The following is a 121,896-nucleotide window of genomic DNA, read 5'->3' as shown; positions in this document are numbered from 1 at the left end:
GCAAAACTAAGGCATTAATTTATATAAAATATTAAATTTTCTTTTGTAAGAAAAAGGATAAGTTATTATTTGATTTTGCATAACTAATCCTTCAAACATTACATATAATTTATATACTTCTCTTATGATCATAGGAAAAAAAATGTCAAGATTTAAAAATATTTTACCATAAATAACAAATAATAATTTTCTCTTAATAACCCGAGTTGTTATCTTTTACATAATTGAATAATGAGAAAAAAAATCCATATAGTCGATCGGAAATATTTATGTTTTATCATATTATGTTTCATTATTATCATTAATACTTATCTCATGTATTTCATTACTATTGCATAAATATAATTTTCACACATTAATAAAATAATTAGCAAAAGTAGTATAAGGAAACATTATACTCAATAACAATGAGAATTATAATGTAATTTAAACTAAATAAAATAATCATAGATGTCATACTCAAAATGAGATTTTGTAGCACATCATAATTATTTATTTTTATAATTAAAAAAGTTGACATTATGACTGGTAATAGTTATGAAACTTGTCCTATAAAATAATCCTAAATATAAAAAAGGAAAAATAAGAGGGCAACTCTCGGAAGTTTAGCTACTGTTGAGGGCATAAAAGGAAATCAATTAATAACATGTTTCCATAGTAAATTGTTATTTATGATTACTATATATAAATAAATATATATATATATAAATAACAACCATTCCTTGCGACAAAGCCAACGCCGAAGCCAAAACAGAGGACAGGTGAGAGAGGAAATCGAGGCGGAAAACGGGAGGGCTTCGCCTGAGCAAGAAGGGGCCGAAAGGAGTCGTGAGGGCGGCGATCGAGGTGACGGTTGCGGAAACGATCTTGTCACTCTAATCTCGGAGGAGAAGCCCCCATCCCTTGCCAGCTCAGGTGCACCAGGAAGCGAGGTCGAAGGGGTGGTGACGGAGGGAGATGAAGGGCGAGAGGGAGCCGTTTTATGCCCTGATCGGATCGTTGCGAGTTCGATCTTGAAGGTGCGGTTGAGAAAGAGGGAATCCGAATGGCCGGACGAAGAAGGATTTGACTTTTCTTGGAAATCTTGGATCTTCTTTTTGACATTTGGGATCTTGCTTTGGTTGTTCTAGGCGTTCCTTCTTGGTTTTGATTGGGGATTCTTGATGGTTGCTGGCTGAGGGCGAATCAAGAAATTGGGGTGCTGACTTGATTCTTGTGCGCGCAATGGTACGTTCGCGACTCTTATTGTCTTGTGATCTGTGGAATCTGGAATGGGCGAATCAATAAAACTTTAATGCATTTAGGAATGACTCCGAGTTTTGTGAATTAAACGAGTAAATGATCGTGGAATCATGCAAGAAACGGATATATGTCTTTCGTGTAACCATCTCATTGACTTCTTGGAGCAGGAAATGTGATAAACATAAAACGAATGATTGTTTTTCGATTAATTCAAGGAGACAAACATGTTATTTCCTTTTGTCTTCTGGTGTATTTCAGAGACGTGTTTTTCAATTGGTTAATTTGTCGAAGATTTTGTTCTTTTCAATCAGCTAAAGGGATCGGATCTTTGTGAACCTGATCATTGATGAATGCCATTTTGATATGACTACCTACTACGCCTGCCGATTTATCTAGTTATCTGATTTGCATCACTAATCATGGTCTAGTTATCTTTTTCTTGTTGCATGACAGGCCAATCAAATCCACCTCGCAGTGGGATCACATGTCTGGACCGAGGATTCTGATGTGGCTTGGATTGATGGGGAGGTCCTGGAGGTCAATGGAGATGAGGTCAACATCTGCTGTACTGATGAAAAAGTGGTGAGTGCTCATGGCCTAAAAATTTGTCTGATTCCACACTTTTTGGATGAATGTACAGAACTGAATTCTTGACCTGGCTGCATCTTGTGCTGTAGAGCTGATCTGTGTTCATGAAATATGCTTGTCATAATATATTTCAACTTCCGTTATGAGAATTCTTTTCAATTGCCTTGTCTTGTTTCTCACAAATAGCATGCACTTGTTAATGAGTGCTAGAACCTTAAACATGTGAAACCATGTCCTATTGGGATTTCTGTTCTTCACTGCAGGTTACAGCTAAGGTGATGAATGTGCATCCAAAGGATACCGAAGCACCGGCTTGTGGTGTGGATGACATGACAAAGTTATCTTATCTGCATGAACCAGGAGTTTTGCATAACCTACGATCAAGATTTATGATGAATGAAATATACGTAAGTGGACATTGACTATTTAATACATTTACAAGTTTTCTAGCATGAGGCCCTTAATCTTTCAGTAAGTTGGAATCAGTTAAGGATGTGTGTCATTTAAGGCCTTATCTGCCATCTGATTTGTTTGGACTTAAGTTGGCGGAGGTCCTAATTGTTTAGTTATTGCATCTTCTAACACACTGCTAATGGATTAAACATGCTGTCAGACATACACCGGGAATATACTGATTGCTGTCAACCCTTTTCAAAGACTGCCTCATCTTTATAACAGCCACATGATGGAAGAGTATAAAGGGGCAGACTTTGGCGAATTAGCTCCACATCCTTTTGCTATTGCTGATGCTGCATATAGGTAATATTCTTAAATTAAGCATTCTAAAGAATGTATCACCTATTTGAGTATTCATAACATTACTTTTGTTTTTCTGCAAATGTGCAGACGTATGATGATTGATGAAACAAGCCAGTCAATTTTAGTCAGTGGAGAAAGTGGGGCTGGAAAAACAGAAAGTACCAAAATGCTTATGCGCTTTCTTGCTTATATGGGAGGTAAGGCTGCAACTGAAGGGCGGTCCGTGGAGCAACAAATTTTGGAGGTCTGATAATCACCCATTAGTTTATGCCTTTTGTTTTTGGAATGTGTGACTTTGTAGATCACCATTTTTTATTTTTACTGGACAAAATGCTGTTCCGCTATTTTTTTAATCTTAGTTCTTTCATCCAGTCCAATCCTGTGCTTGAAGCATTTGGTAATGCAAAGACAGTCCGGAACAATAATTCAAGGTAATTCATCAATGTTTCTCCTTCTTCCATCTGGAAGGATTCTATTTTTTTCTTTAATTGACTTGATATTCCCGATGTTCCCACATATGCCAGTCGTTTTGGCAAGTTTGTCGAGATACAGTTCGATCTGAAAGGGAGGATTACAGGAGGTGCTGTTAGAACATACCTGCTTGAAAGATCTCGTGTCTGTCAAATATCTGATCCTGAGAGAAACTACCACTGCTTTTACATGATATGTGCGGCTCCATCAGAGGTATTTTCTCTGTTTTAGGTGGTTGTTAGTCACTACCTTCCTCGTACATTTTACTCAAAGAAACTATTGTTATGCTCGAATTAAATAGTATGGCCCATTGAAATTATTTTGCTTGAGTTCTTTCCCCGAAATCTGTTTTACACGGTGAATTGATAGTGAGAGGGGTTCTAATTAATTGGTAATCTGACCATGGATTTAAATCTCAATGTAGGACCCATATCGGTCCCTGGCCAGGACGGTATAGGTCTGGTATGCATTGTTGCTTGGCTTGACCAGTTCAGGTCCGGTACGATAACACATGGTACATCGACATTACAATTGACACCATGAAGGGGAGAGGAGGAGAATGAAAGGAGGAAGAGGAGGCAGAGACAGAGGAGGTGGGGGGAGGGAGGAGAAGTACCGGGCAGGCGTCGTGAGACAGCAAGTGGCACAAGTCAAAGCAGGGTAGAGAGAGAGAGAGGTATTTAAAAGACAGCAACAACTGTCAAAACTAAAATGAATTAATTTTGAATCGGAGGTGGGCATATTACTTAGTCCAGGCCTGGTAAGGGACAAAAAAACCCAAGCGGTAAGCCCAGCTGGCAACCTACTTACTGAACTGGATCAGGCAAAAAGCCCTCATCCACATGTGGTTCAAGCTTGGACCAGTAAACGCCATCTAGTGTGTGCTGGTCCAAGCATAATGTGCTGAAGATAAAGCTAGTCTTGTAGGTAAACAAAGCCATCCAACTAGGATTAATGTGAGGTGATAGAACTTATTATTTAAAGTGAAAACCTGTTATCACTGGCTAAGTCTCCCGATTACACAGTCAAATATTGTAGGAATACAATGATAGACACATGGTTGCCTAGAAGCAACAACCACAGGATGAAGTTTTAATGCTCCACTAAAAGGATATGAATCTGATATTTATAGAAAGGGGTGTTTGGTATTTTTTAGAGTAAGATTCAGCTGAACTTGGAAATTCTTAGATAATAAAATAGCTTTAATATCCTTGTATTCTGTCAGTCACTATAAATTGTTTTAATAGACATGAAATGACGGATGAGCTGCTGTATAACTTTTGTATGCTACTGTAATTGGTCGATTGAATGAATAAGTCTGAGTGAGGACTTCCACCACATAAGAAACACACTGTAATACCTGCTCTCAGGGAATTGATCAGCGGGAATGATATCAAAAATGCAAGGAGTGGCCCTCATAATGCTATTGACTGGACATCGTCTCATTCTTAACTGTGTTGCGTTTTGGCCATATATATTATATTGTTAACTGAGTTTCTTCATATGCTCTTGGGTTAATTTTCCGTTATTTAGAAGCATGACGAGATTAGAAGTGTAGGCTAAAATTGCTGTAAAGATGTGTTCAGTCCAATACTGAGCAATCATTTGATTATCTTGGGAAGAATTAATATCCTTATCTTCCAGCCAACAACAAGAAGCTCTAAGTCCCAACTATTCAGGATTTGCTCATGGTTGGGCTCCTGATCTGCAAGCTGTATCTCTCTTTCTTCCTTTATGGTTTATGTTTTTCATTTCACTACTATAATCTTCCATTATTCTCTTCATTTCTATTCTATGTTATTTTCTGCTGTTGGAATGAATTTAAGCTACTAGTATTTTGAGTGATTGAGATTGAAGCCTACCTTATTAGCCTCTGGACGGCAATCTTGTAACACCACGAAAGTTCTCATACATCAAATTATCCATTTGATGTAAGAAGGATGGGGTATGTTCAGCAACATCTAACTTGAGCATAGATATTCTGTGATGACATTGCTTTCAGGTAATTGTCCCTACACTTTTTGATGTCCTACAAAACAGTACTCAATTCAGGTTGACACTGCCCCTTGAATCTCTTAAAGATTCTTATTCTGCTATAGTGACTGCACGTCCAAGATTCTATTAAGTATTAACCACTTTACCTTAAAGTGTTTCCACTCTCAAGATTAAGAAAAAGGAAATATAAATAGTAAGAGAGCAGAAGACAGAGAGTAAGCAGCAAAAGGAAGGGAAAAACGGTGTTATATTATGGTTGCTTGGATCGGTATTTATTGTGATATCATGGTTTTGAGTGGTTAGCCAAATTTGACTTCACTGTCGCCAATGTTTAAACAGGACATTGAAAGATATAAAGTGGGAAATCCTAGAACATTTCACTACCTAAATCAGTCTAACTGCTATGAGATTGACGGGTTAGATGAGTCCGAGGAATATTTGGCAACTAGAAGAGCAATGGATGTTGTTGGAATCAGCTCTGATGAACAGGTACTTCTTTTTCTTGTTCTCTTCACAAAGATTTTACATCCTTCAATAAATATTTATGTAGGTGTTTTATTCATCTTTTGCAATGTCTGCTTTATTCAGGATGCAATTTTCAGAGTAGTGGCAGCTATCCTTCATCTAGGAAATGTTGAATTTGCAGAAGGAGAAGAAGAAGATTCATCTGTACCCAAAGATGAAAAGTCTTGGTACCATCTTAGAACTGCTGCAGAGCTTTTCATGTAAACCCATTTCTTATCCCAAGTTCTATTCATTTTACTATCATACTACAAAAATATCTTTAGCAAAAACAAATACAACAAATGCAACACATTTTCTTGTAGGTGCAATGAAAAGGCTCTTGAGGATTCATTATGTAAGCGCATTATTGTAACTCGTGGTGAGAACATTACCAAAAATCTAAATCCAGAAGCTGCGGCTCTTAGCCGTGATGCTTTGGCAAAAGTTGTTTACTCACGGTTGTTTGACTGGTCAGTGATACTGAATTGCTAATGAGCTTTGAAAAATGAAATTGTTAACATGGATGCTTACCAGTACTGGATCTTGTTCAATCTGGTTGTTCTTTTTTAAGTAGTCATCCTACTTGCTATACTATTTAGTGCTTTTCTTGTGTTATGCAGGCTGGTGAACAGGATTAACTGTTCGATTGGTCAAGATCCTGATTCAAAGTTTTTGATTGGAGTGCTGGATATTTATGGCTTTGAAAGTTTCAAGACAAACAGGTGCTTCACTGGTACGCTTTTGTATTCATCATGGAAGATGTCAAAATATTTGCATGATTTGCATCAAATCTGGGGTGCAGATATGTGTTTTCTTGCATGATCATTGCTAAGCTGAGTCCAGTTCAACTTGATTTTTTCTAACAGAACTACATCAAAGATGGAGTATATTATATGCTGTAGGTGTGGTCTGTGTTTGATGTCTTGGATTAAGTTTTAAATATCCTACACTTAATCTTAAGAGGTTTCAAGTAAAATTTATGTAATTTACCATGAAGTCTACTTGTAATTGGAAATAAGCTTCAGGGAGAGTTTGGATAATATTTTGTTGGTTTGACAAAGTAGAATTGCTATAGAAATATCTTCTGCCTCTCGTTCTTAGACCTCTTTGGAGTTTCCTTGTTTTGCCAGAATTTGGAGTGTGGTACTCGCTCACCAATTTCATGTGTTGCTTTCTCTTAGCATGGAACTTTATGAAGAAAAGTTATCTGGCAGGCTGGCATCTCGCTGCTATTTATTATGCCGTTCATGCAGACATTTTGTTTTAGATACTTTTTTAGGCAAATACATTGAAGTTCTATTTTTGCTAGAAGGATTTGCAGCACAAAAGTTGGATATAACAAAATACTGAACCATATTTTGTAAGATTGCTGCACAGGGATTGCAAGATCAAAAGAAACCAGCATTTCGGTGTGTATCAATCTGCATCTAGACAAACACATATACTGGAAATTTCATCAGCCAGTTTTGGTCATGATCCGTCATGTCCTATTCAGGATGCATTTAAATCCAACTGGTGCACTGAGTTTGGCTAAGGTTGGATTGATTCTCTGAATGCTTTAAATGGCTAATAGAGGCTTCGCCATTAGTGAACTAGACCATCACCCACTTATCCTAGTCTCCATGATAGAGTACATCAACAGGCATTTTCAGACTGTTTCTGCCTTTCGAACAGTGACAGTGGCATTAGGTTTGACTCTTATCTTACATGACAGCAATTATGTAGATAGTGGGACTTTAACCACTCTCTACTCTCAGTCGTGCCAATCACCTCAGTGTATGAAAGGTGCTCATTGAGTCTCCGAAGGAGAGTTAAGTTTAAGGTTTAGGATTTAGGATTTAGGGTCAATTGACTCTCTCTGGAACCAGCATAAGGCAGGAGCCTTGTGCACTGGCTTCTGTTTTTGAGTCCAATATTGGATCTAAATTCTGTCTCTTTCGTATTTTCTGTGGCGAGGGTTTCTTCTGTACCGCTGACATGGCTGACTGTATTGTACATTGACACTGTATTTTACTTGTATTGTACTGGTATATGTGGGTGCCTAAAGATCCTCTTGAGCAATTTAATCACCTTTTGAAGATACTGAACTTCCAAGAAACAAAAGATTCAGGTACTGGAACCTTCAAGAGAAAAAAAATAATCAGCCAAGTGCATGAAACTAGTTCAGTTTTCTAGAAATTAGTGGATTGACAGTTCTTGCTTCCTTCAGATAATGGGATATGCTTTATCTAAATCTATCATCTTAAGCATATTTAGTTGTGCCATTTTTCAAATTTCTTTACACCCATAAATATCCAGATTCCAGACCATCTTTCATCTGGTTATTATTTAGGCCTACCCATATTCATTTCATTAAGAGAATGAAAGAGCATAAATGCAAAGAAGGGAGAAGAAGAATGGGAACCAATAAATGGTTCAGTGATCAGTACAACAGTGTCCAAGCCAAAAAGAAAAATCACATTTAGCTGTCCTCTTTTAGGCAATTAATCTTCCAAGAAAAGAATCACCACACAACATTTTTGAGAAGTTCCTCACGATTGGTAATTTGGTATAAAGATCATGAAATATTTTTTACTATTTATTATCTTTACAGCATCCATCCCAAATTTTATGTTGAGGACAACACAGAGAACTATTTGTTGACTCCCCACAGATATCGTAAAGATTTGCAAGATCCTAGAGCACAGAAATTATTAATTTCCGCATCTCTGAAACCACATTATGCCTATTTAGATGTGGCTCATATTCTCAACATTAAGATTTGCAATACCGTTCAATATGGTCCGGTATGGTTCGAATGGGTGGTATTTACTGGCTCGACAGGTTACACAGACGAATGTAAACTGATGATACACCGGATGTACATCTGCACCGCTTGATTCATGTTCGGTACCAGGATGGTACTGACCGGCACCGATAGTTCATTGGGACACTGAATGTAAACAGATGGTACACTGGTACAGGGTCGGTACCACCCGAGATGGAGTGGTACAGGGTCTGTACCAAGCAGTTTACTTTTTTTTTTGTATTTTTCAGCCTTATTAGGCTTTTTGTCAAAATTTGATATGTACCGACATAATGACACTAGTACACGATATGGACTGATAAAGTACCGTTTCGAGCCCGGACCAGTACATGAAATTGACCTTGCTCAACATGATAAGAGCACAAAGAATAAGATGTGTCCCAAATCCATCTTTTGTTTGCAATAACTAGTTGATGTAAATTCTTCTTTTTAGGGCAAGCCGCATAAAAACTTCTGCTTTCAGAAGACAAATTGGCTACTGATTCACTTCCCAGAGACTCAGAGGGGGCATTGTGAGTTAGAGAAGTGATAAAATGATACAACAGAAAACTCTAAAGTTGGGGTGATAAAATGATACAACAGAAAACTTAAAGTTGGGGCTTGGAGCATGTTTTGAATGGGTGGATAACTCTGAAGTAAGAGGAAAATGATGTTGTTTGAGCTATGAATCTTGCTAAACATGAATGCAACGACCAATTTCCATATACCAAAAGAGCCAAGATATAGCAAAACAAGTACCCACCACCAAGAGACACTGTGAAATAGGTTAAAGTTCTTCCTTTTGCCCATTAATTCAGAGGGGTAATCATCTTGAAATAATTGAATTTCTCTACACTTAGGACCCCGATCTATCTTTTTACTTTTTTGCCAAAAAAAAAGTCAATGAAACAAAGTAATATTCACTATGGCTTTATTTTTACCTAGTAAAAGGCAAGGTCCTCTTAAAGCATCAAGCTTTTTTATTAACCAATTTGAGAAAAAAAGACATAATGAAGAGTGCAGTTGATGAGGCATTGAGTTTACACTATTAATCTTACTCCCATAAATGAAATTTGGCTTTTCTATGTAACTTGATTTCAAATTTCTTGATAAAAGATTCCCAATTAGATTCCAGGAGTGGCCTGGCTCCAATTGGTAGGGCCATATATGTTTAAGTCAAATTAGTTGACAATATAAATTTTAGGTAATAGGATAAAGTAGTTTACTAAAAGACTATTTTGGTTCTTGTGTAATTCTTATTTATTTGAATGTGAATTTGTTTTTTTTTTGTAAACAATCTTCCTATATATGATTTAAATCTTTTAGAGTTCTTGAGTAAACACATTTTTTATGGAAAAAATAGAACATCTTGTAGTGTGCCAAAATTAATTTCATGACTCCGTGGGTCTTCAAGACAAGAAATTCTATTTTTGCTTGGGCTGGTTGGTAACATCTAGTATTTACTAGTTCAGGAGTTATTCTAGAAGCAAATTATCCCTTTTCAGGTTGTCTGATCTGTTTTCCTATAGACTCTGGGCGTAGGGTTCTAGGTTGCTCATTTTGGTTCACTCTTTTCGGTACATGCTGGCATATTATGTGGTGGTATGCCAGCACTGACCAAACCCATACAAGTCTGATCATGGACCACCATGGTTCCGATACCCCAAATGTTAATCCTTGCTTCAAGGATTCTCACATGCATTATGTTTGAAAGGATAGTTATTTTGAAAGATAAGGAGTGACCTCCAACCCTTGAATCAGTCCAACTTCCTTTTCTCTGATGAGGATTTTAGATGGGGAATCTGTGGTACCCCATTTGATCTGATATCTAGTTTAAGAAATTCAACCCCTACAACAAAAGAGAAGGGAAAATATAGAACCTATTATCCTCTCTTTGGCAGAAGCACTTGGTACTAGGTTGTTGACGAGAACCATAAATCTAGAAATGCTTGAGCTTGGTATGCACAAACATTGAAATGAGTGTAGCAGTAAGTTTTATAAGGTTATCTGACAGATGTAATGGGTTAGTGGTTACTTTAAGCAACTTGTTCTCTTCCCATGCTTACCATTGATTTTTTCTTATCTTTTATGCATATCAGTTGTACTGTTTGATGCCTTTTACTAATATATGGCTGTTCTTGTTTAAACTGTAACTAGCTAATCATTTTACTGGATTCCTTAATCTCTGATCTTAACAGTCATGCTTTAAATTCTAACGTATGCATCACTTGCAGCTTTGAGCAATTTTGTATCAATCTTACTAATGAAAAACTGCAGCAGCATTTTAATCAGGTTTGGATATGGAAATTATCTTCCATTTGCATAGTAGTTCCTAAACATACTATGTTGGGAAGACAATTAATTTATATGCACCAGATGATTTCTGATTTATTTTTTGCTTCTTGCAACAGCATGTTTTTAAGATGGAACAGGAGGAATATACGAAAGAAGAAATTGACTGGAGTTATATTGAATTTATTGACAACCAGGACATTCTGGATCTTATTGAAAAGGTTGTTTATAGGTTTACCTTGGTTATTTGTAATTTAAAATTGCTTTTACATTGACTGCCATCAATAGATGAGCATTCCCATAGACCTGCAAGTTAACAAGTCATTAAATGTTTATTGTAATTTATTATTCAGTATTGAAATTTGCGTTCATTAAATTTGTGTTGCTTATATTTTTTATATTCTTTTGGTCTGTCATTTTAACTATTTTCCCCAAATAATCAATTGCCAATTTTTTTTGAAGAATCATCTTTACTACTCCTAAATAGCTAGATAAATCAACTTTAAAACTATGAACTGGCTGTACAAATTTCGAAAGTAAAATGTTCATTGTGCAATTCTTTGGGAATTTGCGACACACTATTAGAGTGATTTTATTTTCTTTACAGTATATTTTAGTACCTGCCTGTTAATGCCGGAACTTAGTTCCCCTGTCATATGTGCAATTGCCCGCATCAAGCTTGTATTATTATAGCCTACTTACAAGTTTCTACCATGCTACTTTCTCAGACATGTTGCTCAATTTTCTGGTTGCCTATAAATTCTACTGTTATGCCTTTTAAAATTACATGGATTCAAAGATTAAACTCATTTACATATCAAAGGAGCATGAACCACTTCTAACAAAGCAGTTATTATAATCTCAAAAGTTCTTCAAGGATTTGTGGACTCTTATCATGTAAGAGAATTTATTGTTAAGTTTATTTTCAATTGACATCTGTTAGCTACAATTAATCTTTGTTAAGGATTATATTTTTACAGCACAATGTAGTACCTCTAGGCCCATAATCATATGATACAAGTGCTTTTCTGCCCAGAAGATCTGTTATGATGCATCAATAATGGTAAGATCTGAATAATTGTGATAATTAAGAGTTGAACTGGAGGTTGGAAAGCTAATAGAAATCAATATAAATAATACGTGAGAAAATAAATAGAAGACAAATGCACATCAAAGTTCAGGAATAGTCCATCAGCTGAGCATCCAGAAGGCACCCTCACTGTATGTATCCTACCCACGTTTTTGACTCGAAGGCCATAAAGCATGTCTATGGCTAATTCTAAAATTTTGCTAGTTTATATAGTTATATAACTTATATTTATGATCAAGGATAATGTTAGAGATATTATAGCGCAAGTAGACAGTGAATCATATGATTATTTAATTTTATAACGGAGGACTCTGGTTTAGGAATGGATTATTAGAGGGAAAACTAGGTCAAATAAAGAAATAAAAAAGCTGAAATTAGGGTCAACCTGTTCACATCAGATTGAGAATCGATAAAACTTATTTTAAGGAAATTAAACAAAGTGAGCATGCTTCTATCAGTTCAACAAAAAAAATAGTAAATAATGAATCAAACTAATGACTGACACAAGGTTTCAAAGATGGAAAACTACGTTCCGAATCAATACAAAACTATATTATTGGTATCTTGATTGAATTAGTTTGGTACAAAATTTGCAGCGAGTAGCCTAGAATGAGTTACTTATTAGAACTGATGGGTATAATGATTGTACTAAGCTGTATGTACTAGTTAGTTGGTGATTTAAGATACATACGGCTTGATTTTTGGTGGAATCTTATGATATTTAGTGACTATTGGTTTATATTGTGTTTGAAACCAAAGAATCAAATATCGAGCTACACTTATTGGTTTTTTTTGTTCGATGAACATACTATTATTAGAGTAAAAGCTTGATGGTTAAAACTTAGGGCATTAGGGGTTTTATGCGATTGTTAGGTGTCTCCTAGATTGAGAAACAAAAATTTTAAGGCAACTCAACCATGCTTTATGGATTCGGGTGTTCACCTATTAACAAATAACATATGCAAAATTTTATATTTCAGATGATAATTTTGAGCTGGATGCATGAAATTGTTAGGTATGATAGAAAAAATAATGCTTTAATTCATTAATCGGTGACCAGAGGATAAAATGAGAGAGAAGCCAATACATACATATTCAGAGGAAATTTATTGATGTTATGGCCAATTAATATTATTGGTGCAAGAAAAAAAATATTACTAGTGCGAGGAGAGTGAGGAAAAAACTTAAAACACTATATTAGAAATAATAAAATAGAGTTTTGACTGATTTTTTATAAACTAGAGATATTGTGTTGCATAGAGGTCAATGGTGAAAAAAAAGATCCATGATCCCAAATAGTTAACTTCACAACTTCTTGTCATCGTTATTGTTGTTCTAAGTCCTCAGTGACTTGTCATGCAACTCCTATCCATGAGTTGCTGTCAGAATCAGGATCTAATTATTGACACTGGCATGAAATTACATACTATGTTACCTCTTCTTTCTGTTAAAACAGGATAAATCCATGTAGTCCAGCACAAGGTTCACAGTACTACTGCATACCCTCGGTACGGGCAGTATGTACCAATCTGATAGGGGACCAGTATGGGCGGTACAAATTAGTTTGGCGGTATGCCCATCGTATCATATGTCGATATATCGGTATGGTTCGGTATGTATCGTACCAATGACCAGTTGGTATACTAGTATGAACCAGTAAGACGAGCCATGGTCCAACAACATTTCCTTTAGAAGACCAAATTTGGCATTTTATCAATATCATTACTTATATTGGTTTTGAGTGATGAAGAGTGTGCTAGTTGATGAAGATTTTCTGAAGCCACACTGGAAATTAGTTGTTCTAGTTGATTGTCACACCTATAGTTAATATATAAATATATGTGTATATATATTTTGACCAAGATGGTTTCTTTAAGATGTCAATGAGTTCTGCTTCTATTTAGTAACCACAAATTTAAATAAAAATTTTAGGAAATGTCAATGAATTTCAGTAAAAGTGACAAAACAGTATAACATATTCTTGCATCTGTTGGTCTATATGTGCATGGGTATTGACTTGTAAGACATATATATCCATATTTGTTTCCAGATATCCTCGTTGAACTTGCATTATTTCTTGTTATAATTTATAGCTTGACAGGGAGTGTAGTTTTTGATTTTATGGAGTTATCAGATGACCAGGATCTCTTCATTTTCTAACTTCTAATCAAACAATTTTCAGAAACCTGGTGGGATAATTGCTCTCCTAGATGAAGCTTGGTATGTATGAGAACACAACTCCAATTCTTGAATTTAATTGATAGCATATTGCCTGGAGATCAGCATCTGATGCATGTTTTCTTTTCTTTTTTACAGCATGTTGCCAAGGTCAACACATGAAACATTTGCAGAGAAGCTGTACCAAACTTTTAAGAATCACCAGCGGTTCAGCAAGCCCAAATTTTCACGTTCAGACTTTACTATCCGTCACTATGCTGGCGACGTAAGTTGAAATGTTCACTATTTGCTCTGACCTGAACTTTCAAAAAAAGGTGGTTTGCTTCTATTTGGAATTTGAAAAATTTAGAAAATAATTAGCTTATTATTTGGAATCAAAAGGAACATAAATCCAGTGTCTGCCATACCGAATCGTACCGTCTGGTACGGGCGGTACATACTGGTCCGACAGGTCAGCGGTATGCGGACCGCCCGGTACCGGTCCGCACTGTAGCAGTGCTACAGTGCTCGGTACACCATACCGGTACCGAGCCCAGGTCGAAATATCGGTATGGTACAGTATTGCGAACCTTGCATAAATCATCATTATATATAACTTTATAATTTGTTGTACAAAACCATGGTCATGTTAATAAGTTTAGTCCCTTCTCTGTTTGTAGTCTACACTTTTCTGATCTCTTCATGACATCTCTATGACAATATTCGAAATTTTGTAAGAATCAATACTGTAAGTCGAGTTATATCACCATGATTTTGAGTTATATAAATAGAGTATAAACCATATCTGAAACTGAACTGGGCCACAATATTTTTGTTTGGTTTCTATAGTTAAATCATTTGGTTTGTTAGCATAATTCTCAAACAGTAATTTACTAGTTCGTTTTATTATTATTTTTTGATAAGTTCGTTTTATTATTCCCATAAACTGGACCAAACCGGGCTGTTTGTAGTCTTGATGTAAACGATTTTAGGTTTTCCTTCAACTTTTAGTATTTCATTGTAGATTAATTACATTCGGGTATCATTTTTTTCTTTTATTTTTATCAGGTCACATATCAGACAGAATTGTTTTTAGACAAAAACAAAGATTATGTTGTTGCTGAGCATCAAGAACTCTTGGGTGCTTCTGGGTGTACTTTTGTTGCAGATCTCTTCCCACCTCTTTCTGAGGACTCATCAAAATCTTCAAAGTTCTCATCGATAGGTCTAAGATTTAAGGTGAAATGTTCATTCACTTGATGTGCAATTTCTGATGCTTCTATGCTGCATTTGTTTACTGATTATTGTGCCTATGACTATGCAGCAACAACTTCAAACGTTATTGGAAACCCTAAGTGCTACTCAGCCCCACTATATTCGTTGTGTTAAACCAAATAATCTTCTGAAGCCAGCAATTTTCGAGAACCATAATGTGCTTCAGCAGCTTCGTTGTGGGGTAATTTTTTGTCCATTTCTCAAATTTTCTGCATGTTGTTTGTTCTTGGCAAGAATTGCGCAGCACAGCTGTGCTTTCTGTGGTGCAACATCTACAAAGCTATGTAGTAGCATAGTGACATGGTAGCACGAGGGCATGGCATCACAGAACAATCGGCATAGTGTCCAACTGTCAATACCAGTCAGGACGTTTTGTATTCTGGCCCAAGCACAATGGGAGCAAGTTACAAAACTGAAATTCTTTTGTCATACATGTAAATTCCAAATGATGTACTTTATGTGGCATGCAGGGGGTATTGGAGGCAATCAGGATAAGTTGCGCTGGGTTCCCAACACGACGCACATTTGATGAATTTATTGACCGCTTTGGAATTTTTGCATCTGAACTGTTAGATGAAAGGTAATTATTGTGGATATTTGAGTTTGATATTGATGCATTTAGACTTCTAATTAGCTGCACATTTCCATTTCATTTTTCAAATGGAAGTTCTGATGAGGCTGCTGTTACTAAGAGACTGATGGAGAAGGTGGATCTGAAAGGCTTTCAGGTAACTTTACAGTTGGCATCAAGAGGCATGCAATTGTATTTTTGGTCATCGAACTAAGCAGGATTTTCTGCAGGATCATTCATTCTTTGTCCGTTACTTGGTGAACGTCTAATTATACGTTCATTCACATATTTCTTTTCTAGTAATGCATCACCAATGTTTTATGTTTACACCTGGTGCTTAATCTGATGTTCCCTGCTATAATTCTATGACATGACTAAAAGTGGATGGCTTGAAAATTTGTAGCATATAGACAGTATCTCTTCTAAGGAGCCAGAGAAATTTTGCTTACTACATCAGTAACCTGGAGATGAGATGTAGGCGCACTAGTTCAATAATTGACAATGTGAATTTAGCAGTCATATCTCAGAGACCTAAGCTCGAGTTTAGCAAAATCTATGTAATTTTATTATAGAGCAAATCCTTTAGCATTCTTGAAACATACAAATTGGCATTTATATATTGGAAACCTGCTTTCAACAGTTGGAACTAGTCAGGAAATCAGAAGATGTGAGCAAAAGTTGCCAAATGTATAAAATTTTTCCCCTTAAATCAATCTTCGCTGTGAATCTCTACTATATCCTCCTGGATATGATCTGATATGAACTTAAATATTTGAGTGGTATTTAGTTTATTTTCTTGACAAATTGTTAATATGAAGAAAAGCTGAAGCTTTTCTTGCAATCAACTTGAAGTATTTCAGATCTCAATTATTGAACATACTATTAACAATTTAACATTATCATGTATTATGTACTCTAAAAATGTAGATGACAGAGAATCTTGAGCTTTTACAACTAGTTTTTTTTTTTCATCACAAATAACCAGGAGAGGATGGACCTTAAGCCTAAGTGATAATAATAGGCCACTTTTGTCATATATACTAACCAGCCCGATGTCAACTCTTGATGTGGGCCTAATCATTGGGATGTTTTAGTTCCAAACTGGAAGCTAGATTTCAGATACCACTCTGACAGATATTGACCGATCCTTATTGGTCCAACCAAAAACCTTTACTGGACCATATAGCTCAGTAGATAAATATTTATTTTTTCAGTTATACCGGGCAGTACATGTTGGTATATCCACCAGATTGAGATTTAAACCTTGATTAGATGTAGATGGTGGATTGTATTATTATGCATCTTGGGTTAGAATATGTCCAATGTTACCAGGACATAATTGCTTGTGGTGCATGGGACATGCTGGAATTTATTGTGCATTTTTATGGTTAACCTTGATTGATATGGGGAGCAAGTTAATCAAGGATAATAGCAGTAATGTGGTGGGCCTCTGGATTTGGCATTACCTAGATGACTATGATGCCACAATCCGTCCAACATTTTAGTGGTGAAAATGCAATGCCCATATTGAACCAACTATCGTTAGAGGTAAACTGAGTTGTCTTGGCATATAAGGGTAGATACCCTTACTACTAATAACCTGGGATTAACGAACTTAGGATATATGGCTACACGCTACATCTTGTTTCCTTTGACTGCTATAGCCGAAGATTGTACATGACTTATAAAGCTCATAGAAAAGTGCAAATAAATTAGTGCTTTTGCATGATGTTGATGTGTGGTTAGACTGCATATGTTTGTCAGTTTCTCAAAAGCAACAGTGAAATGAATGTTGCCTAGTCAAATGACCACATTCATGCTCAATCTGTGAACCTTCAGATAGGCAAAACCAAGGTGTTTCTTCGTGCTGGTCAGATGGCTGAATTAGATGCTCGTAGGAACGAAGTTCTAGGACTCTCAGCCAAGAAAATTCAAAGGAAATTTCGTTCATATTTGGCACGCAAAAATTTCATTTCACTCCGGAAATCAGCTATATCGATACAAGCTACATGCAGAGGTAAATTGTGCTCCATCTATAGTTTGCTGCGCATCTGACACCCATCAAAATAAATTTATTTTGGGTAAAATATTGATTTATGCTTTAATTTTATTGAAGGACAAATTGCACGTCAACATTATCAAAATATGCAGAGGCAAGCTGCATCATTGATAATCCAGATGTATTTTCGTATGCACCTTGCAAGGAAAGCCTACACTGATTTGTGTTCTGCATCTGTTATCATTCAATCTGGTTTACGTGGGATGGTTGCTCGTAAGGAACTTCATTTTAGGCAGGAAACAAGGGCTGCAGTAATTATCCAGGTAGATGAACTAATTTGTATTACATGTACATGTTAACTTATATGTTCTACCTTGTTCTTTTAGTCTGTGGAAAAGTGAAAACCGTCGGTTCATTCTCTATGTATAATATGTGTGAAATACTATGTTACTTTTATCTATTTAGCCAGGGAGCATTATGAACATGAAACCTATGATATTCAGTTGCTTATGAACTTTCGTTGATGTTAACTTACCTATTTCCAAGACAATATTATATCAGATATATTGGTGTAGTCCTATTAGTTTTCAGCTGTAACTACTGTCTTTCCCTGGACACTGCTGTTTAATGTATTATTATTATTTTTCTTGTTAAAGAAGACACTAAAACCTTCTGCTGCTCCTCTTAAAGTATGTAGTGTTCTCTCTTTTTTTTGTCAGAGTTATTTCCGTCGACACTTGGCACGATCACACTATGCCAGGCTAAAGATGGCAGCAATCACGATGCAGTGTGCTTGGAGAGCACGAGTTGCCAGATGGGAGCTACGGAAACTTAAATTAGTACGTATCCTTAGTTCATCTACAGTTGACCACTAGCATGTAGTATTTTGGCATTCTGGTAAAGATTAGATTATGACTAAGTTATGCTGCAAGAAGGCATTTAAGAACTCAAGTTTTTTGGAGCACTTAAAATGCTTGAATAATAGCAATGTTGATAAAGACTATTGTATATGAGCTATAATTGCTGTTTAATCACAGGAGTAACTTCTTTGCCTGCAAGGATACAAGCATGTACATTGACCATCCTCGCACCATGCATTGGAGGGAATCTTATGTAATTTATAGAGTTACAGATAAATAATCTAAATATGCTCTCGACATTTGGATATATGAAAGAAACCAATTTTTTTTTCTTTTAACACATTTATTATCTCAGATTACCATTTGCTATTTAAAGTCTACATTTTGCACTTATGCTAATGGCTACATGTTCTTATGCTTTCCTTTGATCCAGTTTTTGCATGCAAGTCTTATCTGATGGCAGAAATTGAACTTGAGGTATTCATGAGTCCACACTGAAAATGGTGGCAGTAAACATAAGAGCATGGGATTAAATGTTATGGTATATCAATATACCATGTTTCCTGCTATATATCTAGTTGACCAAGGACCAGTATGCTAGTGTACCATGTAGCCGACTATATATTGACATTAAGATAATTTTTAATTCTTTTGTGCACAACAACTGGAATGTACCTATTTGACATATTCCCGCAAGTCCTTGTCCACAGCCAATATCTGGTCCAAATTTTAAACCTTGTGTAACAACAGAAAATTCTTGATGGATCTTGGCGAACCATGAGCTTTATGAAACAACTAACTCTGGGAATTAGCAATAGACAAGAATTTTAAAAATTATAATCAGCAATAATGCAAAAAAGCAATGGGTTTTTCATTCTTAGATTTTTCTTAGCAATGAACTAATAATAATATCAAGGAGTTGTACACTATACCTGTCATGCAATTTTTTTAGTCTTCTCAAACTTTTGCTGAGACCTCAGCCCAAAGTTTAAGCTAATAAAATGTATGGCATGCCTGTTAAATAGTATTGACAAGATCATAGTGTTAATTCAATGAAGATATAACATTTATGGGACAGTTTATGTATTTTACACAGATAAATTTTTTGAAGGATTTGTAGTGTCTTCTGAGGGATGAATGCATGTTATTGTTGATGACATCCCCTTCTTGTCCAACTGGCAGAATAAAACACCCTGTCTTCCAAGCCATGTGACACTTAGAATGGCCTGATGCTGGTACCAAATAAAATAAAAATTAAAAATAAAAATAAAAAACCTGTAGTGGGTGTTTGAGTTGATGGTTTATTCTTTTAGAAGGTCAGCATAGTTTTTCTTTTTTTTCCATTCCATTACTTTTTCTGAACTAAAGAAGTTCCCAGTATTGTAATTCTGTTCTAGTGTATCCATTTTTTATCAAACTTATATTTATTTCTACATTTTAGTTAAGTCACAAATACCGCATTTTTATTTAAATAAGAATTCTCTGTATTTTCTTGTTGAATCATTGTTGTCTTAATGTTCAGGCCGCAAAGGAAACTGGTGCTCTCCAGGAAGCCAAAAATAAGTTGGAGAAGCAAGTTGAGGAACTCACATGGCGGCTGCAACTGGAGAAACGCATGAGGGTTCGTTTCTTGTCAATGTTGAGTTCTTTTCATCTTGTTTTCATTTGAACACAAATTTCAAGTTTGTTGTTGATTGTTGAACTGACCAGTCGTATTTTATTTTACTTCTAAAATTAGATTTTTTTTTAAGTTGGTGTAAACACAGTGGTACAGTTGTTCCATAGTGACCTGTACGATGAATTGTGGAAATGGCCTTTCTGTTTAGGGTAAAATTTTGTAAACATCTCTTTCCCTGGATCAGTTACTGATGGCAGTGTCATGCATTGGGCTTCCCAATCTTGTGTAGAATGAAATTAGGAATTTTATTATTAGCTCAATATAGGTATTAAATGTTAATTACTTTTTGCACAATTTGTGGAACTAGTAACTCTAAAGCTTATGTCTTTTATTATTTTTTCCTGTTCTTGTCATGAATAAAGGGATGGTCAAGAAAGAAATTTTTTTAAAAAAAATTTATCTGCCAAGATGGTTTTATCTATAGCTACATTTCTTAGAATAGGAAAGTTTTGATGGAGACACATCTGATTACTGGTCATATATCACAGGATGGATCTTGTCATGAATCGTACTAACAAGTAACAAATATTCTTTTAATGGGATAACACCAGTGATAAAATAGACGACTACGTGTGACATTTTGGGATAAGTTTTCAAGATGATTTTTCCTTCTTGTTTGTTGTTGTACATATTATATTATTTTTCATTATGAAGCCTGTTTATAGTGTCAAAGCAACTAGTTATTAGTTTTAGCGTGAAGATAAAGTGCTTGATGTAAGAATCTTTACAGGCCTTGCATTAGTCTATTGTTAAATCTTTTGTCTGGTTTTTAGATTCATGGTTGAAGTCTGCAACTCACATCTGCTTGGACAGACATAGTAGCTAGCAACTGAGATGTTTGATGCTCTATGGCTCTTTGAAATTGGAGTTGTTTTGACCTTTCATAGCATGCATGATCATAGCTCGTGTAGATCATCCTGATAGAAATTGATTTACCTTCGTTTGTAGCTTGATCTGGAGGAATCAAAATCTCAAGAGATTACAAAGTTGCAAGTAGCCTTGCAGGACACGCAAGGACAGTTTAAAGAAACCAAAGCTTTATTAGTCAAGGAGAAGGAAGCTACCAAAAGGGCTGCAGAAGATGCTCCTGTTATACATGAGGTCCAGGTTACTGATACAGATTTAATTGATAAGGTCACTGCTGAAAATGAGAAACTTAAGGTGAGTCAATTTTGAGTAGTGGATCTTTTTTTATCATTTTACTTTTCATTGTTATATCCCTCTGCAAACCAAATAAGTCTTAGCCTTATATTGCTGTGTCAAATGTAATACTGATAGTATAATTCGCTTTAAAGATGCATGTCCTCATGACAATACCTGTTAGCATATCATGGATTCTGTTCTGTGCCTGCACCAGCCATGTGCCTATGTTGTATGTATGGGCATGCACATTGGCATTGACATGGTCAATGTGGCAAAGCATGCTTTGTTCACATGGCTGCCCTCTACACTATGCCATGCAATTTCAGCTGTTCTTTCCTTTCTCTCTCGCGCACACGTAAACATAATGGTGTTTTTCATGCTTGTCTGAATATATATGTGGATAGAGAAAGAGAAGGAAGAAGGATCAGAGGAACCATTATGATTTTTAGTACTGCAATGGAGTGATAATTAGTTGAGAATTCTATAGACAGGATTATATCTTATTGGACTACTCCACATCTCAGTATATTAAATTGTTGGAAGTTGGAACAATCATTATACTGGGAGGAGGCAGACTCATATAAGCTATTTTAGGCATTCATACAAGTAGGGTCAAGAGCTGACTATATCTGCTGGTTAGCATATGAAGCAAGAATTAAAAACACATTTCCAGGATCTGAGTGTCGGTATGGTACTATGGTTCACAACCAACCAGACCAGCTGATGGTGAGAAAGAGAGCGGAGGAGGTGGAGGAGAAGGATGTGCAGGAGGAAAGAGAAGAAGAAGGAATTCAGGTGTCGGATAAGGATGTGCAGAAGGGTGTGCTTTGAGTGTGGGAGCATATGACTGTCATCAACTTTTGGGCATTTAAAAACATAAAAAGGAATCTGATACTGGTATCGGGTGGTAAGCTTACTGCCAGTACAGCTTCACTGGTCAACTAACCACATGAAACTTTAAATGCTCGTATGTACAAAAATATTCTTTGCTCCACCAACATAGTAAACGTCTAGTTAAGCCCTTGTGTAATATATATACATCCCTTTTCCAAGGTTGGGAAAAGGGACCTTTTTATTGGTGGGCCCACAACCAAAATGGAAAAAATGACAAGAAACAGTAAAGAAAATGCAAAGAAAAAGGGAATGGAATTGGCTATCCCCTCTTATATTTCATTTGGTCGTCCAATAAATGCACATACAATTAGTTCAACCATATATCATCAGGATAAATGACAATTATCTGCATTTATTCTACACTGTTTACATGTTAGTTTTGAAATGTAAATCTATGGTAAGCCATTTTGGATTAGTAAGGTCTTGAAGAATCTAACTGGCTTTTTTAGTGTAAAGAATTGGGATCATAAAAAAATACACTTCAATTTATTAGGTAATGATTATGATTTAAGCACTGCTTAGGGTTATAAATAATAGCCCTTTTTGTAAACCAGGTTTTATTGTAACTAGTAAGAAATAAGAAACAATGAACTTATCACATTTTACTCTATTTATAAAGAACAAAGATCCATCATGTGGTATGACGAGCTTGCCTATTCCCTCTTTCTTTGGGAGAAAAATTATCTGGACATTAGATCCTCAGGGTGGCCCTTGGATTTACCAATCCTTTTGATGATTTGAATTGGGCTGAGGAAAGCTCACGGGATATGCTGGTGTGCTTCATTTGCTTTTCTCTTACACAATGCTCCACTATAAATTGCAGGCTTTGGTGAGTTCTTTAGAAACTAGGATTCATGAAACCGAGAAGAAATATGAGGAAACAACCAAAATAAGTGAGGAAAGGCTGAAGAAATCGCTTGAGGCAGAGTCAAAGATAACTGAACTGAAAAATTCAGTGAAAAGGTTTCTATATTTCTCTCATCTGTATCTTCAGTATGGCATACTTTATGATTACTGGGACTATAATCTTGGTTGAACGTCTGATCCTTCATTCGTGATTATACGTGCTCTTTTAGATATTCTCAGATTGAGTTTGTATTTTCTAAGTGCAGCCTGCAAGAGAAACTGTCTAACATGGAATCTGAGAATCAAGTTTTACGACAGCAGGCCTTGTTGCATTCATCTGTCAAAAGCCCACCTGAACATGTACCAGATCCCTGAATTCTGAAATATGTCATGCAGAAAATTTTACAAATCTCATTTTCCTTTCTGTTATGGCCTTTTTCACTTTTTATTGCTTTTATTTGCAGAGCATAGATGGTGTTTCTGAGCTCAATAAAGAGACTAAGGTCTGAAACATATTCATGATAATATTTGCTTGTTATTTTGACTTTTTCCATGTGTTGGCTATATTATTCTTGAATCATTCTTGCAGGATTTTGAAACTGTTCCTCCTGCTATTAAAAACCTTGCCAGGTTTGATTCTAGGATAAGGAAATCTTACATAGATAGGCAGCATGTAAGTGCTAGTTTTTCTAACAAAATAAATCTGTTATCGTCCCAGTTCTTAAGATTTGTCATTCACAACAGTATTTTACATGCAGGAGAATGTTGACACACTTATAAAATGTGTGGTTCAAAATATTGGTTTTGATCTAGGAAAGCCAGCTGCTGCATTGACTATATACAAATGTCTTCTCCACTGGAAGTTATTTGAAGCAGAAAAAACAAGTGTTTTTGACCGGCTTATCCAGATGATTGGTTCTGCGATTGAGGTACTTGCAGCTTATTGGTCAATCAATGTTTATTTTAGTATTAACTATTAAGTAACTACAAATTATAGAGATATTACTTGGTTTCACTAGCCTTTTTAAAGGTGTGTACTATATAGCCTTTTGCTTAACTTATGATTGAACGTTGCTAAAGATTTTCTTCTTTTCATAAAATTAATCTTGCAGATACAGACAAATGATTAGATCTTACAGTTACATAATTTTCCGGCAAGAAGAGAGTCTTATTTAATTAAGATAACAAAATGAGGAATATCGGGAAAATGTGACAAAAGGAAATTACAGGATTAGAGTAGGCTATTAATCGCAAAATTGTTTCATGATCACGGTGGACTTGCAGCGACATGATCAAGATCAGCCAAGTCAACTAGAAAGGATCAATTGGATCTCAATTGACTAATAAAATAATCTAAAACAACAAGAAAACTAGAAAAATTATTTTGATATATATATATATATATATATATATATATATATATATATATATAATTAAGAGACATGTAGATGCATATCTATAGATATAATATTTTATATTAAGTTATAACTTATAACCAATTGTATATTTTTATATAAGTTACCATTAAAAAAAATGAATATTATAAAATCAGATGATATAACTTGACCTAATTTAATTGTGTCTTGCGATAAGGCAATGCAAAACGAAGAGTTGAGGACCAATACAACTTAATTTGTTTGGCTTGTCCTTGACCTATTAGCTATTTGGAGCCCAATCGGTTGATAGGTATTATCAATCATATAATCATCATTTGGAAACTGTCATATTTGGTTTGTACTCACCAAAGAATAAACAGGGGACTAAAAGATACAATCGCTGTTATCATCTCTACCAAAATTTCAATTCTCATTATTGGACCCCATACCAGTCCCTCACTCGACCAATATGAACCTGCAACACCATGTGTATCGGCTGCTGACAGACAAAATTTTTAAAATGAAAAGAAAGAGAAGGGAAAAAGACAGGATAGATCTTTTTTTCCATCCCACTCCACTGTGCTGAGAGAAGTAATAGCCCTAAACACTGCTGCCACCACTGCCTCTTCCATTCTTCTCCTTTCTTTTCTTCCATTGCTGCTGCCTCTACTGTGTGAAATGAAATTGCAGGAGAATGATGATCACCAAGTGGAGGCCAACATTTAGAATCTTCAACTGAAGCGGGTCATCATGATCAACTGGTTTGGTCATAGGCATTTAAGCACAACTCAGATTATATGAAATTATATAAAATTTCAAATGAGCTACTGTGGCGTTGCCACAGCATGCTGATTGGTTATGAGACCAGTATGGATCATGTGTACCAACCAGCATGCCATGATATTTTGAACCATTATCTAAATCATTTTCTGATATAAGAATGTAATGGGATCTAAAAATGATTACACATGGTATCATAAACGGGTCTTGGTTCTCTACTGAATGTCTAAAGAAATTACAAATCCATTTCACTGTCTTCTCTATCCTTGGGATTTGTTGTCTCTTGTATTGATCAGTTATACAGCTGCGTCTCTGATGTAGGTAAAGTTGATTTTTCAGTTTTTATGCTACAATTTACCAAAGGGCTTGTTTCAACAAAGTATATAGGCACTTACACTAGTTGCACCTCTGCTGGGTTACAGTTAATGTCTTAGTTTTAACCTGCACTACAGCAAAAGGCTTGGTTCAAGACATGTATCAGCACTCTTACTTGGAACGTGGTATGCCTAGTATGATAAGTTGGTTTACTATATTGACTTTATAGCTAGCTAACCAATGTTCTAATAATTCCAAAGTACGGAATTATCCTTAGGGACATTATTGTAGTAACATATTTAAAGGAACTAGTGGTACCAAATTCTGTTGTTTGTCACTTGTTAGGTACAAGATGTTGAATCATTCATTTTAGGAAGTAAATCCTCAATGAGCAAAAATATACTGATGCTTTGAAGTAAACTCACATAATCATTGTGACATGAATTTTTTCAAAATTAATGGAGTACTTGCTGAAGATCGCAATGGAAAAAAAACATAATCTTTGAACTAAGAAATATGATTCCTTGGTGATTTAAAAGTCATCAAATTGTACCATTAGATTTGAAAAGTTTGTTATCAGGTGAAGGTTAGAATGAGAACTATATTTTGTGCTACAGTATCATATAATTATATTAATCTTAGATATTCGATTTGATTTTAGGCCACGATGAAGACAATATTGATTGCCTCTTCCAAGAATATTTTGTGCTACAGTAGCATACAATTATGCTTATAAATTGCAGATTATTATCACTTTTTTTCTTGTTCCTTTTATGAAGCTATCAGGTAAATCTTTTAAACTTTGTTTCTTTATCATTAGCACAGTTCTTCAAGTCACTTTTGTTGGTTAATTAGCTTGTATTTTGAGTACCTGTTAGGTTCCTTTTGCTTTCTGCTCCATTAGCATAACATGTGGTTAGTCAACCACATTTTGGGAAGAATTGTCCCTTTATAAAGATGTTCACATAAATTTTTGATGCAGGATGATGAGAGCAATGATCATCTAGCTTATTGGTTATCAAACACATCTACTTTGTTATGCCTATTACAAAAGAGTCTTAAAGCTTCTGGTGCAGTTGTTGGCACACCACGCCGGAAACCTCCCCCACCAACATCCTTATTTGGGCGTATGGCACTAGTATGTGTTTCACTAAAGTTTTGGTTTTCATTATGGAAATTCTATTGCAAATTGTACCATGGTTACTGTAACATTTTTTAAATTAATACAAAACCTATGAACTATGCTCCTCTCTCTTTATGTAACATGTTACCCTCTCTAGGGTTTCCGCTCTTCTTCAAGCCTTCCTGTGGATGGACTTGCTTTTGTGCGCCAAGTAGAGGCCAAGTATCCGGCCTTGCTTTTCAAGCAACAGCTCACAGCTTATGTGGAGAAAATTTTTGGAATCATTCGTGAGAATACAAAAAAAGAATTAACTTCATTGATTTCATTGTGTTTACAGGTATGATGATGGTTTGCTTGTTGTTTCTTATCCATCTCTATTATATTCTAAATTATCTATTTATCTATGCTACTCTGATTGTTTGACTTTATCTTGCTTCATGTTGAGCTTCAATTTGTCAATTAGGTTTACATGCACAATTTCCTACCAAAATAAGCTCAAAATTCATTTATATTGTGAATATTTATGATGAATTGATTGTCTCACTGTTCATGTCTTTTAAACCTTGAATAAAGAGTGGCACTAAACATCCGAAAAGAGTTTTGATAAAGAATCCTAGCTCTTCACAAAATCTGGAAGATACTTTGTTTGCCACAGGCCTATTCCATTAATAGAAACATTCAGAAAGTCTCTTATTTAGTCCCTATACGTAGTATCTTATCAACTGCTTACTATCACTAACTTTCACCAGAAAACCTGTGTAGATTCTTTTTATCTTCAAAATTACTTTGATATTCCCTAGTGAGGCAGAAGATTGTACAGAGCAGTGTCTGCCATACCGAATCGTACTGCCCGGTACGGGCGGTATGTACCGGTCCGACAGGCCAGCGGTATGTGGACCGCCCGGTACCGGTCCGCACTGTAGCAGTGCACTGTAGCAATATAGCAGTGCTACAGTGCTCGGTACACCGTACCGTACCGGTACCGAGCCCAGGTCGAAATACCGGTACGGTATGGTATTGCGAACCTTGGTACAGAGTGCCAATTTGAGAGTGAACTTTGAGTTTACTAATGTATTTGAGCTTTAATTATATGTAAGTAATTGTAGAGGCCATGTTCTAGCTTCTTTCATGTGTTATAGTTGTGTAGAACTCCCAAAAATTCAATCCATATATTCAGAAGCTTGGCAAGGGACTAAGGTTGTGGTAATTTGGGTGGGCGTGCTTATGTTCTTGTTATAAGGTCAATTAGAACCAGAAATGAAAGCCATAAAACCTACTTGGTTCAAATCAACCTGCTTAGTCTTCAACAGAAAACAAAACTTATATAAGATAAAAATCACAATGGAATGTTGTCCTTGATATATATGTATGCGTATAATTTCATCATGGTTTCACATGATTTACTGTATTTTTTCTTTATAGATATTAATTGATAAATACTGAATAGCATATAATATATAGACATGAAACTAGCTAATGTGAACGACAAAATAATTAAGTGAAAAAATTTTAACAAGAATAATGAGAGAAAAAAATATTTTTCATCTTGTAGTTTTATAAGTGTTATTAGATATTAATACTTTTTACTTAAAGGCAACATATAGGCAGTTATATATCCATTACTCTTTTCATTAAGAGTGAAATATTTTGATTGGGTAGCTTTCGTATCATTCATCCCTATTTCTCAGTGTGTAATTAAAAAATATTTATGTTGTTCTTGATTTAGGCCTGCACCACACTTGTGTTTCGTGTAAAATGAATAAAAGATTTAATTGTTAATAATTAATGTCATTTGAGAATCTTGAAATATAACAAGAAAATATAAAGGCTTGTTGAAAGATAAAGTTGGCATTGCTTTCAGGGCAGAAGTTTCTTAATTAAGAGCTCATGAAAATATGAAGAGTGATAAATGATGTTTATGATAACATAAATTAAATAGAATGGAATAAAGCATTTTCTTTACATTTTTGAGTTTCTAACTAACTCTAAGCCAAGTGCAAATAGTGTGGTTTTGCTCCACTCTTTTTATTCAACATATTTACACAAATTCACATTTTCTACCTATACCAGAATTTACCCAACTCATTTTATTTTTCTACACATTTAGGATTTACTACATTTCGTGATTGGACTAACTCTATATTCCAATCCACTCCTTGACTGGTCCGGTCTTAGGTTGCTACAAATTTAATTGGTTGGGATAAATGATGCTCCAAATGAGATTCTTTTAGGTGAGTTCACATCAAAGAATATGATACCTATAGAATTATTTTGGGGTTTGTGGTTTATATAATGCATCACATACTTTCTAGGAGGAACAATAATCAAATGATGGCTCCTATTGGTATTCCTTTCCAAAATTTGGTTGAAATCCCTTGCTCAATCTGTAGAATATTCCCTAAAGGCCTAAACAATGAAACTTGACATTTTGTTTATGGATTTCCATTTACATAAAGTAGATACTTTGATGTTCAATTACTTACTATATCCATATTGGATACATGTTGGATTGATTTTGGATAATTCTAGGATATGTGTTGGATACTTCCTCGATGTATTCCAATTTTAGTTAATTATAAAAAAATAAATACTCGTAGAAAAATGTTTCAATCTCAGTCTGGTGCCAATACAGATCAGTGATTGAACCAGGGTACAAAAACCGTACTGATTGACATACAGAGACTAGAAGGGGTTGGTTGTAGTTGGTGTCCCACACCAAAGGGAGATAGAAGCGAAGGAAGCAGCAGTAGAGAATTGAGGAGACAGGAGACACTGTGAGGAGGCAGGAACTATGATGTGAGGAGATGGCAGCGATGGTATGTGTCAGATGTAGCAACGCAAGAAGGAATGGGAAGCCACGTGAGCAGCAAGAGATGGGATCATCAAGGCAAGGAGGAGGTGGCTGTGTTGACATCCAGGAGGCAAGGTTAAGGCAGAGGAGGTTGTGAGAGAGTGGAAGAGAAACTTTGAGAGAGAGATAGAGGGAGAGGAAGAGGGAGAGAGAGACAGAGAGAGTGAGAGAGAAAGAGAGTTGCAAGAGCCATTGACAGAAGAAGAGAGAGGACTCGTACTGAAAAATGAAGCTTAAAATGTTCTAGTACCTGGTGATAGGCTTATGACTGGTATATCTATCTGTACCGGTCATTGTGGTTGGATTGCCCATAAGTGTATTAAGCAAGGTATGCAATACCGTATCGTACCCATGTTTCGAGGTTGGCTTGGTATGGTACGTTAGGGCGTACTGGACGGTACACCTAATTTAGGTGTAAAACCCTCTGAAAATACATGAAAATAAAAAAAATTAGGATAGAGTTTTTAAGTAAGAAATAAATATAGTAATAGCATAAGTTTAACAAAATCAATGTAAATTAGGTAAGAATAGTATCACATATCTTTTTCGGGCTTTGAAGAATATCTTGTGCAAGGTTCGTATTTCAGTCCATTACGGATTGTCCTTATGTAAATATTGAAATATCTACAGAAAAATCATTTGAATTGTTAGACTATTTTGTTATAATATAAACTCTAAAATTCAAATGAATTAAATAATCACATATGTAGATATACTTGATTGTTGATTCTACCACCAAAACGAACGACGGGCCTCCACGGGTGGTGGATCGGGGTCCTCGATCCTATACATCTACAAATCAATATGATATGTTTGTTGGATCCAATCATGAAATTGATCCCATGACATAGTGTATTGATACACCGTATGCTATTGATGCATCAATGTGGTGTTAATCGTAGGTTGATCGTCATAAATCATATTCGTTACAAATCGTTGTTTTGTATAGTTTAGGAGAGCACAAATGTGAGAAAAAAAGAGTTTGAGATAGTTTAAGAGAGTATGAGAATGTAATGGAGTGAAATAAGAGAGAAGAAGGGTTTGAATACTATGAGAAAGGGCTCCAATGGTCAATTTGATCGTTCGTGCACTGTAGCACTGTCACAGTGCGAATCAATCGTTACCAAGAGGTAACGGTCGATTAGTTGTGTCGGGCGGTAACGGTCGAAATTTCGACTATTACCGCCCGATATTACCTCGTATCGTCCGATACGAGGCGCTTTTAAACGTTCCGCCTGACAGTAGGCAGTCTGCGTACTGGTATGTCGTCGGACTGGTACGTACCGCCCATACTGGGCGGTACCATTCGAAATTACATACCTTGGTATTGAGTAGTAAACACTATTCTAAGCCTCGCTCGATCCACATGCTGGTCATGGCTCGGTCCAGTAAAAACTGACTTGCAGTAATCGGTATGGTGGTTTCATTTAACCTAGCTCAAGAGTTTGTGGATATTTTATGGTTAAACTTCATTTTTATTGAATGTTGAGTATGACTAGATAACATTATCTTATGTTGTTTGTAATAAAAATTAAAATATTATTGATGAAATTAAAATAATAATATTTTGATAATTTCTTGTTATCTTCCCTATATTTTTAAATTGTTATTTTACTAAAATAATCTTTCATGATAAATATAGGCATTTAACTACTTAATTTATCAGTATAAATATATATCAAGCTTTATTTTTTGTATATATATATATATATATATTTATTTATTTATCTTGATGTGTGTTTTTTTTTTTTCAAGATTTGGCATATTTTAAATTTGTATCATGTTGTGTTGGTATCCCAAATCCATACCGGTATCCATGGTTCATAGTTGTCATGTCTTTAAAAAGTTGGAGTATAAACTTTCCACCTTTCCTTTATTTATTTATTATCCAATTTATTTTTTTGCTAATTCTGACAAAGCATGCCTGACCACCATAGTTTTGAAACATTAATAATTCTTTTTTCTGATTATATGTGGAAATTGAAGGCGCCAAAAACAGCAAAAACAAAAAGTATGGTGAGAGGACGTTCATTTGGAAATTCAACTCAAAACAGCACCTGGCAGAGTATCATTGACAACCTTGATAACCTGCTAATAACATTGCAAGAAAATTATGTAAGGATTGTCTTGTCAAGTGAAATTAACTGCTAACTTAATATTAACACCAGTAGTTACATCACGTATTATTTTTCTGTTGACTTACAGGTGCCTGCAGTCCTAATCCGAAATATATTTACTCAAGTTTTCTCTTTCATTAATGTCCAACTCTTTAACAGGTGAAATGCTCTCTTTTCTTTTGCTTTAACTTCTCTATCCATGTCATACTATTGAAATGTGCTATTACATACTGCTACAGTCTTCTCCTGCGCCGAGAATGTTGCTCCTTTAGCAATGGAGAGTATATGAAATCTGGCTTGTCTGAGCTGGAACTGTGGTTTGCTAAAGCAAAGCCAGAGGTAATGGATCTCAAGAACTTCTTTTGCTTTGGAAACTTTGTTGTTTATATCTGATCGTGTTAATGTCATATGACAACCTTCCTTTAGCATGTTGGGTCATCATGGGACGAACTTAAGCACACAAGACAGGCTGTTGGTTTCTTGGTAAGTAGATTCATTTTGATGTACGATGAAATATCATTCTATATAAATAAATTTTAGCTCTTAAATGGTTGTATCTCTTTCGAGTGTATTGCTTAATTATATAGCTTCAGATAAATGCATCAGAATTATTGCATCAATATTTTGAGGAATTGGATGAGGTTGATTCCTTAGATCTGAGTGTCTATTAACGAAAGAACGTTTTGGTGCTTTTAGGGTGTATGCTTATGTATTTTTTACTAGTGACTGAAATAAGATCATCTTTGTGCCAATTTTTCTGTTTTCCCGTTTATTTCAGATATGTGGTTGTTAAGGTCTAAAAACCAACCTTACCGGTTGGTTTATTCTGGTTTTTATTAGTCTCGATGGCTGACCAGTACATGGAACATGCAATTTTGCTCAATCCAGTTCGGAACCAAGCTTATCACTTGGGAAGTTTTCTGCACGTGACTTACCATGCTCAGTATATGTATCTGTTGTACCCCTTGTTTTCTCCTCTCTCCCAGTGTTTGTTCTTTATGGATAGTCTACATCTTGTTTTCTCCTCTCTCCCAGTGTTTGTTCTTTATGGATAGTCTACATCGCTGCTGGCTTCTTGCCACTGCCGCTCGTCCCCTTCCACTGCTCGTCAGCATCATTGCATTGCTGCCTCTTCTATGTTGCATGGTACTGTATGAATCCACCTCCAACTCCTAATCTGTGCCATCTCTCTCTTCTTTCTTTCTCTTCCCTCTCTCTCTCTCCTTGCAATAGTCCTAATCTGCCTCTTCTTTGTTGCATGGCACCAGCCCCTAGTGGTCAAATTGCCATTTCAATCTATATTTAGCAAATTGGTTTCTAATGTAGAAAATGCATTTGTTATTTGTTTGCAAATTTAGTTAAAATCACTATAAGCAGTAAGTCAAAAGAATCTTGGCATGTGAAAGCAATGCTCTCTTTATGTTCTCTTCACCTCATGGTCATTTTTCTTGGTGTCATATGCAGGTAATATTTCAGAAGTATAGGATTTCCTACGATGAGATAGTCAATGACCTATGCCCAGTACGCCAACTTTCTCTTTCTGCTCCATTCAAATCTCCGTCTGATGTGCATTAACACAACTTGATGGTTTTGTAGGTGCTGAGTGTCCAACAACTGTACAAAATTTGCACACAGTATTGGGATGACAAATATAACAGTCAAAGTGTCTCTCCGACTGTAAGTCCAAACGACTGCAATCTTGCTGATTTTCTCATGCTTTGGAAAAAATTATTTTCTCTCATGTGATTTTACTATATATTATATTTTTTTCCCCATTGAATAGTCCAAACATTATAACAAAAGAGCCAACTATGCCTTTTGCAGGTCCTTTCCGACATGAATACATTAATGATAAAGGATTCTGCTGATGCTGACAGCGATAGTGCTTTTCTGTTGGAAGATGATCCCAGGTAGTTGGTGTTCTTTAACTGTAACCATGGAAAATTTTGTCGCAATTCATGATGTTGTTCTTTTGTGATGCAGCATCCCCTTCTCACTGGACGAAGTATCAAGTTCTATACAGGATAAGGACTTACATGGTGTCAAACCACCAGAGGATCTCCTCAAAAATCCAGCCTTCCAATTTTTGAATGACTAAAAATTTTCATGTCTAGTCCCAAATTTGTTTCCCGTCAGCAGACCTACCCGCTGGGTTTTTAAGTTTTTTACATTTCACCGAGGTTCATAAATTTTTGTGCACTCCGTGTGTTCACAGAGGTTCATAAACGGCTGGTTCTCTTGTTTTTTTTTTTTTCACCTTTGTGCATGTGTGTGTGCGCGTGTGTGAGAGTGAGAGAATGAGAGTGAGAGAGAGAGAGAGAATGAGAGAGAGAGAAAGAGAGAAGTATTCTTTGTAGGCAAGATATTGTTTTCTATGTTTTCAAGTAGTCGAGCTTCGTGGGAAGCATTTGTTTTCGAGTTGAAAACATTTGTAAAACCAGCTCTCATATTGAATTCATTTTTGTTTATGGTAGGTATCAAAAGATATGGCTTTCATTGTAACCCTTAGAGCTCTTATTTCTTTTAGTCAAAACATGCCTACCCCGAATCGTATCTTTGTCAATGGAATCAATCCTGTAAGAAAAGCTGCATGTCAAATGAGTTTGTGCATTCTCTCCAGAGTCAATTTAAGCTGACTCATTACATCATTCGTTCGCTGCAATAAACTGCAGGAACAAAAGAAAAAGAAAATATGCAGGGCAAATATGGAGCTCGCTTAGTTTAAAAGAGAGCAGCACAAATTGGTATTGGAATGATAAATTGTCAGGAAATGATAAACGTTCAGACACCTCCTTGGAATTGGAATGTCATCATCTATGTTATCATCATCATCATCACCATCACCTCCTTGGTATTCTCCACCAATGTTTCAAGCACGATCAGTATTTTCTACCAAATTGAACCAAGTCGGGCTACAGTTTTATATCAATCCTTAATTAGGTAAACAAATATCAGATTATTTAAACGGTGTATTAACTAACATCAATAACAAAACTAGCCTTGGCGGTCTTTCTGCCATTGCCTCGAAGAAACAATTAAGTCTCTCCGAATGGTTTAAAACTTTTCTTCACAAGCCAATGGAGAAGAAAAGACCAATAAATTTAAGCTTCATGCATAAAACATAATCTCAAATAATGTCAAACTCAAGGTGTCAAGAATTCTGGGGACCTTCTGATGATTGTTTCATCATCATATCTTCCTGAGAGTAGCCAGAAACTACATCCTCCTTGGGGTTTGCTAACTATCTTTGCTAGTACCTACATGTGTTATGCACGTGAGCGACTGATGAATTAGGAAAGGGAAAGCACATGAGCAAGCCCGCAGACTGCGTTCACTCTCTCATCTCAATACAGTTGATGTTTAACTCAATACATTTTATAAAAGAATTTTCATTAGATACCTTCTTCACCCGTCAGACAGATGATGTTTAACTGAACACAATGAGAATGTTACCAAATCCTAGCCTTTGGTGGTCAAATGACTTCCTTAGAAAATTAAAAACCAAGTGCTTGCAATAGAAAGATCTATTGGTCAATTTGATCTCCTGCAACCGTAACAAGATCAAAATTTCCATCAATAATTGGTCAATAATACATTAGTATGCATTTATCTGACAAGTTTTGTGGGTTCACTTAAATTGTTTTCAAGGACAAAACAACTTTCTAGTTTCTGATTTGATATATGTCAATTTCAACAGTTCAGTAATTACACAATTTTAGTTCTTAATCATTCACTTCTGATGGTACTTAGACATCTCATTTTTTATCCTTGATAATATAAACATTTAAAATGCACAGGCCACTACAATACATACGAAAGTGAATGATAATGAACTTTAATTATTGTTGAGTGAATGTAGATAAAATTCCTACTTACTGAATAATTAAGACGTAGATAAAATTTCTACGATCTTGCCGGCACCTCCACCGTAGTATCCACCCCTCAATTCCAATCTCTTCGAAACCCGAACCAAACCAAACCCTAACCAACGATCAACCACAAAAATTCCCCAGTTCAGGCCACGGTCCATCTTGCAAGAAAAGTATTGCTCAAGATCGGTTCTCAAGAAAACCCACCGACAGCAGAAACCGTAAAGATCGAACGACTTGCTTAGAGCAAAGAGAAAGAAAATAAAAAAGAATCCAGGGAAAAAAAAATTACACAACAAAAGAAGGTCTGGATATTAAAGCGGGATCTTGAGACGGTCTTGCAAAGAAATCTGCAATCAAATCCGAAGATAATCCCCTCTTTGCCTCACTAACTATTCTCTCCTCTTCCGATCTTTCTTTCTTGTGATACTACAGCGCTTCTTGCGATGGACTCGTCGGGGTTTTGGCTCTCCTCTTCCCTCCTCACAGATGGTTGTACAAGCGACCATCGGTAACAGCAAATGATATTTATAGTGTGGCGAGATCATTAGCAACATAATTAGTTTTAAGAGCGTGTTATAGTAAACCAAAATTTCTACTAATACTTACTTTTCTTATTTTGGTTTATATATATATATATATATGAACCCCACCTGTGGAGCCCACACGTTAGTGGGTGTGAGTGTGAGGGTGTTGGACGGGTATCGAAGAGTTCGGTGTGAGAAGAAGTTCCCGTATAGAAGGAACCTTCGCACGCCATGTGTATATATATATATATATATATATATATAGCGGTCCGACCAAGCGTCGAACAGGTAAGGGGCAGTGAGGAGTCTCCTCTTGTGGCAGGCGAAGTGTGGCCAGGGGCGCCGCTGCGGCCTGCGACACCATCAACATCATAATCGACCGGCGGAGGGGACGTGGGAGGAGACGATGCCGACGGTGCTGCCGCGACCCGTGACGTTCGTGACGGGAAACACAAAGAAGCTGGAGGAAGTCCGTGCCATCCTCGGCCACTCCATTCCCTTTCGATCCCTGAAGCTCGATCGTAACTAATCTTTCCTCCATCTCTTGTTCTCTCACTTGCTTCAAGAGGAAAATCTGTTGATCTCTAATTGCCCTCGAATCAATCCGCCTGCTCATGAATAGCAATTGGTTTCTTTAGATGTTTACCCGCCAATGATTATGCCATGCTCAGTGTTTCTTAGTAGTAAACGTGTAAGTCTAGAATGCTGATAGGGGCACAACTCCCCTGTTTTGTTCTTGATGTTACTCACCTTAAACGTTTGCAGTGCCGGAATTGCAAGGTGAGCCAGAAGAAATATCCAAAGAAAAGGCCCGACTGGCTGCAGCCTCGGTACTGTGGTGTTTGCTTATGTTGTTAATCTAAAAAGTTTCCAGTTGAGTTGTGATAGTACTTTGTGTAACCTCTATGTTGTTACATATGGTTTAACCTTTTTCTTTTGATTCCTTGTGCTAAAGGTAAATGGGCCTGTACTTGTCGAGGACACTTGCTTGTGCTTCAATGCTTTGAATGGTCTCCCAGGTAGCTGCTTTGTGCCTTTTGCTTCTTTAATTTCTTGTGTTTCATTCTATTTCCCAGAATATAACTTAGCTTATCATTTAACTTTCAGGACCTTACATGTAAGTCTTTCATTAATTTCCTTCGAGGTGATACCTTTCCTCTGGTACTTATGCACTAGTGATGTAGTTATGTGTAGCTCTGTACTAATATCTCAGTGTCTCCTTCATTTAAGTATCATGGCTATAGGTTCTGATGATTTTCCTGTCTTCTAATCTTATTGACATGATCTTCGAATGGATAACCAGAAAGTGGTTCTTGCTGAAGATTGGACATGAAGGTTTTAGAATCTTATGATTTCAAGTATATTTTCTTCTCTGTACACTGAGATGATGTTTACTTGTATGATCAAATTTTCACTTGTTACAGGCCTGAACAATATACTGAATGCCTATGAAGACAAATCGGCTTATGCTATGTGTATTTTTTCTCTTTCTCTTGGTCCGAACTTAGAGCCAGTTACATTTCTTGGGAAGACCCAGGTAATAATTTCTTTCCTGCTGCCATGGGCATCCTTTATTGTGTCTTCTTTTGTCAATTTGTTGTTCTTTCCAAAGTGATTCATATCTTAAGTCCTTAGTGCAGTACACACTTAACACAAAAATGGTAATCAATGTTTTTGTTCTACGTACTTGAGCTTGTATTATGAACAAAGAAATTGAATTATGAGGAAAGAAGTAAGTGTGACAACATATGCTGTAAAATAGATGGTAGTAGTAGTCAGGCAACTAGATTGGCAAGGTTTTTAGTTTTGTGGGGGGAGTCAAATAGGCAAGGAATTTTTTATGATGATCTATATCAATAGAAAGAAAAGTGAATTTTTTACAGACATGAATGATAGAGAGAGATGGTGGGGAGCACTTTCGTGGGGCGGGGGTGGGGGGAGGACAAAGGCGTTGAATAGTTATTTGATTCGGGCTCTACTAGTAGGAAGACTTTACTCTTAGGAGGCGTCTCCTCTGAGGATCATAGTGTCGATTCCTAGTGAAAATTTATTAAGAAGATTGTGAAGGTGTGAAGTTGAGTTCATATCAAATGAACTTGGACTAGCTAAGACCTACTTTTGAATTGGTAAAATGGTGACTCACCATAATTATTGATGTGGGGGATGTTAGGTAGCGAATCGAAGCTAATCTAGACCTCAGTTTGTCTCAACCAAACCAGTGTCCAGCCTGCTTCAGAAGATGAGATCCAAGCGTACTTTCAATGCCTTGAGATACCTGCAGTCCTCTTCAGACTGTCCAGGACAATAGTTGTGTTGAATTGGAAGGCTTTGGCGATGGAAATAGGTCTCAAAGAGTCCCATTCGAGAAACGACGTGAGGCCTAGTGTTCCTATTTCAAGATGGAATGAGCCTAGATGACCTAAGCAAGGATGCAGAGTCCTTCGCCAAAACAGGGACTGACAATCCCTGTACTATGCCTAAGCCCAATGTGTCTCTAGACTGTGAACAAGCCTTGTTAGAGTCTTGTCCTCTCAGTTCACTGTTCTTGTGAAAAATTCAGTCAAGTTTGACTCATAATTCCTCAGGAACTATAAATGAATATAACCAAAACGCATCGTCATACCTGATGTTGTCTTTTTTATTTTTTTTATAGTCATATTTGTTTGCTAATATAAAGTATATTTGTATTATATCTATGGGGAAATGTACGAGAGAGGGATTGGGTGCTTTCACAATTTATATATTTAAATTTAAAGAGTAAAAAATCATACATATGTATGTTGTTGGTGTATGACAGAAAGAGAGAGCTTCGATGGATTATATTTGCACATAAATGTATGAAAGACATTGGGTGCTTTGAGTTGTCTGTATTTCCTATGTGAAGTGTTCAAGTATAACTGTATAAAGGATTTCGGTGTTATGCAACTCTACCATGCCAATGTTGTATTACTTATGTGAAGCTGCTGAACATGAGATGATTCTGTGGGAAAAGTCAGCACTTGTAGTTGCAAGTTTAGGTTTTTAGTTTCATCATCCTGATAAAGAAACCAGATTGAATTTTCTTATACTTTGATAGTTACACAAGATTTTCAAGGTAATTAGCTCTTTTTCCTTTGGTACATGTTACACTGCAGAATTCCTTTATGTACACAAGATTTCTCATTTATCGTAAAATAGCTCGATTCACCTCTATTTGATCCAAGTTTAAGTTCCGTGTTTTTTGTGTTTGCTTAGTCTATGACTTCCTTAGTTATTGTATGAGAAATTATTATAATGGATTAAGCATAAATAATGTCCTTGTCACATCATATTCTATGTTGACGAAAAAATTGATGTGTTTGATTGTTGTGGTGTGAAGTGGGTTTGAAGAATGAAAATGACCATAAATGCAATATTTAAGCAGTTAATGCATTCTATGAAAAAAATTTACGTCTACATCAGTCGCATTGGCTTGCAATTTTGGATGTTGGTCTTCATGGCTGCGGATGAAAGTGACACTTAAGAATAAAGATCTCTACATGCTAATTTGGGTTAACTTATCTTTGAATAGTTCCAAAGATAAGTTCCAAACATGTTCCTAGAGTTCACTCTTTTGTTTCTTCTCCAGAACCCAAACACTTAATGCAATAAACATAGTGCTCCAACCCCAATGCTTTAGCAGCATGTGTATAGAATATGTACACGTATTTGACCCATGACTAAAGCTCGGCCTAATTTGTTATCTGGGTTGGGGCTGATATAGAAACCTTAATTCTCATCACGCCAGCACATAAACCAAATGGATTGAGTGAATCCAAAACACCATAATACACCACCTTGGTTTATATTCAGTAGGATCCAAAAAAACAGCCTTCTAGGCCACACAACCCTATTCATTCTGTAAGCTTTATCACGTGAGGGATGTGCCATGCTCCAAAGGCATGCTATGCTGTCTGGATACTGCTTTTGGGGTTTCACATTGTCTGGCTTTGGAAGTCACATTCTACATTACATCTTTGTGTGTGTTCAATAAGCAATGTCCCGGTTACTACAGTCTGACTCTAATGCTACAATTGTAGGGTAAAATTGTTCCTCCAAGAGGTCCTACTGATTTTGGATGGGATCCGATCTTCCAACCAGATGGCTATGAGCAAACGTAAAACTCCTCCCAAAATCCTTTTGAATTTGGTTTATTGACATGATATGATATGCTTATCATATACAAAACATTGCCTGGTGAAGCTACGCTGAGATGCCGAAAGAGGAAAAGAATAAGATATCCCACCGCTCAAAAGCACTGGCGTTGGTGAAATCACACTTTGCGGCTGCCGATTACATCTTCCAAACAGATGGCTCTCATCATTAACAGCTCAATCGCAATGGGCTTGTTGTTGCTGAGGAGGTGGATTCTGTAGACATCTATATCTTGTCATGGTTACTGCCTAGTTCTTGAACATCCGTAAACTACATGGAGTATTATGCTTGTTAGAACATCTTAATTGGAAGTACATTTATTTAGCTTGTGCTTTTGTTTTGTCTGCTGAATTATATAGTTGGTTGAACCACTTTCTGAGTACTACCTGATGGCAGTGGCTTAGGTTTCTTGAGAAGATGGACGTCACCTAAAGCTAGAAGAGAAATATACTGCATTTTGGTATGAGAAAAAACATCAAACAATTAAATTCCTGGAATAGCTACACCTTATTTCAATCTCATTTTTCCACCTTCCAGGCAATGGTGTGATACGGTGAGCTGCTGCACTACAGGTAACCTTTCTGCCATGGGATTTAGCAGGCATGGCAGAAACTGGTGAATCATTTCATGGGGAACTACTCACCCTCAAGAATGGGATTTATATGACACTTGAGATCTAACACTTGATCAGATACAGAGCTTCCATGAAATAGGCTGGTTGGTAGCTCTTGAGATGGACTGTTTCAGTGCATGCAGAGTCACACATGCAGCCCTTCCACCCTTTCCTACCCAAACTGACATGGTATCCATTCATGCCTCATCACCCCATGCTAATCCACATGGAAAAGAATAGACTCTCTGCATCGGAAAAGCTAATGAATCCAATGAAAAGGTCAAAAATAAGCTGCGGAAAGCAGATGATGGCTGCCATTTGTGGACTGCAAGAAAAGCACAAGACGTGCAGCTTGTATCTGGTGTCATAGTTCCATGAATCCTAGCAGCAAAAGTGAATTGTGAAAGGGGTTTAGAGCTAAGGTTCAGTAGCAGTTAGATATATATAGTATATAGCTTACCTTTGGCAAAAAGAAAAAGATCAGGATGAGGACAAAGAGAGAGAGAGAGAGAGAGAGAGGTTCTCTCTTTTCCTTGAATCCTCTTTTGAAGAATTTCCCTTTGTAGTGCAAAGGGATACCTTCACAGTTGTGCCATCTGAACTCAGGGATAATTAAAACAACAGAAAGCTCATCTACTGTTCATGTTTAGAGAGTGGTAAAAGGAACAAATGTTGGCTACCTCTCACAACAAGTCACATGCAATGTTCCATGGCCCATATTACCTGTGGGAAAAAGGAAGTTGAACCCATGAGAGGTGGACATCATTGACCTTGTCAAATCCATTCATCTGAGAACCTGCCATCAGACTGAGTCACCCAGATGAGTTTCTAGGGTGATGTGATATCCTGTGCAATGAGACCCACACTCATGGCCTGTTGAAAGGATGGTTATAAGATTCCACAAGAAAACAATGATGATGAGTATGATAATAATAAGATACCCAAGTTAAACTACATTATCTTAGTTATCTCACTTGATTACAAATTAAGTTAATTGGTCCATGATTTACTAATATAGCAAAGATGAGTGTTGTTTAGTGGGAGAAGTATAGCTGTGAGAAGTGATCAAACATAAGCTGTTGGGTGTCTGGAAATCTGTCATCCCACCTAAGTAGTGCTAATGAAAAATTGGACATATTCTTTGTAAACAGAGCATACATGTCCTTGAAATAATGAACACCATGCATCCTCATTTCACACAAACTATAACAAAAATAATGTGGAAATATTAACATCAAATTGCATCTTTCCAAGAAGTATGCCTGATATCAGCATTGTCACTGTCCATACTGAATGCTATATATATATATACAGTACACAGTACAAGTGCCCAAAACCATAACACACCAAATACAACAAGTTTTGACATTGTAAAGTTGTTTTTATCTGAAAGAACAAGAGGAGGGCAAAAGAATGGGAAGCCAGTGGCCAACTTGCTCACCTCTCCTCCTTTCCACAGCCTCTATCCTCCCCTGCTCAACAAAACATAGTTTATGATCTCAGATTAAAGGAAAAAAAGTGCCACCATTGTTCCATTTGACAAGCAAGGAATGGAAGGAGAGGGAGGAGAGAGAGGCGATTCTATTCTCTCTCCCAAGTTCTCCCCATCTCCTCCTTGCTTCCTCCATCTCCATCTCCCTCACTGTTCTCTAAACATCAAAGTCACCATCCTTTTTCTGTTTCTCCCTGTTCAAGAACCCTAACATCACCACTAAGGCTACAACGCCCTTCCACATTCTCCATCCCTTTGTTATAAATAGCTCACTCCCATTTCTCCCAAATCCACCTCTCCGAGTTCTCTTCACTCCCCTCCTCCGCAGGGTATACTTACCCCCCACCATTCCCACCAAGAATGCACATACTCACCCACATTCTCCTTGTCTTCCTCTCCTTCCCCCTTCTCTTGGCTGCGACGCCCTTCCACAACTCTTCGCTCCATCTGCACGCCCACCCCGACCCCGATTCCGTCGCCCGGGAAGTCCACAGGTAAACCCTCCCCACAATGCTGCTCTCCGTTCTCTTCTCGTTGCGTGCGTGGTTAAGGTGGGTCTGACGTCGTCTCAGGCAGGTGGAATCGTCCCGCCGGCGCGCTCTGCTGGCGGCGGGCGTCAAGGACCAGCAGTGCCTGACGGGCAACCCAATCGATGACTGCTGGCGGTGCTCGGGCACGGACTGGCGGCAGGACCGGCAGCGCCTGGCGGACTGCGGCATCGGGTTCGGGCGGGATGCCATGGGCGGGAAGGGCGGGCCGATATACGTGGTGACGGACCCGTCGGACCAGGACCCGGTGAACCCCGCCCTGGGCACGCTCCGGTACGGCGTCATCCAGGAGGGCCCCCTGTGGATCATCTTTGCCGGCGACATGACCATCCACCTCAATGAGGAGCTGCTGGTGAACAGCTTCAAGACCATCGACGGCCGAGGCGCGGTGGTCCACATCGCCGGCGGCGCCTGCATCACCCTCCAGTACGTCTCCAATGTCATCATCCACAACGTGCACGTCCACCACTGCGTGCCCGCCGGCGAGGCCAACGTGCGCTCGTCCCCGACCCACTACGGCTGGCGCACCCGGTCGGACGGCGACGGCATCTCCATCTACAGCGGGCGCAAGATCTGGGTGGACCACTGCGAGCTGTCTTCCTGCACGGACGGGCTGATCGACGCCATCATGGGCTCCACGGGGATCACCATTTCCAACAGCTACTTCTCGCACCACGACGAGGTGATGCTGCTGGGGCACACAGACGGCTACCTGCCGGACTCCGCGATGCAGGTCACCATCGCGTTCAACCGGTTCGGGGAGCAGCTGGTACAGCGCATGCCCCGGTGCCGGCGCGGCTACTTCCACGTGGTGAACAATGACTTCACGTCGTGGGAGATGTACGCCATCGGCGGCAGCGCCAACCCCACCATCAACAGCCAAGGCAACCGCTACATTGCCCCCGCCAACCCCAACGCCAAGGAGGCAAGAAGTCGAACCAAGCCTTCTCTTCTGTCGTTCAACCTCTTCCCCCGCCCTCTTCTTCTCTGAAGCATACCGTCGAACAGGTGACGAAGAGGGTGGAGACGGAGGAGAGCGAGTGGAGCGGGTGGAATTGGAGGACGGAAGGGGACGTGTTGGTGAACGGGGCCTTCTTCGTGCCGTCCGGGGAGGGATTGGACGCCAAGTACGCCAAGGCCGAGAGCCTGGACCCCAAGTCCGCCGCGCTCATCGACCAGCTCACCCTCAACGCGGGCGTCCTCGGTGGCCCCAGGTAACCCACCACCGCTCCCTCTCGCATCAGATTCGATACCTTTCCCTTCATCTTATCCATCTCCGCGGGCCCCCCGCTTTTCCTTTGGCTGTGAATGCCTGGGTGGGTTTCGGAGGCATCCCGTAAGCGTTCTTTTAGCTCCTCGACACCAGCTTTTTGGACCTTTCGTCCATGGACTTCAAAGGCGAACCCACCAGGTGTTCGACAATTTGACTCACCCCATTGGACTTCGTGCAGGGAAAGATCCCTCTGTAGACCCTCTCAGTTCTCCCGATATGGCCATTAAATGCTCGGACAGGGAACCCTTTGTCCACCCCAATCTTTAGTCTCGCGCGCCGAGATAACAGTCCGCCGGTCCCGCACGAGGGCCCATCTCCGCCTCCGAGGCACCTGGCGTGCCGTCTCCCTAAAGGAGACTCGGGGGAAGAGCTCAACCGGTGCTTTAATACGTATCAGCACTATCTCAAGAACATCCCCTGAAGAACATGTGAGCTGCAGTCAACGACGAGTTGACTGCAATGTGCAGATTAACCAGACTCATCATCAGATGCTATAATCCTGTTGCATGAATGGCTCTCCTGCTACTATAGCGATGATAATGGAGGATGTTGATGCGTTGTTTTCGATGGGGACAGGGACAACGGCGTCGGAACGGCGTACTCGGGAGTCAACTACGGTGGGTCCGCCGCGACGGCCGACGGTGGAAGCGGGGCCAGCGGCTGGGGAGTAGGGTACGGGCCACTGGGGATGGTGTTCGGTAGCGGCGCACCAGCGCCCTCGAGCCGCGACTCTATTGTTATGATTACTACTACTCTCTTGTCTGCCTCTTTGCTCGTTACTACCTTCTTCTCTCTGCATCCTTTGTAGGCCATTGCAGTGGAATAGAAAGAAAGCAGGTATAAGTTATCTCCGTGAGGCTGTTCTTTTCGCTGGGAGATCTTACTGTTGGGAGATGAGACCATTCTAAGTATATAGTAGTGTTTAAACAAAGCTAAAAATACATTGCATAGATATTGGGTTATTAGTAATCCTAATAGCGTAAGCTTTTGGAAATAATGAGCAGTCAATTAAAAATTTTATTAAGATGTTTAATTAATACTTGTGAAATATATATTCTTTGTTTGACTTGGATGATGCACTTAATATATATTTAATATATATTAGTGTGTTTGTCACTAGAGACAAATTTTAAGACAGATCGTTTGGGTCTGTCCTCTCGTTGGGGTGAGTTACTTCGGGAAACTTTTTTTCCAAGAAAAATTTATAGTCATTAAGAAACTTTGACGACTAAGTTAATCGTTGGAGAGATCAGGTCAAAATTTTTTTTTTAATGTTCGTCTTAATATAAGCAGTGTCTCGAGAGATCGAAACTTTCATCTTGAAATTACTTTAGAGTTATCTCGAAACCACCTTAGATACTCCCTTCAGTTTTTACTAACTCACACGCCTAACAAAAGTATTGCATGAAATGTGCCTCCAAGGGTTGGGTGAGGTCCACCTTTCAAAGCATTATCTTCCTTGTTCTTTGTTTGCGTCATCCATAGTAGATTCCAAGGTGGCTACAAATTGGAACAATGCAAGTGATCGATTGTAGGATATCCTATTATTTTCTAAGCAACTACAATCAAGCAGCAAGCTACACCTAATCGAAAAAAGACAGGATCAATCGTGTCCTATCTCCCAAATAATTGCACTAACAGATGGATGTTGCATCTATAAAGAAAAGTCTAGGGTTTGGTTGATACGTCTTTGTCAAGCATAAGGCACCGTGTTCTTATTCCTCATGCAACACCGCATGGAGCATGCAGTGTTCTCTCCGCTCGGTGGAGGAGGACCGACAATGTCCTCTCCATTTAGGTTGGATGATTGGGTCCTTGTTGAGTTCCTTTTGTTCTTTTTGATCGAAAATTATGCATCACTATAGTTGTTTTAGTCAAAGGATCCAAGTATGTGTATGTTAGGACACACATTAATTCCTAGACTGATTCAAGGATTTCATTGTATCTCTGTGTTCCATGTTGTTACATTGCATATTTCACAATTTGATATGATCAACTGTCATGACCCAGCCAACTAACACTAATGGGATGTTATAATATCCCCTAGCATAGTACATGTGAGGTTTAACTCAATGGTGGTTCTACGTCATGATCGAGTTCAACTCAATGGTGGTTCTACGTCATGATCGAGTTCTCGACTCACCCTGCCCAAATGCTAGGTCGACTCTGATACCAAATATCATGACCCGAGCTTGATGGGCTAACTAGCCTATCAACGTCTAAACCACTGACCAAAATGCTTAAGTTAAAGTTGATAATAATACACTCATCAGACCCTTATAAGTCAATCTTAATATTACTCACTTTCGATATGGGACTAATCAGGGGTATTACATCAATATTTCAGGTTAATTAAAAACTTTAATAGGTAGAGGATTTTAGTATAGCAATAAGTAGAGCTAAGTTAATTAGACTTATCATATCAATATGAACAAAAAAATATTATTCCCTCTCTACCAACCCTTAAGGTATGATAGAGATATTCGTGTTGATGTTAGTTTTGTATATAATATTTTCGATGAGATTTTTAGAAACTCAACCAAGTAAATAAATACATGAGTAATTTTAACACTAATACTACATGTCGTGAATTTATAATATTTATATTATATTTTTATCTTATTATTCCTTATTTGATTGCTCTTATAGGAAGAATAATTTTGACACTAATACTACCATTTAACTATGTGTTAACATTACAAAACTTATAGTAATATGACTTTATAACATTCATGTTATTCTTGATAGCAAAAGATATTGGTTCTCCTATGTCTTGATTGATGTGAACATAAGGAATTTTTAGTTCTGGATGGATGGATGGATCCCGTGTAGTTTTACTCTTTTGGGATGGAACCTAAAAGTACTCTTATCGTTGGGACATTATTTTTGGTGTTGGAGTGGATGAATTATGGTTAAGAAAGGTAGATGAATTACTCATGTTCAATAGGTGTTTGAAGTTAAGGAAGCTCATAGCGGTCCAAGTGCTTAATGGCCTAGGCCTACAAGTCATTTGTGGGCCCAAGTCTTGGTATGGATGCAGGTCATGTAAACAACAAGGTTTGCATCTCATGTATATTAAATTATTTTTTTTACACCTCAAATATTAGTCTGATGATGATATATATCAGATCACTTATCAAAGATTGATGATTCGAAACATGATATATTTTTGAAGGTGTTAGCTAGCATAATAGATAGTGAAGACTTTGATATATTATCGTAAGCTCCTTGGTTTGAATACCATCTTCATTATTTATCCTTTATAAATAAATACAGATTAGTCTTTGATCGGATCAATATGTACAGTATCGTATTAGTGTGTCGTATGTTGATATGTTGTTACGTACCGATTTTTTTTAATAAAACAGTAAAAAAAAAAGGGTTTCTATCCTGATTTAATGATTTTTTTTATCATATTTAAATAAGAATAGAGTGTATATAAGACATGATTGAATAGAATTTTTAGGTTATGAGGATGAGAAAATGAATTTATTTTTTTTAATGACCCTTAATTGCGTCTAGATTATACCTAATGACTCTTAACGATCAAATTTGATGTGTACCGACTTGTTGTATATGAGTTGCCAACTGTATGGGCCGAGATACCATCCGTATGTTGGCACTTGACCCACATTTCGAGCCGAGCGGTGCAATGGTCCTTGCACAACACATTAACACTCGATCACCGAGAAATCGGTAATCATCTTTGCTGAGTCAACTACCACCTTAGGAATTCAATGCTCTGAGTGAAAGTGAGATGAACTGTAGCATTCAACGACTTGCTGCCTATCACAGTAGCTTCCTCTTGAAACAGTCATATCCACCACTAGAGATGAGGAATCCCACCGCCATACCAACAAGCCATCGAAACAAAGCTAATGGCAGCCACACACACACACACACACTTGTATAGGTTTGCCCACGATAGGGTCCGATTGCTCAAATGGCCTACAAGTCATGGCATGCTTTCTTGTAAAGCACGTCATGAACTAAGTCAGTCACTAAGCAAGTTGTAAAGAGATCACTTGGAACACAAAGGTTGACATCACATCTCTATCTCTCTGACCGCATCACAAACAGACATCATAATATGAGGAAGAAAGAGTGAAAAGAAGGCATGAGTTTGTGCTTGTAAAGGTAGAAGAAGCGTGATATCGACTTGCCTCGGGTATCCATTGCTTTTGTTCCTTTGGGAAAAAGGAACCTAATCCACGGCCTGTTTGCTTGGTGGTGGAGTCGCCCGCTGTCACAGAGAACGAGATCACTGCCTTTACGTGAGCCCGCAGTGACACCTCTACCTCCTCACACCGGCCACGCACCTGCCTTCTTGAGAGAGGATGAAATCCATGAAGGAGATGATAATGATTCACATGATCCGACTGACACCCGATTGGAGGGGGAAGGAGAGAGGTTGATGAGATGGAGAGAAAGATGGGCAGTTTGATCGGCTTTGATGTTGCTTCTTCTTAGTAGCGGCAGTCGACAAGAGCTGAGGCGGACGCCGCGAAGACGAGCGGTCGCCCAGGGGCGAATGGGGAAGCTGGCGGAGGAGGGATCTGAGCGTCGTCGTTGATGGGCGCCGGGAGGTTTAAATCCAAAGGAAGAAGGAACCTCTCCTTCTTGATGTCTTGGCTCTCTGGAATGGCCGCCACCGGTGGCCTGTGCCGCCTCATGTGGCCGCCGAGCGCCTGCCCGGAACTGAATTCTGAACCGCATATCGAGCACTCGTGGGTCTTCGTCTTAGTGTTACTCTGCTCAACACCACGAACCGGATGCGAGAAAGGATTCGTACTTGTTTGCAGCAGGCGATCATGGATCGATTCTTTTCTTTCCTCGATGGCGATCGTCGTCGCGGCGGTCAGCTTAGGTTTCTTGTGGCTGGCACGGTGCCCGCCGAGCGCCTGGAACGACGGGAACCATCTGCTGCACGTCTTGCATTCATAGGCGCAGCCGGTTGTCGTCGCGGCCTCAGGAGGCCTTCTGCTACTGGACTTCTCGGCCACGCCGCCGCCGTCGCCATCGGCGGCTTCTCCTGGTAGGCCTTCCGGTCCACGCCCGGAATCGGTGAGTCGGGCGCGGCCCTGCGCAAGAAGGATGAGGCAGTTGGCCACGTCCTCGTCCTCCTCGGTGATGCTCTCCGAGTGCTCGGACGAGGAGGTCGACGAAGAGTCAGCGAGGACCGTGTGCAGCCGCGGGTGGCTCCGCTGCCGCTTCGTGCGCTTGCCCTTCGCGACGACGGCAGGCTGTAGGAATTCCCCGTTGCAGCTGCCGCACTCGCCGACGTCGATGCCCGAGGCTTCTTCTGCAGCTTCCATTTCCTTCCTCTAAGCTTAGTGAGAAAGATAGGATCTTAGAAAGAAAGAAAGGAGAACAAGAAAAAGGAGAGTCACTGATGGACGAAGCAAGCAAGGTGGATGGAGTGGAGAAGATGTCGAGAGTATTTGTAGGTAGAAGACACAAGATGGAGGACCTCTTCCTTTGCATGTAACTTTGTTTGGGGTGGGTTGGGGGAAGTGGGGAGGGAAGAGGGAGAGAGGAGAAGCCGCCCTTTGCTTCTGTGAGAAGAGATCTAACTATGAATTAGTCCACCACTATTCCTCGTTCTTTTCTCCAAGCTAGCTTGCTCATATATATACATAAAAAGGACAGATATATATGGAGAATTAGGTGCAAATAGTGGAGGTAGAGAGTGAAGAACGGGCTTTGAGGTGAGAGAGAGAAAAAGGACAGAAGGAATGATCTATATAGCTCCTGATTTAAATGGTCCTAATTTGGAACGTATGTGGGTGGCCACTTACTTGCTAAGGTTTGTTAGAGAGAAGAGTTGGCCACCCGCACAACCATAGATAGATAGATAGATAGATAGACAGACAGATAGATAGAGAGAGAGAGAGAGAGAGAGAGAGAGAGAGAAAAGAAACACAGGATTTGTGCAAGCATTACCACCAGTCCTTAAGAGTCTTGTGTTCATGGGCTCAGCTCACCTCCAAAACTTACAGTTGCGAAGATGGCGAGGACTTAAAGCGTGAGGACTTAAAAGTAGTGGCGGTGGTGCAAACAAGTGCAGCATATGCATGACAGCACTGTCGGATTATTAGATTGGTTGCTGCCGAACTTGTTCTAATGTTTAAAAAGATGAACAGTAATCCACAGTATATTTCATAAGGACATCTCTGATATGTGAGGGATTGCTCAGCATTTAGTGGGGAAAGCGAAACATATACCAGAGCTCAACCGATACAGTACTGGTGTTCTTGTACCAGATTTGAGGTAAGATAAGAGATCTCTGCAATAGTGATTCCACAGCTATGATCATTGGTTTCAACTTTATCAAGCACTAGCTGATTACCAATTCTTCAATTCACTAATGATGGACTAGCTTATGGTCCTGTACCCAGTATTAATTAGAAACCAGAAATTTGTTGAGAGATGGTACCTGTACCACCTCAGAGTTCATGATCAATTCTCTCTATCTCTCTCTCTCTCTTGCATGATTAGGTTGTGTGGGATCTGGTGACTGCTACAAAATACTTTAAAGTTGTATAGCCATTGGGCAGCTGGCTAAAATGGTGTAATTAAAAATAGGTGGGAGGAGTTCAAACAAATGGCAGGTGGTAAGGGCATGAATTGGGAACCAAAGAGGGCAAATTGTTGACCAAATGAATACTTATAATATTCTTGAAATGAAACAATGCATCAGATGGTCTCCTCTCCTATAAGAGGCATGGAGACATTGCTGAGATTTTATAGCTCAAACTAACTACAACACACTTTGGCCATTATTGCTTGGATCTGAAAGAGCCTAAACTTTTAAAACAAAGAAAACTTCAGGAAAAAAAAAACTTCGAATTTATGTAAATCTCCTGCTTGCTGAGTTGCTCAACTTCCCTGTCATATATGCATAAAATGTCCTCATGTCACAGAATAGAACCATCATGAATCCAAGCTTTTGAGACTCATGGACACCCAACATGGCATCAAAGTATATGCCTCTTTACATAGTAGTTTATTCATCTATAAATACTCTGGGATGAGGTTAACATATCAAGTCAGTTCCAATTTGCATCTGATAAGGGATGTAAAAGTTTTAGTGTCAGATAGGCCCTTCTAGAGAAACCTTCAAACTTTTGGGAAAAATAGTCATCCAATCAAAATCTTATCTAGTCCAATGTAGGACTAATCAAGGTATCACATGAAAGAAACCACCCAACAAACATCCAAAGACTTACTAGTCTTGGCTTCAACTAGGGGATGAGATGGAGGGAGGATACAAGAGTGATGTCACTTCATTTCTCACTCCAAGCCAAGCAGCTCTGGGAATTGGGCACTCACTACTTATCTTGATGGGGAGGTAATGCCCTTCATTGATCTTCCTTTCCAGAGAGCCACAAAAACAACATGCACAAGAACCCTTTCATTTTTGTGGTACATACAGAAGAGATATGTAGGAGTATGAGGGAGAAGACTGGAGGTCAGGAGTGGCAGGTGGGAGTTGTGGTGGTTGCTTTGGCTGTTTGATTACAACTAGGAAGTTGGAACTAATGCATGTTGGTGCAGGTGATGTTACAGAGGAGGCAAGTGGCCTCCCAATCTCTCCTATTGACAGTGACACTCCTGCCTCTTCCCACCTTTGAGTCAAATTCCCACTTCACTTGATCCAACTTCCACCTTCCTCAAGTCAGAAATTGTAACATAAGACTGATTTGTCCTTCACTATCAACTCATAATCATTTGTCCCAAATCTACAGACATTTAAAGTGCTCCAAAGCAACATAGGAGATGTATATTCCAGAACAGTTACAACTTCTTGGTGTCTTCTTTCTTTTTAACCTTTCTAATGATTATGGATGATTCAACTTAGGTGTCTTCTTGACCACCTAAGCTGATTATGATATGACCAGGATAAGTATAGAGATGAAGATGAAACTAATATAGATACCTTTGTCCCTTTAACATGACAGAGGTTCATGTTTTCTGATTTTTTTTATTCTTTCACATCCTAATCGTTTTCTCCCAACTACTTGATAATTTTAACTTGTCAACCATCCATCTTAATGGGAATTCCACAATTACCTAATTCAAACTTTCACAAAATGTAGAAAATGCATATCTTGTTTTGAGAGAAAAATCTTTAAAGGAGAAAAAGGGGCAAAATCTGGATGCAAATTCTACAGAACTATCCATCCTACTTCCTGTCTTAGTCACAACTGTTCATCTAGTTTGGTCTAACCAATTTTTTATACCTATTTTTATTTAGTAAAGATACTTATTTACAAATAAAAAGGAAAGTGGAATGGACAGTTTTTAAGGATCCCTTACATGACTTCCCTTGCAAAGGCAAGTCTGTAAAATTAGCAACTGCAAAGTTCTCATGACAACATGCAAATAATGACTGAAATTTTGTTGCAAAAAATTGATCTCAAGAATAATTATAAAAAAAAGAAACGTATAGTTAATTGTAGGAAATGAAATATTATCTGAATAAGGTATACTGTCTCAAATAAGGCTACAGCCTTTATGTAAAAGAAAAGGTTCAGCTATTTGCAGCTTCACAAACAATCAGAAAGCACAAGTCATGTTACCTAAAGATTTCTGGTCACTCGGCTCACTGTGTCACTGGGCTTACCAATTCAATTTCTCGCAACAGCAAGATTAGACCCTGAGAGAGAGAGGCATGATACAAGCAAAATGAACCGATTGCAAAGCTGCAAATGTTTTAAATGCCAAAATAATGGAGCCAATATGGAACCAGCACCAGCATAATTTCATGCTTGATGAGAACCTAGTGACCAAGGAGACGACGCTTTATAACAGGCTCCCCCTACTCCATAGGACAAATTTCTCTAACAAATTTGACAGGTTGAAGACAATTTTTCTTCACTCATATAATGATTGTGTTGATCAAAAATTCAAATCATATATAAACAACAACTTTGAGCAAGAATATTTGTACTATGACATAGTAAATGAAGTCCTATTATCCCAACATGTCTACCTTCGATTCAACAGATAAAAATTGCAAATTAGCAGACTATAGAAGTGCTTAATTAAAAGCAGTATTATACCGAAACCTTAAGCATATAAGGGAAACCAGTTGATGCTTCTTCCTTGGGCAATCCTACAAACCCTTGATAAAGAACCTCAATTCATTGCTATCAGTGTTACTTTCTCATCATAGAAGGGGATCACCAGGGCTGGCCTCAGGATCCCCTAAACTTACTGGCATGACACCTCATCTGCAGAAGCTGTTGCTGCAATTAAAATGCTCCGGACCTCTGTCTCTTGATCTGCAAGTTCTGCTGGGATCTACAGTGATAATCAGTTAGTAAGCTACAGATACGTGATGCTCATAAAAAATATGCAAGTGACATGTCGCATAGTGTAGTACCTTCCCATAAATGTTTGTCTTCTTAGGAGAGGCCCCAGCAGCAAGCAACAACTTTACAACATCGAGATGTTCTCCTCTAGCAGCATGATGCAGAGGCTGTATACAGAATAATAATGCAGCTACCAGGTTGGCGTATATTAAAAAAATAAATTGATAAAAATCTGCGTTTTGGTTGAGGAAAATTTACAGTATCGCCTTCAATATCAGTAGCACTTAGCAGTTGCATCACAAAATCTGGGCTACCCGCAGAGTTCAGCATGCATTGAACAATTTCAGTGAACCCTGCATATATCATCCATGTAAAGGCAAAAGACTAAAAATATGCATTTGATTGGTAGGTTTTAGTATTTCTTCCTTTGATGGACACATGAGGTTGGATCACAAGGCACCAAAGGTGAAACTGTATTTTTGAGTAGCTGAAACAGGAGCAAACACTAGGAACAGTTGACACCTACCTCCAGCACAAGCATCATGAAGAGGAATGGCCCCTTCTTCATCCTTGGACTCCAAGCTAGCTCCTCGCTCCAGTAGTAGCTAAGAAAAGAGCATGTCATGTTGTTCCTATTTAAGCAGTAAGAGTGGGATAAGACAATAAGATGTTAGATAGCCAACCTGAACACATGGAAAATAGCCATAAAGACAAGACAAGTGGAGGACAGTATCACCATCTTCCACTGGTTCATCAATGCTGCCAGTATGATTATCTGTATTTCAACATAAGCAAGAATACTACATATATTAAAAGAAGAGGAAATATAGAAAAGGATGAGTCCAAACAAGTGATAACCAGCTGTCTTAAACTCAAAGGTCAGAAAAATTTGGAAGTGTAAAAACAGTAAAGAAAGCAAATAGCAATTCACATCATCTGAGAAACTTTGAAAGATTGAGTACAGATAAATATTCAAGAGTTCAATACCAAATATGTTGTGATTACAATCATATTAATTGAGATAATAATGACAATACTACACTTGCATTGATATTTATTTAGTTAAATCATTTTTGCAAGATATAACAATTTTTTATAACAAAGGTATATATCAATTGTATCTTATAAGAGTCAAGGAAAATCAGAATATATACCATAAAAAACAACACAATTCTTATGACTTTTTATGTACTAGCTACATAAATAATGACAGTCTAACCTTCCTTGTCGAAATTTCATCTAGGTTATCACATGCATTTCAGGATAGGTATATTGCCTAGGGCCACCCAGTCTCTTTGACAACTATAGAACTGGCAAGAAGCCTAATAGCTAAAGCTCATAAATAATCGTAGGTAATATAGAAGGCACACGACAATATTTGACAAATCTACTCAAAATAATAAAAATTTTATCACGGTAAAGAAGATCAATAATCATATTGTGTTTGTCTAAAAGATATTTGAACCAGTAGATAGAAGATTGAACAAATCCCACGAAACGAACATTAACATGGCAACTGAAATCACTATAGAACAAGGATTGAAATTTTGTATCGTACCAGAATTTCAATATTTGCTCAGTACGGTATGATACTGTATACCAAGCGATATATTTTGGTATACCGCTCAGTATATATATATATATATATATATATATATATATTTTTTGTGACATTACAGTAAAAAAAGAAAAGTTTGCGACGTCGCTGAGGCGATGTTGCAGAAAAAAAAAAAATTGTGACGTTGCCTCACATCTCTTCTCGGGCGACGTTGCCGAGGCGACGTCATAGGAAAAACAAAAATTTGTTGAGGCGTCAGCTCTCTTCACCCCGCGACACCGATACTCTTCTCCCTGCACGCGGGTGAGAAGTCACCGCAGACGACGAGAGCGGTGCCGATCTCAGGTTCTCCTTTTTGGTTTTTTTTTTTCCTATTTCTTTCTTCCCCTTCTGCCTCTTCTTTCACCTTCTCCCTCTTTCTTCTCCCTCAGACTCCCTCTTTCTTCCCCCTCGGTCATCGTCGACGATAATTGATGGTACCGCTTGGTAGTAGATGGTTCGTGTACCGATCTACTGATGAACCGGTACATACCGCCCGATACAGGCGGTATCATTCGGTATTGCAAACCTTGCTACAGAAAATCCCTTCTATCATGTCATTACCAACACAAATAGGATCTTACACACCAGTTTAACTTATCTAGGGTCGATGCCACATTATTTGTATGTGATCATTTGATGGTCTAAGGAAATTTTAGCAACACTATCTCTACACAAAATATATTAATGGCCCTAGGTATTAAACTAGGACCCAAACATTTCATCATTTTGTTTATAAGAGCAATATTACAAGTAAAATTTCACACTAGTTATGCATGCTAGAAAGAAAATCGCCCTTATTAACTAGCCAAAACACAAAGATGACATGTTGCTGGATGCCCCAACAGCATCCTCCATTGAAGTGGAAGACAGCTTAATTATTACAAGCAAATACCTCCCACCTAATCCCATCAACCAACCCCCTTTTTTCCTCCCAGTTAAATCCCTATTCTGACCGCCAAACTGCAGATAGATTGCATCGATGATGCCAACTCATTAAACCATGGAAATAATTTTATGTATTTCACGGAATAGTTCTCTGAAATGGTGAGCTTGAGGACCAAGAAACAAAACACTAGCAGATCTATTCCTTAATATGCTGTCAGAGTGTCTTTTCTGCAATACAAACAAAGAATGTTTTATATCAGTAAATAAGCTTGTTTCTGGCAGAATTGAACAGGCTAAATGGTTCATGAACTCAGACATTCTAGTTTATACAAGCTTCATCAGCTAATACATGTCCATCCATTGTAGAAGAATATGAGTATGCAAACGTAAATTTTGAAACCCAAGCGACAGGGCATATACTGGCGACGCACACCCCTAGGCAGCGACCCACAGCCACATCATCACCGGGCGGCCTAGGTAGCAGACCGCATCAGCACAACAGGCCGGATTCGGATCCCCGCAAGACCGTACAAAGCCACGCATGGTACGATGCCGTCCCGAAAAGCCTGGGACTATGCCGCAAGGTATGTGGCTGCCCCGAAAAGCCCAGGGCGGCGCCGCTCAGCGCCGATCCATGCGGGTCGGCCGACGCCCACATGGGAAGTATGGGTCGACCGCCCCAACGGTCGACAGACATTAATGGACCGAGTACGACCGGCTCCGCACACAGGTATAAAAACTCACCCCTGGTCAGCGCCAAGGGGGGAAGACTGGGAGATAAAAGCTAACTTAATCTTTGGAAGGGTCGGGTCGGGAAACTTCCCGATCCCGACCTACATGCAGGGATTCGACAAGCACACGATGAGGCACCAAACTCGAGAAGACCAACGCCCACCTCTGCTACCCGAGTGCCGGACCGAACGACCTTGCGTATCTGAAGTCGAGCCTTGCCGTGCTGACTCCCCAGCCATGGCATAAGAGACACTAACACTAAACTACCAATATGAGATTCCCCCCAAAAGTATTTTCAAATAGCATTCATAAATATGGTAGCATTTTCTACTGCCTATGAAATTGTTGATGTTTGGTTGCCCCCCCTAAAAATATCAACTTCTAATACTTAATTTTAGTGGACATACATATCATCTCACAGTTGTACATCTCCAAGTTGAGAAATCATAACTTCCAATGAGGGATATATAGGGAAGCCCTAAGCATTCTTCTTAATCGACTCAAACAGATTCTTTACATATTGTAAGTCGTAGTAAGTGTAAACAAAGAGGACGAAACCCGATAGAACACAAGTACGTGGCTTAGGATTCTTGAGAGAGAAAAGAGATGGGGTTCATACCGAGGGCTGAGCGGAGGGCGTCGACGTTTCCGCTCTCGGCGGCCTCGACGAGGGCGCGGAGGTGAGGCGGGACGTCGGAGTCAAGGTCGAGGTCGGCCAAGGCGTCGCCGTCGTCGAAGAGGACATCGTCCTCGTCATCCTCCTCATCCATCACACCGTTGCGCCTCCCGGGAACAGCCATCGACCTCGCTCGTTCGCTCTTCCTTCGCCCGCACACCCCTCTTTACACGATCGAGGGACGTGACGACTTCGGCACAGCAGCGCTTCGCCCTCGGTGACATCTTAAATAGGCATCCGAGGCTAGGGCAAGTTTCTCATGGGGCGGCAATTCCTCGCCCCACATTGAACCGGGCGAGGACGTGACTCGGGTATTGATTGGCGGGTCGAATTCGAGTTCAGGACATTAATGCGACTAACCCGAACTAATTTGAGTCCAAATCATTGTATAACAGGGTCGATCAGGTCATCCTTGATATGATTCGATCGGACCTCTTGATTTCAATATGAGATATGTTTTCCATTATTTAAAATAAGATAAAAGAAGCACCAATCAAAAGACATTTTGTTCCTTGATTTACTATTTTATTTTATTTTTTTCTCGTTTAGACATTACACGATAGATGTATTTAATATTTATCGGAATCTATTTCTATTTTTCGTAAAAGATATATAATGAATATAAAATTTTACTTTGATGATTAAAAACCATTAAGATTATCGATAAAAATAATAATAATAATAAAATTATTTTTTTGAAAAATATAAGGTTTTAGAAATACTTTGATGTATACATGCGAGAATATTGGTTGTTGCATATTCTTATTTGTTCGCTAGTAATAAAAACATTTGTGGGATCCATAAAATAGAGAATGAATTGCTAAGTAGATAATAAAATTGTAAATTAGTCTTGTGGAATCAACTAATAGTTTGTTTTAAATATTAATTCATGTAACACTTGACTAAACGATAAATTAGTCGATTAATAAATTAGCAAACCTTTTTATGGTTTATCGATGCTATAAAATTAATAAAACATTCAACTAATGCTCTTAAGACAGTGAAATATTATTATTTGGAATTATTTACTTGACAATTAGTCAAACTTAAGAGCATCCTCTGGCAATATCATCTGAATTATATAGCACAACAAAAAGTCAAAAGTCAGATGAGTCTTTTGGATGAACATGACAATAATAGATGACTAGCTCTTGATAAGACTACAACAACAGTATCAAATAGCTCAAAGAAATCATAACCAGGCAGAGAAGGAAACAACCCGGAGGTCTTCTAAAGATTGAGGATCCTGCAAACTTGACTCACTTTGTAGAAATATGCCAAGGTGAAGATGAGAGATTGAAGCTCCATGATATAGATCTAATGGCCTCCCTATGATGATACTGACAAGTAGAAACATTAATGAGTTCTAGATCAGTAATCTCATAACAATCAGGGGAGAAGACAACATTGAGGTCTAAAATGTTCTTACTGATGTAGCATAGCATCAAGAAGAAGCAGGGCAGGTATTGACACCATCCTTGCAGTCACTGGTTAGATCATTGAAGGTCTCAAGCTGCTTCTTCCCCCTCAAGAACACTTCGGTGTCGACCTCCACCCTCATATAGCCATCGAATTCCACGGGGATCCCTCCATTGAGCTCCTTGGTCTCCGTATACCACTCGCTCGTCTCATTCCACAAGTCTCTGAAGTCGTTGAGGAAATACGTCATATACTTGTCCTTCAAGGGATCAAAGAATGTGGTGTCGGGCTCATTGGTGGCGATGTACAGCCGCCTGCCGTTGTCGATCTTGTCGCCGAGCGTCGCGAGGAGCGCATCCGGTGATGTGTCCCTCGCGAGGTTGGGCCACAGCTCGGGGTTCCTCGCCTTGTCCCCTCGCACGATGTGGACGGAGTCGAAGTCCCAGCTGAGTTGCGAGGATACGGCGGAGACGATCTCCATCAGCCGCCGGGACTTCCAGAGGAGGTGCCAGGGGCGCTGGATCACGGACTCGGTCTCCCCCTCGCAGACCCTGTACCAGTAGTTGTCGGGCTCCACGTCGCCGAACTTCCTCATGATCAGGGTGTCCTTGACGCCGGCGAGCTTCATGGGCGTGAGCTTGAAGTCGTTGACGAAGTGCAGGCTGAGCTTGTCCTTCTTCTCCCACTTCCCCCAGTCCGTCCAGAACTGGCGCTGGTCGATGACCGATGCCGAATCCTTCAGGTGCTCGAAATCGAAGTAGAACCTGAAGTCCTTCCCTTCCGCGTCCTGGCCCGTCCCGGTGTAGATCGAGGAGAGGCAAATGGTCAGATCCATGACAAGTGTTCGATTCAAGTACTGAGCTTCTCCGAGCGCACAGAGGAAGCTCCAAAGGTAGTGGTTCATGCTCTTGCATCGGTCGCCGCCACCGTCGTAGATGAGGTACTTGCCGGCGCTGAAGGTGGACTCCGACTCGATGACCGGGAGGGTGTCGTTCACGGCCTCTCCGACGACGGGCACAGCCTCCAGCTTCTCATCGGCCTTGTGTTCCTCGGCCGCCGGGGCATTCTTCTTCGGCTCGAAGACGACTTCCCCACCGCCGCCGCCTCCAGCCCCGTGCTTGGAGCGGCGGCGCTTGCGGGCGTTGACGCCGGAGTGGTAGTCGTCGATCTTGGAGACGAAGAGGGTGCAGTTTTCCGATCTGGCAAGGTGGAAGCGGCGGTAGTCCTTGTAGAAGGTGGGGCGCGTGGCGTCTCGGGGGCGGAAGCGCCAAGCCATGTCGCAGGCGCCCGCAGCGCCGGGGACGGAGGCCGGCTTGCCGAAGCGGTAGAAGTGGATGTCGGGAAAGGATTCGATGGCAGCGCGCATCAGCAGGTGGAAGAGCTCTCGGTCGGCGCAGTCAACGGGGGCGCCGGGGTCGCACACCTCGGCAATAGCGGAGGTGGTGGAGTTGTCGATGTCAGAGAGTTCGATGAAGGGGGCGATCTCGGCGACGCGGTTATCGGCGGCGGAGGACGGGGAGGAGGAGTTCTGGAAGTCCTCGCCGGTGCGGAGGACGGAGACGTCGGCTAGGAAGGTGGCATTGGAGGTGGAGACGAGGAAGGACGTGAGCTTGGAGGAGGAGGAAGAGGAGGAGGCGTGGAGGAGGGGGTCATCGGGCTGGTAGGTGGCGGCGATGATGGTGAAGACGAGGACGGCCGCGACGAAGAGTGCGAAGCCGCCGTTGCGGATGGGGTGATCCGGCCGGAGCTGGAATCGCCGGCCTGCGCCCAGCATCGTCTCCTCCGAAGCCTGATCTGATCACTACAGATCTGGATCTGCGTATGTACGCAGGCGTTGGCCTTTGAAGCTGCCGCTGCTGCTGTCTCGTAAGACCACCCACCGACAATTCAAGTAAGCCCAGCTGTGACCCTCTAAAAGTTATAGATTTACACATCTACCCCTATAGATTATAATTAAAATAAGATATTTTGATTCTACCGATGATTTTTTATGTCTTTGATCAAAATATCCTTAATTAAATTATAAAAAGATGATGATCACTATGTTTGAGTTGTAAGACGAATTAGATGAGATTGATTCAACCAAATTTTAATTATTTATTTACTTATGTATTAATAGAATATAAAAAAATAAATAAATTGATTCATTTGAGATGAATTAAATTAGATCAATTCAACTGAACATTAACTATTCAATTGATTTAGGAAGATTACTATTTTTTTGTTTATAATACCTTATTAAGAACTTTAAATATTTTTAAATTATCTTTTTATAAATAGACATATATCTTTATTTTATAATTTAATTTTAATAAAATCCTTTCACTTCTTATTTACAACATCTTTTCTTCCTTTTGTTCTCTTTCTTTTTTCTTCTTCCTTCTTCTCTAGATCATCAAAGAGTATATAATTTAATAATAATAATAATAAAATGGAATGAACTAAATATCAAAGAAGATGAGATAAAAAAATAAATTTTGATATTTATTATAAATAATTTAATATTTTTAAGGGTTCGACTCGACTCAACTTGATAACTTAAAACAACATGATTCTAGCAAGTATTATTGAGATTTTTAAACAATAAGACATCACTCAGACTCAACTTGATATGAAAGGATCCAACCTGAATCAATCTAACTTAAACTAAATTGAACTATGAATCCATCGAACTTGAAACAACATGATTCTAGGGGGGTATTATTGAGATTTTTAAACAATGAGGCATTGCTCTATAAAACATTATTAGATAAAATTCATTACTAGGGATTTTTTTTATAAATTATCTATTAAAATAAATGTTAGCAAATACGCCATTTAACAACTCTACGAGGACAGATGCGTAAATCTAACAAATAATTACTAAAGAAATAAAGGTTGTCACCATTATTGAGGAATCGATCAAGAATGATGGGAGTAGATCTATGCAACAAAAACGGAAGACTTGTTGTAATGCAATCACATGTGATGATGTTACTACTTAACACAGTCAAATAAGAAGGAAGGAAAACTTGAGCTATATATATATATATATATATATATATATATATATATATATATATATATATATATATATATATATATATATATATATATATATATAGACGCGAGATGTAAATGACGGAATGGGACGAAAATAATGTAAGCAAAATAAGAAATCTCCGGTGAAGACATGGCTGCAACAAAGAACGATGACCATCGACTCTTTAGCAATTTAAGAAAACCCAAAAATATGGGACTTCCCAAAAACTTGTTTCTTGTTATAGTAAATTAAAGTACTAATTATATATTACCTTACGTGATATTTATACTTAAAAAATTTATATTGAGATTTTTATAATTAAATAATTTAATTTATTTTAACATCGTCATTTGTATTGACGAAAAATATAATACATAATGTCATAGGATAAGCACGAAAATGATGAGCAAAAAGATAATTTCAATATTTCTGTTTTCAACCCGTGAGATATTAAAATAATATTTTTATCGATAAAATTATTGAAAACGAAAAGAATGTTAAAATTATTTCTTTATCCATCATTTTCACATCAGTGCCTATTAACATAAAATTTTTAAGAATAAAAATCGTGATACTAATAAGGCCTAATTATAAAAAAAAATTATAATTAATTCCGAATTAAATGCTCATGACATGCAAAATCGATGTGATCTCCGAATGCCTGTGGACAAGCGGCATTAGAACCCTAGCCATCATAAGAATCGGCACTAACGAGCTTAGCTCACCGTCGTTTCCTCTGATGCCTGCCATCGGGTAGGAGGACCACTGAACTGGCGTGGGCGCCTCGGAGCCTGAAAAAACCAATGGGTTCATGGGATTCTGCGTAGAGTTTCCGGAGGTCATTCTGTCCCCACAACTACCGGCCGGCTGTGGTGCTGTTGATCGTTGTTGCTGATTCTTGGGCAATGATTTGGGCCTCAGACTTTCAATCTCGGGCATCGTGGTCCCCAGACGTGGTGGGACCTTGTCAGCGCCAAGTCTCGAATGTAAGCCTGCGATGTCAGCGTCCACGATGGTTATCGACATCGAGATCTCAGCATTAAAATTAGAGGAAGATGATAATAAAGTCTCGCCAATTTATTTTGCCATATCAATCAAGCAAACCGAGCAACTTAGACGTGTAAATCACAGAGGGAGACAAAGAAATCGATAAACATGAAGTTTTGCTTATGTACATCCATAACAATGAAAGTGATAATATCTCAGGTTCGAATGAACTACTGAACATCTCAATGAAATATCAGGAGATAGTGAGAACCAACGATATGGAAAGTCACAGCCATATTCATGGCTACAGTATCTCAGATACATCTCACAGCAGACTACCTGCTTGATGGAGTACCCAAGCTGCCACACAGCCACGATGATAAGCCTAACCAACAGCTAGAAGTGAAGTAGCTTACATTGAGCCACACTTGCCTCCAGCGGACAATAAGGACACTTAAAAGCCCGTGTACTGCTTTTCGAGAGCTTTGCTATTGATTGCTTGGAGAGCACATGCCCACAAGGCATGAGCATTGGAGGGTTCTCATCGCTTCCTTGCTCCCTGAGCACCGGGCAAACAAAGATCGAGTGAAACTGAAACTCCCTCCCTAGGTCGACAGGAACTGGGAGCTGCTTCATCGCCTGCCACTCCTGTTTCTTAGCAGCCATCACACTCTCTAGCTTCAACAGCGTCGGCAGTCCTTGGACACCCGCAGCTATCGCCACACTAAGTGGGCTCTGAAAAGATTGACCCAGCAAGCTGCAGAACTGCTGCATGAACTCCTCAGCCAATCTCTCCCAGTGACTTGGGTACATGAAATCAGCATAAGGGGACTCGTGGAGCCTACCAGCCCATAATAGACAGGCAATTAGCTTTTGGATCTCGACCTTGTGCACCGAAGCAAATGGAGCCAAGTACGTCCTGGCATAATTGAGAGCCTCACTTCTACTGCCATTCTGTAGAATCTCCACAAATTGCAGTTGGTGAAGCTTCAGTTCAAGATCTGAACCATTCTGCAACAGCCGTTCACTCTGCTTGGAAGCCCAACTAAGAGCAGGTTCAAGATTCCTACACCTCATAGCCTCGAGTATGCTGTACATTTCCATGAAAGGAGATTTCAGGGCTGCAGCTTCTGGTTCATTTGCCTCACTTATAAAGCAGTCACCAAGATCGAACAGGCCCTGGCGATAGAAGTGGCTTGCAATAATCTGATTCACTATATGGACATCAAAGTCTACATTTCGATATGCTTTTGATATATCTGGATTGAAACACTTCTCGATGATTTTGACATATTTGCCAAGCCCAACATTCAGTTCCTTCTGAAGACTTTCCAGTTGTTTCATTGGGGCAATCTCATTAAGCTTGGTCTTCAGATCAACCAGTATGGATTTCTGGTCAGAACAGCCAGTAGCATTTTCAGTCATCTGCAACTTTGCCGTTGCCTGCTCGATCTCTCGTCTAACTTGGTCGATGAGTTCTTGAATTTTAGAAGAAGAGAGCTTCTGCTTCTTAGCAACACGGTCAAATGCATCTTGTATCATATCTAGGTCCATTTCTTCCACAGAAAATCAGCCCTCAGGTTCAGCACCTGCATCATATAAATCATAGGTGATGGAATGAAGTCACAGATCCCTCCGATGTGCATTTGACAATGCTGTTTTACCAACTAGCTTTTGGAGATAGGCATGACAGAAATGCTGCAAATAAAGATAGTACTTTATTTCTCAAGTAAGTGAGGCTTTCAGTCTTTGTCATGTGAGGAGTTCCCAAATCCCTCACCTTGTCCAAGCTATTGACCGAAGGATTTTTTTCTCAAACAAATACCACCTGTTTACTACACCTAGCCTTTTTAACCTTTCCAAAATCATGTTCTCTAATTCTGTCACCTAAGAGGTTTCTCCCATGTCTCACTAGTCAATAACAAAAGCAAGAAGGTAATAAATTTCCAAATATAACAATAATGATCAGAAGTAGACTTTCCTACATAAGACTTTGATAAAACCTAATTACTTTGTCAGGCCAATTCATGCATTCCTAGGTAAATTTTGCAACAAGAAAGCTCCAGAAAAAAGATCATAAAAAACTGGCAATTTTTTTATTATGAACTTGGATTGTGGAACAAGGTCTACATGCCTAGTTTATTTCAGAATAGTTTATAAACAGATGGTCCCATTACAAGGAGGGTTTACCATGTTGAAATTTGAAAGTATTGAAGAAGAAATTTTGCAGGGGATTTGAATCAAAGAAAAGATCCATTCTATTCTTATAATGCTCTTAGGCGGTTAGAAAAACTTCAGTAGATTCCATGTATTCAGGACTAATATAAAGAATTGGGAAGCATTATCAACAAGTTTATTGCCACAAGTTGAAGGTTTCCTTAACATGCACTTGATTATCTAATGATTTGAAGGATTGGTAGATTATTGGAGATTGTGAATACCAAATTGAACTGCACTTGTGCAATGAGGTTAAGACATACTAGATCTCTCTCACCTATATGCTAAGGCAAGGCAAGGGAAGGCCCAAATTCCTTGATGAGTCAGAGACGAGGTGTCTTCAGGCTTCAACTATGCACCACCTAGAAAAGCCTGGGTTGAGACATCGGATGCCTTGCCTAGGTTGGCCTGTGCAACCCAAGCCTCTGACCAGGTCCAAACTCGATCACTCCCCCAGCTCCAACCTCTTCCTCGGGCACAACAAACATCCATGCTCCTCTCCTAATCTCTCCATTCTCTCTCCTTTTTCATTACTGTTCCCTCTTTTCTGCCTCTTCTCTCTCCCTCTATTTGCAGATGCTCCAACATTATTGTCTTCTCTTTTCATTACTATTCTCTTCTCTTTTTTCTTTTTCCTCTATCATCAACCAACAATAGTCGTCATTGTTGTCCTCCCCTCCCTCTTATTCTTTCCTCTCTTCACTGCTGTCATCTCTCTTCCATCTTCTGTCCCCCTCCCCCCCCCCCCATCTCTCTCTCTCTCTCTCTCTCTCTCTCCATGATTTAATAAATCAATCTAACAAGATCATTCACTGATGTCCATCTCTCTTCCATCTTCACTTCTCCACTAGTTGAATATCTAAAAGGAAACCCCGTTTTTCTTTTACTGCTTGTCTGGAAGGACGTAAAACATAAGCATGCATGCTCGTTATAATAAAAAACACTAACAGACTGGGGATACAACTACAAGATTAGCTGTATTTATATAGAACAAAACTTAAATAAGCTTTACAATTTAAAAGTATTCTTATCCATTTTTTTATATAAAGGAATTAGCACATGATTAATTTGGATGTTTCTAAGAGAAAGTGAACGCAGTGATGCCCTATAATTACTCAAATGGATTCATTGAGTTGGAACATATCGATGACTCGATATGGTCCAACTAAATGTCGAGCATCTATAATTCATAATAAAATCAATGATCTTTCGTGAATCCAAAAGTTCAAAATTTCTACAAAATTTCTACAGTATATCATGTCCACAAATGCAGAAGGTACGTGAGGATTATACCTAAGTAAAATCTAAAATCTGCTAGTTTACTACACAGAGAACAACAAACAAGAAGCCTTACCAACCAATAAAAGCCTTCTAATAGCACCTGTAGCTGGTTTTATAAATTACTTCTAGCAAATTCCCAGCTGAACCCAATGTCTCTCTGAAAAATAAAAGAAAATACACAACTTCACATTCTTAGCTCAATAGAAGTCATCACCAATTTGAACCTCAGGAGGTCAGTAAATAAAAACATGTCAGATATTCCATACAGAACAAGATGTGTCAAACCAACAGTGTTGATTTAACATTCACATAAAAAGACTAAGTACTTTAACAAAATCAATATAACTAACAGACAAGAATCTTAGGCAACATGATTATAATCAGGATGATATGCAGGAATGGTTTGTGGAACCATTGTGATCGCATAACAAACATGAATCAAGCAATAGATATATACAATCAACACCATTCAGGGGTACTGATGCGCACATGCTACCCCTCACAATGATGGGACTATGTCCCGCTATGCAGACACAGCCAGGACATTTTAAAACAATCCAAGCATCCACACATCAAAAATCATTCCATGACTCTACCAGCAAATGAGGAGGAACCTTCCCCCTTGCCATTTTAAGATCAAATTGCACTTCTGGATCCAGCGAAATAATCGACTGCCACATATTCACACTCAGCAGTTGTCTATCGCCATATAATTGTGGGTGTTGACTCTAGCACAACGGAACCATCTGGGAAACAATCTCATGGTAAAATTCTGCAGGAGGATTAGATTGAATGTCATGCATACACCTACTCAAAGGTCAAAGTACTTTAGCAAATGACCTAACACATGATATTCCTCCAAGGTATGTTAAGTCCTTTGCTAAACAAGGCATCTCTTGGAAATGTGTGAAGCAAGGTTCTGAATTGGTCCTTTCAATTGCAATCATCATATTCTCATGTTGAAATAGATGACAAATGTCCAGCCAAACATTAAAGTTTTATCTCTCATTGACTGACTGATTCCGAGTTTATGCATGAGTACTAGTTCAACTGGATAATTAAGAAACTCAATCAACTGCATTTAGCCTTTAATCATCTTTAAAACATTTTACTGTATTAGAACTCCATAGAACCAAAAAGAAAATCTGATTAAGAACTTTCAAAGACTATAATTAGATCCAAATTGAACTGTTTGATTCTTTGGACAATTGGACCTGAGTAAATCTTCATAGTGCTGCCTTTTTGGCACTCCATATTAGTTACAAGATGACTCAAGATAGTGGCACTTCTACAGACTGAACCCTGTGAGGTGAAATTTCCAAATTTTATTTCAGCAAGCACTGTTTGCAAATGCTTAATTTGTGGGCCTTTAGCTCTCATGTAAGTGAGACTGTGCCAATGAAATGGAAGGTGCAACCAGTCAAAAGCATGATGAAGATTGGCACAAAAAAAGAACAGATCTGCTCTGATAATCAGGCTATTAATGGAATGATATTTCCAACTTATTGCAGTTCTAATAAATTCAGCATTCTAATTTATCTTTAACAAACATCTCAAATCCTCGACATTCCTATACATGCCTAATAATGTGTCTATAAAGAGGTCTATTATTTTTATTTATTTAAAAAGTGGTGTAAATGTTCTGATAAAAGTTTAATGTTCCAATAAAATTTTAATGATCCAAGAGCTGCCTTAAACTATATCATGTAACTTTCACGAACTTTTAGGATTTTGGGATATATAACAAGAAACATTAGCACTGTCCCGGGTTTATGAAATTCTTGTGCATCTTATAGAGCAACTAACCTGATGTCCAAATCTTGTATCCTTCTCCATAGTTCAAACTTGTCTTTTCATTAAATTAAAGAAATAAAACATCACCAACCTCGAATCCCTGCCTCTTGGCCACCCACCAGTAGATAAACCCACAACGGTGGCCCACTACTTGTCAGCCATAAAGTGAGAAGGAGGAAATTACCAACAGCTAGGGGTGTGTCACTGCACAAGGGATTAAGAATAATCCAACTTTCATAAACAGCAGGAAACGCCTAAAACTTCAATTTTATTTCCTTAAAAATTGAGTTCTGCTGTTTTTCTTTTTTAATTTTAAACCACCCAAAACACTTAAGGAACAAAGCCAAGTATTCCTCGCTCTTTTTCTTCCTTTTCCTCACATAAAGAAGGAGAAGATACCAGATGAGTCCTTGCAAATCCAATATTGGGTGTATTGCAAGAAACATTAAGATAAGATAAGATTTAGGAAATTCACCTAATACGCCTACACCATGAATCTTAAGATGTCCAGAATAATAAAAAGCATTTCTCCATGCTTATAGGCTTGGATTTCAAATTTCTCAAATCAAGTGAAACTAAACTAATACAGACACTATAATTGTTGAGGATGATGAATAATCTAGAATATCCAGTAGCTTCCTGACTCATACAACACACAAACAAACAACCAAATATGAAACATTAATCCAGTACAATACCATGAACACCAAACTAAATAATGCTCCAAAAATAATTAGCTTTTGTGTTTAAACCCCATGATTTTACAAATAACAAATATCCCAAATAAGTAAAATGAATCTTCTCAGGAAATAACATTTTTAGTGCATGCCATTTTCACCTATTTCAATACTTTACAGAACATTTTTGTGTTTAGATTTTATGAGAAGGCACTTCTCCATACTCTGTAATTGAACAGAAATATAGCCTCTGAATGGAATATAGAGTGTGCAGCATACCACCAATTAACCAAATAAGCCTAACAGTAATAAAGCTAACCGGTTCCTTCTTTTGTTAATTTGTCGTCGTCGTTAATTGGTACTTCTGATTCAATAGGACTGGGCTTGTATGTGTGAAAAATTTTCTGGTAAAATAACTTATCGGTATTGTAAACTCCTAACATAATAATCAACATAACTTCTGGATATAATATATATGTCGTCAATTTCCACAGATCCACCAGTAAGAACAGAATTTTTAACTTGCTCAGGGTTCCATAAAATTACTTCTCAGACCTATAAAAACTAGCACCACAATATCTTGAGCGAAAACTATTCTCCAAACATCATGAATCATGGAAGCAACCTAATAACTGCCGAGATACAAAGGGAGGCACACCCGATATCGGCACAGCAAGAAAAATTTTCCCCTAACAAATAACACAATGCAAACACTACCGAAGGGTTTGAACCAAGAAAGCAAACAGAATCAAGAAAACATAAGATGGCACCCAAATCCAAAAGGAAAACAGAAGGAAGAAGTAATTAAAGGGAGGAAGACATTTTTGACGGATCTTCCTGTATTCTTGATGGATCAAGCATCAAGAGATGGATAGCGATACTATTTGTCGATCCGACATCAAGAATCAGTTCATAATCACAACAGATGGATTAAAGAAAAAATTGCGAAGAAAGCCCGGACGAAGATCGTCGGGGAGAGAGAATTTACCCTTCGACGAAGGCGAGGGGCAGGGAGGCGGTGGAGATAGGAGGAGCCCGGAGAGAAGGGCGACGATGAGAGGGCATAATGGGGAAAATGGGATGTTGCGTGAGCCGATGGGTATTCTTTTAGGGACGAGAACGAGTGCCGCTAATTAATGGAGAAATACACAAGAAAATTATCATACAACGTGACCCACCCAGCAAGGGTTTGACAAATGTCATCATCATGTGAATTATATGTACGTGGGTCCCGCTTTTCCTACCCACTCGGTGACGCGCCAGCGGCGGAGGGGTAGAAAGTGTTGGGACCAGAAGGCAACTGATCAACATGGTTCAAAGTAATACGCTGTTTGTCTTGCGTTGCCTACCCCCTCCCCTACCTATCCTGTAATTGGAGATAGAGGTAGACCCACATGTTGTTCCGGGATAGGTTCCCAATTACAAGGCAGGTGTGTCAGTCGAGTAGACAACGTGGAAAGAAAGACTGGATCTGGTTGCCCTGCGCTAAGTACCCACTCGGCCACCTATCCTGCGATTGGAGGAAGAACTGGACCCACATGTTGTTTCAAAAATGCACCCAATCGCTAGTCAGGTGCATATGTCGGGTAAAGCACGGGTACAGGACAACTGGATCAGATTTGGGGGAGATTGCAACAATTGACCCAGACATTGATCCAAGGAAATGAAAAGAAAACCCAATATCAGTGAATCAAGAAAGTTTCGTATGCTACATCTGAATGGATCTCAATTATTGAATCAGTAAAATACCTTCACATTTTACACACAAACATGATACTTCAACGATACCTTATTGTTCTATGTTAACATCACAATCCAACTGACCCCTTAAAAAGTCATAATCTAAATGAAAAGAAGACATCAATAAGGGAAAAAAGGACCCTATTATCTTGTCCCTGTTGCTTCCTCTTGTTTGAGCATAATCGCTTCTGTTTATAGTCTAAAACAGTATACATTATCATCATCAGAACCACTTAGTCATCAGTCTTGACCTTCTATCACATGACAATCTGTGAAAGTAAGCCTGTCCAAAAAATAATATATATATCATTAGCAGAAAGAACACCATTTTGTTGTACTAAGATCATAATATGAATTTTAACACCTTTACATTTCATTTCCACAATCTACTGTAAGATAGAATTAGGAAACCTTACAGAAGGTGCAGCAAAATATTCCAAGGGTTCACATTACTGAGTTAAATGTACCACATACAGCGGCAATTGATAATACCAAAAAACAAAATATAGTCAACAGTATGTCAGCAATATACATCTAAAATCCAAGACAATCCATGATGACAACTTCCCAATAATAAATCTGTTAAAGATATGCCATGGCAATAGTTGGTCATTACTGTACATGAATCCACAAGCTAATACTTGTTTTGAACTTATCATCATCACAAAAAGGACGAGTCTCAAGAGCACCAATCACGGAGGTCAAGAGGCCCTAGATCCTTGTTTAGTTGCAATCAGACTACATGGTAAATATTAGGCAGCCTATATGGGGCCTTGTCTTGCCAGATCAACCTCAAGTACAGCATGGACATCTTCGTAAATAGTACAGAAGCTTGACTAGTCAACATAAAAAATATTTATTTAGATTAGGATATTAATGTATTTAATTTAGGAAAGTCAATACAGTTTAATTTAGGGCCTAATTTGTATCCAAAATTCCTTATTGGGAATAGTATTATAGATTATATAATTATTTTCTATTTAAACACATAAACAAAAGAAGCATCATAACTTAAGTTACAATAATATTATGTACCCTCTATCTCTTCTCTCTTTCTTTTCTCCTCGTTTAATCTTTTCTTCTCTGTTCTTTCTTGGTGGTGTATTTCTTCCCTCGATGAAAAAGGGCATTAGATTGAAAGTGTTAAATCTTGACAATGTATAACATAATGAAATTAAAATCAAATTACTAGTATGTTGTAGGCACTAGATGCAACCCAGGATGAACTGAAAATATTAACATATCAAGGCAGCATATGAGAGTCAATAACAACAACAATAAAGCCGTAAGACAACTTATGAGAATGAGAAGAAAAAAAAAGGTCAGATCACATACTCTTAATTTGTGTCCTAAGGCAGAGATGTATGTTCATTTCATTCATGGTCCCCATTACCAACTCCCAATTCTCAAATGACAACTATGATAGCATTCTTGCACTACTCTAAAAGGTGTTTCAAGTTTTTGGTTTATACATGCATATACTACAGATTTCGTGAATTGTTAGAATTACTACAATAATGAATTCAACTCTCATCTTCATATACTCATACGCTAACCAAACTTGAATTAGATAATTTCACAAATATTATTTTTATTGATAACATAAATAGGGATGGTTCTCACTGGAAATAATATAAAAGCGAAAAAGAAACACACACAAACAATTAAACTAGGTGATCAGACTCCTAATAAAGCAAGTAGAAAGAAACCAAGCATTCTCGTTCTTACAACAAAAAGATATACAAATATTTCACACTCTCCAATGGAGTAAAAGACCAGAAAGGAGAATAGATATAGATCACAAACCACTCACAGTTGTCAATAGGGAAAATCATGCTGAACTATGGTGAACTGGATTCATACCAGCATGCACTCCTTTATCAAAATACATTGGATTTGTCAAGCTGCAATAATAAAAGAAGTAAAAAGGATTAACGATCAACATGGGTTACCTTAAAGCAAAGCCATGTAGAAGAATACAAATAAATTACTGTTAGTGACCTTCCTCCTAAAAAGCAATTTGAAGTCACTTCCTTCAACACATCATCATGTACTGTCATCTCTAGCACATACAATGTCTACCACCATGATGGATATTTGCTGTGCATTTACATTTCCAAAATAAAATGATAAACAAATTAGAAAACCTGAAAATACTTGCGCACAAAGTACGCACAATGAATATGGTAATTCTAACAATTACCGACCTGTTATTTTGGAGTCAAACAAAAACATCCAAAGATTTTCAGACAGCAGTTGTTTTGCACCTCAGGATACACTGCTCCAGCCATCCGGCCACATCAGCATAACTTGAGCTTCTATCACAAAACCAACAATATCCACAGTGAGCACATGATTGCAAGTAGAGTTGCATTGAGACAATAACCTAGTCATGGAACTTCACAATAAGTTAGCAAGGTGTACTTGCCATTGAAATGAAATTTTCTATGAGCATTATCAAGAAGAAAATATCTAATTTGGGATCAGAAGAAGATTAAAAAAAACAAGAATTTTAGGTTATGGGGCTTTGCTGTCTTCAGTCCAGCAACTTGCAGAATCTAAAAATTGAACCAATTTAATAGGATGTGGATGATGCATTACTCACCACGTAGCTGGGATCGGCAAGTTTGAGAGCTGCACTATATTACATGATATGTAGCTGTACAATGGCTGCTCAAGCACCAGAACATGAAACCCCTAATGATAAATATGTGAGTGCATCCGGAGAAATGCCTTGCTTCAACATAAACTCATATACCTCGTAAGCTCTATCCCAGTCACCCGATTTACGATAGCCAGTAATAACAGCAGTATAAGTTACTACAGTAGGAGAAAGATCCAGTTTCATCATTTCATCTAACAAAGAAACTGCCACGTCCATCAGAAGCAACTTGCTATATCCATCAATGAGGCAGGTGTATGTATGTGCATCAGGCACTAAACCACTCTGGGTCATTTTGTTGAACAATTCAACAGCTTTCAGCATATCTTTGCACGTACAGTAACCATCAATCAAGGATGTATACACAATCCTATCAGGTACAAACCCCTCCCGGATCATTTCCTCGAAACAAATCAATGCCTCAGGCAGCCTACCATTCTTACACAGCCCATCAATGATGCTAGTGTATGTAAAGATGTTGGGCATCACTCCCACCTTCGACATTCCTGCAAACAACCTCAATGCCTCCTCCACTTTTGCAATTTTCACTAGACCATTGATAAGGATGGTATAGACGACCACATCAGGAACTATCCCTTTCTTTATCATTGCTCCCAAAATTCCCCATGTGCAAACTGACTTTCCCTCCTTGCATAGTCCATTAAGGATGACCGAGTACATAAATATATTTGGAATAATACCCCATTTATGCATTTCATTTAAGAATTCAAAAGCTTCTACTGTTCGATACTGCTTGCAAAAACCATCAACTATCAGAGTACAGGTGACGACAGTAGGCATCACACCATTATTAAGCATGAGTTCAAAATGATCCAATGCTTCCTTCAAGCATCCATTTATACAGTGGGCAAATATTATACTTGTGTAGCTATAAGCATCTGGAACAAAATTGTTTTGGACCATCTCCTGCCACAGCTTAGAAGCAGCATCCAAATCACCATGCTTGCAATAAGCATCAATAAGGATACCATAGGAAACTAAGTCATGCGCATAACCTCGGCTATGCAACTCATTGAACAAACTTAATGCACATCCCATCTCACCTTTCATGCACAATGCATGCAGCAGTGAACTATAACTGACCATCGTTGGGATGATTCCACTGCTGAGCATTTCATCAAGCAGATTGTAGCCATTCAAAACATCTCCTTTCTTGGAAAATCCATCAATGAGAATGCTATAGCTATGTACATCCGGTGTCAGTCTCTGTTGCTTCAGTTCCTGAAACACCAGCAAAGCATTTTCCAACTCACCCTCCCTGCAGAAACCAAGAATGAGAGCGTTGTAACAGTTGGTGTTGCACGGCAGACCTCTAGACTGCAAGTCCTGAAGAAACTCCCATGCAGACTTGACATCCCCTGCTCTGCAGAGTCCTCGAATGTACGTATCATATGTCACTGCATTCGGCTTCACTCCACTCATCTCCATTTCAGTGAGAATCTTACCAGCTTCATACATATCAAAGGTGTCCTTGCGAGTATACATATGCACCATGATAGTATAGCTGTATACATTAGGCAGAGGGCTGCAGCTCTTCATGTTGTTAAACAAACACTTAGCCTTATCCATGTTATTGCTTTTGACCAGAACCTTGAGCAAGAGATTAGATAAGGGAACCCCAATTTGAAGTCCCATTCTCCTGGCCTCATAATAGGTCTCCAATGCATCTTCGACCAGCAAGTGCTCCGCCAGAACCTGGACAGCAGCTCCGTACACCTGTAACAAGTTCAGGGCACCTCGAGCGAGCTCAACCAGTGTGGGCAGCAACCCGATCGAGATGCAGTCCGCATCCCTACAGAAGCCCAAAACGCCCGCAAGCAAGCACCTGACCTCCCGTTGCATTCCCCCCAACGAGAACACCCCCATGAGCATCGCGAAAGCTTCCAATGCGTGCGGGAAGCCGTGCAAGGCCGCCGCCCCCGAGAATCTAACTTCGTGGACGAGAGTCCAATTGAGAGTTCGCAGAGCGACAGCAACAACCGGGAAGAGGGCCGGGAGAGGGTCACCAGCGCAGGAATCGATGGATTTCGCATTGCGAAGTTTGCCGGCAGCATCGCCTTCGACGTCGACGTTGGAGTAGCAGGCTTGCCCATCGACCGACGAGAGGAAGGAGGCGAAGGAAGGGAGAGATAGGGGTAGTGGGAATCTTGTGGCGAGGGCTCGACGAAGGAGTCCACGTTCCGATTTGATCATAGAAGAGGGCGGCGTGACCCTGCGCGCGACAAAGGGAACACGGCGAGCCCATCACGGTGGAGCTCGAAAGGGGTCGAGCGCAGGGTTTTGGGGGGTTTCGGGGATGGTGATGATCAAACGGGAGTCCAATTGACGTCGGAATCAGACGGTTTAGCTTAGCCCTTGAGCCAGATTTGGGCGGAATGAGATGGTTGGCTTCACCCAAACCCACACGCAATCGGGCATGACTGGGCCCCAAGGATGGTCAGGAGGAGTGCTTTGACATTTGTGCAAAAATTTGATTGGACTCTTTAAGATCTGCACATGGGCCTGCGAACGGTGGATTTCTGCCCCACTGTGCCGTGGGTGTAAACCACATTTCTCGCCGATTAATCTTAACTCGGACCGGCTGAGAGTCAGTGGACCGGCACAACTGGTCACCGTCCTCTCCAAGCCACGCCGTGTTTCGTAAGGTGTGTCGTATCATGTCTTCTCGCTGAGCGTTGACGTTGACTTGTGTGGCGAGCGTTATCACCCACTCGGCACTCACTAAGCGCGTGGTGCCGCTGAATGCGAACCCACCTCGGAGGCTTCCGCCCAAGGTTTCCCCGCGGCGGAGGATGGGGAACCCGGCTACGCCGCTCGGCGGCCGCAGCCCTTTCGACGGCAGGCGGAGGAGACGCGACAGCTGCGACGCCTCCCGGAGCTCCACGCCCTCGGTGTCGTCCGGGCGCAACCCCGTCAGCATCGCTGCCAGGGCGATTTCCTCGTGCTTCGGCTCGCCCGAGGCCAGATCGCCTTCTCCGACGGACGACTCGGAGGACTTCAAGGCGCCTTATGGTAAGCTTCTTCTCTTAGAACAGTGCGTCATGGGATCCGATCTTGGGAGGGAAAAAGAATTAGGGGAAAGGTGTAGCCTTTACTACAAAAGATTCTTATTTTAAGCTTATGTTTTGATTTAGGGGGTTGTCTTCACAAAAATTATTCTTGTTTTGTTTTGAAGCTTAAAATTGCCAGATTCCAAATTAATTCGATAGTGTTCTGAAATCATTCATGTCTCAGAAGTGGAAGGAGTTATGTTCGATCAAAAGAAATCTTCATTCTTCTGTCAATTCCTTCTTAAACTTGAAACCTATTTGTATACGTCACTTTGAACATTGATTAATTTGATTAGTTTGGGAAATATGGAATCACCAGCTTGCTTTTGTTATTGATTCACCAATAGAAGATCCTTTGAAACGGAACTTACTAATAGAAGCTAATTTAAGCAAATGTTTTGCTAAGGTTGGTTGGTATTTTGGGAGGTTTAACCAACTTGAAGAAGTCATAATTAAATTCAAACTCCTTGGTGGATTTGGATTTAATTAAAGATTCAAGTAAAAAGAGACCGAGGGTTAGGATTTGTTCCTATAACTACACCTAAATATATCTTGAGTCTTGGTGAGAGGAAGAGGCAAGACATTTTGGGTGCTAGGTTTCTAGAAAGAGTTGAGAGAAAAGTTCTTCGAGCTTATGTGAAGCGAGAGTTGTGCTTGAGTGAGAATAACTCAAGGATTGTGTGATTGATCTCATATATTGAAGAATTTAATTTTTTCTATGGATGTAGATAGGAAGTTGTCAAGCCATGTTACATCTTGTGTCAGTTTTTTGGTATGTTATTTATTTGTTGATCTCTGAGTTTATTTCATTAGTTTATTTGATCACTTTGGGAAATATTGGATCACCTGTTATTGATTCACCAATAGATGATCCTTTGAAAAAGAACTTATTAATAGAAGCTAATTCAAGCAAGATGTTTAATGTTTCAAAGTCAGTAGTTCATCTAATGCATTCTTATGAGATTATGAATTTGGATGCTTATTGTTACTGATGTGACAAATAGACATTAGCTCCTTTTGTTTCATGTCCAGTAGCTCATAAGATTCTTATTTCTGTAGTCACCCCATCTCTTAGCACCCAAGGAAGCTCCCATGGGAGCTTACAAGGTAGCAGGCGGCGCAGCATGGGAATGCATACCGATGGCAGCAGCCACTCTAGACATCAACCAGGAGCCATGAGATTGACCATCGCAGAGATCATGATGGCAACAAAGAACTTCTCCCCTTCTTTGATGATTGGACAAGGTGGGTCTGGGACTGTGTACAAAGCGCAGCTTGCCGATGGCACAGTGGTTGCAGTTAAGCGTGCCAAAAAGGTATATGGAGTGGATATGATGTTTCTTCTTGTATCTTGTTTATCCAGGTTTAGGCTGATACTGAACTTGGGGTGTGATACTCTGTAGAATGCCAACAACAGCCGTATGGATGCAGAATTCCAGAATGAGATTCAGACATTGGCATGCATTGAGCATCTGAATTTGGTAAGATTGCATGGGTTTTTGGAGCATCAAGATGAGAGACTTGTTGTTGTCGAGTATGTTCCCAATGGAACTCTTCGAGAACATCTTGATTGTAAGTTCCTAATGCCCATTTTCTAATTTTGTTGATGATGGTCGATTACATGGATTTCCTTGTTGATCTTCCTGTTTGACACTGTAATAGTTAGATACTATCCATTTCCACTTCTGATATGCTACCTTGTTTTGCCACTGGGACTCAGTGCCCTGCTGACATTTGTTTTGGTAAAATTCAGGTCAGCGAGGAAAAATTTTGGAACTTGCTACGCGGCTGGAAATTGCAATCGATGTGGCTCATGCTATCACATACCTTCATATGTATTCAGGTAGGTACTGCAGTGTTAGATTTTCTTAACTCCTTTGTTCTTTCCTATCATAAGCCAAATTGTGAATTGGAGAGCTTGGGGTATGTTTATAGCAGACATCACTCTTCTCTTAGAATACCAATAGCAAATCTATTCAGATGAATATTGTTCTTTAGCAGTTAAAGTTAGGAAGTATTCTTGTCTGAAGGGTTGCTAACATAATGCATGAAATTTTTGTGATGCAGATAATCCTATAATTCACAGGGATATTAAATCCTCGAACATCCTTCTCACGGATAATCTACGTGCTAAGGTTGCCGATTTTGGGTTTGCTCGACTTTTTATGGTGGAATCTGATGCCACCCATGTTTCGACCCAAGTAAAAGGGACCGCAGGCTACCTAGATCCAGAGTACTTAAGAACCTACCAACTTACAGTGAAGAGTGATGTCTACTCATTTGGGGTATTGCTGGTGGAATTAGTCTCTGGCAGGCGCCCTATAGAACCCAGGAGGGAACTCAACGAACGTCTTACAGCAAATTGGGTATGCCTCTGATGGTCTCTTACATGTGCTTCTCTCTGGTAATCAACAAATGTGAAATGTTGCCATTGTTATTTTGAGGTCGATATTCAAGGCAGCTCATAGTGAAGCACCAGTTGATTCAAATGTAAACATTATTTCAACCATAGATTACTAGGTTAACATAATCTTTTTCTGATGCTGGACAAGTCACTTCTAACAGGAAAGAATTATTGAAGGTGTTCCTTTCATACCTGCAATTACATTGTCAAAACAATGGCAAGTTAGTTTAGAAACCCTTCCGACTTTGGAGTCACCAATTAGTTCCTTAATGATAAGGTTTGGCATTTTCACAAAATTTGAATGTTGATATTATGCCTTTCATATCAGGTTATACGTCTTTCTTGAACTACTGCTAGCTTCTTTTGTGTTTGCAAAATAACCGAATGGCTATGTTCTGGACCAATCTGACTTGCCTCGGTTAAATGTACAGGCTATGAAGAAATTCATGAAGGGGAGCGGGATACAGACTCTAGATCCAAACCTTCAGCCAAGCCTAGCAACAAATTTCGTAGTCGAAAAGATCCTTGAACTTGCCTTGTTGTGCTTGGCTCCGACCAAGAAGAGCCGGCCCAGCATGCGGAGGTGTGCAGAAATCTTATGGACAGTACGCAAAGATTACAGGGAGATATTATCTTCAGATCTTCACTTCCCACCCTCCGGTCAGAGGAACCATTAAATGGATCATATGTTTTAATCAAAGAAGACCCAATATTTGTCAAAATTACCTGATATGATATAGGGAAGCTATAAATTTCTGTTTGAGATGCTGAATACTAATGTTTGTTGCAAGTAGAACATAATGATACCATTTTAATTGTGGAAAACTGTATTATCATTTTTAAGTGTAATTGTGTTGAGTGGGAACTTTGTACAATTTTAGTGCATTAACACACAAGATTGTCTTACACACATTCAGAGGTTGAATATAATGAAAATATTTCACTTTTTGACATCATTCTTCTTCCTTTTGTTCATAGAGAGTTTGGGGTAAAAATATTCACCAATTTTTTTCATCCTAGTCTTTATTTGTGAAATATTTGTCAAACTCTTATACTCTGTTCGAACTTGCTGATTAATGAGTTAATTGTAGCTTTTCAGTCATTATTTTGAAGTTGTATCAATAATTTTCTTCTCTGCATCTTAAAAATAAGATGCTCAAGTACTCTTTCATTGCTTGACAACCAAATACAACTTCCAACATAGAACTCACAGAGTAGAGACAGGTATCTTTGTTTAGATCAAATCTTGTTTCTGTGGTGATCATGATAGCAAGTGAAACTTATTAGGACAAAGCCACCTTTTCCATGCTGTGATATTAATTAGCAATTCAATTATGTCATACACATGTGGCAGCTCATTCCATCTTTCATGGGCTCAGTAGATACATATAAATGATTGGTAGATTGCACATGTGCTAACAATAAACAAGGGGTTGGGCCTACATCAATTGAACATCTTTAAAGTAGTCTCATCCTCTCCATGATGTATTTGTTGGTATTAGTGTTCATTCAGTGGGCTTCATGGACTCACAGAAATACTTTTATTGATTTTAATAAAATTATAAATCAAGAAAAAATATTTGGAAACAGTGTATGTTCATCCAGTATACAAAACTAATGGTGATGACAAATAATTGAGACACTATGATTAAGAATCACAGCAAAAACACTTTTGCAGGTAATTAAAATCACTAGTTGACCAACAGCAATGGAGCTTGACTTTAATGAACTTGTCAACATGATGTGAAGCAACGTGACATGTTACCTTTCCTTGATTCCATGTGAAGCAAAAGTCTTCTCTGTGTTCATGCTTCTTCTAGGAGATTGCAGGTTGAACAAGGCATGCTTCTTCTAGTCGACCGCTCAAAGAAAGAGAAGATAAACAAGAACAGAGATAATGGCAGAGACTCTTCCTTTGATTCTTCTGCCCGAAAGCTTTTCTCCTACTCCACCATTCAAAGGAAGACGAGATAAAAAAGGACAGAGATGATGACCTGTTCTTGACAGAGACTTTCCATTGATTATTTTGCCTGAAAGCTATTTTGGCAGCCATGGCAACCACCGCAACCTTCATCCATCCAATCATCTTTTGTGGCGATATAAACAAGTGTTGATTGCTTCTACGTAAAGGAAGAGTGTCCAAAGGCCCCCTGAAGGCAGGCTTGTGGCCACCAAATGGCTCCGCGGTCGCCGCCGTCCGCTGCCGCTCGGTGGGCCAAGCCCCGGCCGGCGAACTGGAGGGTGCTGCCGCTACTCCTCCTCCTCATCTCCGCCGCGTCGCTGCTGCTGGCTATCGGATTCCTCCGGGCGGCCTCGGGCGGCGTGCTCCGCCGCGCGAACGCCCTCGGCCGACAGTGCGCGCCGGGACTTGAGGGGAGCTCCGAAGGCGAGGATGGAGCAGGACATCGGCGGAGGATAGCGATGGTGAGTTTCTCCGACGAGGGCGGGGGGCAGGGGCGGGGACGGGGGCGGTCGTTCAGTGGCGTGGGGAAGGCGGTCGCGGGGAACAAGCAGGCGTACGCGGCGCGGATGGGTTACGTGTTCGTGGACGCGGGGGGAATGGTGGATCACAGCCGTCCGCCGAGCTGGAGCAAGATCTTGGCCGTCCGATCGCATCTGCCGCACTACGACTGGGTGTTCTGGAACGACGCTGTGAGTCTCTCTCTCTCTCTCTCGTCGTGAATTAAGTAGTGGCTTTGCTGTCTCCCACTCACTATCTCAATTATGTTGTCGTGAATTAAGTGGTGGATTTGGTTTCTTGGATTTTAGGACACGATGGTGATGAATCCAGCAATATCATTGGTAAGGCCGCCATATATTTTTCTCATTTGTATTCTTTTTTGTTTTATTACACAAAATAATAATAAACAATTCTAGATTTCTTATGCCAAAATAATAATAAACTCTACCAGGCTTGTGACTTAAAAGTTTGTAGAAATGTTTGACCCTCCACCCTCAATATATATTTTGTAAAAACTAATTTACAAATTTGATATAGTAAATATATTTATGAGTCATTAAAATTCACAAAATTGAGAAAATGAATCTCTCTTTTTTTTTTGGTACAAGTGATAACATATTTATTCTTTTAAATTTCAAATATTTTATTTTATCATCATCTTGTACCATTCATTTAAAATATTCAACCATACCATAACTTATTATGAAAAAACTTAATATAATCTTAACACATCAAAATTAGTTCATTGATATTCTCCATTCATAACAATTTCCACTAGTAAATGTAAAAAGTTGACCAACTTTTGTGGGAAAAGATAAATTGCTTGGGTTTAATGAAAGTTACAATGAGATTTAATTCTGTCTGCTGTAGATAAAAAAAAAAAAGAAGAAAAAAATAAAAAATTTCATAATAGAAATATTGCCTGAATTTTGTAGGAGAGTATCCTATATGCTGCGATTGGGCACACGAATCTTGACGCATCTCCCGATCTCATCGTGACTGAGGACACCAACGGGGTTAATGCAGGTCAGCTTTGGTGAATCTTCCTTATTCTTATTCCCTTATTTTTCTTAATTTTAAATTAATCTAATATTACTTTGATTTAAGTTGCTTATAATTATCGATATTGCACATAATTCTGAATCGAATTGAGCTTGCGGTACGTGCTATACATTTGATGTAAATGATGTCAATTTGTTGGTTCGACCCAATTGGAGTTTGTGTCCGACCGGGGCAAAACCTTTGGGCTCGGTTCGAGGATGGGTTGGGTTCGGGCAAGAATTGAATACTCAACCAATCCTCAAATTCTATAATGTTTAAAGCTTTATATAAAAAAAATGCCTAAAATATCTTTTATGTTTTTAAGAATACATCTGATTTGAATTCAAAAGTTCATTCTATAAATTGAATACTAAATATATTGGTTCATAAGAATTATGTTAGATCGAAACTTTTTTTTTTCGAGAAGAAACGAAAATTTTAATTTAGATTAAGGTTTATTTTAGTCTATATGATTTTGGTCATGTATCAATAAAGCCCTTATAGTTTACCTATATCTAAAATAATTCATATATTTTAAAAAACATAACATATAAGCTTATTCCGTCAAACATGTGTTAACAGACGTTAGAGTCCGGTTATGTGACATGTTGACTTATAATAAATTATTAATATAATGACATATATAATTTAAGTTTACAAAAGGATTAGGGTCCATTTTAACTCCTATGGTTTTGGCCATAGATCACTTAAGCCTTTATGATTTATTCGTATATAAAATAATCAATACATTTTAAAAAATGTAGCATATAAATTTCTCCTGTCAAGTCTGAGTTAATAGATGTTAGAGTTTGCTTATATGATATATATTGATTCATAATAAATCATTAATATAATGATATATGTAATTTAAGTTTAAAAAAGGGTTAAGATCGATCTTGTCAATGAAGAGGAAAAGGCAGAGGTCATAGTGGCGAACGAAGACGGAGAGGCAAAGGTAGGAGAGGCTGAAAGCGAAGGTGAGGGAAAACTAGACCATAATGTCATAGGCACGATGGGTGGGGGCGCAAGAGAGGACGAAGTGAGAGGTGGTGAGAATGAAGATGCTTAGGAGAAGGAAGAGGGATTAGAGATCATTATATGCTTAGCTTCGGACTAATCGATGCACATCCACTTATGGTAGGACCGGAAGCTCCTAAGCTCATCGTTAGCATATGAGAGATTATGTGCATATGACGCCCTGTTAGGTAGCGGTTCGGTGCTAATGTTGGTGGTCACTTGCACGACGACACTTCCTCCCACCATTGATGATGGTCTCAGTTTTTCTTTTAAAACTTAAATTAGATATATCATTATATTAATGGCTTATTATGAGTTAGCAAGGCACGTAAACAAATTCTATCATTTGTTAACTCAAACGGGAGAGGCTTATATGCTACATTTTTGAAAATATATGGATTATTTTAGACATGAATAAATAATAAAGACTTAAATGATCCATGGCCAAAACCACATGAAATAAAATGGACCTTAACTCTTTTTTAAATTTAAATTATATATGTCATTATATTAATGGTTTATTATGAATTAGCATATCACATAAGCAGATTTTAACATCTATTAACTTAAAGTTGACGGGAGGAACTTATATGCTATGTTTTTTAAAATGTAAAGGTTATTTTATATACGAATAAACTATAAAAGCATAAGTGAGTTAAATTATACATGTTATTATATTTAAATTAAATTATATTTTTTTAATTTAAATTATATATGTTATTATATTAAATAATTTATTATGAGTTAGCATACCACGTAGGCAAACTTTAACGTCTATTAACTTAAACTTAATGAGAGGGGCTAATATGCTATATTTTTTAAAATATAGTGGGTTATTTTATATACGAGTAAACCATAAGAGCATAAGTGGTACATGACCAAAATCACATGGCTAAAATATATCTTAATCTGTTTAATTTTAATTAATATTTTTTTATAGATTTTGGAGAGATATATTTTGACTTTAATATTATGATAATTTTTTTAAAAAAATACTTAAGTTTTAGAAATTTTCAAATAGCACCCAAGTCTGAAAATGATTATTTTCAAACTATTTTTCAAAATGATCATCATGTGCCCTAGTCATTCATTGCCCTCCACCTAGCTCCGTTGCCTCGTCGATCACCCCAATTCGTTGGATCCACCCATGATGAAGGCATAGCGGCCCTTGCTACCCTCACGTGAGGGCACAAGTAATATTGCACAATAACTCTGCAACCAACAATTTGATGAGAGTCAAAGGTTCAATAAGGTCCAACATGGGCCCTATAACTATTAAGAATTAAACGAAGAAGATAGAAAGATATAAATTGTAGAAGAAACTATGAAATGTATAAGATGTAATTGCCTAGTTCATTTTTATTATGAGCTCTTGATAGCTATTTATACACATTTAAAGATATAAAGAGAATTTTTCTCAACTGCTTAGAGATTTCCTCAACTCCCTTGAGGAAATATTATCTACTTATCATGCTCCCGCAAGATTGAGCTTCCATCAAGGATGCCGATCTTGGACCGATGAGATGAAAAAAGTTTGCGGGCGAAAGGCTTTGTGAGTGAGTCTGCTAGTTGATCAGCTATATGTACGTGAGAAACACGGAATTGATGTCTGACAACTTGATCTCGCACGAAGTGGAAGTCGATGGCAATGTGTTTCATGCGGGAATGGAACACTAGATTAACATATAAGTAGGTAGCTCCAATAACTGTGGAGTTGACGTTAAGTTCCTTGAGCAGATTTGTGACTCAATTGAGTTCAGCAGCGGCGGTGGCGATGGCACAGTATTCAGCTTCAATTGTAAATCGTGCAACCGTCTTTTGTTTTTTAGAACTCCAACTGATTGGAGTAGCTCCAAGGAAGACAATGTATCTTGACGTAAATGCCCTATCATCAAAGTTCCCTGCCCAATCAATATCAGCAAAGGCATGGAGATGGAGTGAAGTATTTTTACGAAGAAAAATGTCATGATTAAGAGTCCCTTTAAGATACCGCAAAATTCATTTGATCACAGACCAATGCGTAGTAGATGGTCGATACATGAATTGCGATAATTTATTGACGGCAAATGAAATATCTGGACTTCTTCATCACTAAGAGAATGACCTATCAAAGCTAAATCATCAATGATAACTTTGATATTTTGTAGATAACCAGCAATAGTACTTCCCCCTTGTTTCCTTTTTATCAGATTGGAGAGAAGTCCGAGCATGCGAGTACGCAAGCGATTTGCCAAAGTTGTTTGTAACTTGCACCATGCTTCTACAGTAGTCGTACATGAGGATATCAACGGGGCAATGGATCTAGCAACAGAAGCTTGAATAGCTTGAAGGATGAGGCGATCTTGACGTAACCATAGTTTATGGGCTGGATTTGGCACTGGACTGGATTCACCTCATCTGGGATGTTGATTATTTCAAGTGGACACTAGAGAGAGCCATCAACGTAACCTAGGAGATCATAGCCAAATAGAAGATTAAAAAGTTATGCCCGCCAAGATGCGTAGTTGCCGCCTTTGGATAATTTGAAGGGAATGAGTGCTGCAGCATTGATGGTGATAAGACTTTGAGAAGTGCTCAGAGTCTCTGCAGAAACAGGGACAGGAATATCGGAAGAGGAAAATAAAGACATCCCAGATATTTTATGGCGGTTTAAGTGATCTTTACAAAAGATGTAAAGATATAGGAGGGAGGGAGGAGGAGAAAAGCATATCGATGCGCTACAGAGGAGGCTACAGCAATGGGCGAGGAAGCTACAGCGATGGGCGAGGAAGCTGTAGAGGAGGCTGCAGTGATGCACTACAGAGGAGGCTGCAGTGATGGGCGAGGAAGCTGCAGCGATGAGCAAGAAATCTGCAGCAATTAGGTGAAAAGAAAAAAAAAATCTATAGCAGTTACAATTGCAGAGAAATTGCTACGGTAGAGGGAAGCGACTGCAAATGGAAGCTGTAAAAACTGCAATCGTTCCTGCAGCAGAAGATGGCTGTGGCGGTAAGGATGGCGACAGCAGCACTTCTCGCTCGAATGAGATGTGGGAACGAGGAGGAGAGATCGCCCTGTTGCCGCAGGAAGGCAGTGATGGCTGTGGCGGTAAGGATGTAAGTAGCACTTGCGAGGACGGCGACGATCGACACCGGAGGAGATGTAAGTAGCAACACTATCCTTTCCAACTGAACAGAAAAGAGGAGCAGTAGAAAGCTTCGACAGAGCTGCCTACATCCGTAAGGAAGAAGGCTCTGATACCATGTTAAGAATTAAACGAAGAAGATAGAAATAGAAATTGTAGTAGAAACTATGAAATGTATAAGATGTAATTGCCTAGTTCATTTTTATAGTAAGCTCTTGATAGCTATTTATACACACTTAGCAAGAGGTTATACATATTTAGCATAGAGGATTTTTCTTAACTGCTTAGAGATTTCCTCAACTGTCTTGAGAAAATCTTATCCTCCTCCCTCTTTACCTTCAATAGTGAGCGAGGAAGGAGGGGAGGATGGCTCATCATCGTGGCTCGACGAGTGAGGGCCAAAATGGGCAAAGCAACCACGCGTAAAACAAAGCTTTCGAGAAGACGGAGGCATGACCAAGGATGGTGTAAGGATTTTTCAAAATGATAAATGATAATGAAACTTAGAAGTTTTTTTTTTTTTTGAGAATTCACCTATATATATATATATATATATATATAATTTTATTAAATTATGAAATTAAAATAAAAGGGAAGGATATCCATTGCATGCCGATTTGGTTCTCCGCGTGGCTTTCGCAGGCGTCTTCTTCGTGCGGCGATCGGAGTGGAGCGACAAGTTCTTGCAGACATGGTGGAACCAGACGTCCTTCGTTCGCTTCGGATCCACCAAGAGCGGCGACAACGACGCGCTGAAGCACCTGCTCCGCACCCTCCCGGCGGAGGAACTGGGAGCCCACGTCGCTGTGTCGCCCGCGCAGTGCCTCTTCAACTCCTACCCCTGGGTTCCCACGCTCAAGTCGCTGCACCGCCTCTTCACCTCGCCGCGGGCTACCTGGAACGGTATCGCTTCTTCTCCCTCCGACTGCTTGATTCACATTGTATCCAACTGCTAATCCTCGCTTCCTTGCTTCCCGTCAGGCGTCTACTCCGACGGCGATTTCCTAGTCCACCTCGCTGGCTTGGATGACAAGAAGAAGTGGCTCATCAACATGCTTGACGAAATGAGACCTGTTTAGCGGAGAACATTCCCTTCTGTTTTATGCTCTAAAAGAAGAGCCTGGTGAAGGTAGTCAAAGAAGAGATACAGGTTTTGTAACGTATGTATGTAATCGTAGATACGTACAAATACTGTTGTATAAGAAGATTAGATGTACAGAAAAAGGATTTATTATTCCTTAAAATGATTGAATAAAGGGCTGTAAATTTCATAATGATAGTTTATACTAGATCCAAAATTTTTAAACCTATAAGTTCGGTATTAAAGAACATAACACTCAAATAAGGTATCATTGGTGTCTAAAGTCTAAGAACCAAATACCCAATTAGGACTACAGAGTCGTTGTCTAACGATGAGATATCATTAACCATCCAACATTCCATAAATGGATCATTTAGTGAACTCATTCTCTAATGAGCATTAGCACAATATCCCTAGTGTCCCATACAAGTAGTTATGAGACTAACTGCCTCCATCATATGGATGGATATATAGCACACTAGTATGTCAGGTTATCTCGATGTCCCTCTCGAGTAATCTATGAAATATTCAAGGTCTACGTTTAAAGACGAATTGGTCTCATTATCATGATCTCATCATGATCCAATTCTCATTTCACGGATCTAAGGACATCACAATATATTCATTATCTAATATAAAGTAAAAACATATCATAATAATTGTAACATCCCTGATTAGTCTCATATCGAAAGTGGACAAGATTAAGATTGGCTTATAAGGGTCTGATGAGTGTATTACTATCAACTTCAGCTTAAGCATTTTGGTTAGTAGTTTAGACCAAACGAAGTTGATAGGCCAGTTAGCCCATTAGGCCCAGGTCGTGATATTTGGTATCAGAGCCGACCTAGCATTTGGGCATGGTGAGGGGGCTCGAGTAGGAAAGGGCTACCCGTAAACGGAGTCAGAGGACTCGTCACGGCGTGAAGCCACCACTGAGCTATGCCTCACATACACTATGCTAGAGCCTGATCTGGGTTATGTTGGGGCTTGACGAGGACGTCAAGCCTAAAATTGTAACTAATAATCTTTCCACTGCTACATCACCACAAGCAACATCACGCCTAGTATATAACATAGTATACATGATTGACCCTATCGTTGACGTATAGGGTATCATATCTATGTCTGCTCTTCTACATGAGTCTTTGGGGACATACTTTTGGAAAGTGGTATTTTATGTTTCATTGGTATGACACTTCTCTTAAAATTTTTCATGTCAAACCTTTTAATAATAGTGTCTATGTACTTTGATTGGGACAAGTGAAGCATCCTCTTAGATATAACTCTATAGATCCAAATTTTCAGAATATATGGTGCTTTATTTAAGTTATTAATGAAGAAGTGTCTAGATAACCAAGTCTTAACCATGAAGAGCATTCCTATATCATTCCCAATGATTAGAATGTCATCCACATATAGCACCAAGAAGGTGCTATAGCACTCTCATTTATATTCTTGTATACATAAGGCTCATCTTCATTCTTAACATGCTGTTAACGAATCCTTCGTAGAGAAGTATCTAGATAATCAAGTATTGACTGTATAGAGCATTCCTATATCATTTCCAATGATTAGGATGTCATCCACGTATAGCATCAAGAATGTGATAACATTTTCACTTATCTTCATATACATATAAGATTTATTATCGTTGCGACGGATCGTGACTATGCAGCCATGACTATTGCATACTGCTGTGTTGGCCACATAGTTGCGCTATTGCAGTTGGTAACAACGTGTTTCTTTGACTTCAAAAGCCGACCTACTTCCTCAACGCTTTCTCGAGAATCCAAATACGGATCATTTAGACCAGTTTCATGGTTCTAGAAGTTGACCAATGTCTTATAGCTGACCAATGTCTTGTAGCTTTGAAGAACTCCGTTGGTCGACGGGGAGAGATGGTTGACACAAAATCTATAATGTTATAAACCTTTAACAACGACTCTTTTGTTTTTATGTTTGAATTAAATGATTCAAATGATGATCATATGTTGGAGAGAGATGAAAAAATTCGAAACCAAAGGATAAATTGGGAGATCAAATATATCTAAAAGTTGGTACAAGATTTATTATTTTATCTAAGAAAAAAAATTAATTTTTTATTATATAAAAATTAATAAAAAAATTTCTCTTGAGTTAACTCAATTCAAGACCGAGGCATATTGTATATCTTGCATAAATTAAAAAAAAAATTCTTTTAATCCTTTCTAGATTCAAAAGCTTATTAGCATCTAAGGTGTCATTCTTCTCCTCTCACCAAATACTTCATGCAAAATGTGAATCCACCAGTCAGTAATCAATGGCTTTTGTGTCGATGCTACGGGTTGCAAGGCTGCAGTCGCGGTTGATGCAAGCCACGGCACAACTAGCTCACAGCATGGTTCACTGACAATCGCCAGGGAACACATGGCAAACTTATGAATACTCTAATCCGCTTCCCTAGCAAATGTCCTGTGAGGAATCCATCTCTCCACAGAGCTCCCTTGATTGCAGTGCTCAATCTATTATGACAGCGCAGGAGATGTCCACACAAAGTAGGCACAAGGGAAGCAGACGTTGATATGGGAGAGCTACAAGCTCTGGCTTTTAGGATTTTAAGCAAGTGATGTATAACTATGATGAACTATTATAGTCTACTAGTATGAGCAACCACTATAACTCTATAACTATTTCCATTAGCTTTCTCCATATCACTAAGACGAGGCTTGACAAAGAAAAATGGGTATTCCAGAAACTTCAGGATCAATCTTAGATCTCAAGATCTTGGTGAAGTTCATCATAAGCTCCATTGCGCCAATGTGATTATTTTACTAAGAATAGAGAGCTGCGAGGTTTCGAGTTCTTATAAATTATTAGACTAACGTTGATGATTGGATTTACACAAAACTTCCATCCATGTGTCGGTGCGTTCACAATAATGAAGTTGTGGAGGCTGTTTAGCTACAATAATGCAGTTTATGCCAGTGTAGCTTTTCCTAACACTTCGTATAGAAATGGTATTAGATTTACTACTTGTAGATTTGGTTGTAGCTTTTCTCTTAATAATAATAATATGAAGGGAAGGAAAGACCCCTCCCCTTCCAATGAGTAGCTAAAAATCCCTTTAAGAGGAGGGAGGAAAATTTAGTGTTTTCTTTCATAGTTCCAACAAATAGGCATCCAACTTTAACTCTGGTTAGAAAATAGGCAGCCAACAACTTAAACAATCTGCAACCATGTCATCAACCCAACTGAGAGAAACTACTATGAAGAAAGAGATTCCAATAAGGACTGCACCAGCTCAATTGTAGCGAGGGAAGACAGGTTCCCTCCATGTCATGTTACACAATTCTGTAGATTTCAAGTTCATCAATGCCAATATGAGATATCGCAAAGTGCAACCCAGGATCCATTGTCGCACAGAATTATCACCAGCTTGAAGAAACGAATCGGCAATGAAGAAGCTGGTAAATGTAACACATAGAAAACCATCTTAAGTGATGACAATGTAAGCCATTTTAATTGAGAGATATAAACAATCCCATGACACAGTACTTTAATAATTGCACTGTATCAAAGCGTATTATAATGTCCGGACTTCATATATATATATATATACACACACAACAAAAGAATCACATTCTAACCATTTACCACATCAGATAAATTGTCTCTATATTCAGCCTACTGATCCCAAACTAATGGTTAGACATCATTATTGGTTACCACACAGGATCTTTGCTGCTCGGTATTATTGTCACCGGAATGGTTATTGATGGAACACTGTTAGGAGTATAACTGGTCTTGCCAATAAAAGATTTGTCATTGTCATCTGTAAAATGAAGATTGAATGCATCATCGTCTGTACCAGAATCATCCATGTCCGTTGTTCTGGACATGTTGTGCAGGTTTTTCTGCACACTATTGTCCTCGACACCATTTGCAACTTGCGCCTCACTTCTCCAAACTGTATCATCACTGTGAAAATCGAAATTTTGCTGACCATAGCAAGGGGGTTCCAAAAAGCTTGCCTGTGGCACAAACGATGAAGGGCCAGGATGACGGTCCCACCAACGGCCAATATCATGGTGCTCTGGACTCTGGTGTTGAATGGCATCATTCCTGGATGAGGAGCCCTCTAACTGACTATGATGTCTATCTGAGAACTGAGGACACCAATTTTCATCATCTTCAGCTTCAGTTAGCTGTTTATTCAATGGTGGGCACATCTCTTCTGTCGGCAGGGTTATTGCATTATTTGGATTAACATCTCGGTTTAGCTGGAAATCTGTGTAGTACCAATCCCAGATATATGGGTGAGTCTTTTGACTAGGACTTATTGCCCATAAAGAACCAAGTTTATGATCAGTAGGAGAAATGCCCTGGTTGCCGTGCTGTTCATCCCCTGAGAAGAATCTCTTGGTCAGTTCAGTTTGGTCTTTCAATTTAGATTTTAAGTGTGATGTATGAGTTGATGGGTTCTCCTGAACGGTTTGAGGATGCATCTGTTTTTCTCTGAATTTGCGGAGACCAGATAGGAACTGTTGACCATGTCTACTGGGTTCCCAGCATGGGTAGGTGCTCTGGAAGCTGCAGAAAGAATAAGAATCAAGTTTGGGTACAGGAATGAGATGCACAATATAGTAGTCATCCATACAACACACGACAAATAACTACTAAAATAAGAGATCCATACAACACTCTACATATAGCTTCAGTAATAAGCAAAATGTTATAACAGTTTATCACCGGATTGGTGTAATTTGCACTTTGACAGGTTGATCACATGATATATTAGCAATGCACAAAAGATTATTGTTTCATTCTCTCCTTAACTAAATAATTATCGAGTACTTTCCATACAGATAGCCATCAATTCATTATAGATCTAACAAATGCATCTAACAAACCATGGCCATCAATTTATTACTCTTTCCAATAGAGAATAGCTCCCGAAAACCAAATAATTCAAAAGAAACCCCAAAAACACAGAGGATTTTTGCAAAATGAAACAATACAAATATTTATTAGCTTTTCATCAAATCATTTGTGTAACAGGGTAAATAACTACCCAAGATTATTCACTATTAAGAGAAGGTAAAGACGAAAGGCTGAACCTTCACATTGGGAAAAAGGTTCATACAAGCTTAATCAACTAACAGAGTTTCATGCGGAAAACGTCTTGAAAAGAAAATCTTAACTATTAAGGAAAAAATACCTTAAAAATGATTTCTCCAATTTTCCCTGGGAACTCCACTTATATCTTTCTGTGTCAAACGGAGAACCATGCTTCCTATTTCCATGGCTTTGAAAGTCGAACAAACTAAAGCTACATTTGAAAAATAGTAGAACCAGCAAACATGTATGATGATCAAGAAGAATTGATTTTGATGGGAAAAAAAAGAACACAGTACAAACACTAACCTGCAAACATCGCCAACACCATCAACATACACCGTAAAGTTTGAAATGAATTGTAAAATATCATCAACATGCTGTGAATCAGTAGAAACACATTTACTAGATTTACATATGACCTTAACAAGGCAAGTTTTTAGAGCAGCAACTAATTTTACCCTTGGCACAACAAATATTAGCAAGTAAGGTGTAACAAATATTGAGGCCATCTCTTCCAGTAGCATCATTCCTGTATACTGCACTAAAACGGAACAAATAAGCAAAATTTTCAATTCCTTTATGACCAACTTGCAGCAGTTGATATTTTCAATGGGATTTATGATGCCACTAAATTTTCATTAAAAGCATTAAAACATGATCCCATTAAATGGTCCCATTAAAATATTCATGAAAAACATTGAAACATGATCACATTAAAATATAGTTCAGAAAGTGGAAAAATAAAGCAATAGAGCACCATAAGTATTAAACAGATTCAGTGAAATCTAAACCTCAATTAGTCTTATGAGTTAAGACAATGTTCCATGTACTTATTTAAACGGTGGAGTGGGAAAAAAACAAATAAGAGCATCAGAGATTCCTTCCATCATTCCAAACTAAATTAGAAAATTTAACACATTGCGTCTAGTTGTCCAAGTGCTAAGAAAGTTTTCTTCATTAGGATAACACAACATCTACTTGTAAACTAACTATTAATAATCCACCAAAACTTTAAAGGGCTAAGCGAAGGGCTAGTAAATGGAGCACCATCAAATTCATATGCCCCTCAGAAGATTCCTCAAACTATATCATGAACAAATTCTTCACCGGTAAAAAGGTGTTTAATCAATAATAGAACTGAAAGAACAACAGTGTACAACTAACATCACCTGAAACAGGGTCTCAAATTCTGTTCGGACGGAATCACTGTTTTCTCTACCACACCACCTTTTTGGCATATAATGTGTCTGTTGAATGACGAGAGACATTGCACCTTCTGGATCAAGCACTTGAAGTTCATCTGTCACAGCAACTCGACTTATGGCAGTCACAGTTCCAAAAACAGCAGCATACCAAAATAAGTTGCGACCAAATATCTAATGAACAAATTCAAGCATAAAAGTCAAACATTATGTTCACACATTAACCTACAGAAAAGTTGACAGGATAAATAACATACCTGACCCTCTAGCAGGGATTCATCCAAGATTGCAAATATAATTAGAATTGCAGCGAAGCCTCCGGAAACAAAAGACACGAACTTGGCTATTATGGTGATCAGAGGCGATGGAAATTGCTTTAGATAATTTGACGCAGGTACGACACTGTTGTTTAACCGATGTATAAACAAATGATCCACCTGAAATTTAGGAAATATAAAAATACCAAATTGAGTAATGATCTGCAACTGTCATTGCAGCAATCAAATGATAAATGAGTAATGAACTTATATTTTGACTTTACAGCGTCATGCAAATTAATTTCTTGATGTTCCATTTTAGCATGATAATCATTTTGTCTTCAAGCTCCTTATAGGAGATTATGTAGAGGGAAATATCAGTACAATTGCTTTATACTAGGATATACTTTCCAGTTCCTAATACAAAAGATCCATAGTAGGATTTGGAACAACAAGATTATCAAAACAAAGGCAAGAAGCATGCTAGTATCTTATTGTTTGATATTCTTGCCAAAAGCTTTCATCCTCACTCTGGATTATGCACTTCCAAGATTTTATCCTCATGCTTCATTATACATCCATGCTTGGAGAGTTAGTTGCTTTTATTCCTTGACTCTAAGATCTCAACACTCTAGAAAGAAAAGGTGTTCTTCACACAAAACTGGCCTTGTAGTTAGGGGAAGACTTTTGTTTGAGCGAAGTGCATCAAAGTCATGCATATACCAAGTTGTAGAATTGTCAAACTTGAAAGTTGAAACCTTCTAAATCTGTGTCATAACTGACCTACCCAACATTTTAGGCTTCAATCCATGTGCAATAAGAATTAGAATGTGTCAGCCCCCTCGCTGACGCTGTGTGTATCGATGCAAATGCCATAAACTGTGACAAGTCAAGCTGACCGTCACAATCAGATGCCAACCAGAGCAAACCTATGAATTAAGAAATAAATCAAGAACCAAAAAGACTAGATTGTTTAACTGCAAAAAATATGGTTGTGTGTCTATCATGTCTCCAGCCTTAGACTCTCCTGCATTAAGTGCATCCTTACCACCCCTGTGATCAGCGCTACCCTCATACTCACAATCCAAACAAAAATTTCATTCAATTTTTTTATTCTTTGAAGAATTCTTTTAAAATTTTAACTAGGTGTGCCATTCTAAGTGCTGGCTTTGCTCAGTAGTCCAACACATAATGTTCTGATGATCAACCAACAACACCATTGCAGCCAGAACTAATGTCCTCCAAACCCACTTGAAAACTATGCCAATTAGCTCACTTATTAAAGTTCCAAGCATCTAAGGTTTGACAAAGCTGAAGATTTCCTCACAGAGGTTTCAAAAATGGTTATCTGTTGTTGGATGTTGTAAAAATGCAATTTCCATAACCTAGAATCTTTAAGATGAAAATTATCATAGCACAATGCGAGGTGTTATAAGTTGTAACATTACAAACAATTGTTGAGTATTCTTGTAGAAACTAAGTTCAAATAAGCCATGAATAAAATACATGAAAAGAAAAAAAAAATCTTCGGCTGCCAGTTTATTAGTACCTCATTGAACTCCCTGAAAATCCATTTTGACAAATTAGACCATCTACGAGATGAGGCTGCACTTGGATGATGGTAGAACTGTTCAGCATGCCTTAAAAAGAGGTAAACCAACATAAAGATCACAAGGCATGGTGATATGAGAAACAACCCAATCCCAACATATATGAGTCTTTTTCTTAAAGATGAAGGGTTATTTAGGAAATCCCTCTGAAGACAAAAATTGCTGCAAATACAAAAAAAAGACATAATTATATGTTATAAAAAGAGAAAAAACCATCAGCATTTTCTATTTAGATAACAAAACGTTACATGCAAAAGACCTGTGCTTATAAATAATTATATTCATGTAGATAACTCAAGATTATTGGCAGCAAATCACTCGTAAAATCTGTCTAGAAAGAGCATTTGGATGTTTTTTTTTATGAAATAACTACTTAAAGACAAGTGATGTTCTCTCCGGCATTAACTACCCTACCATAGAATCATAAATTTGGTAGATTATCCTATTGTAATATAACATAAAGTGGACCAGATTATCAGTTTTTGGAAGCTATAGTTCTAATGAACCAAACTAACTGCTGCGATCGCACTAAACTTCATAACCATTCCGTGTTTGAATAGCATAGCTCATACATAACAAAGAATGGCCCTACCATAAAATAAACACATATGGAGAGTCGAAAAATGGAGTTCTGTTGAAGAAAATCACAGGGGAAAACAGCCAAAGATAAATGACTGACACATATAAGAGACAAGTACAATGATCTGGAAGAATATTGAATTCATAATTTAAGCTAAAACAAACAAAAACTTCATTTTGCTGCAGAAACTAGGTGTTTCTGTGAGGGAAACTCCCCGCACATAAATGGAAGAGGAATGATCTAAATTCAGTTGAATAAATCTGCAGTCTTTTCTAATCATGCCAAAGTCTATGCCCTTAGGAACTAAAATCTCCATCTCTATCCTCTGAATGTCATACTGGTATACCAAACCCTAAAAAGAAACAGAAACAAAGGTAAACTCTTTTGCTAATTGGTTTCTCAATCAATATGGTTCTTCAACCTGTATGATGCTGGCTTGGTTTTAGCTACTTACAGTATACTTATCACAGTCATGGTTCTCAGGAAATAGAAAGGAGGTGATCACATATATGCATTTTCTCAAATTCAAGAAATTCTTAGTGAACCCCCAAGAAACTCCTTGAGGTTTAAAGTACAGCTAGCTAAAACATACAAAATAACAACTACCTGTCAAACATGCTTTCAAATATGCACCAATTCAAAGTCCATTCGAGAGTTTTTGGCAGTATCAAATGGTTTTTCCTTCCTGCTGTCCTAGATTTGACAGCCGGACCGGCACCAGGGACCCATGAGGAAATTGGAAATGCTAGGATACCTTTATTAAGCATCGCAATCAAATAATTCTCCTTGCGCATTATCCGCATTACCACATCGTGTGCAGAAAGCTCCTTGACCACACATAGTTGTTGTGATTTCTGTAGTTGAACAACTTTTTCAAGAACTTGAGGCCAAGGTGTTGTTTGAATATCGCGGTCTGTAATGTTAAGGCTGAAAAGAAAGAGATGCCTTTAGTAATTTTTACCATGGTTCAAAAATTTAAGTCTATCAAGAGAGTTGCAAAGTACCGGTTATAATAGAAGTGGCGAATCATGACAGTACTTTTAAGTTGCGTGAAGAACTTCAAAAATTTCAGCAGTGCATATAAGGTCAATATAACCATGGATGCAATGATAATTGCTTTAGTAACTGTAAATGGAACTAATGGTTGATGCTTAACAACTTCCTTCGCAAGGTCACAAGGCTTTTGCCCTGACTCAACTGCTTCTATCCCACACTTTGCTTTGCGTAAGGCATCCCAATCAACATAAAGTAAGAAAAAGGCAATAAAAAGTACCATGAAAATCACATTTAAAATTTCAACTATCCACTTGGTGATGATGCACCAAAGACCCTTCTCACAGTAATAACTATAAAGCCTTCTAAAAAATATATCTAGATCAACAATTGTTTCTGCCCTTAAGTTTTCACCATCGAGAAGTCCAGTCGGGCTCTCAGTTCCAGAATCCGGTAGTTTTCCATAGTCAGACAACTCTATCTCAGGTGGTACATCACTGAGCAATTTAGTGGTAAGTGGTAAATCACTTCTCTGTTGCCCTTTCCATCTGTCAGCAGCAATTAAACCCTTACGTGAACTGAACATCATTCACGTATACCCAGCACAAGCAAAACTTTCCAGTCCATGCCACAATATGAGCATCTGAAAGGCAGAAGAAAGTACTTATGGATAAGAAGCATCTTACATAGGTAATCAACAAAGTGTTCAGATGGAGATAATATAAAAACTAAAGATGGAGAAGGAAAAAAGAAAGATCTCTGACGTATATATCTGTATGAGGGAGAAACAGGAAATTTACTGGACCCAGAAGTCGACGAAAAGAACAAGCAAACATCATTATGTATGACGTGAAAGAAAAAAAGAATTGCTACCTTCAGTAAATAGATACAGCATTCATTTTAATGTGTATTAAAGATATCATGGATAGCAACAGTACACTGATAAGCCTAAATGCATTTTGGTTCCAGAAATTCAGACCCAAAGATTCCATATAGTTTAGTTTCTACACCAAAGTTATGCCACTTGAAGAGAATATAATCTCACGAAAGAAAGCAAAAAATAACATGTAATTACATTCTTAAATAATACAACGGCATCTCTGTATCAATAGTTTCATACAAAAAGTACCACACAACATAACATGTGAGGCAATCTATATTTGAGTAAAGTCAAGTCTTGTTTGTTATAATTAGATTAAATTAGAATTACTAACTAACATTCAGTCTTTTTTTTATTTTTCTTAGAAGTTTATGGTGTTTCTCAATTAGTCATTTGGGAAGGCTGATTAGCTATGGATCAGGTGTATTTTAGTTAGTATTATGTATCAGCATTTAATCTAAATGGGGTTTCTCAGGGCCTCCAAGATCATGTATGATCCCTCCTTTAAACATCAACACGACAATGAGAAAAAAGCATAAATATATATAAATATTCTAAGAAGCATAACTTTGTTTCTAGAGGAGCAACTGACCTGATTGTTGTTTTCTCCATGCTTTCATTTAAATCATTCTTCCTCTTACTGTTTACACTACTTTCCTCGATGAGTTCTACAACTCTATCCTTATCACACCTAAAATTATAAACAATCATCTTGCTACTCCATGTATTAAACATAGCAAGTAGAAGTCATAATGGTGTTGGACAACATTCTATCATGAGGATGGGTGCCGATTGTTGCCCTGAGAATACCATTCTCACAAGGTGTGAAGTTCTCAGTCACACTAAATGTCGATTGTACTTTTCCTGTTTTTGGACCTTTCTTGTTTATTGCACACTGTTATTCCTATAACAGATCAGTTTTTTTTTTTTCTAATTACTTCTTCATGATATTGGTCTTTAAGTTTCAATACTTCTTTAAAGCCCAAAAAACGAGAGAAAACTTCATGAATTCAAAGCTTTTTGGCTCAATATTTTCAAGACCATTTGAAAATACCTGCAAATGTTGTGATCGAAAACTTTGTATATTATTTTAAGTCATCTATCCATATTTACATACAAGTATAAGCCAGTGTCACAGGCTATATACACCACACAACCAATCTAGATTGGGATTTGTATCTCTGTCAACTAAGATATGCTTGATCGCGTAGCTGTCTGTCTTCTCAATCCCGAATAAGACAACCAAACGATTCCAGAACTTCAACTCGTTGACATTAAGCATAGACAACTCTAAGACTTTTAACTCTCCACTCACATCGAAGCAACAGTCGAGAAGAATCCTCCAGGTAGATACCAAATACAGACAAATTAATTAGGGTTTTTGGTTCCTCTTGCAGCGATACTCACATTAATAAACATGAATCAAGAACTATGGAAAACCTCAATTTGGGGGGAGTATACAAGACACAAATGAAGAAAAAGGTGTACCACGACGATGGCGATCGGAAATCAGCAGCGGCAGCGACAGCGATGACGAGAAGAAGAAATGGGGGTGAGGTTTGGCAGCAGACAAACGGAGGGCAACGATCGAAAACAGAAGAACGAACGATGCGAGAAGGATAAGGAGGTTTACCTAGGGAATGGAGGCGGCGGCGATAGGCAGTCTACCGGTCGCGGAGGAGAGCAGCCGTGCCCGTAGGTAGATCGGTGGAGATTGGGAGATGGAGGCGGAGAGGAAATTGGGACTCCGACGGGGAGGTGGAAAAGGAAGTCGAGAAAGCTTGGACGCGCAACAGAATCGATTACGGGGGCTTTAATATAGTCTGCAGGGAAGTAATTGGAATTGTGCTCAATCAACCGTAAAACTTTACTTTTTTTGTATTCCATAGCGAATATCTACCCGTCCTATGATTGGGGAGACAACCTGGGCCTACAATGGGCCCTTTGGTGGGGCCCAAACAGGGACTTGGTTCCTGTTTTAGCATCCGTACCAGAAATTTTAACGGTATCAGTCGAGTACGAACACCTTATCGGATTCAAAATTTTAGGATCCGCACCCGAAATTCTAACGGTATCAGTCCGATTGTGAACCTCCGCTGCATTCATTCACATTTGGATCCGATTTTGGTTGGATCCACAAAATTAGGGTATTTTTCTGAAGGATTATTCTAGCAGTATCTTTTTCTAATTTTAAATATATTCTTGATTTAATAGTCAGGTCGAGATTGCAGCTGAATTTTTTTTGATTTGATAGTCAACTGAGACATCGAATTGGATCGATTCTCAATTAATGTATTTTCTTGATTTTTTTTTTGAAAACATTGCAGCTGAAATTTTTTTATTGATATATATAGAAATCATAAGTTGTTTTTAATTATTTTTATAAGAATATGTAAACAGAGTTCATAATTATTTTAAATATTTTTTTATCTGTTATAATGTTTAAAAAATATATAAAAAATATTGACTAGGTTGAAAAATACTGTAACACAAGTAGAAGTCAAATCATTTGAATTATATTTTTTGAAAATGAGAACTAAAACTATTTGAAAATGGAACATATGGTTGATAAATATTTTTATAATATATTTTAAGTCCATTTGGCTTATGTTACCTTTGAAAATATATCAAAAACACTATAATCATATTCATAAATACTATAATTATATAGAAGTCAATGTAAACCAAGAAATATACTTTTGTTTTTTTTTGTCTTTTTTCTTCTGTTATAGTGTTTTATAATATGATTATAGAGAAACAACATTTACACTTACTGAAGAAGGAAATTTACTCAAAATATATTGAGAAAATATTTATGAACCTTACTGGTTTCAAATAGGTATGCTTCTTCACTTAAAAGAAATAAATATTCAAATAATTTGACTTCTACATGAATGATAGTGTTTTTCAATGATATATTTATAATTTAGTGAACGAAAAGCTGAAAATTGAGTCTATCTTAAAAAAAAAAGAACCCAAAAAGAGGAGAATTTTTTGGAATATTGCCCCAAAGATAATTATTTTTATATTTTTAAAGATAAAGAGAAAATATCATGTCTTAGTAAAAAGTTAATCCTCTTCCAACTCATGAACTCAAATATTGTATAATGCATAATAAAGATAGATATATACATTTTTTGAATTGAATATTTTCTTTAGCGTCCCTGTGAATAGAATTTTTTTCATAAAGGCTAAATCTTATATCCCAAAAGACCTCATAATAATATGTTTTCTTAAATATAGAGGTGGTTTTCAATTAACTAAATCAAGATGCAATTCATAAGCTAAAACTTAATACATTGCATAATAAAGAAAGAAACATAGATTATTGATAGAAAAGTTTTATAATCTATGAAGTTGGTCACATGATACTTCTATACAGAGGTTAAATATAATATCCCAAAAGAAATAGAGAGGTATTTTAGAATTTACATGTTAGTGAGTTTATGATACTTTATAAATCAAATCCAAATCTGATGGGAATACTAGATTTTTTTCTATTTTCTTAGGATATCAGAGGATCTTTTAGAATGCAGAGACAAACTTCATTCCAATAATATATTAGATGACTTAAGATCATAATTATAATTAAGATTAGTTTGAATCGTAAATGATCTCGATATCTTAATTTAGGTAGAACTCGATTTTCAAACCTCCTTTAATATTTTATATTTTAGGATCATTAATTATGATTTCAAGGATCTTGGTTGAATGAGGATAAAGTTATAATAAGTTTATTTCCTAATGGATTCCTTCCCTTATTGCTAATTTTTTATGGTGTCCTTTGATTAATAAGTTCATCGGATTTAACCTAGTTTATGTCATTATCATTATCTGTATGGAACAATCCTATTTTATAATAACTCTCTTAACACATATGATATAGACTATACTAACTTCGGTTCTATTCTTAAAGCTAATTCTACACATCTGATCTCTCTACAAATCCCCTAATGATTTTATCCTTGTTGTTTGTTCTCCTTGCCATACTATGGTTGAAGCCCTCAAACACACGCTGTGCTACACACATGGATTTTCTTTGACATTCTAATTTAAATTTTTAAATTTTTTATTGTTCACATCAGCCATATATCCCATCAAATCTTAATATATCGGACAAATTTGTTAGAATATAATTCAATAATATTTTTTAAAAAATAAAAATAATGTTAAAAGAAAAAAAAGTCCATTGGATTGGAGAAATATTTTTGGGAAAGAAAGGTAATGAGTAGTTTTTCGCTAAAATGAGACTAAAGTGATTAGCTATGTGACTTGCTATCTATCAAATTTAAAAACTTTGAATTTTTTTATGATCATATAAGAAAATATCTAAATACTTTTTCTAAGGGGATAAGAATAAGCATCAAAGAAAATATCTAAATTGTATTTATATTGTTCGTTTAAAATAAACAATTGTCACAAACAAATTATGGAAGAATTTTTTCTCTTTAATTTAACAAGAAAATAAATAATTATATATATTATAATTTTAGTAATGGTTTAGACCATAATGTAAAAAAGTGAAAATATGCTCTTCAGGCAGTATTTTGACATCAGTATTAATCAAACATTAACATTTCAACAGTAGCTGTTCAATACTTGTTCATATAAAATTTGGAAAAGATGTTTAGAACTCGAGCTTAAATCTGAAATATATATTTTAACAAAAGTTTTCGATTTCAAAATTCGAGATTTAAAATTTTATTTTATGACAATAATTTTGTATTTTAAAATTTATAAAACGTTTTTTTGCAAAAAAAATTAATTTAAAAATTAAAGAATTAACATACTATTCAAGTTAGAATAGTGGGATAAAACGGTAAGATATGAATTCCTAAACTAGATTAAATTTAATATTATGTAGCTGAATTTTGGTATTATTCCTAAATCAGAATTACAAAAATTATTAGTAAAAATGTGTGATTATTGCTTAAAATGGAATAAAATATTTTTTATATTTATATCAATAAGATATTAATAATAAGAGAGAATGATAATAAATGAAAATAAACATTAGCAGAATATCAATCATGTTATAGATTTTCCCACTAATAGCAGAGTGATAAATAGAAATACCTATAAGAATATCAACAGTTGATTCATGGCAAGAAAGTTAGGATTATTACTAAAAAAAAAAAAAAAAGTGGATTTGGTTTTTTTAAAGACTAGTTATCAAACCAAACTAAATTAAGTTTAAATAGAAAAATAAGTATTTTGAATCATATTTGATATCATGCTATTATTAAATGACAATGATAATTGATTAATGTTTTACTAGGTCATCGATTGCATCAATTGGCAAATCGAATAGATTGCATGTTCAATTAGATATAATTATTATATATTATATTAAAAACTTATATTATAGATACTATTAAAAATAAAAAAAAATTAGTGTATAAGAAATAAAATTATTATATAAAAATTTAATATCATGATTAATCCGATTAGAGCTAAACTCGGACAGAATTTCGCATGAGCTTGATTTTACCATGCTCAATATACGATCTTTAGGATATTATATGGATGAGGGACTATAGATATATAGTAATTGAGGATATATAGGTCCAATAAATTAGATCTCATGTACCGTTTAGGGACTATGGCGTAGTGCATAGTATATCTATAGTCGAATCGAGTGAATTATTATAAAGATAATAATTCACTATATCAAAAAGAATTTTGACTGGATCAACTCATAGCTAGCTTAGTATCAGACCTAGAGAGTCACATATACATGGTGGATGTTATAACGAGTAGAGGTACGGATATGAGATATCCGCAGATTTACATACATCGTGAATATTTATAGAATAGAAGTTAGACTTTTATTCTCATTTCTTTTTATTTTTAGGATTACTATAATTGATAGAGTAGAAAACTGTCAAATGGTAAAAGAAAAAATCTGTATGATAATATGATCCCTGGAATATTCTCTATATGTTTGCAAACATTTTAGAGGATTGGTAATCTAAAATGACTAGACTGGATTGGACGATATAATTTGGAGTGATCTAATATTATATATTGTGGCCTTCCTGCGGAAACGTTATTGGGATTTTTTTTAATAGCGGGGAATGTTGTAGAGAATTGAATTATGATAGAAAAAGAATAAGATGTATAGTTGTAGATCTACGGCTTATCCAATTATTCGCAACATGTGTGTTGCATTTGAAAACACGGGCTCATTTTAGATTCCTCTCTCAAATTAAGAGTTGAGTTGCCATTCTCATATTGCTCAGTGTTAATACACTAATATCGACTGTAATTTTAATATTTCCTATCACAATTCAACCAAAAATTAAGATATAAGCTTCCTCTTTAAACTTCTTCAACCTACTTTTCATGCTTAATACTTATTTGGATAAGTTTTCATTCAGGTAAATCTCACAACATGTTAGAAACTCCTCTACTGCGTGTAGATCGATTCAATGGGCCCAAATTGATTCAACAAAGCTACTATATGGACAATCATAGTTGTGCACACACATCAAAACAAAGCTTCAATTCATATGATATTTATTATGAAACGAAACTCCTCCTCATGATTCATAAACTGACCCATTTTTTTTAGATATCTGTCATCTTTTTAGAAAATTAATTTTCATGATTGCAATGAGATGAATCTAATCCATTCTAATGATCAAATCAAATCTTCGATGAGAGAGGATGTTCTCCATGTTCCAAAAGATGGAAGAGAATATTATAATGGAAGATAGAAGCATAACGCAAACATAATAACATTGTTATATATATATATATATATATATATATATATCCTCAGTTAGTTATTACTGTTGGATCTCTCGTTGCGTGACTGATAAGCACTCGGAGGTAGCAGCAACTGCAGCTGAGCTCCTCCCATGGCGTCACCAGCAGCCTTCAGCGTCAGGGAGCGATCCCAGGTCTCTCCGGCAACGGGATCGTTGCTGAAACCACTCTGCCGCTCACCTTCTTTGACGTAATGTGCTTGAACAGAGATCCGGTCGAGCGTCTCTTCTTCTATCGCTTCCCCGACCCGACATGTAATTTCATGCAAGCCGTCGTCCCGGCCCTTAAATCCTCCCTCTCCGTCGCTCTCCAGAGTTTCTACCCTTTTGCCGGAAGGATCCGGCGCTGCCCCGGCTGCTGCGACAAGTACGAGATCCACTACGTCGACGGCGACTCGGTCTCGTTCGCTCTGGCGGAGCACGGCGGAGACTTCGAGTACCTCTCCGGAAGCCATGCCCGCAATGTGTCCGAGCTGCTGCCTTTGATCCCCCGGATCGCGGAGTCCGGAGATGACAGGCTCTCGTTGGCCGTGCAAGTCACCTTGTTCCCGGACCGCGGCGTGGCTGTCGCTGTGACTTTCCACCATGCCGTATGCGACGGCACGGGCTTCAAGCAATTCATGGCATCATGGGCATCCGCTTGCAGGTCGGCGTTGTCCGGGCAGGAGGTGGCTGTGCCGCCGACGCCCTTATTTGACAAGACTGTGATTACCGATCCTCGAGGCTTGTACAGAAGTTTTCTCGAAGATGGGCCTGCGTCGTCGTGTTGCAGAAGAAGACAGCGCCACCGATGTGGTCAGTGAAACCTTTACCCTCCGGCGAGAGCAGATCAGATCGCTGAAGGACTTGGTTCCGGCCAAAGCCAAGCAAGGCAAGACCCCGTTCCATTGCTCGACGGTCGTTGTGGCTTTCGCATTCGCGTGGGTGTGTCATGTACGAGCTCGAGGACATGGGAGTGACAGGATCACCCATTTCATATTCATGGCTGATTGCAGGGGAAGGCTACGGCTGTCCGTGCCCGCCGAGTACTTCGGCAACTGCGTAAGGCCATGCTTCGTGGACGTAAAAGCAGAGGATCTTATACGACGCGATGGGTTCGTGGTGGCGTCGGCGGCCATCGGTAGAGTGATCGAAGAGCTCAAGGCTGACGTCCTGCACGACGCTGAGGAATGGCGTGGAGGAGCGCAAGCTGCCATGGCCGAACAGGCCCTGACTGTTGCGGGATCTCCCAAGTTCAGTGTTTACGACACAGACATGGGATGGGGAAGGCCGAACAAGGTCGAGGCGACTTCCATCAGGACGAGCGGAGCCATATTAGTGGGAGAGAGCAGAGAAGACGAGGGTGGAGTGGAGATCGGTCTAGTTCTCCCAAGGAATGAGATGGAGGAATTTGGAACTCAGTTCTTAGGCGGTCTCAAACTTGTGATATGTTGTGATGGTGCGGTTCGTTCCATAAATTCCTATCTCTATATCTATTGTTGAGATGTCGACGTTGCTTAACTATACTTCACCGTTCGATATTGCTCGATGCTACAGTCCGTCTCGTAACGTCATTCACTGTTCGAGGAAGAGAAAGATGTCGCTCGTAGAAGAGGAAGACATCGCTCGACGCTTGACGTCGCTCGCCACTCAAAGAAAAGAAGAAAAAAGGTATTTACGTAGAGTATCTTGGAAGTATTAAAAGTTTTATGAGGTCTTCATCGTAGCCTTGCGGCCATACATCACCAACCTTGCGGCCACCTACTGCGGCGTCTACCGGGCACCAATCCACTCTGCTTCTTCTTCTTCTTCTTCCTTCTCTCCTCTTCGTTGCCCAACACCTTCTCCTCTCTCGACCTCCACCTCCAACCTATCCTGGGGAAGACCCAACCTCGCCCCCGGCGAGAACTCCTCTTCCCTTCAAACACGATCGGAGATGGAGGTACCGGAAATGGCTCCAGCTCACTGTCGTTGATGGCTTCTCTAGCGTTAAACCTAAGGTAGCTGGTCTTTAAGGACTCCTCTGGGATGTGCTTCGAGAGGAGGGGGGAGGCGCCGCCCCAGTTGTTGGACCCGGTGAGAGGATGCTGCGGCGTCCGGAACTCGACGATCTCGTGCTCCCTCCCCATTATCGTGATCCTCTGCGGCGTGCTGAACCCGGCCATCTCTCTACTTCTCCTGATGGCAGCATTCAATGGTACTTCCTTCGTTGGAGATCTCTGGTGAGCGGTGAAGCCAAGTGCGTCTGAGATGCTCCATCTTGCGGCCGAGCTGAGGGGCGAGCCCAGAACAACTTTGTTTCCGTTCCTCAGCATTGTGATGTCGGACTTCCTTCTCTCTCAACGTATTATACTTCGGCTTCTCTCTTTGTAATGTGTCTGTGGAGCAAGCATATATGGAGCATGAGAGGGAAAAAGATTGACTTCATTCATGAAGATAATGCTATACTAGGAGAAGATATATATAGCTGAATGACCTGTAGTTAATGTTGATACGAATGATGCATTTTCTTGCAAAAGAACAAATCTTTGGAGTATACATAGGACGATCAATTCAATGTCTTCCATCGGTGGCGACGGCCATCGATGACTTCTAACACGAACAATGAGTGTTGTTGGTCGTCGTTTCCCTAAGGGGTCATATGTGGGAAATACTGAAAAGAATAGTTTCTAGTTAGTAAGGATAGAAATCATCTGACTAATAATTTGGAAAATTTTAATCTTTTGAATTGATTTAATGTCAAATATAATGTACGTCAAATCTTATCACGAGTTGCAATTTGGAAAAAGTGACATCTAAGCAACCGTTAATGTAAAAATGAGATGGCTGATTGGTCGACACTCTACGCTAGCCCTATCTTTTTGTATTCAATACCTCCTCTCCATGTGGCCTAGTCACCTGCTTGACACGTGGATGAACTAATATCGTGTAACTAGCATGGTAAAGAAGTTTAATAGCTCATTAGCCACAACAGTTTAAATCGATCTAACAAATAAATATAATGGCTGGCATTAGCCACAACAAATATAGCGACTCAGCATCAGCATCAACAGACTACCTAATGTCCCTCTCGATATGCTCATTATAAAAAGAGTTGCACAGGTATACCCAACATATTAAGTAATCTAAGTTTGATTTGTTTGATTAGATTACTAACTTAAGCATTGAAGCAGCTTCATCAGGAGCATTCATGATATAATTTTGTAGGTTTTAAACTTCGACCAAATGAGTTTCATCTTGAGATAGGCTCAAAGAATGACCAAGCTAGATCCAAATTAGCTTCTAGCTCGGACAACCTAAAAATCTATTCTAACAATTTAACACTAGAAGGAGGGTTGACCAATATATCTCATAGAAACCTTGAGTTCATCTCAGATAGAGCTTGAATATCTAAATCCCCTGAATGTCAATGGACAAACTCTGACAACCCCGAATGCTCCTTCGTTGAATCCCCCAATTTTGATGATCCCGAATTAGAGAACCACTAGGGGTGTTGGTCAATCCAAATCCTCATCCTATGTCATACCTTAATTTTTTTGAATGGTATTTTCAAGACTCAACCTTTATCCAACCACCTCCCATAGCCATAACCATGACCATTACTATAGAAATTTTTTATACTCTAGTCTAACAAATACAAGTTTTAATTGGAACAATCAAAATAGTTGCTCCCTATTTTCTTCAATTTGCTTATCAAACCTCACCTACGTTCACTCTATCAATCCCGACTCTTGCTGCACCACCAGTTTTTGTTCCCAGCCTGGTGGTTGAGTCCTCCTCAACTTAGGCTCAAGTATCACCCGAATCACATTTCCCATCATTGGTTTGAAACCCAATTTCTTTGTTGTAACCAAATTCCTGAATAAGTTAGTCGCTCAGTTGGTCGACCTCCTGATCGGGGCTTGATAATACCTTAATAAGATAGATCAACAATTGGAGGATATTCATCGGAAAAATAAAGCTAGAGAAGTAGCTAGAGATGGATACATACTTACGATGCTCTTTCACAAAAAGACATAAGTAAAAAATCAATCCCTTAGGGCTTTAGACTTCTTATGTTGGATGCTATGAAGGAAAATCTGACCCCCTCGTAACATATCATTGTGTTTACCTCACAAATGACTCTTAATGGGACCACAAACTCCCTTATGCATTGGACTTCCCCTACAACCCCTAAGGGAGCAACACATAAATGGTTTGCTAAGCTCTCCTGAGAGTATATCTCTTTCGAACAACCAGTCAAAGAATTCAAGCTCAGTTATATTAGTTATAGACTCCTAAGACAGCATGCCACTTCTCTCTTGGCTATATGCTATGAGAAAAATGAATCTTTAGATAGACTCTAAGAAAGCTCATCATTTCTCTCTTAGCCATGTGCTATGAGGAAAAGGAATCTTTAGAGAGTTACAGAATAAGGTTTAATGACAATGTTCATTTAGTTACGAACTCGACCACTTCTAACCTCATTAATACATATATTAGTAGTCTCTAGTTCTCAAGGTTTTTTTACAAAGTCATCACTCTGCCCCTGACAACTTTTCTAGAGCCTTTACAAGAAGCCAACTATCACATTATCATAGAGTTAGTAATCGCTAAAAAAAAAAGGAAGGATGAGCCTAAAAATGTGACAAAAGAATAAAAATCTTAACAATCGAGCCCCCTAGAGAAATTGAGAAATGATAGGTCAAGAGACGATTGGGTCCCTCCTCTATGAGATTTCATACCGCTTAGCACTTCCCCATTGAGGTCTTCATGCATATTTAGGAGAACAGACTCTTACAAATGCCCTGCCCCATTCGGGAGATGTAACTAAGTGTTATCATTTTCATCGGGACACTAAGAACTATTATACCTTGAAAGAACAAATTGAAGATCTGGTTTGGAGGAGACACCTTGATAAGTTTCTCTCTTAAATATGTGCAACCTTGTCAAGACCCATAGACCCTATTGAGTGACAAGTTAATATAATTGTTGGTGGACCAGGGTAGGAGGCAGTAGCTCATCCACACACAAATTATATGCAAAAGAACCATAACTAAAAAAGTTCTGTCCCAACGAAGATCAACCCATTGTATTAAGGGAAGAGGAGGCCAAGCACCTAAACCTGAGTATGATGATGCATTTGTGGTCTCTCTCATGATCACAAACACCTTAGTGAAGAGGATCCTAGTTGACACAGGAAGCTCCGTGAACATATTATACAATGATGCCTTTCAGAAAATTGACTTATCAGCCAAGGATCTATAGATTATCTTCTCCACCCTCACTAGGTTCTCAAGGGACTCAATCACCCACCCTAATAGGAACAGTCGATCTTTACGTGACCTTTGGAATTGAAAATTGTTTAAAAATAATAAAGACCAGGTTTTTTTGTGGTTGATATCTCCTTAGCTTATAGTGCTATCATTGATTAAACTACCCTCAACCACATATGAGCAGTAGTGTTGACCTATTATACGACTTTAAAGTTTTCGACTAGTTTAGGAGTGGGAGAGATCAGAAGTGATCTCAAGGAATTGAGATAGTGTTATTTGACATTAGTCATCTTGCCAAAGAAGGTGGTATTATCAGTTTAGCAGATGGATCTATTAGAGCCATCATTGATAAACCTATACTCAAAGGCTAGAGAACCTTTGGAGGAAAACCATCTGAATCCTGAATGACCAAATTGCAAAGTTAAAGTGGGATCAGCATTAACTCGAGAAAGAAAGAAAGATCTAATCAACTTTTTTATATCTGAATTCAAAAGTATTTGCATGGTCACCTAGTGATATACTTGGGATTGATTAGCACATCATTAACTTAATATCAACCTAGAATATAAGGCAGTTCATTTGAAGCCCTGAAGATTCGTATCAAACCAATAGGTTATAGTTAAGGAGGAAGTTAATAAGCTATTGCATGTCGACCTCATCTACAAGGTCCACTATCCAAAGTAGCTTGCTAATATTATCCTTGTCAAGAATAGCGATGGAATGTAGAGAATGCGTATTGATTATAATGATCATAATAAAGCCTATCTGAAAGATAGTTTCCCACTTTCCCAAATCGACCAATTGGTCGATTCGACTTTCAGTCATGAGCTACTGATCTTCATGGTTAGTTTCTCTGGGTATAATCATATCAAAATAGCATAAGAATGCTAGGGCAATATATCAAAGGATGGTCAATAAGATGTTCTAACACTAAGTCGAGTGGAACATGGAGGTATATATAGATAATATTCTTGTAAAGAGCCGCATTGTAAACACAAATCTTTCTAACTTAGGAGAAACATTTGCTACTATCAAAAAATTTTAGATGCATTTAAATTCGGCTAGGTACAGTGTAAGTTAAAAAAATTTTCTAAGTTTCCCAATCCATCAATGAGAAATAGATAAAAACTCAAGAAAGGTCCATGCTATTATCAATATAAGGCCTCCTAGTTCAATCAAACAAGTTTAGTAGGTGATGGGCCGAATCACCATGGTTAGCCTATTTTTATCCCAAACTGATGATTGATGCTTTTCATTCTTCAAACTTCGAAAATGTCCAAAGGATTTTCAATCAATCAAGTAGTGTCAAAAGTTATTTAATCAACTCAAGAGCTATATAACTGCACTGAACTTTCTAGTCCCCATATGAGAGAAGACATATACATTGGTACTTATAAGCTCATTATTAATTTAGGATGAAGACTAGATCCAAAGACCAATATATTACACTAGTCATGTACTCCAATTTTGATTGTCAACATCCCAACATTTGGTATTGAACAAATTACCAAAAAGGATAATATGGCAACTAATGCCCTTTCTAGATCACCCACCAGGGTTTGTTCGCAAACACCAAGATGGATCATCACAAATATCTTAACTTGAAGGAGCATCCACAAGGGTCAGGTAGCAAAAAACATATACAGAAACAACTTACATGGGAAACATTTTGAAGCATCTTAAGACTAGAGTTCTCACAAACGAATCGGTTGAAGCAAAAAGAGTGCATAGGCAACAAGTATGGTACTATGTCTTAGATGGTATGCTCTATAGAAGATCCCTATCACAATCCCCTCCTACATTGTTTTCATCTCACTAAAATAGCTCATGTATTATCTGAGGTCTACGAGGGAGTTTGTAGAGAACACATCGATACAAGATCTCTACGACAAGGCTACTACTTGTTGACCCTTAATCAAGATGATAAGGAATGCGTTCGACATTGTCATAAGTGCCAACATAATGCCTAAATCCAAAGGTTACCTGTGATGGAGTTAACTCTAATTGATATAGCCTAACCTTTTGCACAGTGGGGGCTAGATATTTTCAGGTCTTTTCCACCTGCTTTAAGCCAAAATAAGGATCTGATAATTAAAGTAGACTACTTCATTAAATGGGCTAAGGCCAAGCCATTGTTGTCAACTATAAAAAAGTTCAGGTTGAGGCATTTATCTAAAGAAGCACCATTTCTAGATTCGGAGTTCCATAAATGTTGAACACTGACAATGGAACATAGTTCAACAATGGTAAGTTCAAAGAATTTTATGACTCCAAATTTTCTTAAGATATAACTCAATAGCTCACTCCAAACCAATGGCCAGGCTGAGGTCACTAACTGAACACTACTAGAGAGATTAATGAAAAGAATTTTCGAAACCAAAGGCATGTGGATGGACAAACTCTCAAATATCTTATGGAGTTATTGAATCATAACAAAAGCTTATACTAGAGAATTACCATTTTGCTTAGCATAAGGGAGCGAGGTTATGCTCCCAACTGAACTAATATTGTCGATCGCTCGAACTTTATACTTTTCCAAGGAAGAGTCAAAGCTTGGGCTCCGAGCAAATATAGACTTAATTAATGAAGTCAAGGTTCAAGCATACTTTAGAAAGCTAACCTATAAAAGAACAACTGCTAAAACTTTTAATGCTAGAGTACACCCTCATCGGGTGAAGGAAAAAGATTTGGTTCGAAGGAAGGCTAAAGTCAATGACTCGACTAATACCAAAAGTAAATTGGCATCAACTTGGGAATGATTGTATTTAGTCTAACTTGGAACTTACTGGCTCTAGACTCTGGACAGGTTCGACATTCCTAGAACTTAGCAGATTTTGCACCTCAAGAAGTACTATTCCTAATCTTGCAACTTATCCAATGATGGCAATAAAACTTGTATAAACACATGACTCAAAAATGAAATTTTCATTCATAAAAAGATAGTTACATTATCTTTGGGATCCTTACATTCCAAAATAGACTTCCCAACCAAAAAGAAAGAAAAAGAAAACAAAATACAAAAATAGAAGATAAGTTGACTCGATCACCCTTATAAAATTTTGATGATATCATCCTTAGGGATCAGGTTAGGAGCTAGAGTGTTAGCTAACTGAACAGATTCTTCAGGTCAATACCTTGATGTGAGGTGGGGCCCCTTTCATAGGTCCTCCAATTATCGATGCCCCTTTGACCTTGTTGCCAGCCTCGACTTCTCCTCCTATAATGAAGATGGTCATCTCTCTTTAGTCATCGATGTCGTCTAACTCGATAATGACAACCTTGCTATTAGTGGGATGATCGATGGCGGAGTCTTTCAGAAGGGTCAGCATGGGGTGGTTATACATGGCTCAAGAGATTGCTAGTTCATAACCAAAGGTAAAGAAATTGTATCCCAACCTAGTTGATCCATTTTTAAACCCCGAGGAGGCCTTGTACTTAGCCACCCCACACGCCATTACCTTGGTCTCATGCTCCTCGACCCTCTCCTACTATTAGAGTAGTTCTTCATTAGCTCTTCAGAGGTTGCTGATCTCCATCTTAAGAGTCAATTGTTGTCTCCTCCATCATCATCGTTGCTCCCTCTAGTTCATCGACCCAATCCTAGAGCCGGGTCAACCTAACCTCCTGTTGAGACTTCTCAACAACCACATCATCTCACTACTTTTTCACAGCCTCAACTTCCTAGAGTAGATGACCGATGGCAACCGAGGAGTCTTAGGCTCAATAAAAAACAGAGGTCATATGCTATCGGTGATGCAAAATAAGATCTCAATTCGAGATATTGATGAAATTTAAATCTTCTTAAAAATAATAAAGTTCAACACTTACTATGATCAGGTGCTTATGTGTGTTAGACAAATATCTTATGTGCGCCTCAAATAGAGGCCCTTGACTAGTGTCCGGTGCAAGAGGCACCGATTCCAAGAGATGGTCTCCCTCGGAACCTCTCATGGCCAACTAGAACCTGTTAGGTTCAAGTTGGGGACACATATGTCCCCTTCCCCCAGCGTCCATCAAGTTGCTGATTTGTAGCCATAAGAATTCCATAGATCAGAGACATCTCCATCATTGATGAAAGTAACAGGCCACATGGGACTGTCAAGGATCCCGCCCCTGAAGTGTTTGAAAGACAAGGGGTGGGATACTGCTATTGCTGCTCGGGCGCACAAGTCTCATTTTGCTCTGCTACCACCCACTGATCCCCCGAAGCGTGGGGAGTTAGACCACCTTGAGGGCTTGACTGACAAAACCCCCTCCTCTCGACATCTCTACTAGCTCAGTGGAGGTGGTGATGGAGGGGGAGCAGGCTAGTACTTTTGCCCAACCAGGGGGCATGTTGACCCATTCCCTTTAGTAACTAGTCGATAGTGCTACCTGTCGACATCTTCCTCTTGTTAGGCTCGAGCTAACCCGGGTTGAGAAACAACACTCTTTGTCCCCCACCTTAGCAATAGGTGTTGCATTCGAGGATGCTCCATTGAATATCCATATATGTAAAGAAAAGGTTGAAAGTTAGCCAATTGAAGAAAACCCTTTTAAAACAACAACTCTAACTTCTTACCTCGATCAGTCGAGCTTAGGCTCGAATTAACAAGCCACTGCTCAATCATCTGAAGGAGAGCAGTGGATTTGGACAGTGCTAGAGATAGTCTATGAAACTACTCTTTTTTCAACCTATGTAACCTCAGGATAGCATTAGAAAACTTATGGTTTAACCAAGCTAAACTAATCGGCAAACCGTTTCTCAAAAGAAAAAAAAAAAAGTATCTCCTCTTACAACCTTCAAAGGAGGTCGAAGTATGAGGAAATACACTAACCCCCTGAAGCATAAACTATAATAGGCTAATGGGAGAGTCATCGTCGGGGGGATCTAAGTCCTTGCGCATTCCCTAATAAGCACTATAAGAAAACGCTAGGAATTTGGTGCTATCTAGGTGGGTGAGAACATTCAATAATTGAAAGCTTTAACAAAAAGTGTATGGAGATGGAAACAAAGCCCCACCTCCAATGCATATGTGTTTATGCAAAATATATGACATGACACATAAGGTTGGTCACTCGATTGAGTAAGCACTAGCTTGAACTTAGTCAGTATATGGTACACCTCCAAGAGCATCTCCAAATTAGAGGTCGACACATCGAGTCTAAATTGAAGGACTCCACTAGAGGTTGAGGAGTCACACCACAAGATGAATTCACCTCTAGAGGTGACGGGTAGCCTCCATCGGTGCAATTGATTCAACTCCTTTTAAGAGTGAAGTTTTCATCGCTGACATCAAGGGTGGTGACAATGGTGACAAGATAGGATCGATGACCTATCAAAGTGTTAAGTGTTGGAAGATAAGGCTTAGGATTGTTGAATATCAAATTTTGATGATGAAATCAATTGATGAGTTAATGATCTAATCTGTATTTTAAGTGATGCAAGACTAGCTTCAATCAAGGAAAGACAAATCGATTAAAGCAATGAAATCAGATGTTGAGCTGAAACTTGTTAGGAGGTTGGACGTCGAGCCGAAGGATTGGTTGATGTGTCAGTAGAAGGTTTCATGTCATGAGTTTGGGCATCGGGCTAGAAGGATCAGACATTGTGCCAAGGAGATCAGATTTTACGGAGGTCAACATGCCGATTGGGCAATATGTCGCAAGAGAGAACGATACGCCGAAAGAATCGGATGAAGCGTCGGATGAACCAATGATATGTCAGACAACATAGTATTATATTTGTAATCGATTGTGTTTAGATTGAAGTAGTCATTATTGTAATTGAGTTGGTTTTGGGAGGAACCCTACTAACTCAATTAGGGGCCCATTGGGCCTAAGTTGGGACTATTTTAGGCTAAGTGGTAAGCCCATTAAGTGACCCAAGGATAGGTTAAACTGCCTATGAGCTAGAAAAGTCAAGAGCACACTTTTCTAGGCTATTAGGTGGTGATACCGCCTAGACACAATCTCTCATACTGTGTCAACCAGTGGTACCACCCAATGTCAGGCTTGCAAGTGGTGGTACCGCTAGGACCCGAGAAACCTAGGATGAGACCTTTTTTGGCTCTATTTTTTAAGCCATTTAGGGTCTATAAATACCTCAGCTATTCCTGCTTGAAGGAGCATAAAATTGAGTAGAAAAGAGGGAAAATATACTTGAGAAAAAAGTATTGTAATCTTTTTAAAATAAGTCTCTTCCTCCTAGAGTTAGAAGGTTTCTAAAGGAGTGATGTCTAAAAGAGAGATGTGTCAAGGTTCTCTCCTGATCTTATGAAAAGGAGAAAGAGTTATAATGGTAGTTGATCTTCACCCATTGGAAAGAAGATCGGTAATGGAAGTCGATGGCCTTGAGTGAAGAGGAATCGGGAGTGAATGTAGGTCACAATGATCGAACTATGATAAATCCGGTATACTCTTTTCCTTTGTTGCTTACTTTTATTACTTAGCTACTCACTTCACTTTATATTTACTCTAAGTCAAGCTTAAACACTTTTTGATACGAGCTTTATCGAAATGATTTTTCTAAATCATCGATATTATTTTACGTAAGCACTAATTCACCCCCCCTTTTAGTATCAATTTCGGTCCTAACAAGGATGACATCGTAGACCTTTGGTCGTATCAATATCTGTGAGTGTATTATTCACAAATATTTGAGTTGCAAGTTAAAAGGAGGAGTAACTATGGTAGTAAACCACTATTTATAGGGGTTGAAGATGATGCTTCCTTTGTCTGATTGCCTGGTCAACTACCAAGCACCTCGAAGAGAGTAGGGCATGTGGCATTAGCCAGCATGCCCCAAGGCACACGATGGAATCCTAACTATGTAGTAGTTATTCAAATTGTTGGGGAGATCAATTTTAATATGTCATGATATATGTAATGGCCACATAGTAGATGGCAATTGTGCCACATCCCCCTTTCACTGTACGTGGGTATGATGCATGATCAGTTGTCAAATCATGTTCGAATCTGCTCAAATTCTCTCATCGGCCAAAGAAGGGGTGTGCTCGGCATATGCCGTAGTCGGCCTCTACAACATCATGCACTAGCCTTTGTGCACCATCACACTTGGTCTCCCAACCCTTCCTACACCACCACTTTTGGCTTCACTGGCCCATTGTGCACAATTGCACTTGACTTCCCGACCCTTCATGCACCACTGTGCTTGGCTTCACTGGCCCTTTAAGCACCACTGCACCTAGCCTCCCGAGCCTACGTGCACCATTGACCTTGTTGATCCATTATGCATCTTCACCATGCTATCACACCATCATCACATTGTTGAACTCGACTACATCATCCCCTTGTGCTACTATGCCTAAGCAGAGTACTAACTATTGACATCCCACACAGTACAATCGAGTCGAGCATACCAAGTTGGATAGCCCGAGTCAAGCATTTCATCATCTCTCACATAAACAACATATATCAACTAAATCATACTTCCCAACTAGTTATCCACTCCGGTTCTCAACTCAAGAAGTAGGAGGGCATGTATTATGGCAAAAGTGACATTGTTGACCTGTCGGCACTCTACGCTAGCACTACCTCTGTGTTTGACACCTCCTCTCTACGTGACCAAGTTACCTGGTCAACACGTGGGCGAGCTAATATCACATAAGCAATATAGTAAATGAGTATAACAACCCAATATCAGTCGATGGTAGTTCCAACTAATGTAATAAACAAATATAATGGCTTGGCATCAACAAGGATAGTTATGATCAGTTCTTATACCTTTGTTCCTAAACAAATTACGTAACAAGCCCCCCAAGCACTTACTATAAAATAGTTTGTACAAGTATGCCCAACGCATTAAACAATTTAAGTCTGACTTGTTTGACTAGATTGCTGACTTAAGCATCGGAGGGGCTTCGTTGGGAATACTCTTGATGTAGTTTTGTAAGTTTTGAATGGTTGACTCGATGAATTTCATCTTGAGATAGGCTCTAGTACATTTAACTGAAAATGATTTTGCATTTGTCCAATAGCTCACAATAAAAAATAACTTAAGCATCAAATTAATTTTATCTAATAATCGATAAAATAAAAATAATAACTTAGGAACAATCAAATTCATGATTGATAAAATAAAAAAATAGCAAGGATTATTTTAAAAAAAACTCTATTTTTTTAGATAGTATGTCTCCTATTTTCATATTTTTATGATAGTGCCCCCGATCCTGAAAATTTCCTTTTCTTCCCTTTCCCACAGTCACTTTCACCCCGTCGGTGCCACCTGCCCTTTCCCACTTGTTGCCTTTGTCGTTGCTCTCCTGCCTATCATCACGAGGCTCGACATTCCCCGTCGCACCCCTCACCTTCGTATGCATCCTTCCCTATTGTGCCCCTCAACTCTGCATGCACCCTTTTTGTCACATGACCCACCTGCAATGCCTCCTCTTGTGCGACACCTAAGTGACTATTGTGTCGTTACCGATAGCATGATACTGCTTACACCTCTATCACCCCACAAAGTAAAGGAAGGGAGGGTAGCAGCCTACGATAGCGTCAATGACAATAGAACCTCCTTTGAGTTGAGAATTGATTCATAAGTAATTATCTAGGTAGTTACTATGTTCTAGATAGTTTGAGTCATGTTCTACATAAATGGCCCACGATCTAAAAGTTATGGGGGTAGTTCTATACCTAATTTAATCATGGGTGACATGATGAGGTGAGATAGTTACCACTAGGATCTAATTCATGTTGGAATATCTTATAAGTATTCTTAGTCTTACCTCTTGTTTAATATTATTTTGATTTTCTTGATTTGAAGCATTCTTTTTTAATTATATCATAATATTTTATTTTTATCATTTCCTTACTCTATCCTCAACACTCTGCTTCATGGGATGAGGGCCCACCTCCGTAGAGTAGAGCTGACGATAATATGCCACGAAGAAACCCACCTCCTTTACTCTATTGGGTGATGACAATACCCACTTCCTTTGCTCTATGGGGCGAGAAGAGAGGGTAGGCAACATTGACGGGTGAAGGCAAGGAAAGGAGTAAGAAAAGTATTTTCGAAAATAAAAAAATAAGGATATTATTAAAAAAATAAAATAGGAGATATTATAAAAAAATATTTTATTTCAGAGAAATCGTTCAAAAATCAATCCTGTCAACTCAGAAAACTTGTGGGCTATTAAGTATATGCAATCTTTCAGATATCATCCACGTGGTCTAGTCACGGGCGAAGTCATATCACCGTAGTGAAATGTCCCATCTCCAAAGTCATATCACTGAAGTGAGGTGTCCCATCTCGTGCTACTCGTCGTATGTTAATCATCCATAAATATTAAGATATATGGAAGATGCAAAAGTTATTTTTTTTTTAAGGTACTTTTCATATTTTCAATAGTTTTCTGTTTTTTTAATGGATCGATGTGTAGAGTAAATTGGTCAATCAATTTTGGACTGATAATATTGTCAGCTGCAATCATCGACTGAAATAAAATTGCTGTTTCAGCAGAATCAAATGTTCGAGGAAAATGAAACGGGCTGTAGATGTTATGCATAGAGATCGAGAACATGAAGAGGGTACTTGTGGCAACTGTGTTGCCTCCACCGTCATATCTCCTGAAGGAGATGTAATCTTTATTTCTGGTGCTGCTTTCATTTAATGCTTTATGATACTAACATTTAATGCTGCCACGAAAATAGGAAGGTAGGTGTTGGTCATTTATAAGTATTTATTATTTTATGATATCTGAATTTATATGAAAATATTTTTTGAATAGTATATTTTAAAATTTATAAATATATGATTAGTGTATGACATGCAAAATGGATTTATTTCAATACTTAGTTTTAAATTGTTTAACGTACTATGTTACATTACATCAAGGATGTCTTGGATAGTTATGTTCTAGATTTTACCAATATAGTTATGCATTGAATATGTGTTCATAAGCTATTGATAATGCAAATTAAGATAGTAAGTTAGGAAATTTTTTAATTTTAAATTTTAAGATTTGATGAGTCAATCAAATCTTATGACTTTGTTAATAAGAAGATTAACTTTGTGTGTAAGAAAGGTAAGTAGAAGCACTATCACCCTTTTGATGTTGTATTTGGATGAAATCCTAATTATTGTGAATAATGTAGGAATGTTCTCACTTGGTTATCTAGACATTTTTCTATAAAATATTTAGGAAAAGAATCATATAGCTTAGGATTCAGATCTATAAAGATAGATCCACGAGGATATTTGGCTTATACCAATCCAAGTACATAAACTTTATTGTCAAAAGGTTTGACATGAAAAATTCTAAGAGATGTCTCGTACCGATGAAAAATGAGATATCGCTTTATAAAAGTATGTACTCAAAGACTCCTGAGTAAAGAACAAACATATATAGGATACTCTATGCCTCAGCGATAGAGTCTATCATGTATGCTATATTATGTACCAGGCTTGATATAGCACATGTTTTGAGTATCACGAGCAGGTTTTAAGCGGATCTAGGCTTTGAGTATTGAAAAGCAGTAAAGTATATCTTTAAGTACGATAAGGACTAAAGATCTTTTACTAGCATATGAAGATAGTAGCTTCAGGGTTGAGGATAACACAGACTCGAGTTTCTAGTCTAATGTCGATGACAACAAGTCTAATTCAGGGTATGTTTCCACCCTGAATGGATGAGCAGTATGCTGGAAGAGTTCCGAGCAAAATATTACTACTAACTCGACCACAAAATTAGAGTATATTAATACGACAGAGGCAGCAAATGTGCGAGTCAAGATAAAATGGTTCATCACAAATCTGAGAGTCGTGCTAAGCAACGAGGAGCTAATTCTCTTATATTACGACAACTATGAGGCCATTGCTCAAATGAGGGCACCCGGGTCTCATCAAAAGTGTTATGAGGAGGTTCCAACTTATTAGAGAGATCATGACTTAAGGAGATGTAATAGTAGAAAGAGTTCCATCCAAAAATAACATCACAAATCTACAAACAAAGTTATTATCTCAAATTATCTTTTGGCACCACAAGGGTTTGATTGGGATCAAACACATACGTGATTGGTTTTAGGTTAAGTAGGAGATTGTTAGTCATAGGCGACCTAAAAGCTAATCACGTGAGTGATGACACATGTGACATAATACATATTTTTTTTGCTTATTATATTATTTGATATTTTATCACTTTATCTTACATGGTGCATATATTGTGATGTCCGTAGATCTATGTAATGAGAATCAGATCGTGATGAGATAATGATAATGATATCGATTCATCTTTAAACATAGACCATAAATAATCCCGGTCATAGTTTACTCGAGATGAATATCAAGATAACCGGACAAACCGGTGTACTATATACCCGTTCGTTTAATTAAAGCGGCTACTCTCATAGTTGCTCATACGAGGACACTAGGGATATAGGTACTCATTAGATAATGAGGTTACTAATTAATTTGCTCATAGAATGATGGATGATTGATGATACATCATTTTTAAACAACTATTTCATCATTTTGGTTGTATATCTGGTCCTTAGACTTGAAACACTAAAGATATCCTATATGAGTATTCTACTTTTTGATACCGAACTTATTAGCCTAAAAGTTTCAGATCTAGCACAACCGATCATCGATAAGGGAAACCAACCTTACGAGGGCTATTGAGTATCGATAGAGAAACATCCGCTTTCAGTGTCATAAGAAAAATATCTCATGTGTGTTTGCTCAAACAAATCCCTCCCCAAGGTCATTTGGATTAAGAGAGAAAGAGTTCTTCGGGAGAATCCGATTAGAGCGAGACTCAAGTAGAAACCATACGAGCCTGACAGCACCATGCCCGGTATATAGTCGCTAGGGTATTAGATGGATAAGATACTATAGATAGATAGTAACTGAGGACA

General features: G+C 38.4%; 12 protein-coding genes across 19 annotated transcripts; 6 read left to right on the top strand and 6 right to left on the bottom strand.

Moving 5' to 3' along the window:
• The first annotated feature begins 732 nt into the window (after positions 1-732).
• Positions 733-34,129, top strand: LOC135654989 (myosin-6-like). Its single transcript, XM_065175683.1, has 40 exons — positions 733-1,019; positions 1,131-1,227; positions 1,696-1,824; positions 2,094-2,237; positions 2,444-2,589; positions 2,677-2,833; positions 2,962-3,020; positions 3,114-3,273; positions 5,395-5,544; positions 5,644-5,780; positions 5,883-6,029; positions 6,180-6,281; positions 10,579-10,636; positions 10,756-10,857; positions 13,909-13,946; positions 14,043-14,169; positions 14,952-15,122; positions 15,208-15,339; positions 15,629-15,738; positions 15,826-15,886; positions 17,569-17,746; positions 17,846-18,051; positions 18,448-18,567; positions 20,111-20,209; positions 21,215-21,427; positions 23,127-23,266; positions 23,416-23,509; positions 23,614-23,652; positions 23,739-23,822; positions 23,908-24,078; positions 26,603-26,758; positions 26,901-27,080; positions 31,581-31,709; positions 31,800-31,870; positions 31,951-32,050; positions 32,138-32,194; positions 33,176-33,232; positions 33,308-33,388; positions 33,536-33,621; positions 33,695-34,129. Exons 2-40 carry the CDS (start codon positions 1,225-1,227, stop codon positions 33,807-33,809), a joined length of 4,509 nt encoding a protein of 1,502 aa, XP_065031755.1. The 5' UTR covers positions 733-1,019; positions 1,131-1,224; the 3' UTR covers positions 33,810-34,129.
• Positions 34,130-36,374: 2,245 nt separating this feature from the next.
• LOC135655078 (inosine triphosphate pyrophosphatase-like) lies at positions 36,375-40,604 on the top strand. The gene is made up of 8 exons (XM_065175689.1): positions 36,375-36,628; positions 36,873-36,937; positions 37,063-37,126; positions 37,215-37,224; positions 37,411-37,442; positions 37,532-37,644; positions 40,166-40,242; positions 40,329-40,604. Exons 1-8 carry the CDS (start codon positions 36,514-36,516, stop codon positions 40,450-40,452), a joined length of 600 nt encoding a protein of 199 aa, XP_065031761.1. The 5' UTR covers positions 36,375-36,513; the 3' UTR covers positions 40,453-40,604.
• Positions 40,605-42,471: 1,867 nt separating this feature from the next.
• Positions 42,472-45,057, top strand: LOC135655021 (probable pectate lyase 12). 2 transcript variants are annotated; one of them, XM_065175685.1, is made up of 4 exons: positions 42,472-42,879; positions 42,958-43,858; positions 43,942-44,147; positions 44,783-45,057. In XM_065175685.1, exons 1-4 carry the CDS (start codon positions 42,746-42,748, stop codon positions 45,012-45,014), a joined length of 1,473 nt encoding a protein of 490 aa, XP_065031757.1. In that variant the 5' UTR covers positions 42,472-42,745; the 3' UTR covers positions 45,015-45,057. The 2 variants fall into 2 exon arrangements, with proteins under 2 accessions (XP_065031757.1, XP_065031758.1); XM_065175686.1 differs by having other exon boundaries at positions 42,561-42,879; positions 42,962-43,858.
• Positions 45,058-48,208: 3,151 nt separating this feature from the next.
• Positions 48,209-50,030, bottom strand: LOC103976640 (zinc finger protein ZAT5-like). The gene has a single exon (XM_009391923.3). It carries the CDS (start codon positions 49,519-49,521, stop codon positions 48,673-48,675), a length of 849 nt encoding a protein of 282 aa, XP_009390198.2. The 5' UTR covers positions 49,522-50,030; the 3' UTR covers positions 48,209-48,672.
• A 3,036-nt stretch (positions 50,031-53,066) lies between these two features.
• On the bottom strand, positions 53,067-57,634 carry LOC135655061 (uncharacterized). The gene is made up of 6 exons (XM_065175688.1): positions 57,360-57,634; positions 54,207-54,298; positions 54,050-54,128; positions 53,782-53,876; positions 53,595-53,690; positions 53,067-53,512 (listed from the first exon to the last, which is right to left on the bottom strand). The coding sequence occupies exons 1-6, from the start codon at positions 57,538-57,540 to the stop codon at positions 53,423-53,425; spliced, it is 633 nt and encodes a 210-aa protein (XP_065031760.1). The 5' UTR covers positions 57,541-57,634; the 3' UTR covers positions 53,067-53,422.
• An 842-nt stretch (positions 57,635-58,476) lies between these two features.
• On the bottom strand, positions 58,477-60,722 carry LOC135655005 (uncharacterized). The gene is made up of 2 exons (XM_065175684.1): positions 58,846-60,722; positions 58,477-58,756 (listed from the first exon to the last, which is right to left on the bottom strand). Exon 1 carries the CDS (start codon positions 60,607-60,609, stop codon positions 58,861-58,863), a length of 1,749 nt encoding a protein of 582 aa, XP_065031756.1. The 5' UTR covers positions 60,610-60,722; the 3' UTR covers positions 58,477-58,756; positions 58,846-58,860.
• A 2,281-nt stretch (positions 60,723-63,003) lies between these two features.
• On the bottom strand, positions 63,004-69,955 carry LOC135581504 (protein RMD5 homolog). 4 transcript variants are annotated; one of them, XM_065175678.1, is made up of 3 exons: positions 69,802-69,955; positions 66,416-66,499; positions 63,004-64,433 (listed from the first exon to the last, which is right to left on the bottom strand). In XM_065175678.1, exon 3 carries the CDS (start codon positions 64,396-64,398, stop codon positions 63,241-63,243), a length of 1,158 nt encoding a protein of 385 aa, XP_065031750.1. In that variant the 5' UTR covers positions 64,399-64,433; positions 66,416-66,499; positions 69,802-69,955; the 3' UTR covers positions 63,004-63,240. The 4 variants fall into 4 exon arrangements, with proteins under 4 accessions (XP_065031750.1, XP_065031751.1, XP_065031752.1 ...); XM_065175679.1 differs by lacking the exon at positions 69,802-69,955 and adding an exon at positions 69,634-69,787; XM_065175680.1 differs by lacking the exon at positions 66,416-66,499 and having other exon boundaries at positions 69,802-69,910.
• Positions 69,956-70,496: 541 nt separating this feature from the next.
• Positions 70,497-75,822, bottom strand: LOC135654914 (pentatricopeptide repeat-containing protein At3g22470, mitochondrial-like). Its single transcript, XM_065175676.1, has 5 exons — positions 73,159-75,822; positions 72,761-72,871; positions 72,555-72,653; positions 72,367-72,457; positions 70,497-70,836 (listed from the first exon to the last, which is right to left on the bottom strand). Exon 1 carries the CDS (start codon positions 75,427-75,429, stop codon positions 73,228-73,230), a length of 2,202 nt encoding a protein of 733 aa, XP_065031748.1. The 5' UTR covers positions 75,430-75,822; the 3' UTR covers positions 70,497-70,836; positions 72,367-72,457; positions 72,555-72,653; positions 72,761-72,871; positions 73,159-73,227.
• A 132-nt stretch (positions 75,823-75,954) lies between these two features.
• On the top strand, positions 75,955-79,641 carry LOC135654930 (calmodulin-binding receptor-like cytoplasmic kinase 2). Its single transcript, XM_065175677.1, has 6 exons — positions 75,955-76,248; positions 77,346-77,602; positions 77,690-77,858; positions 78,040-78,129; positions 78,354-78,652; positions 79,122-79,641. The coding sequence occupies exons 1-6, from the start codon at positions 76,029-76,031 to the stop codon at positions 79,365-79,367; spliced, it is 1,281 nt and encodes a 426-aa protein (XP_065031749.1). The 5' UTR covers positions 75,955-76,028; the 3' UTR covers positions 79,368-79,641.
• A 1,128-nt stretch (positions 79,642-80,769) lies between these two features.
• On the top strand, positions 80,770-87,607 carry LOC135654898 (probable alpha-1,6-mannosyltransferase MNN10). The gene is made up of 5 exons (XM_065175675.1): positions 80,770-81,342; positions 81,460-81,492; positions 82,087-82,177; positions 86,976-87,236; positions 87,315-87,607. Exons 1-5 carry the CDS (start codon positions 80,866-80,868, stop codon positions 87,410-87,412), a joined length of 960 nt encoding a protein of 319 aa, XP_065031747.1. The 5' UTR covers positions 80,770-80,865; the 3' UTR covers positions 87,413-87,607.
• Positions 87,608-90,891: 3,284 nt separating this feature from the next.
• On the bottom strand, positions 90,892-99,829 carry LOC135581467 (autophagy-related protein 9-like). Of its 4 annotated transcripts, XM_065175673.1 has the most exons (10): positions 99,667-99,829; positions 97,165-97,796; positions 96,767-97,087; positions 95,520-95,742; positions 93,971-94,150; positions 93,681-93,887; positions 92,970-93,047; positions 92,818-92,888; positions 92,612-92,722; positions 90,892-91,983 (listed from the first exon to the last, which is right to left on the bottom strand). In XM_065175673.1, exons 2-10 carry the CDS (start codon positions 97,740-97,742, stop codon positions 91,116-91,118), a joined length of 2,637 nt encoding a protein of 878 aa, XP_065031745.1. In that variant the 5' UTR covers positions 97,743-97,796; positions 99,667-99,829; the 3' UTR covers positions 90,892-91,115. The 4 variants fall into 4 exon arrangements, with proteins under 4 accessions (XP_065031745.1, XP_065031742.1, XP_065031746.1 ...); XM_065175670.1 differs by having other exon boundaries at positions 92,818-93,047; XM_065175674.1 differs by lacking the exon at positions 92,970-93,047.
• A 5,168-nt stretch (positions 99,830-104,997) lies between these two features.
• Positions 104,998-106,285, top strand: LOC135672161 (phenolic glucoside malonyltransferase 2-like). Its single transcript, XM_065180617.1, has 2 exons — positions 104,998-105,507; positions 105,551-106,285. Exons 1-2 carry the CDS (start codon positions 104,998-105,000, stop codon positions 106,283-106,285), a joined length of 1,245 nt encoding a protein of 414 aa, XP_065036689.1.
• The last annotated feature ends 15,611 nt before the right edge of the window (positions 106,286-121,896 follow it).

Source organism: Musa acuminata, chromosome BXJ1-4, assembly GCF_036884655.1.
Source record: "Musa acuminata AAA Group cultivar baxijiao chromosome BXJ1-4, Cavendish_Baxijiao_AAA, whole genome shotgun sequence".
NCBI classification, from domain to species: Eukaryota; Viridiplantae; Streptophyta; class Magnoliopsida; order Zingiberales; family Musaceae; genus Musa; species Musa acuminata.
The sequence above is the reverse complement of the archived record's forward strand: the minus strand, read 5'-3'. Positions and strand labels throughout refer to the sequence as shown.

Coding starts and splice junctions, on each gene's coding strand:
- LOC135654989 (XM_065175683.1), top strand. Junction 15,887..17,568: donor TGGATCTGAAAGGCTTTCAG/GTAACTTTACAG, acceptor GTGAACCTTCAG/ATAGGCAAAACCAAGGTGTT. Junction 33,389..33,535: donor GTCAAAGTGTCTCTCCGACT/GTAAGTCCAAAC, acceptor TGCCTTTTGCAG/GTCCTTTCCGACATGAATAC.
- LOC135655078 (XM_065175689.1), top strand. CDS start 36,514: ATGCCGACGGTGCTGCCGCGACCCGTGACGTTCGTGACGGGAAACACA. Junction 36,629..36,872: donor TCGATCCCTGAAGCTCGATC/GTAACTAATCTT, acceptor AAACGTTTGCAG/TGCCGGAATTGCAAGGTGAG. Junction 37,645..40,165: donor CATTTCTTGGGAAGACCCAG/GTAATAATTTCT, acceptor CTACAATTGTAG/GGTAAAATTGTTCCTCCAAG.
- LOC135655021 (XM_065175685.1), top strand. CDS start 42,746: ATGCACATACTCACCCACATTCTCCTTGTCTTCCTCTCCTTCCCCCTT. Junction 42,880..42,957: donor GTCGCCCGGGAAGTCCACAG/GTAAACCCTCCC, acceptor ACGTCGTCTCAG/GCAGGTGGAATCGTCCCGCC. Junction 44,148..44,782: donor GGCGTCCTCGGTGGCCCCAG/GTAACCCACCAC, acceptor CGATGGGGACAG/GGACAACGGCGTCGGAACGG.
- LOC103976640 (XM_009391923.3), bottom strand. CDS start 49,521: ATGGAAGCTGCAGAAGAAGCCTCGGGCATCGACGTCGGCGAGTGCGGC.
- LOC135655061 (XM_065175688.1), bottom strand. CDS start 57,540: ATGGCTGTTCCCGGGAGGCGCAACGGTGTGATGGATGAGGAGGATGAC. Junction 54,299..57,359: donor CGCCCTCCGCTCAGCCCTCG/GTATGAACCCCA, acceptor GTTGAAATACAG/ATAATCATACTGGCAGCATT. Junction 54,129..54,206: donor GCTATTTTCCATGTGTTCAG/GTTGGCTATCTA, acceptor CTCTTTTCTTAG/CTACTACTGGAGCGAGGAGC.
- LOC135655005 (XM_065175684.1), bottom strand. CDS start 60,609: ATGCTGGGCGCAGGCCGGCGATTCCAGCTCCGGCCGGATCACCCCATC.
- LOC135581504 (XM_065175678.1), bottom strand. CDS start 64,398: ATGGACCTAGATATGATACAAGATGCATTTGACCGTGTTGCTAAGAAG.
- LOC135654914 (XM_065175676.1), bottom strand. CDS start 75,429: ATGATCAAATCGGAACGTGGACTCCTTCGTCGAGCCCTCGCCACAAGA.
- LOC135654930 (XM_065175677.1), top strand. CDS start 76,029: ATGGGGAACCCGGCTACGCCGCTCGGCGGCCGCAGCCCTTTCGACGGC. Junction 77,859..78,039: donor TCTTCGAGAACATCTTGATT/GTAAGTTCCTAA, acceptor GGTAAAATTCAG/GTCAGCGAGGAAAAATTTTG. Junction 78,130..78,353: donor ATACCTTCATATGTATTCAG/GTAGGTACTGCA, acceptor TTTGTGATGCAG/ATAATCCTATAATTCACAGG.
- LOC135654898 (XM_065175675.1), top strand. CDS start 80,866: ATGGCTCCGCGGTCGCCGCCGTCCGCTGCCGCTCGGTGGGCCAAGCCC. Junction 81,493..82,086: donor TGAATCCAGCAATATCATTG/GTAAGGCCGCCA, acceptor TGAATTTTGTAG/GAGAGTATCCTATATGCTGC. Junction 87,237..87,314: donor GCCGCGGGCTACCTGGAACG/GTATCGCTTCTT, acceptor GCTTCCCGTCAG/GCGTCTACTCCGACGGCGAT.
- LOC135581467 (XM_065175670.1), bottom strand. CDS start 97,742: ATGATGTTCAGTTCACGTAAGGGTTTAATTGCTGCTGACAGATGGAAA. Junction 95,743..96,766: donor TTTGAAAGCATGTTTGACAG/GTAGTTGTTATT, acceptor TTGTATTTGCAG/CAATTTTTGTCTTCAGAGGG. Junction 93,888..93,970: donor AATCCCTGCTAGAGGGTCAG/GTATGTTATTTA, acceptor TTTGTTCATTAG/ATATTTGGTCGCAACTTATT.
- LOC135672161 (XM_065180617.1), top strand. CDS start 104,998: ATGTGCTTGAACAGAGATCCGGTCGAGCGTCTCTTCTTCTATCGCTTC. Junction 105,508..105,550: donor CGCCCTTATTTGACAAGACT/GTGATTACCGAT, acceptor GTTTTCTCGAAG/ATGGGCCTGCGTCGTCGTGT.